General features: G+C 27.0%; 4 protein-coding genes across 7 annotated transcripts; 1 reads left to right on the top strand and 3 right to left on the bottom strand.

Annotated features, from left to right (window-relative positions):
- Window positions 1–26,522: 26,522 nt before the first annotated feature.
- Window positions 26,523–28,626, bottom strand: LOC135931212 (endoplasmic reticulum resident protein 44-like). Its single transcript, XM_065468167.1, has one exon. It carries the CDS (start codon window positions 28,566–28,568, stop codon window positions 27,099–27,101), a length of 1,470 nt encoding a protein of 489 aa, XP_065324239.1. The 5' UTR covers window positions 28,569–28,626; the 3' UTR covers window positions 26,523–27,098.
- Window positions 28,627–56,093: 27,467 nt separating this feature from the next.
- On the top strand, window positions 56,094–86,266 carry LOC135928739 (uncharacterized). 2 transcript variants are annotated; one of them, XM_065465276.1, is made up of 7 exons: window positions 56,094–56,239; window positions 81,597–81,755; window positions 82,540–82,722; window positions 82,943–83,124; window positions 83,892–83,959; window positions 85,679–85,730; window positions 86,002–86,266. In XM_065465276.1, exons 3-7 carry the CDS (start codon window positions 82,541–82,543, stop codon window positions 86,040–86,042), a joined length of 525 nt encoding a protein of 174 aa, XP_065321348.1. In that variant the 5' UTR covers window positions 56,094–56,239; window positions 81,597–81,755; window position 82,540; the 3' UTR covers window positions 86,043–86,266. The 2 variants fall into 2 exon arrangements, with proteins under 2 accessions (XP_065321348.1, XP_065321297.1); XM_065465225.1 differs by lacking the exon at window positions 81,597–81,755 and having other exon boundaries at window positions 56,095–56,239.
- LOC135928628 (uncharacterized) lies at window positions 64,504–68,898 on the bottom strand. 2 transcript variants are annotated; one of them, XM_065465148.1, is made up of 3 exons: window positions 68,806–68,898; window positions 67,959–68,058; window positions 64,504–67,913 (listed from the first exon to the last, which is right to left on the bottom strand). In XM_065465148.1, the coding sequence occupies exon 3, from the start codon at window positions 67,594–67,596 to the stop codon at window positions 65,110–65,112; it is 2,487 nt and encodes an 828-aa protein (XP_065321220.1). In that variant the 5' UTR covers window positions 67,597–67,913; window positions 67,959–68,058; window positions 68,806–68,898; the 3' UTR covers window positions 64,504–65,109. The 2 variants fall into 2 exon arrangements, with proteins under 2 accessions (XP_065321220.1, XP_065321173.1); XM_065465101.1 differs by having other exon boundaries at window positions 64,504–68,058.
- A 1,681-nt stretch (window positions 86,267–87,947) lies between the features above and the next one.
- Window positions 87,948–116,367, bottom strand: LOC135928926 (methionine--tRNA ligase, mitochondrial-like). 2 transcript variants are annotated; one of them, XM_065465379.1, is made up of 10 exons: window positions 116,304–116,366; window positions 116,189–116,263; window positions 116,068–116,145; window positions 115,909–116,029; window positions 112,743–113,293; window positions 104,666–104,801; window positions 99,523–99,683; window positions 92,845–93,134; window positions 88,980–89,225; window positions 87,948–88,786 (listed from the first exon to the last, which is right to left on the bottom strand). In XM_065465379.1, exons 5-10 carry the CDS (start codon window positions 113,176–113,178, stop codon window positions 88,103–88,105), a joined length of 1,953 nt encoding a protein of 650 aa, XP_065321451.1. In that variant the 5' UTR covers window positions 113,179–113,293; window positions 115,909–116,029; window positions 116,068–116,145; window positions 116,189–116,263; window positions 116,304–116,366; the 3' UTR covers window positions 87,948–88,102. The 2 variants fall into 2 exon arrangements, with proteins under 2 accessions (XP_065321451.1, XP_065321459.1); XM_065465387.1 differs by lacking the exons at window positions 99,523–99,683; window positions 104,666–104,801 and having other exon boundaries at window positions 116,304–116,367.
- Between the last annotated feature and the right edge of the window lie 27,812 nt (window positions 116,368–144,179).

Genomic DNA, 144,179 nt, shown 5'->3' with positions numbered 1-144,179 from the left:
GGGGAATTTATTAAAAACATTTAATGTTTTATCCATTGTTTCAAAAAATTGAGCTATGTTATCATCCTCCAATCTGCCCTCTTCTTCCTCGTCAAAAAAAAGGACATCTCGGAATTGATTTTAGAGTGAAATATTTTTGATATTTGGGCCATGGTAATTCTAATTCATCTAATATTGAATTTTGATTCTCAGAATCTGATGATGAAATATTTATATCCATGCAAATGCTAATCTATTAAATTAAAATATAAAATATTCAAATTAATAAACTTTAATCTTATCTTCTCTAGCAGTAGCACGTTATGGTACGTTAATTGCAATATGAAAGAGGAAAAAGTAAAAACAGCTGATTAAAAAATATAAGACTTTTTTGTTAAAAAATGCGGATTAATATTAATTTTTCAAATAAATAAAAATAAAAAGTGTTTTTAAAATTGAACGAACGTAAAATTGAACGCGTTCATCAAAGAAAAGGAACGCGTTCACGTTCAAAGTTCGTCAAAAAAAAAGGAACGCCGTTCATCACCTTTTTTCAAAAAAACGAACTTCGTTCACGAACGCGTTCATTTTGAACGCATTCGTTTACAACACTAATTTATATTCATTTAAAAATATATATAAAAATATCAATATTTCTAAACAATCTCTAATAAATGCAATTTATTAGAGATTTTTTGGTCACCACTTATTTGATATAAATATTTATATAAATTTTGTTGTTAAAGCTACTTTTGAAACATAACTAGTTACATTTACTAGTTAAATTGGCAAAAATATAACTAGTTACAGTGTTACATTTTAAAATGTAACTAGTTATTGGTTACAGTTATTTTTCAAAAGTAACTACATTATAAGTTACTTTATACATCATTCATATAACACATTTATTTACTGAACGAATTTATTTTATATAAAAAAATTATGATATACAAATTATAATCATTTGTTTAAAAAAAATATACAATTTATTTATATAAAAAAATAAGTAAACCGAAAAAAATATCGGATAATAGAATATTTATATTTACATCGAATAAAAATATCCTATATATTTGCATTGAAAAAAAAACATATTTATTTTTCATTAAAATTTGAGTTTAATAAATGTTTATTTGCTTTTAACAACAATTGGATTTCAAAATTTTTATCTAGGAGACGCGCTCGTTTCTCTCCAAAGATGAGCTTCCCTAGATTGAATAAACGCTCTACAGGAGCACTTGATGTAATAACAACATTATATTTAATAAGAGTATTTTTATATTTGGAAAATCGTCATATAAAGATAATGTGTTATTGGATTTGAAAAAATTTTCAATAAATTCATCATTATCAATAATATTTTGACGCTTTAAATTAAAAAATCCAACTACATCAAATGATGTTTGTTGCGAACATAAGCCATTTGTGTTAGATTCACCGCGAGGTATTAAATTTAAAAATTTCATCTTTTTTGATCTATTCTTTTCTTGTCTTATCCAAGGCCAATCAGTTTTAAATAGTGGATGAAGAATAGCAGCAATTATGTTATCATTATCATAAAGATCATAAAACCTATATCATTGTATTATCAATTTATAAATAATTATTTAATTTAAGGTACCTTTTTTAGCTAATATAGCATTTTAAAGGTTGACAATATTTTAATTCTTGAACACCTTCCAGACAGATACGTATCTGTGTTATTGTTGGGGTATAATAACCTAAATACATATATTTTTCACCTTCTAGTATATCAATAGCTTTAGCTACTGGTTGCATAATCTAATTTTTTTAATTGTAAATTATTTGTATTTAAATTTACACTGCAATATTCTTTAAAAAAATCACGATCTTGTGATGTAAATCTACACAATTCTAATTCATCACATAATAAATCGAAATCCAAAGGCATTTCATTTATAAGTGATAATATTTTAGATAAAGATGTATAAAAAGAACCCCATCTTGTTACAATGGGATATGGCAGCTGTGAATGTAATCTCTTTTAATTAGCTCAGCTGATGGCCCAGATTTGTTTTGTGTATTCCACAAACGTTGACATTTAGATATAGCAACCTTATACACTTTCCTATAATCCACATTGTTTAAAAATATTTTATTGGCATCTTGTGTTGCCACTAAGTTTAATGTGTGACAGGATCATCTTCGATGCCTGGGAAGGTAGCCGAAGTCATTTATATTATAATGGTTAGCCCAGAGGAAGACATATCTTCTATTGAATGTATTCAATATCTGAATCATTATCTTCCTTTATTTAGATTTATACATACATATTTTTAAAAGTAACTTGTTATTTTTGGCAGTTACATTGGTAAAAATATAACTAGTTACAGTTATTTTTTAGCAAAAATGTAACTAGTTACCTTAACAACTCTAAAATTTTGACACTCTTTTAAATGATTTTAATAAAAATTACTGTTGAAATTTTGATATTTAATGATTATACCAATATAAAGCTCTTCATAAAATATGGCTAAAAATTTACAGATAAAATGGGGTCCCTTTGATCAAAATTTTGAGAATGTTTTATTATTAAAATCTAACAATTATTTATAATCGAGATCTACAAATCACGGCTAGGCCCATGAACCATAGACCTTCATGGGCCTTAATTTATTGACCAAGCCCGGCCCAGGCCTGCAGTAAAAAAATTTTTTTGGCCCAAGCCCGGCCCATATTTAATGTTAAAAAAAATTCCCCAAACCCGACCCAAGCCCATAATAAGTTTCATAAAAATTTCTCAAGCCCAGCCCAAACCTATATACAAAAATTTTATTTTTTTTATTTCATGAAAATTAACAATATTTAAATATATTTAGGCAATCATTTTGTTTACAACTGAAATTTATTATTATTAGAAGAAAAAAGGAATATTTCATTAAATTAACAACTGTTTTAAATAATCTAAATTTAAATTTAATAATTTGAGCCATAAAAAATTTTTTTTTAAACCCAGATTCGCTAGAAAATATGATAGTAGGCCCATACCCGGCCCATGAAGATCTCTGCTGTGAGCGGCCCGAGCCCCAAGTCTATTTTTTTTAAATAATTCGGTTCGGGCTTGAATTTTTAAATATGACATCTACATTTGATCAAATAAATTGTATTAATATTCTTGCAAGAAACAAGGCGTTAATATTTTTTATTTGTAGAATATTTTTTTTACAATCAAAAAAGATATTAAATTTCCTATAAATTTGGGCCGGGCGAATTACTTTTTATTTTTATTTCGGGTCACGCTTTTAGGAACAAATAAAATAAATTTCGTAAAAAAATTCTGGCCGGGCTTGAAAAATTAGGCCCGATGCAGATCACTAATTTATAATCATTTAATTATATATATTGTAAATTAATTATTAAAATCTAACAATCATTATTTTAATTATAAATTTATATGAAATTTGAATTTTAACAATAGAATCCTAAATTAAGAAGTTTAATAAAAATGTATCTATATCTAGGAGAAGTTCTTAAAAAAATATTAATTTCTTCCACACTTCTGTATCAATCTTTCTTCGCTAAAAAAATATTTGACTAAAGATAATTTCGTAGCCAATATGTACTTTTTTGCATAAATTTTATAAAAACCTGTGAACATAACAGTTTGAAACTACAAAGAAAACTTTTTTGAATGAAAATTATTTGCCGTTTTTTAAATAATTAATGATACAAAAGAAATTGTTTCTTTAATGACAAATAGTGGGTGTCAGTGGGTTGAGAATCAAGTGAAATAAAGGATGTTCGATTCCGTTGGGAACTATTTTCTACGACCCCATTTGCTTAAGCTAGTCGGCATGATAAGTTAGCCAAGGATTAGAGAAATGGTAACTAGTCAGCAGGGATGAGGGTAAAAAGGTTTAATAAAATTGAGTCGTTAGATTTAAAAAATAAATATTTACTTTTTTATGAATAATTTAAAGAAGCATCCTAGTAATATAATGGATTGGATGTTAGGTTAATGCCTCTCATCCCTAGTTTATACATTGATTCTTGTTTGCCCCATTTTTTGAAACCTCCTTTTATAAAAAAAAAATCAGTATCAACATTTAGCAAAAGTTAAAGAGATGGCTACTATCCAATACGAATGCGGGGATAGTGTATTATTAACGAGTTTTATAAAATTTAGTCAATTTTTAGTAAATTACAACATTATAACTATTATCATATAAAAAAACTAAGATTTTATCACTTTAATTTATATGATTTTTCCCCCTAGACCTAGCTGTAAAATAAATTAATAATTTTTTTAACAAAATTTCCCTTTTATTAATTTTTTTAATTAAAATTAAGTTAATTTTGTCGGTAGTCTGCGACAAAGTAGAATGGATTTTATAATAAAGTATATTTTACAACTATATATTTTATTCAATTTATAATATAAAAGACTTATTGTTTTAATTATTTTGCTGAATTATCTTTGTTTTTTAGCGATTCATATCAAGATTTTGTGGGTTGATTTGATTGTGCTGTCAACATGTAAATTGTTGTTAGCAACGATAGAGGGTAGAAATCACGCCACGGACCCGGGCTCTCTATACCATCAACGAAATTCCCCTGGAAAAAGTAATGAAATAATAACAATATAAAAAATTTTAAAAAATAAAGACAAATGGGGGAAATAATGAAGGGGGGGGGGGGCAATTTTATTTTTATTGTTAAATTTATTTTATTTTTAAAATTTTATATAAACGATTGTGAAAATAAAAAATTTGCAATAATTTTTAACAATTTTGCATTTTCTCATAGGAAAGGCAGATTCCGCTCTCCCCTTCCCCTCCTGCATTACTGCAATAGTCACTAGAACTTGATACAACATTGGGAAATGGGAGGGTGGGGGGGGGGGCTTTATGGGGTGAGATCCCAGCCAACAACTTCTACCCGGGGGAGGGCAATAAGATCATCATTGAAAATGGGAGGTGGTTTTGATTGTATTTCCCTCTTTTGTTCATTTTGATTTCATTTTTTTTCTCCTTTGTTTGATAATTTTTTGGGATTTTTTTTTTGTAACCCTTTTAATTTTTTTTATTTACTTAGTTGTTTCAAAGCAAATCAGAAAAACAGTGGAGAAACTATATTTTTTAAATTGACGAATATTGGCATCTGTTCAAAGAAGAAAAAATAAATAAAACTTCTCTAATTTAAATATTAGATTAAATTGTAGTAATGTTAATTCCTATTTTATGACTCACGACTCGAGTTTTAGTCGTAAAAAAGTTATATATAATTTTAAGGATATTTTTAAAAATTATTTTCGAGATATAAAAAAAGAAGTTATTAATACTATCAAGTAGAAATAGTCGAAGTGGATCAAATTCAATTAATGATTTATATCTTTGGTTATTTTAATATAATAAAATCTCTCAGGTACGTAGCCAGGAATTTTTTACGGGGGGGGGGGGGGGGCGAGGGGGGGAGGATAATGGAAATAATTTTTTTCGAAACATTAAGAATTTATTAGAACTAATCACTAGTGTATTAAAGGTTACTCTTGAAAAGTAACTAGATACATTATAAGTTACTTTATAAATCATTTATGTAACGCATCATTTTTTTTATTTCAATTTTATTTTCAATTTCAAATATTTAAAACGTTTAAAAAATATATTAAAACTTATATTACAGGAAGAAAAAAACAAGGGGGGGGGGGGAGTAAAAACATATTTTGTTAGGCATAGAGCCGAGGATAGAGATAATAGCAGATCTAAATATCTCGAAAGATAGTCTTTGTCTTAGATATAAATTTTCTTTAGGATCTCCAGTGATTGTTGTTAGCTTTAACCTAAAAATGGAATCGCTTCTTCGCCGAGGTTTCCTAATGTGGTAAAAATGAAGGTTAAAACAAAATAATTTCCCAATTGGGGATAATTTGTACGTTTGTGGAATTTGGCGTCCGCAATGGATGCGTATTGTGGGTTTGGTTTTGCAAACGCATCTATATCCCATACCAAAGATTGACTTTAGATTAAACAGAGTGTCATCTTCTGGTCTTTTATTGTCAGATATATTAAGGCCGACTAGTTCTAAGGTGGTTGGAATGTTGGTTGATATTAATGTCATTTGGAATAGGTCTTAATACTTTGCCGGGAGTGCTGCAATATAAGGAGTGGTCCATTGTCAATCGAAGTACTGCAAAGGGTGCATGAGTGTGTTGTGACAATATTGCAGCTAAGACGTAATAATCTCCTGAGCTCTTTGGGAGAGAGGTATGCTTATGCCCTCAAGGAATTCGTATACATTGTGGTTATTGATAAAAAAATTGGTATGTTTCTCGTAAAAAACAATCACACTGAAAAAAATAACCAAGAATAGAATATATTTACACAGAAATAAATATGAGAATATCATTTCTTTTCATCTATTTTTTTAAAATTGAAGAAAATCATGATAAACGTGCCAGTATGTAAAAATGTATTTTTTTTATTATTAACTTTATTATATATCTTTCTTTTTCTTTTCTTAAGGTATATATACATTTTTTACAAATCAAATTAGAATACAATATTTAAAAAACGAAAAACAAAAAGTAAAATATTATAAAATATAAAAAGTAAGGTTACGAATTATAAAAAGTAAAGTTATAAAATTAGATTATAAAAAGTAATAATAAGATTAAAAATTAGAATATAATAACGTAACATTCTCCCTCTTCTGAAAGCCTTCCCATAAATTCATCTGAGAAGTCATAGAGAGTTTGTTGTCCAAGTAGTTTATCGTTTTAGTAATCAAGTTGTATTACAAATCATCATAACGTTGGCTTGTCCCAATCGTTGGTTTGTTTAAATCGATTTTGCACGTTGGTTTGTTTAAATCGCAAGCTTGATATCCTTATCGTAAGTTGTCTCCATTAATCATAGCTTGCTTGGTAGTACTCAGTTGTTATTATTATCATTTTTCAAAATTGTTATTATCATCAGTAAGTTGCGAATAATAAGAAATAATAGTTCATCATATTGGATATAAGAATAAACGACGAATGATAAATCAATAAGATTGTTATATAATATTTTCAGCGTTTTAATTTTTTAGCGTTTTAATATTTAATTTACTTTATGCAATTTATTTTATATTTTAAGTTATATAGTCTTTTAAATAAACAGGTTTTTGTTTGATTCGCACAGGTCTAGAAATAGGTGTTATATCGTTATTATCAGTAATTTTTATATTTTTGTCCATACTTCCCTCCTTAAAAAAATCCTTAGAGTCATAGTTAATAATTGTGTTAAAACAGTTTCTAATTCTTATTTGATCTAAATGTCTCCTCAAAATACCTTTCTCTGTCTTAATTTGGAACATCATATCACTTTCTTTATGTGTGATCATACCTTTGCACTATTTATCATCACCTTGTACTTTATACCAAATAAAATCTCCTATATTAAAAGTTCTATTACGTGGTAAAGTAACGTTTATCTTATTCTCCTTCTCCTCCAACGGTTTTAATAAGTCCCATTTAATTCTAATATCTCGATTAAACATTATCTGAGAAGGTGTAACACCTGTAGTATCATTACGCGTATTTCTGTAATTAAATAAAAATTTGCCAAGCGCGATGTCTAGGTCAATTTTAATATTCCTTTTCATATGTGTTTTGAACGTTCTCACCATGCGTTCTACCTGGCCATTGGATTGCTGGTGATAAGCAGATGTAAGCACATGTTTGATACCAAAATTGTTGCAAAATTTTTCAAAATCATTACTCGTAAAGTTAGTGCCATTATCAGTAACTATAGTTTCAGGTATTCCATATAGCGAAATAGTTTTAAAGATTTCCTTTAAAGTAACATCAGTCGTAATATTTTTAACAGGAATAATAATTGGAAATTTGCTGTATGCATCGACTATTATTAACCAATTTTTTGTAAAAAACGGACCCGCATAATCTATGTGTATCCTTTCAAGCGGTTTGGTTGCTGAAATACATGGTTTTTGTATCTCTATAGGATTATCATGATATATATTACAATCGTCACAACATTTCACTTTTATTACTATATCATTATTTATACCAGGCCACCACATGTAATCTTTGGCTAAGGATTTGATTTTTCCTGCTCCCAAGTGACCTTCATGTAATGACTGTAGTATATTTTTTCTCATTGAAGACGGAATTATGATTCTGTTGCTTTTGTAAAGACAATCCTTAATTATATTTAATTCCAATTCAATGTTTTTATAAATATTATTCATTATAGGCCTGTTGTTATTAATATCATTTATGACTTGTTTTAATTCAATATCTTTCAAAGTTTCATCTCGAATTTGATTAAAATTAATAGGTAAATCCCCATATTCATTTATTATGGTGATATTTTCAATAGTTTCATCATGACATTCTTGTGGTAATCTCGAGAGACAATCAGGAACAACGTTATATTTACCGGCTTTATACTTTATATTAAAATCATATCCTCCTAATGTAATATTCCACTTCTGGAGTCTTAAGGACATGGTGCTATTATACTTAAGACCCTTGGTAAAGATGTGAACTAGAGGCTTATGGTCAGTAATAATTGTAAATTTTGTGCCGATTAAATATTCCTGGATACTCTTTATGGCGAACATAATGGCGAGAGCCTCACGCTCAATATTGGTATAGTTCATTTCGGATTTCAATAAAGTTCTCGACGCGAAAGCTATAGGTTTTTCTTTACCGTCTTTTTCAATATGAAATAGTACAGCTCCTAAACCACATTTCGATGCGTCAGTGGCTATCCCTATAGGTAATTCAGGGTTAAAATATGTCAAGCAGGTGGAAGACTAATCAACTTCTTAAGATCATGAAAACTTTTAGAGTGTTCAAGGTTCCAAGCCCATTTTTCTTTGTTGACAATCTTATATAGAGGATCGGCAATTTCTGCAAAATTGTTCAAAAATTTTCTATAGTAGCCAGCCATTCCCAGAAATATTGATAATTCAGCAGCTGATTTTGGTTCTGGCATATTAATTATTGCTTCAATTTTGTCATGATTAGCATGAATCCCCTTAGCGTCAATATCATAACCCAGGAACCTCACTCTGTTTTTAAAGAACACACTTTTATTAAAATTAGGTATTAGCCCTTTTTTATGTTGTTAAGGTGGGCTTCATCGTTTTTCCCAGTTATAAGTAAATCATCAATATAAAATATGACATCATCCATGTCACCAAAGATTTGATCCATAATCTTTTGAAAAATTGCAGATGAGGTCTTAAGCCCAAAAGGAAGTCTAGTAAATTGGTAACCCTTGTGCGTAGATATGGTTAAAATATTTCTGCAACTTTTATCAATTGGTATTTGTAAGAAAGCATTTTTAAAGTCAATCTTCGTAAATTTCTTTCCTTCTGAAAGTTTAGCTAATAGATCATTTATTCGCGGTAAAGGGTATCTGAAATCTTCTAGAGCTGGGTTTACAGTGTCCTTAAAATCAGCACAAAGTCTAATGCTCCCATACTTGCCCATCGGACATCATTCACCGGCTCAATTATTTTATCTTGTATCCATTTTTTAAGTTCATTGCTAACAAGATCAATCTTTGAATAAGGAATACGTCTAGGCGGTATAATTTTAGGTTGGGCATCTCTTCTTAAATGTAACTTGACACTTGCTTTGTTGATTGGCCCATTAGTCAATTTAGATTCACACTCTTTAATTAATTTTTTTATTTCATCTTCGTAATTAGTGTCAACATTAGCTATAAATTTATTTAAAATATTTTTGAAAGCATTGATTTATGTACGTCCCAACAAGGCATTTTTACTTGATTCGACGACTACCGCTTGTAAACATTTTAAGATACCTTCATAAGTTACTTTGACTTGAGTAGTGCCGATGATCTTGATTAAATTTACGTCATATGCGGTGAGTTTTAGCTCGAATTTCTTAAGATCTCTAATACCAAGTTTTTAGCCAGACCATGAGGTATAATAGTGTGTTTAGAGCCCGTATCCACTTGCATACATGTAACAATATCGTTCACTTTTAAGGTTGTCATAAATGCGTTATCTTTATCATTAAGCATGTCACCAGATAAGTTGTTAACATTAAAATTATTATCATCTTTGTTCTTTGTAGAGTCAACTTTTTCTTCAATATTCATATTATAATTATTTTTGTATTGTATTTGCTTTCTAATATTGTTGTCCCCACCTCCAAAATTAATTGAGTTATTGTTATATTGTATCTGTTTTCTTTGATTATTGTCATTGCCTCTATATATTTGAATTATTGTAATAAGATTGGTAATTGTTACGATTTCCATCACCGTATTGGATCTGTTTTCTTTGATTATTATCATACCATGTATTATTTCTACCATAATTAGATTGATTATTATTGTTATAACGATAGTTGTTGTAGTTATAATTGTTATAATTATCGTGGTATCTCGAATTATTATTTCCGTAATTGTATCTAAAATTATTATTGTAATTCCCATTTCTATTTCTATTATCGAAATTCTAAAATTATTTCTAAAATTATTATCAGGTCTAAAATAATTATTGTTGTCGTTTCTATTTTTATTGTAAAAGTTTTTATCTTTATCAGACTTTTTATCATTATTTATATAACTTATATCATTATCATCTGACTTAATGCTAATACAGTCCAGTTTCACCCCTAATTCGACCATCTGGTTTAATGTTAAGTCGATATTTTTAGAGAACTTATATTTTATCTTATCATTTAAGGTAGATGTACGTAATTTTTCTTTTAATCTACTGTCGTCCAAAAAATTACATTTTTTATGAAGTTTCGATACTCTAATGTACCACAGCATAAAACTCTCTGATGATTTTGTTGAAGCAGATTAAACTTATTAATTAAAATGTTTTTATCTTGCACAAAGGTAAGTTAACTTTTTAATCACAATTTTAAGATCTAAAATGTCGGTATCAGAACAAATTGATTTAATATTGTCAAAAACTTCGTCTGATAAATTATTAAGCAAAGTATTTATTTTAATAGAGTCCGATAATGTACTGGTCGAAAAATAATTTAATATTCTATCTAAATAAATTTCAGTAAGTGGTCCCACTAACTTAGGGATCTTATGTATAAACTCTTGTTTTATTTCCATTTTTTATTGGTAAGACATATATGTAAGAAATTATAACATTTAATATTTTAGCAATTTATATTTTGATGAATATGCAAATTAATTCGATGAATTCATTATCATTATATATATAATGCTTCCCAAACAATTCAAAGCAACCAATCATATCTCTTAAGTTAATGAATTCAAACAGAACATCTTCCCTTCCACTTATTCTAGAATAATTTACATCACAGTTGTAGGTTAAGTCAAACAAAATGTCATAATGAAATATCATGGGGAATATTAATTAATTTGAAAGCGAACAATGATATAAAAAAAATATATCACAATGATTTTACCTTATAAATTCTCCCTTTATATAGAACTAATAATAATTTTTTTATTAATCATTCCGAAAAAAATTTTATTTTTTAAAAAAAAAATTAATTTCCATAAGGTGAGTTTCTTATACCTATTATGGAGCACCATGAAGAAAATCATGATAAACGTGCCAGTATGTAAAAATGTATTTTTTTTATTATTAACTTTATTAAATATCTTTCTTTTTCTTTTCTTAAGGTATATATACATTTTTTACAAATCAAAATTAGAATACAATATTAAAAAAACGAAAAACAAAAAGTAAAATATTATAAAATATAAAAAGTATGGTTACGAAATATAAAAAGTAAAGTTATAAAATTAGATTATAAAAAGTAATAATAAGATTAAAAATTAGAATATAATAACGTAACAAAAATAAAAATTCGGGTTTAATAAAGTTTATTTTGCCTTTAACAATAAATTATAAAATTTCTGTCTAAAGGACACGTTGGTTTCTCTTCAAAAAGCCTCCATAAGAGTTCAAGGGAGCACTTGTTTTAAGGACAACATTATATTCAATAAAAAGTGATAATTTAATCTCTTTTTTAATGGCTCAGAGGATTGTCCACATTTATTTTTGGCATGATATGGCAATGTATGCTATCTTATAATCATCATTCTCTGTATTCTACTAAGTTTAATGTTTGACAAAAGCCTTCATTGCCTGAGAAAGTTAAAGCCATTTTAATTATTCATAAAAAATGAGTTTAATTAAATGAATAATATAAAATATTAACTGTTGAATATGTTGATCGATGTTATTTTATTATTTATTTTGGCAATTAGTTTATTTTATATTATATCAATTTAAATTTAATCGGTGAAAATTTTATATTAACATTTTTTTCTATACATCAATTTGTATTAGTTATTTTTTTTATTATTTTTTAAAAAAAGAATATATAAAGAGATAAAAAAAATGTAATTGATCTTGGAAAATAAAAATGTAATTTATCATATAATAAAATTTAAATTATGATTAAAAATAAAATGTATTATAATTATCTATCTATAATAAAACGTGGAATTAATTCAATTACAACATGGAGCAATCTACGTCCGAACTTTGCGTATCTACAATCTCAAAATTTGATCTTGATTTTACGTACATTTATTCTATTTCACGCCTTTATCGATTATATCTCTTACGATGGATGCTTTGAACAATTCCACATATATGACTGAATTTTTCAAGCTGGATTTCCCCAAATTTAGTAGCGATGACAGCGCCTACATAGGGAAATTGCAGAATTTCTTCAACACCAGTAAAATCTCCAACGGAGAAAATGCCGCTTTATTTCTCCGAAGTCTTCCTGATGACGAATTCAATATTGTGGCAATTTGCACTGAGGAAGACTTCCAGGACCCAATCGCCCTGCTTGGCAAATTCAAGTTACAACATCCATCGAAGACCGAGAACGCTAAACTATCATTATTTTATGCTGCAACTCAAGGCAAGGATGAGACATTCTCGGCTTGGGTCACGCGTGTAGCACGACTCAATAAAGAATGTAAATTTAATGGCATTCAGAGAATTATTGAGAAAGTGAGAGTATCTTCATATTCCAAAGATGTCAGGAAAGCGGTCAAGAGCTCTATGACCATAGAAGACATTTACAATCTAGGTCTAGAGGAAGACACCGCGGACCCAAGTGGCATCAAGGGCGAGATGAAATTGTTACATTTGAATGAATCACCTGGTGTACAAGTGTTTAATTACATGGCAGAGTCAAAAATAGTTACGTAACAACAAAACCCATTCAGGACTCTCACGCACATGGTAAATTTCTTATCAAGCAACCATCAATGACAATCGCCCCGCACAGCATTTCGATGAACGTTACGATTTATGCTGTGACTATTGCCGTGACAACGATTTGATGAACGTTACGATATACGCTACGACAATGACCGCGACAAACGATTCAACGGACGCTACGACAACGACCGCGATAAATGATTCAACGGACGCTACGACAACGACCGCGACAAATGATTCACCGGACGGCACAGCTACTTCCACGACAATCGTTTTGATCAAAGCTACGATAATTGTCACTATAACCGTAACCGTTTCGATAATCGCAACGATAACTACTACGACGATTGATACAACAATAGCGGGTACAACGTCCATGGCAATAGCCACGACTATCATTGTGACCATCATCAAAGTCCTGATCGACGGGATAACTGCTATAGAGGTGATAACCGAACCAACTATCCCCGTCGTGGTCAGCACAGACACAACCCTCAAAATATTAATGGTTTTCCGAAATATTCGCCGAGGCCCAACCAATACAAAAATGACAATAATACTTACAATAGATCTTCTGATTACACAGATCATTGTCAATTGAATACGAACCATGCTATGATCATCGAAGTAATCGATGATGACGACGACTCAAACACAGATCTTAAAGAATATAATCTGCAGAATTTGGAAGTGTACAATATGGGGGTCAAGGATACCACATATAACGCGTACAACGTGACAGTGAGCATCAACAACATACCCACGTTGATGCAAGTTGACACCGGTACCAAGTACAGTATACTTCCGAAGCTGACAGCTAAGACTGTAGGCATAAACACGATACGTAAGACGGACATGAGACTCACTGGTTATGACGGCAGCGCTATCAATTAGGTCTTGCCAATGTGAACGTTAAGTATGAAGGAAACTCACATACACTGGAGGCCATTGTAGTGGATTTCCCCCTGCTAGGATGTATGTGGCTCCACACCTTTAACAACATTTTGAAAACGTTCTTAGTGGGTAATGTAGAGAATGATCTCGAGAAGATAATCTCGACAACAAAAAAGACCTCGAATCAACTTACTCCTACAAACCCAAAATGGTCAGACAAGAGAAAGTTCACTTGAAGCCCGATGCTGTGCCTAAGATCATATCTTCAAGGAGAATTCCGTGTGCCAAGATCGATGCAACGACTCAGAAATTGGATTGCTGGCGACAAAATAAACTTTACTCGAAAGGAATCTAGATGTCCGATGCCATGCACAAGCGATCCGGTTTGGATATTAGCTAAGGGTTGTCTTTACTTTACCAAGCTATCGTTCGGTTTGAAAAGAAGACTGCACCATGAACATGGGTGGCGTATTGCTTGGTGAAGATCATGAATGTTAATGACGTTACCACTCAACTTATCCAAGGAAATCATAAGCCGAATTTCTTTGGAGGGTGGAATGTTGAATATGTTGATCGATGTTATTTTATTATTTATTTTGATTGATTAATTTTATATTATATCAATTTATATTAAAATTTAATCGGTGAAAATTTTATATTAACATTTTTTTATATACATCAATTTGTATTAGTTATTTTTTTTATTATTGTTTAAAAAAAGGATATATAAAGGGATTAAAAAAATGTACTTGGAAAATAAAAATATAATTTGTCATATAATAAAATTTAAATTATGATTAAAAATAAAATGTATTATAATTATCTATAATAAAACGTGGAACCAAAAAATTGTATGTGCAGGAAATTTGCTTGTTGTCGTAAACATCATGTTAAACTAATAATAAAAATCTCACCCACCCCCTAAACACACCCATCTATCTTCTCCAAAATGCACTATCATCAGGAATTTAAAATAAAAATAAATAAAAGTTAATAATTTTTTTAAAATTATGGCTATAATTCAAAATTTTTAGAAAAAAAAAGTGATAAACCAAAATAATTTTTATAAAAATATAACAGTGGACGACCTGAATCGAACTTTTTAACAACCTTAACCTAAAGACCTCCAATAATGGGGCAAAAACCCACATAATAGTGATCTTACCCCTAGAAAAATCCTGTTAAATGCCTGATTCTATATGGGCGCCTTTTCTATATTTAATATTGATAATTGGTCAGAAAGATACAAAATCATATGTGTATTTAGATTTCAGAGAAGTTGTTCCATAGGATAATGACAATCACATTAATCGTTATTTTTGAATCTATTTGATTTTCTAGAAGCAAACGGGTAAAAATATATATTGTAAACATTTTTAATTTAGATTTTTTGAAGATGCACCACAGAAATTGTGTTATAATCGTTATTTTAAACTTTTTTTGATTTTTTTTGAAAATATTGGGTAAAATATATATTGTAAATATGTTAAGTTATTATTTCAATGAAGATGTATGTACCATTGATAACCATCATAATAATTGTTTTAAAATTTCTTGATTTTTTTGAAGAAATTGGATATGTATTGTAAACATGTTAATCAGGATTTCCTTAAAGATATACCATAGAAAATTGACATAATTATAATCGTTATTTTTGAACTTTTGCGAATTTTTTGAAGTTTGGGTAAAAATAAATATTGTAAACTTGTTAAATTAAGATTCAAACTAAAATTTATAGCCGGCTAAAACACTAAACATTTTTTTTACAATGCACTGAATTGAAATAAGTACTGGAGATAACTAAAAAAGTATAAATTTTGAAATTATTTACTTATGAACGTTATATAAAAAACTTGCAAGCTCAGAGCTATGATAATGAAGCCAGCATAGTAGTAAGAGAATGCACTTCATAAACTGATATTATGAACAACATATCTTTTTTGCCTTGCTGTAATTTTATATAAATTTACGCTTCTACAAATGCCACTTTCGAAGAGATTTTTTCTACCATAAATGAAATCTATAATTTTCTCAACTTTAACATTAAATAAAAATAAAAGATAATATTAATCAAAGATTGTCAGATGAAAGATGTGAAAATCAAACATGTTGTTAAATTGCTAGGTCGGGTGGGCTTGACTGCAAATTGAGAAAGGTTGAGCCTCAAAAATACGGCCAAAAGATCAAACCCATTGAGCCACGAAGATCAACTCAATGAACTGATTCTTCAGGTCGGCCGGCAGGATCGGTACAAGATTAACTCGAGGAGTCAAAATATATAATAAATATAACTAATTTGTTTTAAGACGCATTAAAGATTTTTGATATTAAAAAGATGTTCTAAGTAAGAAATTGACATTGTATTATTTTTTACTCCACACGGAAAGTAAAAATATGAAAAGATTTCAAATATTCTGCTTGAACTCAGCTAAAGGTTTTTGTTATTCGATAAAAATTTTAGTAATGACTTTTAGCGGTCATTATATTTTACTCCACAAAGAAAATACTAAAGAAAAATTTTTTTTAATTTGTTTTAAGCTGCCCAGTAAACATTTTTGGCATTAGAAAAATGTTAAAAACTTTTAGGTAAGAAATTGGCATATTTTTTATAGCAGAAATAACTTTAAATATCTATTTTGAGGCGGCAGAGTTTTTGTATAAGAAAAAAAGCTATAAGGCCTTAAATAAGAAATTGGCACTTTCATTTATTATTTACTTGCAGTGAATATAAAAAAAAACTCTCTTTTGAGTCCAGTTAAAAATTTTAGTTTAGAAGAAAGTTATAAGATCTTTAGGTCAAAAATGGTACTGATATTCATTTTTATTCCATAAAATAGATATAAAATTTTTATATACTTTTTTCAGCCGGGAGGTTGAGACACTTTTCGTTTAAACTAAAATAAGTTTTTCACATTTTTAAATCTATCTGGATAAATGAATAATATTTTGAGTACTCAATGCATACGCTATTTTAAATAGTTAATAAAAATTGTAAAGAAAATATTTTTTTTTGAAGAAATGAGAGTTAGTAAAATTAAAATTCTTTTGATTTTTTATAATATTAAGGGCTTTAACTAATTTACTATAATATTATATGCAATAATTAATTAAATGAAATTTAATTTATGGATTTTTAAATATTTTAGGAATTTTTTGTAAAAAAAGAAATTAAAATTAAAAATCATTTTAAGTATTAAAATTGATATTTTTGATTGTGATAAATATTTAAAATAGCCTCGAACGAATCATCAACATGCCCTATAATTTTTTGAATGCCATTTAAAATATTAACCACGTTTTACAATTATGAAAAATTGCTGGAAAAAAAGAGGTAAACTTTTCTTAAATCTATTTATTGAAATTTTTATAGCTTTATTTATAAAATGATAAAATTTGCATTTGTTTGTGGTTACTTTTGGTATTACAGTGAAATGTAAGTATAATATATTAATTTAACAACTAAAAAAATTAAACAAAGCATTTTTATTATTCACAGTTATAAAAATAAAACAAAACAATGATCAAATATTATATTAGGTGCGTAACCAATGTGGGAAAGGGGGAAATTTCACCCCCCATCGCAAATTTGACTGTTTTCCTAAATATCATTTTAAGCTAATAAAAATTTTACCCCCCCCCCTCCTGCCCCCTCTATAGTATAATCTAGAAAAACATCCTCAGGTTTTATATAATATTTGGATTGGATAAAGCACCCATTTCCTAGGCAAATTTTTTGCCATACTTGCCATGAATTCAGTCGTAGAAAATACTTCTTGTTTTTAGGGTTCATGAATTTGGTAATGTTGTGATTGCTTTATTTTGATATGCACTTAATTAAGATCTTGTGTATATAAATTTGAATATTTATGGAAAATAGTTTTTTTTTATATATAAAATTGAGTATTTAGAGTTCATGTAAAATTTGAATATGTATATTGTATTGTTAATAATACGAGTATTATATTATGTAAATAATGATACTATATATATGGTTTTATTTAGAAAGAAAGGATATTTGGTTTATTATAAAAATAATTTTGGTATATATAAATTTTGAATAATGATTTAAAGTTCATTATAATACGAAAATTATGTTATAATCGGATATAAAAGACACAATTTATATAATTTAAAAGACTTTTTAATTTTTTTACTTTTACTTAATTTTTTCGCATATAATTTTTACTTTTATTTTATATTAATTTTATTTTTCTTTTATTTTGATTATGTTTTCACTTAATATTTATTATAGTTAATTATTAGTATTTAATAAAGATTTAGTATCATATTTTAGTATTTAATTATATTTTTATTTTATTTTTTTTAGGTTCCAACTTTTCTCAATATGACAACTTATACATATGTGACAGGTAAAAATATCTTAATTTTTTTCATTTCGTGAATGTGTAGTTTCAAATTTATTTCTCAATTGCATAATGATTTCACATTCATTGTTAACATTAGAATTATCATCTTCTGAAGAAATAAATATCTTTTTTTCCTTAGGCGTGTCTTCTTTGATGTCTTGTTCAATCGTAATGAATTATTTCGATTTTCAAGGGCAACATTAAATTTGGAAGGAAATGTGCTACTAATAAAAACCTTTACGACAGATACTGCACATTTTATTGATAATGATTTATTCTGATTAATCAACCAAAGAAGGGCATTTCTTAGGCTTCACAACGTATGTGTTTATCCAAATTGAATAGATTGTAATCTACTGTTTAAAAAAAGAAAAATAATACTAATTTTGGAAATGAAGTAAATATATTAAATAAATTAAAAATTACCCACCCCCCTCTTTTCCAATCTTTTATTAAAATACATAAAATATTTAAAAACTTGGAATAAATATATTACAATTAATGATTTATCAAATATATTCATCAAATATTTTTACAATTGTCTAATAATTAAAATGTCATATCCCCTAAACCTGTACTAGGCCCATTTTAAAATTTTGCAACTTTATTAACTCCTATAGATATATATATATGAAAAAAATTTGCGAGAGAAAAATTTGCCGATTAATTTTATAATCATTTGGAGGTTTCTATTTCCGGATTTTAATGTTTAATTTTTTTCAAATTATGTAACTTCAAAGGCCCCATTGGGTTATATAAAGAAATTTAAATGACGTTTCCGACTCAATATTTTAAGATTAAAGGGAGTGATTTTGCCCAAAATGTTCCATTTTTTCAACCTTTAGAGGCCTGTATTTCAGTCTCTGGTAGGAGTTGGGAGCTAAAATGTTATTCTTCTCTTTGTTGTAATATAAGCAAACTTTAGTAAATAGAAAAATCTGAGGGGGTCGAGTTGAAACTCAGGTTGATTGTTATGGAATTCACCATATATTGAGAAACTATTCCAGCTATTTTGAAATTTATAAATAAATTTGGTTATGTAAAGTTTTGAATTTTCATTTAAGTTCCAAGCCAAGAGTGATTGGGATTACAATCTATCACTTATTTTATGATAGCCTTTGTCATACATATATTATAAGGGTCATCGTATTTAATATATTATATGTTGTAAAGGTTATCATATTTGTAATAATATTATTTGAATATTATCGCCTTTAATATTATTGTAAATTAAAATAAACTAAAAAGGTCAAATGTAAATAATATTGTAGTTTATATAGTATTTATAGGGGACCAATCAAATAATAAAGGTAAGATTGATTATATGCCGATATGTAAGTATAGAATATGAAATTGAGACAATATGTTATCAATGCAATAATATATATATCATTTTTATTTTTAAAAATAATTCATATTAGTAGCTCAAAAGCGCCTCATGGGAGAGGTCATCTTTCCCCAGGTGTAGCTCATTCTTCCTAAATATTTTTTTCGGAAAAATTAATATGGTTAAAAAAGTATAATTTTTTAAAATATTATTTTTATGTTTAGAATAAAAGTATATAAGTGGAATAAAATGGGATATTATTTATACAATTTTAGTATTTTTAATTTTATTGACGTTTTCCTTCTAGGGCTCGCATGCTCCCCTGTCTTTCCTACTACAAAATAATAATTGTAAAAAAACGTACAAGAAAAAAATTAATGATCGTAATCTCCAAAATAATAACTTTTATTTTTTAAAAAATTAAAATTTACATCGTCTGTAATGTTTTTTCTCCAACATTTCGCATATAATATCATCTTGAACATTTATTTGCATGATAAAAACATATTAAAACGCTTACATAAACATATTAATTCTTCTAATTTTCCTAATATTCAAATGTCATATAATTCATGTACTCACAACGATTACATAATTTTATCTTGTACATACTTTCCTAATAATAAATGATTAAAAGCCAAAATTCAATTTATTTGTAATTTTAAAATTATTAAGTTTTTTATGACATTGATTCAATGAAAAAATCAAACTAATATCGGATCGGTGCCGCATCGGGATGATATAAATATCCGAAAATTTATTAATATTCAGACTAGAAATCTGCAAGGTCGGGTCGGACCTTGGAAATTTTATTAAATATATCTAAATTTATCAATTTTATATTCAATTTTTTATGTAAAATAAAAATTTTTGATTTAATTTATTGAAACTAAACGCTATATAACATATGTCTTTTATTTTAAGTAATTATAAAAATTAATTTCTATATTTAAATAAATTCGGGCCTGGCCGGGCCGGTAAATTTTTTTAAAAAAAATTTTGGGCCAGGCTTGAAAAATTAGGCCCGATGCAGATCACTAATTTAGACTACTTATATGATTATATATAAAAAGTAGCTTGATCTTATTATCTGGGTTACTTATTGTTTTTCTTATTGATTTTTAGTTGAGATTATTAAAGAACCTATTCCTTTAAAGTTAATAGTGTATTCTTTTTAGTCTTTCAATTTTTACCTTGCTTTTTTGCATACTTTTATTTTAATCATCACCAGATCAAAATTAAAAAATTTGGATTTTTTTTTATTCGCATTGTTAGATTTTCTTTTTATTTAAAAATTTGTTAAAATATAACTACTTAATATTAAACTGTACATTAATATTATATAAAGGAGGCAAATGGCGATAACCATTTCAAATTTAAGGAATTGTTTCTGTATACCTACTATCTACCATATGTTCATAATGGGAGCTACTTATTCAAAATTATTGATCAAAAACGAATTTTAGGCCTTTTCAACAAATTTTCTTTTAAGTGTTTTTTTGCCTTGAGGGAAAAATACTTTAATTTTATAAAATTTATATGCTGTCCGAAATTTTTACCTCATCTAGAAAGGTTTTTATAATCATTCATGCTAACTCACTACCCCGGGGCTGTACGTCAGGGGTAAATGACAAACAAAAGAGAATTAAACTGCTTAGGAAAAAATGTTTAAAATCTTAAAAATAAATAAAAATTGCAATTGTATAATTGGCGGAAAAAGTTTTAACTATAATAAAAAAGGGGAAAACTGGATATAGTGTACCAAATGTCCCGTATGGTAACATTCAAGTTGTGCTAAAATGATCTATTTTATAAGAATAATTTTAAAAAAATTTATTTATTATATTTAATTAATGTGTTGATTATAACGATAAAAGTTTTGTATTTTATGAGTTGAATATTATAAAGGTCTTGCCATCTTATCTAAGGTCGTAGGTAAATAGTAAAAATCCCTCCTAAATAGCGCTCACTGTATAAAAGGTAGAAAGCCCATATTTTTTTATTTTGTAGTTTAATGATGTTGCTATCAATAATACAATTAGTTTTATTCTATATAAAAATAAAATTTTATCGTAAAAGAGCAAATCACCTGCCGTATAGCTCCGGTCTCCCCTACATATATATGGTGAATTCCATATCAAATCAACCAAGGTTTCAACCCGACCCCCTTCAATTTTTCCTAAATTTTGTATACTGGTAGTACATACTATAACTAAGAAAAAAATGAAATTTTACCTTCCAACACTGTTTACCCGCTAAGATATGGCCGTTTAAAGCACGGAGTACATTTTTGACAAAATGCACCTCATTTATTTTCAAATATCTCGAGAAGTAATAAAGTTAGAAAAATAATTTAAATTTTATTTTGTAGCTTAATAAAAGTTCTTTAAAATGACATAAAAATAAATATGATGGACATTTTATTAATATCGAAAACCGGATGTGTAAAACCGGAAATGGCCATAGAAAAAAAAGGTATTTTTTTTAAAAAAAATTTTTTGTAGATAGATATCACATTGCTTTATATTTGTACAAAATCCTAGACTGGGATCAACATGGGTTTAGGAGTTATTACTCTTTATATGACTAAAATTGAACAAATTTAACATTTATATCATCATATTTTAATTTAATGAATAGTTATGAAATAATGCTAATTAAAATTATGTCTAAATGACAGGCCCTTACTTTTTTTTATCTTTATCAAAATTTTTGAGAAGTGGCTGGAATAATAAGCTTTGTTTAACACTTTAGTTAAATTTTGTCTCAAAGTTACTTGACAAAATAATTCTAAACATATTTATAACTTTATTTTCCTCAAATTGCATTACATATAATACAATCAAAAATTTATAATTAAAATATATCATATATTATAATCATCCAAGGAATTTTAATAAATTATGACTTTTGTTTTCGTCTAGGGGAATAAAAGCTTGGAATTTTGTGTTAGAAATTCTTTTGCTCTCAAAAATCTCCTTTCAAGATGACTTTCTATGTTCATATATTCATTATTGCTCACAATTATATAATTTACCCCATAGATATTATTTTTTTCATAGTTAAATAAATCTATTGTTGTCAATATGTGATGTTCATATGGACGTTGCAAGCTTGCTCTAACTGTTTAGTAACGGCCCCAAAAATGTCGCATGGACTTTTACCTTGTGCGGTTTCAAAAAATGTCACTCAGCCTTTATCCCAAAATCATTTTTATGATTGTAGAGATTAATTAAATCTATTATTTTTATATTGGTTATTGCTCCATCAGAAAAATAATAAATTTTAGCCACTCTATTAAATCTTTCCTTTAAGAATACGATCAATTTTTAAAATAAATAAAATGCACATGCGTTGTGCTTTAAACAATCTGATATAACCACTAAATTTACATGTTTTATTATGTTGTTCTCACGGTAATAAATTATAAAAGAGTTGATAGTGGCTTGATTATTGGTCTGATTAAATCCTTGTGCATGGTTCTGCACTATAAATGCATAGTTTTCTGAAAAGTCTGCATTAACTAAGAATTCGCCAACATTTAAATTAAATTTTAAAAAGTTTCGAATTAATGATTATCGTGAAGCTATAAACAAATGAGGAATTAAATTTTAATTTTTTAAATAATCCACAAATTCGTCAGCGGATTTTGTCAGTGTTTCGAGGGTAGTTCGATCAACTGCTATCCATTGTTTGAATGTTTTATAATCTATAGAATTCTCGTCAAATAATATATTAAGCCTTTCTTTTAATTTTGAATATATGGGGGAAAATTTATTATGGAATTTTAATTTTGGTATATTATTTTATGCTAAATAAAATATTTTAAATTATTTTGTCAAGTAATTTTAATTTCGAGATAAAATTTAACTAAAGTTTTAAACAACTCATTATCCCAGCCACCTCTCAAAATTTTTATATAAAGATAAAAAAAAGTAAGGGCCTATCATTTAGACATAATTTTTAAATTAACATTATTTATAACTATTCATTAAATTAAAATATGATATATTAATGTTAAATTTGTTCAATTTTAGCCATATAAAGAGTGATAACTCCTAAACCCATGTTCATCCTAGTCTAGGATTTTGTACAAATATAAAGCAGTGTGATTCTATCTACAAAAAAAATTTTTTTAAAAAAATTCCTTTTTTTCCTATGGCCATAACCGGTTTTACACATCCGGTTTTCGATATTAATCAAATGTCTATCATATTTATTTTTATGTCATTTTAAAGAACTTTTATTAAGCTACAAAATAAAATTTAAATTATTTTTCTAACTTAATTATTTCTCGAGATATTTGAAAATAAATGAGGTGCATTTTGTCAAAAATCTACCATTTTTCCGCGCTTTAAACGGCCATATCTTAGCGGGTAAACAGTGTTGGAAGGTAAAATTTCATTTTTTTCTTAGTTATAGTATATGCTACCAGTATACAAAATTTAAAAATTGAAGGGGGTCGGGTTGAAAAGCGACCTTTTTTTGTTGATTTGATATGGAATTCACCATATATAAATTCGATATGAAATTTGTTAGTCAAATGCTGCATTTATTATATATTTGTTATTGTATTCTTAACCTACAGTGAACAAAATGTTATGAAATGATATATATATCAATAATCATTTTTTGTGAATCAATGCTTATTTTTGACATACATTTACAACTATAAACGGAACAATATTTTGAATAGATGTCAATTAATATTGTAAATTAGCGCAAGTGGACCGCAGGCCCGCAAAGGGTTATCTGGTGGTCTCTCCCTTAAGTTTGAGACTCTTAATATGCAGACCCCACAGGACCCTTTGCTTCCCAATAGGCCTGTCTCATATGGTGGCCCTAGGATTCGCTATATATCTTAAAAAATTGTTTATAATTTTTTTGTGTGTGAATAGGGATGAACAATATATTTAGAAAAATTTATAGATGGGGAATGGTATCCCCCTCCCCCCAATCCATTGACTATCCCTATGGCTTTTCTTTTTAATGTATATTTTATCTTTAATATTAGTATGAAATATATTTGAAAGAATTTTATGAGGAAACAGCATTTGAAGACCTAATCATATTTATTTACAAAATAACTTTACAAATAATATGAACATTGATTGTAGAATAATTCTAATTTTTTTATTCTTAAATTACAAATGGAATATTTTGAATAGGCTTATGACAAATCAAGCGAATGCTTTCCAATAAGTATTCATTGCTATTTAATCCACAGGATGGATTAAAAAGTATTGTGGTGGGCAGTGGCGCGCATATCTAGGTTTATACTCGGTAGGGGGGGGGGCGTCAATTTTTTCTAAATAGGAATTATATTACTAAGTTCAGTATTCATAATTTTGAGATAATTAATTTTAATAAATATTTTTTTAATTGAATTGATTTTAGAAATTCAAATTATATGTAGAAAAAGGGTATTACAAAATAAAATTGCTAAATACATTTATTTTGTTCTTTCTTATTGCTTATTTACTTTTGATTTGAAATTTTAAGGTTTAGATAACATATTTAATACCATTATAAATAGAAAGAGTGAGGCAATGCGGCATTGGCGGTGCTTAAAACGCTATTATTCAACTAGGAAATAAATCTATTATAAATGTATTTATAATTTAAGTATGCAAAAGTTTTTATTTTCTAATAATATAAATTATTTTCTTCATCTTTTATAACTTTTCAAAGGTAGCAAAATTATAAGATTTAAAAAAAAATTTCAAGTTGCTTATGCCGATAGAAACTCTTTTAAAAACTGGTGTAAAGTTACTATTGAAGATTAACTATGGCAATTATATGTAAATAAGTAAGTAGTTTCTTTTACATATAAAAAGTAATGAGTTACAGATAGTTACTTTATAAATTTTTTGTATGATCAAAAAAATAATAATACCATTTATAAATTTTAATTAAAGGTATTTAAATTATAATTTATTAAAACTATTTATAAAATAACATATATAAAAACTATATTAGAATAAAACTAAAATTTAAAAAAATTATATTTATTTAGTTTCAATAATTGTGCTACCAAAAAGAAAGGCCATAAGAATATTATCTCTTGTGTATAAAAATTCTTTTTCACTGGTAAAAAGTTTAATTTTGCCACCTATATTTTTTAAAAAAAATTTTTATTAAAGAAAGAGCAGTTAGTGGATGTGACTATAAATAAAATTTAATTTAAATAATTGCATTTAATAATTCTTTATTTGCACCGAAAAAATATATAAAACAATATAATTATTTATCACAAATGGGCTAAATAAATTTTTACTCAATTTTATCAAAAATAGATTTCTTTAAGTTACAAATTTTTCTATAAATATAGGTTTTTCTAGAGTACACAAAAAGTACTTGATGTAAATGAGATACTAAGGCTTATAGAAAATTATTAGATTGATTAGAAATATATGAATAAAAAAATTTTTAACAAAAAAATTTTAATTATTTGTAAATGTTAGAAAATCATAAATTTTAGCAAAATATAGGTAATTATTTGTAAAATTAAAGTCATTGTAATCAAATGTTATTTTATCTGGCATTTGATTGATTTTTTGATAGTGATCTTTCTGTTTACAATTTCCTAAAAGCAAATTAATAAATTTAAAAAGGTAAGAGTATGCATTTAGAAGGAGGAAATAATCAGGCACTTGTAGGCAAAAATATGATTACCAAAAAATACTTGTTAATAAAAGAAATATTATGCATGAAAGAATCTAAATTTTTTCATATTTTTTATTTTAAATATATAAAATCCAAAATGTTTATTTAATATTTTGGTGAAATAGTAAAAACAATTTAAATAAATTTATTATATTATGTGAATCCATTCTTTTCATTTGGCCCTAATATAATGTTTATACAAAGATATTAATGTTTTTTTCATAAAGATATTCTTTGTTTAATTAAAAGAATTTTAGATATTGATTATAATATCCAAATTTTACAAAATCAATAAAGTTTACTAAATCATTGAATCAACTTTATGTTTTAATTTCCAGAACATACCTATTAAATGAGAAAAATTATTCAAAAATATATAAAAAAAATTTAAAAATGATGTTGAATAGCAGTGAGGTAAATAATAGTATCTTTTTTACAAATATATATTATAATCACAATGTTATTAACAAAACTTTAAATTATATAAATATGAATAATAAATGGAAACAAAATATAACAAATTTTCTTGGAGATAATGATATTTAAAAAAATATATATTTAACGAATTATCAACTTAATATTCATTAATGTGAAGATGGAATAAGTATCATTCGGGAATTTCTATCAAATAAAACTGGGATCAATTTATATATAAAAAAGATGAGTTATAATTAAATAGCTTTTCATAGTTCATCCCTATCTCTTCTTAAAATGGTGTATCTTGTATATGAAGGTTGAAGTTTGTTAAATATTGACTCAGGTATAGATTTCTTCTGTAATTTTTTTTGATGATCATGTGGTACTTGGTATGCTGGTAATTTGTCAGCTTGATTATTATAATTGCCAATTTGGTTTGAGTTGATATCAGGTTCAGGAGTTCCAAAATCAAATCCTTGAAACTGAAATTGAATAACATTTTGTTTAAAAATTTCTTCAGACTTTGCATGAAAATCCCTGTGCAATTTTTTAGAAAACAAATCATTCACAAATGTGAGTAAAAGATTATGAGAACTATGATTGAAACTGGGATCTAAATCTGAAAATTTGTGAGGAAATGGAAACATATGAGCAAATGAATCAATAGCTATTACAGGCAAATCATTTTCAGCTTTACCTAAATGGTATAAAGGATGTTTAAAAGATTCAAAATTTGCATATACAGGTTGAATCTGATCTCTCACATCAAATAGTACAGATTCAACTATTTTTTTAAATATAGGTAATGGTGAAAGATCATTGTTTTTATAAAATATTATCAATAATGGTAACCCCTTTTCAGTTATCTCTTCGGCATTTTCCCTTGTAATTTCTCTCACAAAAGGTGTGCATTTAGTAAATATCCAATGACTTAATTTGTCTAAATCTTCAATAGCACCAGAATATGTTTCAGTTTCATTTACATGAGCTGGTTTGAAGACTGATTTACTGGGCAAACCACGAATAATATCTTGAAATTCTGGTCCAACTGCAACATATATATTGCAATCTTCTTTCATTAAAAATCCAGTCATTTGAAGTGTTTTATAAAAAATAGATGGTGGAGGAAAATTAAAGAATGTAATGACAGATGATTTATCTAAAGGAATTGAATTTAATTGAGATATTGTGCTTAAATTTTGAACTCTATAATCTATTTGTTCATTTATGTATTGAGCAATAGCATTTACGGATCTTTGACCTCTATATTCACTTCTAGGTGATCCTAAACGATATATTTTTAGAGAAGGGTACTTGGAAACATTTGAAACAGAACATGTAGCCATATTTTTGTCACAATCTATTTTTGCAAATATAACTTTGGCATCAGGATTTTTTTTCTTGACTTCAACCCAAGCTTCTTCAAATATAGGATTTAACATTTTACTATATGGACACCATTCAGCATGATAATTAATAAAAACAAGGTCATATGATTTAATAATATCTTTAAATATAGCATCATTCAATTCTAATGGACCTTCAGGTAAAAGAGCATTTGAGTTTGAGTAAAATTCTGTGGGCCAATGTAATTCTCCCGGTGTGATATCGCTTACTTTTACATCATGTTTTTCAATAAGTATATTTCTGTCATGTATGTTATTATTTAAAATATCTTCTTCAAACGTGGGATTTATAATAAATATAAAAATTACAAAATAAGCTCTACACATCATATGTTAATTTTTTTGGAAATTATCATAAATTAATCCAGAAGTTTAAATTATAAATATCGAATTTTTTTTATCAATATTGCATCCTTCTTTTAATTGTAAGGGTTTTTTATTTATTAATATAAAAAATAATATGTAAACTATTTAAAATAATATAAAATTTATATTAGATTTAAAAATCATATAAACAATGAATAAAGAAAGAAGGTGATCACTAACTTATAGGCAAAACTTTCTAATCGCAATTATAATTATAAATAATAATAAAAACTGTATTTAAAAATTTTAAGATAAAAAATATAGAGTCGAACAACTATTTCTTTTCCGCTAGCAATCACCTAGCTAGAAACTTTCCTTAGGTGTGGGGGGGGGGGGAGATTCGTACCTCTAAAAGGCTGGGGGGGGAGGTGTTTCAGCCTTCGCTCGGTTTATCTAAAAAATTATGTTACTTTCTACCTTTTTAAAAATTATTTTAGCAATATTATTGTTCATTTAAATAAAAATTATACAAAATTTGACGTTTCATAATATTTACTATAGACTAATATTTCAATTTAAACCATTTTAAAAGTTTAATAACTAAGAAAAAAATACGGCAAATATGATTTCCCTTGATGCTGGGGATATATGTGGTATACTATGCTAAAGTAAATATATATATGCTGAGTTGAGAAAGTCCTCTGGAAAAAGGAACTAGATTCAGATTCTTTATAAAATAATGAATCTTAGATCAGATACTAGTATCTTTTTTAAAATATTAAATATATACAAGATAGAAGATACTTGTATCTTTAGCTATAGTATCTTAAATACAAGATACTTTAATTTAAAATTATTATAAAATACAGTTTATATTATCTATTTGTGAAGAACGACGCTTATAATAAGAATAAATATTTATAATAATTAATGAAATATTTTATAATGAGTTAATTATAATAATCAGGCATATTAATATTAGTATTAGCCCATTCTTAGATAGGGAGTGGAGACTAGTATATTTAATGGGAGTTGAAATATTAATTTGCAAAAGAGTATTTAAAATAGATTCATTATTTTATAAAATAATCAAATTTTTCAAATAATTTATCATTAGACCTTTGCCCTAGTGTTGTTAAATAGTCGAGTTTTTACGACTTTGAACTCAAGTCGGAGTCGCAAAACTCATTTCAAATTGAGCGGCTCAATGAGCCGCATGAGTCGACTCGATGAGTCGGCTTCAGAGTCGGCTAGTGTTGTTAAATAGTCGAGTTTTTACTTTGAACTCAAGTTGGAGTCGCAAAACTCATTTCAAATTGAGCGGCTCAATGAGCCGCATGAGTTGACTCGATGAGTCGGCTTCAGAGTCGGCTTGATGAGTCGGCTTCAGAGTCGGAAAAAATTTATTTTGAATCCGCCTGCTAATATTATTTACTCCACGATAAAATATTTAAAAAATTTAACCACTATGGTTCGAGAATTTAAATATTTTAAAATTCAAAATGACTTATGTATAGTGTTATTTTGCTTAGTCATAAAATTTACAACCAAATTATGGGCTCAGAGCATTAAAATCTAACAATCCCTGGTCTCCCCTATAATATATTTTAAAAAAATCATACCCAGGTCTAAATATTTTTTTTAAAAAAATCTTTTTTTATATATATTCTAAATAATTGTATAGGTAGTCTTGTTAAACGGCTCGATTTGAGCCAATTTAAAAACGGCTAACTCAACATTATATCCAGAAAGCTATTATGTAAGCTTTAAGATTGTGGTCATAGATGGCACAAAAGTTTAGACATCTATCAGCGAAATGTCGGCGTTTAGATAATATTAATAATAACATGGTCATATTTATAAAATAATACATTTCGAATTTAATAATATTTAAATTTTCGAAACATAGGGGTTAAATTTTTTTAATATATTTATCGTGGAGTAAATAATAATAGCATGCCGATTCAAAATAAACCTTAAACGACTCTGAAGCCGACTCATCTCATCGAGCCGACTCATGCGGCTCATTGAGCCGCTCAAATTGAAATGAGTTTTGCGACTCAAAACTTGACTAGATTTTAAACTAAGTCGACTCGACTAGCCAATTAACAACACTACTTTGCCCTTTCAGCGTACTTAACATCGTGCCAAAACTAAAACTTTTCAATTGGAGCTAAGGTATTTAGTATTATATTTTAAAAAAAATTTCCTATGGAAGGATAATAATTAAGCATTTATAATGTATTGACTTTCTTTAATATAATTTAAAACCTCCAGTTCAATGTTATTTGTAAACTCAGCAACATTTGTTCCACCTAAAGATAAATAATCATCATTTTCTTAATTAGATAGTTCCTAAAATATGAATGTGATAGTGATGACAAAAAAGCCTCATTATATTCATATCATAGGAAAATATTTTCTTAAAATCTTTTGCCCATACCATCTTGGGCAGCTTTTAATAAAGGTATACAATATTGTAAACTTAAATTTTTAAGAATAACTATGTCCCTTTTAAGCATATATAAATAATCCCCTTAATATGTTTAACAAAATTTGTGTTGAACCTTTTATCATTTTTGTGTTTATACAGGTTTTACATTCAACCTGTACATTGTCTTTTTTAACTTTTATTTTAAAAAAATTTTATTCTAAAATTTTAAGATTGGGATTTGATTCAAGGGTAACTTATTTCCATAATTTAATATCACTATCTTCTTCTTCACTATCATAAGTGTTAATCCCAATGACATTAATACTATAGACTGCCGATCGTAATGCTAAAATCAAATTTGAAGTGGCAAAAATTGAAGTGACTGGTGGCCATTTTGTGTTTGTATCTTTTACGAAAGAAGCATATAATAATTTCATAAATTTCAGGTATATTTTTATTATGTTTATATTTATAATATATATATACATTCTAATTAAAGACCAATTTATTATTTACCTTATATATTATAGCAGAGTTGTACAAAAGATCTTCTTTGAAGATTTTTGAGCAAGATCTTCTTTGAAGATTTTTGAGCAAGATCTTCTTTGAAGATTTTTGAGCAAGATCTTCTTTGAAGATTTTTGAGCAAGATCTTTGAAGATCGTAAAATTTGAAGATCTTTTATTTATAAAAAAATTTGAGCAACGATCTTCAAAGATCTCGTAAAATTTGAAGATCTTTTATTTTTTAAAAATTTTGTGTAACGATCTTCAAAGATCTTCATGATATTAATTTTTTTTACCCCTTTATTAAAAGCCCAGATGTCTTTCAATATTATTAATATATTATACCTCTCCTCCTGCCTTGATGAAAGAAAAAAATATTATTTATTTTTTAAGCATGTTAAATTAAAATATAAATTCAATAAAGATGCACCGACAATTTTCATAATCGTATTTTATAAATATGAATAAAATTGAAAAACATCTGGGCTTTTAATAAAGGGGTAAAAAAAATAAATATCATGAAGATCTTTGAAGATCGTTACACAAAATTTTTAAAAAATAAAAGATCTGATCTTTGAAGATCGTTGCTCAAATTTTTTTATAAATAAAAGATCTCCAAATTTTACGATCTTTGAAGATCTTTTTATTTTGAGCAAATGTACAACTCTGTATTATAGTATATATGAATCAAATATAGGTCACTACTGAATATTTTACTTGAAATATTTCTGCTCTTTATTAACATTAACATTTGCAATTCATTATTTAATAATGAATATCTTTTATAAGAATTCAATTTAATATTTTTTAATTACTAAAAGATTTAAAATGGTAGTATATTGCTGAGGAAGCAAAATTTCCTTTCATAAGTATGATATCTCAAATTAATTATTCTATTGTAAAAATTATTTATGGCAGATTTCCTATGTAAGATAAAATATTATTACAAAAGTGGACCCATGCTGTGAAGAGAGAGAACTTCAATGTAACAAAATATAGTAAATTATGTTCAAAGCATTTTACACCAGATTCATTTATTCCATCTGTTACAAATCATGTTCAATTAAGAGAGGGAGCAATACCATCAATTTTTAATTTTCCAAAGCATCTTCTAAAAGTAACAAAATAATGAATAATAAATTATAACATGCAGGTTTCCTAGAAGCCAGATTAATTCAAAAATACATGAATATTTTTTTTATAGAAATCAATTCTAGATTTCTTTTGTATTTTTATAATTTATGTCTTATGTCTTTTATGTTTTATTTTTGCTTATAATTATGTTATTCCTTAATAAATATAAACTATCCATTTCTAAATATATTTCTTTATTTAAATTTAATTCACTAAAGTATAAAAATCAATAATGTAAATATATATCATGAAAAATACAAATAATATATATTATGTTATATTTACATCAAATAAAATAATTGTATTATTATAATTAATATGTATCGCGAAAAGAAAATAATAATCTTATAAATCAATAATAAATACAAATAATATATATATGTTATATTTATGTCTAATAAAATTAATTTATTATAACCAATAAAGTCATTAGAAATTTTCAGATAATTTGTTCTTCACCTATAAATATTTAAGTTAAATAACATATTTTTATATTACTTGGTTTATTGCCCTTGAAAAAGTACAGCCTTGTTTAGTTTTTGCCTGATATTTAATTGTAATTTTTGATTTACGTTATTACCAAAATGATGCATTCTTATGTGCAGGTATCTGAAAATAAATTTTAAAATCAAGTAAATATTATATATACCTTTTTATTATAAGTCTTATTATAATTTGATAATGACTTAACCCTGCCTCTTGATCAAACACAGAGTTGTACAAAAAATCTTCTTTGAAGATTTTTGAGCGAGATCTAGCTCAAAAATTTGAGCAAGATCTTTGAAGATCGTAAAATTTGAAGATCTTTTATTTTTTAAAAATTTTGTGTAACGATCTTCAAAGATCTTCATGATATTTATTTTTTACCCTTTTATTAAAAGCCCAGATGTTTTTCAATTTTCATCAAGGCAGGAGGAGAGGTATAAAACATTAAAGAAATATTATATTAATAAAATTGAAAAACATCTGGGCTTTTAATAAAGGGGTAAAAAAATAAATATCATGAAGATCTTTGAAGATCGTTACACAAAATTTTTAAAAAATAAAAGATCTTCAAATTTTACGATCTTTTTATTTTGAGCAAATGTACAACTCTGATCAAACATATAATCTTGCAGGTCACTAAGGATATTTGTGCCTAATATTTTTGACAATATTAGACATTCTATTTTTTTAACAGCATGTCTTTTGGTTATTTCATCTACTTTTTAAAAGCCCTGGATGTCTCTGTTATTTTGCATAAATTTGACACGCTTTGGGATGGTATTATTAATCCACCATAATTCTTAATTTTTATTAATGTATAATTATTGTCGTTTGCGGAATTATCAATTAGGGAATGTAAACAGATATCACATCTAACTTTCTTTTCTTCATATTTAGTAGTGACCTTTATTTGATTCATATATACTATAATATATAAGGTAAATAATAAATTGGTGTTTAATTATAATATATATATATATTATAAATATAAACATAATAAAAATATACCTGAAATTTATGAAATTATCATATGGTTCTTTCGTAAAAGATACAAACACAAAATGGCCACCAGTCACTTCAATTTTTGCCACTTCAAATATATTAATCGGCAGTCTATAGTATTAATGTCATTGGTTTATCCTACTACAAATTAAAAAATATACATAAAATTGGTTATAATATTCTATCGAGTTACATTTATATATAAAATATATTCTTTTTTATTTCGTTTTGGTATTATTTTATATCAATTTATCTTAATATGAGTTGTAAATTCTCCATCTAATTTTCGTCGTCAATATATTTAAAATATGGCGAAAACAATAATGAAATTATTACAAGATCTCTGAAGAAAATAAAATATATACTGTGATATGTAAAATTTTAAACATGAATATTAAAAGTAAATAAATCTGTATCTTTGTCAAGAAAATGAAAAAGATACAAGATTTTCAGAATGAAGGATCTTAAATACAGATACTAGTATCCTATTAAAAATGTCATAAAGATACTGAGTACAGGATACAAAAGGATCTTGTGTTTTAGATAAATAGGCAGTTTTATACATTCCTCAAAAATAAATTTCAAAGGCTTGAACAACAAATTATATTTAAATAAATTGTATTTTATTTGTAATTTAAAGTTGATCAATAAATGAGGTTGATTCTAAATAAAAAATCAATTTATTTATGAAATCATAAATTAATAATATATTATTTTATTGTATTGCAAACAAAATCTGCATGAGATTATAAGTGATTTTTAATATTTAACGAAAATAAATTTTGTTAAAAAACTCAAATAAATTTTGTTAAAAAACTCAAATAAATTTTGTTAAAAAACTCAAATAAAATATGTCAAGCTTCTTACTTAATATTTTTGATAACAGAAGTATACCTGAGAAACACCTCTCTAATTAAAATATTTGAGAATTTTACTAAATTAATGCTGGTTAAATTAAATATATGTAACACTAAAGTGAATATAAGTATTTATTGATTTGAGATTGTATATGACAAGTTTATAATTATTAAAAATGATCTATCTGAATTTCCCTTGAAAAATCATTGTTAATAAAAACATAAACCTTGTTATTTAATATATAAACGGGATATGAAAATAAAGTATATATTTAATATATTTCCAAAAGTCATTATTATTATTTATTTTTGAAAAATTGCAACATTTAAAAAGGATATACGTATATTATAATATTTCAATATTAAAATAATTACAATAAGATAAATTTTGATTATAAATAAACAACAAACATGATATAAAAACTTTAATATCATATGCATTATTTATGATAAATATATAACCAAATTATTTGTGGAGCATATAATATTCATGATTTATAAACTTCCTTGATGATGAAAGAATGAATTACTCAGAAGTATATTACATGACTTCTGCTTTTAAAGGTAAACATCTTTTTGCAATAAATTAAACTAAGCTAGAAAATTTGGAGGGTATATTAATTAAGTGTGCTCTAAATGTATATATAGGTATGGCACAGAGTTGTTAAAGGATCGAATCAAAATATTGCCGATCCTGGATTCGATCCTAAATTTGTCAATTTTCTTGGAATTAGGATCCTGACCTTAAATTGTGGATCGTGATTGAATCATTTTTTTAAATATTCGATCCCGATCCTTTTGAAAATTATTATTTTACTTAAAAAGCAATAAATAAAATAAAAATTTTGAAAATTAAATTTAAATATTATTTAAAAAAAAATATCTATCTGCATCATATTTTATCAACCACCATTCCACCAGATTTTATATTTCAACAATTTCCCAAATTTTTTGTAAGAACAAGTTATATTTATTTATTAATTATAATATAATATAAATTCTAGGTTTCAATAATGTCCTCCTTTATAGATTTAGAAGATGATACATCTACTTCTATTAAGGTTGACAGGGAGTAAGGAAGATAAGACAAATTTTTTATTTAATAAATATATTTTAAAATGTTTAACTATAATTTATGACTAAAAAGACTATAATAATTTTATCCTTTATATATATAAGCAAAACTATTAAATAATTAAATGAAACTATTAAGTTAAGTTAATATAAATGGTGTTAAATGAATGTAACATATAAAAATTTGCCCTATATAATAACCATTATAATAAAATAATAATCCATGTTCAACATTCCACCCTCTACATGAATCCCACCAAGGTTCTCTTTAAATGTAAATTTTTTGTGTTCAATAAATTTCTCATCTATTTTGATCATAAAATCTGTCATAGTTTTGTCTTGAAAAATGTGGCATCTTATCTTTTCTTGCTCCCTCCAAACGTTTTAGATCAGAGTGTGTATTTTCTTTGATAACAATCTAATGTATATATGTTTCGATGTCAGTTTCGTCTAATTCTTTGTTTATCTTTAAATTGTCATCTGGTAAATTATGAAGTATCCGTGATGTTGCAAAAAATAATCGATAGTGATGTGTTGTTTGTTTGGATTTTGGCTTAATTGCAGCTTGTTATTCTGATTGCCTGATCGTTTGCTTGACCATCATCTCGTTGTTTATTATCATTTGTATTTATTTATCACGTGATATTATAATCATGATTAATTTAACTCGAATGAAATAATTTCGGAATAATAGAAATAATGGGATAAAAATAATTTATAGGAATCATTTATGGAATAAGAATCATCATTTGGGATATAGAATCATGGAATATTTTGAGTTTTAGCGTTTTATATAATAATTTTTTTTTTTTATTAATATCATATTTCAATTATTTTCATTTTTTAAATTTTACTCCCTTATTTTTTAAATCAAATAATAACTTAAAATTACTGTTTTCTTTTATTCTCAATAAAAATAATGTTTTAAAATAGTCATTATTACTTACACATGTTTTGTCCTTTAAACATAATTTAGATTTAATTGTATTTAAAATTTTAAATTTGGATGATTCGTCCACTTTATTATTAATTATATAAGGTAAATGTTTATTTGTATTGTCTACTTTCATATTTGTAAGTGTCAAGCTTTAATGATTTGGATTCTATTTTTTTTTTAATTTTTGTATAGGGGAATTTCATCTATTTCATTTTCATTACTTTTTTAAATACTAAGATTTATATCATTATTTTTACAGTCATAATACTCTTTTAAAATTTCACCATGTGATCTTATGGGTATATTTATATTTTCATCATTTTTATATTTAGATACTAAAATTATTTCAAATGATATTATGTCAACAAAAATTTCCTTTAATTTATAAGTATTAATTATATGTTTATCAATATTTTTATTAATAAGATTTATGTCATTAATTTTATATATCCATTTGAGCCTTTTCAGAAAAGCATCTGCAGATTCAAACTCCTCATCTGTCGACATGGCTTTAATTAAGCTAAAGATATTATCTGGTAAATTAACTGTTAATAGCATAGCCTCACAACTACTGTTGAGCTTATTATCTTTAAAAAAATTCTCAGCCTCAGCAATATAAGACTGCATGTTGCCGCTATACTCCGGAAAAGATAATATCATAATGTTTATTTTTATAATATGTTTATTTATAAATATTTTAGAGATTTATAATTAAAATTTTAATAAATTTTTTTTTACATTTTCAAATTAATTATTTCTTACATGTTTTTTTTAGAATGAAATCATAATTTTTTCATCAATTTGATTATGTACCAGTAGCTAAAATTATATTGTATATGGATTTAGAATATTTTGTGAGTCATCATAGCCCAATTTTAAGTTCGTCTAGTTTGATATCTAGTTTAACAATTGTCCTCGTTGTTGATTTATCCATTTGATCTAAATTCTATTTTGTATAAAATAAATAAATTTAAAAGATTTTAAAATTGTAAATCCCACAGCTGCCACCATGTTAAGGTTGACAGGGAGTAAGGAAGATAAGACAAATTTTTTATTTAATAAATATATTTTAAAGTGTTTAACTACAATCTATGACTAAAACAACTATAATAATTTTATCCTTTATATATATATATAAGCAAAACTATTAAATAATTAAATGAAACTATTAAGTTAATTTAAATGAAACTATCAAGTTAAGTTAAATGAAACTATTAAGTTAAGTTAATATAAATGGTGTTAAATGAATGTAAAATATAAAAATTTGCGCTGTATAACAACCATTATAATAAAATAATAATTCATGTTCAACAACTTCTATTGATGTGACAGCAGATATAGGTGAGAATGAGAATCTTTTACCATTTCATAATTTACGTAAGTATTTTACTTTATGTGAAACAGATGGAAGTAACCATATAATGTTCTATGCAAAATCCTCTTTATGCAAAAACAAAATATCTTCTTCAAAGATTAGCAGTTCAAACCTAAAGAGTCATTTAGAAGTAATTAATTCTTTTAAAAATACAATTTTAATTATTTGTGAAGATCATAACAATATGCATATAATAAAAATTATAGATTTCCTTCACTATATGATGACAGTATTGGCATCAATAATTGACCCAAAATTTAAGCTCAATTGGCTTTTTATTAATCTGCCACAAAATTTGTTGCTAAAAGAAAGGTTAATTGCCCATTTAGAAAATATACAAGGTCAACCATATGCAGATCCTTCAAATGAATGCATGGATTGAATACCTTTTTTGGGAAAAACTCGTCACAAAATGCTCTTTCCATTATTGTTTTTATTCTAATGATGATTCAGTGAATATTTAATAATTATGTTAATTAAAAAAACATTTATTGAATGTAACACATCTTTACCATTAAGCGCTCTTGTGGAGAGTTTGTTCAATAAAGCTAAACATGTACATAATGAAAAACGTGGTTGTTTAAATGATGATAATTTAGAAAAAGATTTATTATTAAAGGCTAATTTAATTATAAATAAATATATTATAATGGTTATACTTATATTATACTATTATAATAAATTTATAACATATTTATTTATTTTTTATAATAGTTAATTTTGCATTGATCAGAAATTTAAATGATCGCGATCCTTTTTTTAAAAAAAGGTCGATCCTGGGATCCTCTTTTTTCCAAAAGATCGTGATCAGGATTCGATCTTTTTAAAATGATCGATTAACAAGCCTGGTATGGCATTTAATGAAAATAATTCTACTCATGGAAATTTTTTAATTGCATGAAATATGTATAAAGTTAAACAAGTAAGTAGGATTAAAGGTTAGAAAGATATGGGTCACGATTAATTAAAGGTCTAAGAGATATGGGTTAAGGGCACAATACAATAAAGAAGGCTTTATAAAATTAAATTATTTTTATTAATAACTTGTCAAATCTGACAGTTCAAGTAGTTAAAAATAAAATTTAATTTACACTTCACAGCTAACCATATTTTGCTGATTGACAGATGTTAAATTTTTATACATTCGCTAATAAAATATTGTTTAAAGGTTTTTTTAAACATTGATTACAAAAGTATTAAATTAAAACGTATAAATTTGAGTTTATGTTTTGAAATTTCACGCCAATATAACAAAAATAATAAAATAATGACTATCTTTACTAATGCACCTTTTTGGTTGCAGTCATAATATTTAGTAAAATTTTGAATAATTATTAGTATTACTGTCATATTTTATTTATCTTTAATTCATGGTTTTATTGATAAAGATGCAACAAAATATAATCTAAATTTTTCATTAAGATTGAAATTTAATAGTATAAAACATAAAGTTCAGAATGTAGCTTATGCTCTATCTTAATTTATATTATTATTTTAGAACCATATTATAATAATTCGATATTTATTATATATAAATATATATTGGTTCTCAATTCACACAATAATTTATTCCATAATACATTTATTTATACAACATCATATTCCATCAATAGACAAAACATCCATACATACAACCAGGGTTGCCAGGTCAAAATTTTCAAATTGCGGGAGAAATTTCGTATTATGCGGGAGAAATATAAAAATTGCGGTAGAAATATAAAAATTGCTAAAAAATTTATTTATAAAATAGCATCTTGATTTATTAAAATATAATAATTTATAAAAAAAAACCAATGATCTTTTTTAAATATAAAAGAATGTAAACAAGATAAAATTTTATTCAAAAAAAATAATTTTAATTTTACAATTAAAAATATATTTTATGCGAATGTCCCGCAAAACGACCGCAATTGGAAATCTACCGTGTGTGTGTATAACATTATAGGGATAGGCGCTTAATTATCACGTATCACTTTAAATACATAATAAGGTACTCCATAAATAAGAAATAATACAGATAAAACTACAGTTGACGCAATTGTAATCACTTATCTTGTAGTACAACATTCACAGAGATACTTATCATCACAATGATGGTAGAATCTTTTCCCCATAATATTTAACGACTCTAATATAAATGAAAACTATATTTGTAGAACAAAAATGAGGAAGGCTATCAGCAATGTTTTAGGACCTAAATCCAGGAGGTCAATTCTTGAAGATTTGAAAAATGGGTATACATATGTAATACAGATGATCTAATAAGGGAAATATTTTAATATTTAATATTTTAATATTTCCCTTGATCCTCCGCTATTTCATCAAAATTAAGGTCGTTTCAAATAAACTATTAAATTTTTTCCCCTCAAATAGTGAAAATTCTAAAGACATAGCTAACCATATAATGGTAAATATAGCAGATTCGAGATTAACAATAAATTGCATATCAGCTTTCTGATCTGATAATGCCTCAGTGAATTTGGTAAAAACAGAGTGTATTTACAGAATTGAGTCAGCACAATGTTGGTTGTGATATGTTCCTAATACCCGCCATTGGAATTTTAAAATTTTATAAACCTTTAAAAAAATATTTCTTAAATAAAGTTTATAAAAGCTGTCCTAATATTTTGAAAATTTTTTCCAATAATGAATGGCAGAGGTATATTTAAGAATGATTTCACATGTAGGAAGTCTACCATGCTGTTAATGTCTAGTTGCAATAAGAAGAATCTTAACTAAGATTCACAAAATTATGCTGCAAATGTGTTCATCTTTACAGTTAAAAATTGACGATAAATTTTATGGCGCCATTTAATCATTAGCTCGGCCTCTAATGTTGTTAAAGCAATCCGATTCCTCTCCTTTTTCCAGGCAATCCTCATCAGGCTAAAAATGCGCTCGGATGAGGCATTAGAATGAGGTAAGGAGAAGACACACTCGCATATTTTTTCCAAGCATGGCTATTTATTGTTATTACGAAAAAATTCTACCCATTTCTCTTCTGCTTTTAGACCATCTAACTTTAAGTATTTTGGCGAATCATAAAAAATAGAGAGAATTACAATCTCTTCAAACAAGAAATCAATGTCTTTCGGTATTTTTAATATATTTATTAAATTTAAAAACCATCAATTGATGGTTTCTGTTCCAAGGTCATAATATTTATACATTTGTAAATAGAGTTATTAAAATCAAATTTTGATTGTAAATATTCTAAAATTGTCTTAAGATATCTGCTTCATTTAAAAATGTATTAATTAGAGTATTATTTGAACATTTTAATATGATATTTTTATCAATAGCGCCATAAAATTTATTATCAATTTTTAACTGTAAAGATGAACAGAGCTGTAGCATGGAATCTTTTTTATAAAGAATATTCTGATTGCAACTGAATATTAACTGCATGAAGTAGATTTCCTACATGTGAAACGAATCCCAAATATGCTTCTGCCATTTCATACTCGAAAAAAAATTTTCAAAATTTTAGGACAGCTTTTAAAATCTTTATTTAAGAAAAGTATTTTTTTAAGGGTTTGTAAAATTTTAAAATTCTATCGATGGCAGGTATTAATGATAACCACATAATAAGTATATATCGCAACAACTCACACTATTCCAAGTCAGACCACTCCACTAACTCTTTTAATTCATTAACTCTTTTAGTTGATGACTAAATTCGTTAAAACAATTCGTCATAATTATTTCGACATCCACAGATAGCACATTTATTGCTTTCTTGCAAAAATTATGTGCTATATGGCATATAAAGCCAATTGGTATTAATTTATTATTGTGCTGCATCAATTCGGCAAATAATTGGTTTTTGCCAAAATTTATAGATATATTATCAGCGCAGAAAGCTGACATGCAATTCATTCATAACCCTGAATCAGCTATATTTACATTATGTGGCTAGCTACATCGTTGAATTTTTCACTATCCGAGGAAAAAATGTTAACAGTTTTATGGAAATGTTCTTATTCTTGTTTAAATAGCGAAGGATTAAGGGAAATGTTTTAATATTTCCCTTATTAGATGCATCTGTTAGTATTAAATATGGATGCCCATCTTTCAAATCGTCTGGAATTGACCTCTAGGATTCAGGTACTAAAACACTTGTGATAGCCTTGCTCATTTTTTTTCTGCCACAAGTAAGGTTTGCACTTATATTGGAGTCATTAAATATCATGAGAAAAAGATATGACCCACATTGAACTATATGATAGATGTATACGATACGATTTCCGCAAATGTAGTTGTATCTGTATTATTTATTATTTGAGAATATTTTTGTATTGCAATCGATGTTGTTATGCTCCCCTATACTGACTTATATGAATGAAATGATGCTGATTTATTATTGGATAAAAATAAAACAGGATGGAAAGAAATTTACAAACTATACATGTTTTTCGAATAAAAATTTAAAATTATTTTTAAAATATAAAAATCATCAATTAATATCTCTCAAAATTATTATTTATATATTATAAATGTTAAAATACTAAAAAAAAATGCGGGAGAAATTAAATAATTGCGGTAGATTTTTGCGGGATATTTCCAATTGCGATAGTTTTGCAGGTGAGAGATGTCTGCGTGTAAACTAAAAAATTGCGGGAGTCTCCCGCTGATGGGGGGGCATGGCAACCCTGCATACAACGTGATAAATTCACTCTCTAGTTGTGTTGAGGATACAAGAAATCTACACTTGGCTTTGCTCAAATCCATGAATGGATATTTAATATAGGGGCAAAAAATGAGGAGCCCTTCACACCCACAATACTCCTAGGACTATTACTTAAAAGTCTATAGACTCTGATAATAAAAATTAGGCACAAGAATTACGCATATATTTAATTACTCTATAGGGTAGGGGAAGTGCAAATTTTAATTTTAAACGTCTTCGTTAAATAAGTGAGTTTTAGTAGTGTTATTGTTAGTAATATATATAAATTTGAAAGTCTTGTTAACTATCTAAAACATAGATTATTAAATATATAATTAATAACTTTTTAATTTCCATTATTTACATTTTTAATTATAGTTAGTATAGAAAGATTAAGTTTGCTGATTTTGGTAATATCCATTTGAACCGGAATCAAAAAAGACATTCTTATTTATTATAACCTTTTATTTTCATGCTCTCTATCCCTAAATAATTTATTCAAACACACAACGGAAACAAAGATAATGATATGAATCATAGACCAATGATATATATATATATATCATTGTCATAGACGTAGCCAGGATTTTCCTAGTGGGGAAGGGGGGGGGGGGGGTGGGAATTAAAAAATTACTGGGAGCTTCGCCCCCAGACCCCCTTTTGGCGCTGGACCAAATATGAAATATATTTTTATTAGTTTATATAAAATTTAATGAATTACTTGTGTACATTAATATAAAAGCATGGTAATAATTTATTCCAAACAAGTTTAAGAAATTTATTTACAAAAAGTAAGTAGTCATATAGTTGATATTCCTATTATATAGAATTAGTTACCAAAAACTAGGTAAAATTATACTTTTACAGACATTTTTGACAGTTAGAGAATAAATTTTACTAATCAATGCTTTTGATAATAAATATAGCAAAATTAGCATTTAATTATTTAACGCCATCTATTTATTTTAAATAAAAAATGATTATAAAAATTAATCTTCATATTATTCATCCCACAATGTCTTTAAAAATATTTTCTGATCTACCTATCAATATTTTATAGTTTTCTGTAAATATATAATTCGCTATTTTGGTAAAAATTACTTGATTGTCATATGATAATTGATAAAATTAGATATACTGTAAATCTATGACATATAATATTTCACTGTTTGCAGGCGCGTACGCAGGAATTTGGTCTGGGGGGGGGGATAATAAATTTTTTTAAGAAATTATATTTTTAATTAAAAATACTAAGCATAAATTTATTAGGATTAATAACTTTTCTAATACACAATTTTAAACTAATGTGAATTAAAAAAATTATATATATAAACCGGCATTTAAATGTGAATCATAAAATATAAAGTGAATATAACCCACGATATGAATCACTTAAATGACCCAAAATTGAAATTTGAATTTTTTGAGCTTTTAAAATATATAAAGTATAAAAAATTTAAATGTTGTAAATATAAATTAATACACAAAAAGTTTCTTAGGAATAATTGTATTTTGTATGTTTTGAGCTAATTTTTCAATTATCAATCTTGCTTGGCGTTAAATGTCTATGAATATTCAAAAGATCCAAATCATTCAATCTACTTTCAGATGTTGTATTTCATAGGTATGTTTTTCACAGACTTGCAGGCCCGGCCCCCGAGCCGGACCGTATTTTAATTTTTTTAAATACCGGGCCGGGCTCGTAATTTTTTTTAAAAAACACCCGGGCTGGGCCTGAAAATTTTTTAAGAAAAAATATCCGAGCCGAGTTGTATATTTTAAAACCAAATATTTGAAATCGCCATTATTAGCTATAAATATCAAAAATAAATATAATTTATTTTAAAAAATTCGGGCTGGGCCAGCCGGGCCGGGCCTGAAAATTTTTTTAAAAAAAACCCGGGCCGGAAAAAATTTTTAAAAAAAATCTGGGCCTGGTCCTGCAAATGGTACCTCTGCAAGGCTCTGTTATTCTTTTTAAAAAAGTGAAGGTTCTCTCATTAGTTTACTAAAGAGCTGCTAATATATATATAACCATTTTAATAATTGGGAGTATAATCTAAAATGTGTTTGAAATAAAAGCATCCATAGCATTTTTTGGGACTATATCAACCATAGTTAATCTTTTAATCATAGTTATTCAGCTAATAAGGCATCATAAGATATTTTAACATCTTCATGATAAAAATATAACAAATATTTATATTTTTTTTCTATCACCATATGAAAAAGGTTGGGAGAGGGGACATTTGTTTTATAATACTCTTCTACTGATCCTATATTAATGTTTTGATGATGAGCTTGCTTGCTGCAAGTCGAGGGGGACAAATATTTAACACGTATAGCTCTGCTTTTGACTCAACAATAACATATAAAATATGAAATTTTTCAACAACACTAGCTCTATTTCCTTGAGTTCTAATAAAATGCTCTCCGCTATTCTCATCTTCTTGATCAAGTCAATGTTATGTTTTTGAAAAGTATTACATAAAATAGTTGTATAATTAAATAATACATTCTAATGAGAAAAAAAATTTGGAATAAGTATTGAATACAATAATTTTCTTGCTTCTGAGGAAATATTTCTTTCAAGCCATTGTGATATTTCAGTAATAGCATTAATAATCAGCTCTTCTAACTCCAAAATAGCTGTTACTTTGGCGGAGACTCGATCTCGTTGGACAAGCTTGCAATTTTTTTCTCCCTGTTGGACAAGGAGTTTCAGAGATAATTATTATTTTATTAGAAATTTAGATAAATATTACGCCACTAAAATTTGAAAATAATAGGTAAATTACGCCAAGGAAAACTTGAAATCGAAATTGATTGATAAAATAACTTAGTAGATGAATGTGATAAATAAATGTAATTAAATATATATATATATGTGTATATATGAGATAAGAATAAATATTAACAAATATAAATTAATATTAACAATAATATTTTTGAAAAATATAATCCGGCATCTGCATTTTTTGGCTTTGGGGGGGGGGGGGGGGGGATTTGTCCCCTGCCCCCCCCGCTGCGTACGCGCCTGACTGTTTGTATTGTGCTTTCATTTTTTTATTTAATTTATGATTTAATTTTATCAATAGTTTTATAATTATATTTTACTTTTATTAAGATAAATAAATTAAAATTACTCACTTTATAAAAAATTATATATCATATATTATATTATTTAGTAATTTTATTGATCTAGTATAAAATACATTACACTTTTGCCTTAAGACTTATCTTTGGCTTACATTCCATTTATTAAAAAACATTTTTGGTTCACTTTATATACAAATGCTTTTTTCCAAAAATGTATAAATTATGATGAATAGTTTTATAAAAATATATCAACTTTTACATTCTCCTTTCAAATTATTGTTTAAGATATATGTATACATTTTTGAGTATCAGGGAGTGGGGGGGGGGAGGGAGGACTAAGGGGAATATTTTTTATTAGCTTAAAATGATATTCACAAAAAGTGATAAATTCCTGAAGGGGGGTATTTCCCTTTGCCCCCCCCCCTCCGGCTACTCCTATGATATGGATGATGCTAAAAACTATATGTCTCTTGGGTAGTTAAACATTATCCGATATTATATTATCATTCATATATAATCATCATGAAACATATATAATTAACGAATAGATTGATTCATACTATATTACATTTTAAACATACATATGTAAAATCTTTCAATTATAGATATAATTTCTAATTTACTAAATGATCTTGTTAAGAAATAACAAAAATATTTTTAAAACAAGTATCAATGATATCTAAATAAAATTTTGAAGATTATTAACAAAGACTTTAATAAAAGATATTATATTGAATCTTTGATCTAAATTCTATATTATAACAATCCTTCCACAACAGATAATTTTAATGTTCAGAATCATATTAAACTGAATTTCTTTTCAAAAATTATTTGTTAAGGTATTTATTTGAATATAAAGTATTTGGTGAAAGCGTCTACACTAATTAACCAATGCATTCCAGATACGGGAACTGTAAAATAATGTGTATTCGTTCCCAAGGTCGGGTAGGAATGTTCCAATTGTATAAAAGCACATTTTTGGCAACCGATCTTCCTTCCTGACAACTCTTGCAGCATTTAACGAACTCTTCCACATCGCGATCAAGATTCGTCCAATAAACGTAGTATCTACCTAATAATTTTATCCCAACTATCCCAGGATGTCCTTGATGAATAACATTCAAAACCTCCTTCTTTAGATCAACGGAAATAATAATTCTATAATTATAAAATAATAATCCTTCTCTGAACGATACATTATTTTTATTTAAAATGAATTTTTTTTTAAATCCTCGAATAATTATTTAATTATCAATATACCTGATTTTTAATTAATTTAATAATCTCTTTCAGATTGATATCATTGCCCGTTTCACTTACAACTTTACTGCGACTAAATGATAAATCTTCTATTAAATTATTTTAATTCTCTAATTTCATCTTAGATTTTTTTTGTAACTTCATTAGTTTTTTCTCTCTCTAGTCTCAAACGGGACAGAGCGTAGGCACATTTGTTTTGATTACCAGGTCTATGAATTATCTCATAGTCGTAATTTAATAACTTCGTCGCCCATTAAATTAAACGGTTATTTGTTATTTTATTTAGGTCTCTTTTATCATCTAAGATATATTTTAAAGGTTTATGATCTGTAGCCAAAATAAAATGTCTTACATATTGATGAACTTCTCGATAGCGAACATGCGCCAAAGCTTCACGATCAATGGTGGAGTAATTCTTTTCAGTCGCAACCTGGCCAGTAAGAAATACGTGTGCAATAACATAAATCATTTCAATCAAATAAATTTAGTATCCAAAATTACACAATCAACTAAATTGATCACAAACCCGAATATTAAATAAGGGCCTTTACCTTCCTTGAAACATATTGTACTGCTCTATTTCATCTAGGTGCTCAAGTATACATACACTGGTTCCACTCACAATCAGTATTCCTCCCTCTCCATCCCAAATATCACAAATATAGATGAATTACCCTTTTATGAAACCATCTTTGAAATTAAAGCTTTCATATCATGATCTCATTCTCATATAATAAACTCATTTGAATATAGAAAATCAAAATTATAGAATTATTCCATATAGAAAGTTTTAAATTAATTAGTAAATGGACTATATAATTGATGCTAACTGTCAACATATAAACATATTTGATAATAGAAAATCAAAATTATAGACTCATTCCATATAGAAAGTTTTAAATTTATTAGTAAATGAACTATATAATTGATTGTAATTGACAACATAAATTTCATCATATTCTTTTCTACTTATATGAATTTTAATTTAATACATACATTTAGCCATAAACACAATTGTAAATTTTAATAATAATGAAATTCACCTTCACCCTCAATGTGGTGAAAATTTCCAATTCATGAACCTACCGAACCTCAGCACAGCACCTACCTAATATAACTGCCCATTGTATATTAAACTTATTAAAGTAACCAAATTGGAGCTATTACCACTTATCGAAACCAGAAAAGTGCCCTCAATATGGGCTACCTATCTTATCACCAGCTATTCCTCGAACCCTTAATGCCTTTTCTACTCTTGCCCTCACAACTAAACAACCAATAGTCACCTTTTCCACATCATTGGCTGACGTGCTTACTAGCCCAATAGTCTCTACCTCCATTGTCGCAAATACTTTCATGATCCAAACGACTCCGCAGTTATAGAAATATATTCAGTGACACTAAAACCATTTGTAATTTCGCCAATACGGAGCAAGGTTTCAAGTTGCGAGACACCTGTCGAAAAACGTGCCTTCCTTGATAATAAATTATTTTTCTGTAAAACACTGGCTAGACACCCTGCCATTTGCCTTTATTACCTTACATGTTCCTGATCTTGCCATCAAAAAATCCCTGACACAGCAAATTAAGGGTGCAACTATCTACCCCTTACCCATCAATCACATTTTAAAATCTTTTAAGGATGATGACATAGATAAAAATAAAAATCACAAAAATGACCTCACCAAAAAATTAGATAACATGAATGTTAAATCAGCCATACGTCTAGGAACCTCTGAAAATAATCTGGCTCTCTACGATCAAACAACTTATCAAGCACTTCTCCTAAAACACCACTCACATGATCTTAAAGACGAAATACCGTCTTACCCTGCTTCTCTAATTGCGGCCACTTATACCACAGGCGACGTTAGAAAGGCCATTATCTAGTTCAAACACGATTCCTCATCCGGGTTTGATCGGTTTTGCCGAATATTCTCACAGGATCTAACCGAACCTTACATCACACAACATTGCAAAGTTTGGAAAAAATTACCCAACTCATCAACCGTATGCTTACTGGAGGCATGCCCATTATTCCACTCCTTACGGAGCTAAACTCATCGCTCTCCATAAAACGAATAAAGATATTTGCTCTATGGCTATTGGAATCACTTGGCGCCTATTAACTGTCAAGCTAGTAATAAGCAGAATATTGTCACCTCTGCCTGAATCAATTAGAAGACAACGTAAAAGGTGGATTCGAGGTATCCCTTCACATAACCCGGATGTATTTACAAACAGACCCCAGCCACGATATCTTAGTTAAAATAGACTTTTCGAATGCCTTTAACTCTCTAAGGCGTAGAGCGTTTCTGAATCCTATCCTCACCTCCTAGAATACTCATAATTCATCTTCGATTGTTATGCTAGTCCCTCGCATCTTTAATTTGGAGATAAATTGATATCTTCGAACGATGGAATACAACAAGGTGACTCTCTGGGTTCCTTTTTGTTGTGTCTGGGCCTTAATACCTTATACAAGGTAAAATGACCAATGCAAACTTAATACTTAATCTTCAAATTGGTATATCTACGATTGTATACAAGGCGGCTCAGGGGCTGAAGTTATGAAAGCAATTAAATTAATAAAATCCATCGAGAGCAGTTTAGACCTGCGAATTAATCAAGACAAGAGCGAATATAGTCCTCTTGGGATCATTAACCTTAACCACGATCCTATATTCAATCAAACACCATTGAATAACAAATCTCGGATCTCCAGCTCAGGTAAAACCGAGACCTTTATAAAGTTACTCGCCGATATTTTACGAGAGATATCTCTCTAGCGTGATACACTATCCGCCTCCCAGCCCACCAAACTTTCTACCTAGACCTACCTTCTAATCCAAGGAATTTTATATACACTCCGATCATCACAAATCTTTCAATATGATATCAATCTTGCTGCGCATGAGCTCGAGATTAAACGCCTTTCAGAGGATATACCTAATCATAAATTTGGAGACCTATCTTGGTTATTACAGGCTACCTTACCAACAAAATCCGGCGGCATTGGCATAAGATGGCCTTCCCTACTTTCCGTTGGTTCGTTCATATCCTCTTGCCTGTCTTGCGAGCATATCATACACACACTCAAAAAACATCCTAACCCCTTGCTTCTGTAGGCAATTGATCTATGGATGGAAGTCTCCCTCATTAATCTATCCGCCCTCATCGGCACTACGGAAGGACTGGGATAAGCCTCTTGTTGGCAACTCCGTTGCATACCTTAAATCGAGGAGCCCCCGAGAATCATTCTCTACTCTTCTCCATTTCCGCAGCCAGCGAGTACGAATTTCTCGAGGCTTGCCCATCGCGAAACCTTGACCAGCTCCTAAGCAATGATGAGCTATGTCACGCCATCGATCTTAGACTTAATTGTGATATAGTAATACCCTATCACTGTATCCTCTGTCAAAGTCAACTCCAAAGGCCGTCACTTTTTGCACTGCAAGCGCTGTAGAGGCAAATATATTAGGCATTCAAAATGCAATGATATTATCCAGGGCCTTAAAATCTACAGGTATCCTATTAACTCTTGAACCTAATGGCCTCTACGATTCCGATGGTAAGCGGTCTGATGGTTCTACCATGATTCCTTGGAAGAGAGGGGAATTCTTAACCTGAGATTTTTCATGCATCAATCCTTTCGCCCCTTCTAATATAAATAGAGACGCTCTACTAGACGCTGAGACGAATAAACTCGCTAAATATTTGTCATCGCTTCCTGCCAACTACACATTCCTACCACTAATTGCCACGAGTCTAACATCGTTCGGCTCTCATGCCTTGACCTTCTTTAAGGAGAACGGATCTCTGCTAAAACCGAGGATCCCAACAAAGGATTCTACTTACGGCAATGGTTAGACTTAAACATAATATAATGCAACTCTCTCAGCTTTATATTCTTAATCAACGAAACTCCCTAATTTAACATCTTATGGATAGGATAGTCTTAGACTATTTTGCTCCAAATTATAACGTTGACCCTATAAGGGAACTTAGATCTCAATCAAAAAAAGACAGCAAAAATTAATGACTTTATATAATTGTGATTTACTAATATTATACTTTTTTTCCAATAATTGTGGAAATTATAACTTATTTCATAATCATTTCTGACTTTATACTAAGCGTTTCTATTAAAATAAGCATATAGTTATCATTAGATAGTAAAATATTATTACTCTATTAGTAAATAAATAAAATATATTAATTAAAGTGTATAATATATCACTATAAACAATAGTTTGAAAAAAAATGAATGAATACCTTCGTAAAATAACGACTCAATTCAGAATTTTTGGAAAAAGACAATTTTGTAAATAAAAAAGGATGAAACCCAAAGATTTTAACAAAATTCTAACATGTCCAAAAACCTATAATAAGTGGACCTAAAGACCTCTAATTTTTTTTGAGAAAAACCCCACCTAAAAGTCCCCCCCCCTATAATAAAATATTGGCTACGTGTGAAAATTGAGAAAATATAAAAAGTTACTTCTATTACATACTATGTAAATATTTCATAGAAAGTATATTTGCGATAATAAATCAATTATGATAAATTGTATCCTTAAACAAAAATAACAAATTATAATTTATTTAAAGATAATATATTACAGTTCTCCCCACTTAAATTGAATTCGTCATGATAACTTAGTGGGGGTTTCGAAACTCTTTTTTTAAGAGATTATTTTCATTATGTTCTGTATTATCCAAATTTTCAGTCATTTTTATGGGTATTTCCTTAGCTTGTACATGAGCATCCCTCAATAGGAATGCATATTTTTACAATACCCTCAGACTAAACATCATACAATATCGCACTTTTTTGTTGAACCAATGTCCTTCATGCCATCCCGTAGTACTTTCGTTTTCTACCCAAACCTTTTGATTCACTCTTATCTTTATAATATTTTTGTTCCATAATGCGTTTTCAGTCCTTTCTCTCGTAGATAGTTTCCACTGATCTAACGTCGTCCTGAGCGTCTTCAAAACTAATAGCCTCATTAGAAGGAGGCGCAAAAAATTTAAATAGCCTCCTGATGCAAAAATTTTATTTTAAAGGCTCCTGAATATCCCCTTGAACTAAAAATAGGTTTTTTTGATAGCCACCTGAACATTATATATATGTATTTGATTTTATTAATTAAAAATTAATAAATTTATCTTAATTTTAATTAAATGACAGCTATTCTAATTAAGACTAGATTAGTACATACAAATTATATTTTCACTATGTCAGCTTGCAATCAAATTCTGTGTTAAAAATGGAATAACAACATATACAAATTTAGCATTAACAGTTGACACTTAATTGATATTTATTATATAAATTATTTTATAACCATAATTAAATAAATATAATCATTTATTAATTGAAAATTAACAAATCTAATATTGTAATAAGCCGAGTTCAAAATTACTATACAACTATATTATTTTTTAAATTTAATTACGATGCCTCTTTAAAATATTTCCAACGTCCAAACAAGTAATAAAAATTTCTTTATAAAAAGTAAGTAGACATATAGTTGATAATCCTCAATTACATAGAATTGGTTACAAAATATTTAAAAAAATGCCACTTTTACAGACATATTTGACAGTTATAGAATATATTAAACTTTATATTTTAATAAACTATTAATCAATGCTTTTGATAATAAATATAAACAACAATTTACATTCAATTCTTTAACGCCATCTATTTATTTTATATAAAAATATAAAATTATTCATCCCACAATAGATTTAATCAATGTTAGATTTTTTTTTTCTTCACTTTTTTTTACGTGTTCTTAAGAATCGGAAGCGTCACACGAAATTACGATAGAAATATAGGCTGAATAAGGAATTATTGTATACTCTTTTGATAATATATTTTTAACTTTATTAAATGTTTCATTTTCTTAAGTTGATCAAAACCAACTAACATTTCTACTCGCTAGTCTGTGTAAAAGCGCACAAATAGAATGTAAATTTTGTATAAATGACTCATGGTAATCCCAATAAGCGAACGTAATTCTTTAACATTTGAAGGTGTTTTACAATTTTTATGGCACTAATCTTATCTTCTGTAGGGTGAATTCCGAATTCGTTAATAACATTACCCAAATAAGTAACTGACTTTTCTGATCAAAATTATACTCACCCGCTATTATTAGGTCGACTAAAATCACATAACCATAGGAATTACCCATAATAGATTTTGCATAAAGCGTTGAAATATCATCGGAACGCTAGTCAACCCAAAAGGGATTCTTAGATATTGGTAACAACCAACATGAGTCGAAATTACTAAAGGTTCCTACATTCTGGACTAACTCCGAATTGTATTGCATCTCTTAAATCTATCGTCGAAAATATTTTACCACTCACGATCCTATTTATCAGGTCGACAAAAGTTGGTAGTAAATCGTTATCCATCGCTAAATATTTGTTGATTGTTAAACGAAAATCTTTGCATATCCGCACGGCGCGGATTTCTTTAAGATATTAATCGTTGACGTAGCCCAATTGATTGGAGTTGTTGTTGGACCCACCTTTTTGATAACGCCTTCGTCTAAAGGTCTGTCCAACTGCTTCAACGATTCGACGCATCAAAAATGGAACTCTTCTAGCTGGTAAAGCTATTAGCCTACATAGGTTCGGGAAAATCATTAAAAAATAATTAATTCCATCTTACATTGACCAACCCAAGCCAACTTCTTGTTTTTATTAGTCTATTATTATCTTTCCCAACATTTACCTTTTAAATCTCACATTAAAATTTTTTAGAAATTCCCCCATCAATTTAACTTATCAAGGGGCATTTTTGTTCGGTATATTATGCCCGGGTTATGTTTGTCTGGTACATTTCTGTCCGATTACCAAATATTCTCTATAAATTAAATTGTAAAACCTTTTTCAAAGTTTGGAACTGGAACCTTCAAAACTGTTACAAATCTTGGAACCAAATCCAACCCCCCTACCTTTCCTAAAAATTTATAGAAACTCAACCTGGTTCTAACAAAGGATGGTTTAATTACTCAGTCATATTTAAGCACCAGCATCAGAACCTCTTCTAACCCTATTTAGGATTAGGATCCACATTTTCGGATTAGGAACCACATTTTCAACAAAATTAAAAATCTGAACTCTTTTAGTCCAGATTTTAAACTCTATTTTTTTTATAGAATTCAATTGTTGTAAGGTCGATAGGTTGCTAGTCGTTAATGAGATACCGTTGTCACACTAAGAGGAGGTGTTAGCGGCAGTGGTGTCAGGCATCTAAAAGTCTTGGGGCTTTATAGACCCAAACTAACGAATAAATAAATAAAATTGCATTTTTTTTCCCACATCATATAATTTTTAAATATAATTTATTTAAAGTTTGTGGACTTTGACACTTTAAAAAAAATTATATATATAAATTTTTTGTTATGCAAAAAATTATTAAAATCTAACGGCTATATAAATATCGTCGTATATAACAAAAGAAAATGAGTGTCATCATCACCACAATTTACATAATTTTATTTAAAAAAAATATTCATACCATAATTTTCAAATATCGTTTTCGTAATTTTTTCATTTCTTTAAAGTTTTTGTTTATTAAAAAGAAAGAAATAAATACGTGTTTTTCAAACATATTGGGATATTTACATGTACATTATCATATATAACTTGAGGAAACCGGGGTACAACAAGCGGATTTTGTAAAAAAAATTGTTAAAACCTGTAGATATTAAAGAAAAATATTATATCTCAAAAGGAAGCTGATTTATTTGTTTTACCTAATATCTTTGATTATTTTTTAAAATCTGATTTTTTAACAAGTTATAATAAAATATTGCATATTTTATTGATATAAATGGTCCTAAATGCCTCGTTTTGATGTTCCCCAGGTCATCATGTCATGACAAAAGATGATAAAAAACAAAATACTAATAGTTAACCTTGTGTGATTAATTAAGCTTTGATAAGATAATTATTAAAAATTTAGGTGAAAAAATTATAAAATAATTAATTTTTTATAGTATAAAGTTTAAATGGAATGACCGTAAGGAAAATCATTTTTATCGATAGATATTTATTATAATTATCTATCATATGTTAAAATGTTTAGCTTCTTAATAAATTTAGTTAGACTTAGGTGCCCCTTCACCCGATATGTCCAGCCTCCTAATAAAATAAATATAATTTAGCAAAGCAAATTTTAAAACTTTATTAAAAAATTTTATTTTATTTTCTAAATTTAAAAATTTAATTAAGTTGTAATTTTTATATTGGATTATATTTTTAACCCCTTTTTATGAAATAAATCTATTATTTTTTGTGGAACTATTAAAAATTCTTCCGCAAAAGTTTTTTGAAGGACAAAAAATTATCTAAAAAAGATTAATTTAATAATTGGACATCCTTTTTTGTTTCTAAAATATTAAGATTTTATATAGTTTTATAATATAATATTATAATTTTAATTATATAGTGTATGTACTTACAAAATGTATAAAGTAGGATAAAAAAAAATTCATAAATTAAATTAAAAATAAAATTTTTTGTTTTATTTTTTGTTCTGCAAAATAATTTTAGACAAAAAAGATTATTATTTCTTCTTATTTCTTTGATTATTTTTTAAAAAAATTCATAAAATATTCATTATCTTAGAAATTATCGTCTGATACTAAAAAATAAAAATCAAATATCATTTTACATACAAAGAAATTATACTTAAATTTATTTTTACACTTTAAATCAATTTTAAAAAATAAAATTTGTTGCCTGAGAGGGAACGTTTCAAATCTCGTTTTATTTAGGAAGTTCGAGTGAAATCAAAGAAGTTGAAAATAAGGGTATATTCATCGAGAAACCAAAGTAAAAAAATAAACATATGATTTATAGCAGAGACCTGCAGGCCCGGCAATTTGACAAGTTAAAATTTTTTTTAAAATAAAAATTAAATTTATCGGGCACGGGTACCAGAGCCGGACAGTATTTTAAATTTTTAAAATATACCCAGGCCGGGCCGGACCTGAAATTTTTTTTTAAATACCCGAGCCGGGCCGTATAATTTTTTAAAAAAATTCATACAACATGAATTATATTATATTCGTCAATTAGATATGGTTATAATGATTACATATAGTTATGATTAATATAATGTTGGATGTAAGTTAACACTAGCTATAGTATCTATTGTATCTATTACATAATATAATTATAGTTTTTGGAATAAATACGCAAAGGATTAAACACATTATTATATATTAATATTTTTTATTAATTAAAATATCAGTTTTATTTTTTTTATAAATACAATTAATATATTCTCAAAATATTATTTACACAAATTTTTTAAAGTATCAATTTGTAATATACTAAATAAAAAATAAAATATGCTTGCTTATTAAATGAAAATACTCGCCGAAAAATATAATAAAATACCAAATAGGTGAAATTTTTGTATATACCAGGTCGAATATAATTTTAAAAAATTCCGAGCAGGGCCAAAAAATTTTTTTTTAATATCCGGGCAGGGCCTAAAATTTTTAAACCCGGGCCGGGCCGTAAAAAATTTTTGAAAAAAAAATCCGGGCCTGGCCGTGTAAATGGTACATCTGCAGGTCTCTGATTTATAGATATGATAATATATAAATGTATATCTAATAAAAATATCCAAAATTTTCGGAGGTGGGGGGGGGGGGCTTTTGGTGTTACATAAATTATGGATGATGATGCACATCATTGAACTTATTAATTATTTAACTGATTAAAATATAATATATAAAAAAACTTGGTTTTCGAGTATAGTCTGTAGCCTAGTTGATCATTGTTTCACTAATCAGATGTTCTGGGCAGCAAGAACCAGTTTGCTATGGGGGATGATATATAGAATATTGGAGACAACCACGTAGATCTGTTAATATATTTTAAAAAATAAGTGGGTTTTTAGCATTTTAATAAAATTTTGTGATTATTTGGCAAATTGCTAAATGACGGCCAATGCTATATATCATTACCCATTCCACTGAGTTAAAAATAAAATTTAATAGTTAGAGAAGATTGTAATTTTAAGTAAGATTTCAATTATTCAAATTAACAGGAATAAAATTCCGAGTCGGGTTGAAAAATGATAAAAAATAAAAATCCGGGTCGTGCTAAAATATTTCCAGAAATATCCTAGGATGAGCTGAAAATGGAAATTTTTATAAATCCTGGAGTGGACTAAAATTTTTTAACAAAATCAAATCCGGGCTAGGGCTATAATTTTGATCTCTGCAAGTCTTTGATTTTTTTAATTATTATTCTAAAAAAATCGCAATCTCAAGTCGTATAGTAATAGAATAATAAAGTGAAACTATATTTGGTATCTTAAAAATTATGTAATTTTTTGGAACTGTGATTTAGCAAATTTTGATATTAATAAAACAAAATTGTCGTCAAGTTTTTGTTAGGCAAAATAAAATTGTTATCAAAAAAGTCATTTTGGAGATTTGTCAACTTATTATATATATAATATCCTCTAGATATACAATAATTTTCAATAACAAAAAAAATATTTTATATTATTTAGATGTTTAATTTCAACCAATAAGTTTTAATAAACTTAGGTAAAGCCTCTGAGAAAAGTGGTTGTCAGTTACCCTTATCCCCCCCCCCCCCCGAGTTAGTTTGACAATGGAATCAAAATGCTTAATAAATTTAATCATATATCAATCACCGATCTTGTACATTTTAAAATATAAATTATTTTATTTTGGCGAATAACTAAAACCTTTTATTTTTAGAAAATTCTCAGTATTTTTTTATCATATTTATTTTCATTGCAGTAATCAGTATAAGTAATATACCAGTATTTAGATATAATTGGTCAGTCAATAAAAAATGATTAGTTCAGTAAAAATAAAAATTAAACTTTCAGTAAGAATAACATATTTTTAGCTCTAATAATAAAAGTGATAGATGTCAATGATTACCCTTAGAATGTCTCTTTGAAATTTCTCATAGATTGATGTTCACAGGGTTAAATCTGTCCCTCATAGAACAAATGTTTCTAAAGCAAGCATTTTGGATAAAATTAGAACAATTAAGGTTAAAATAGAGATATGGGGTAGAATTTATATTGGGGTTGACTCAATTGTAAATGCCTAGGCAAACTGCCAGCAGGTAGAATAAAAATTATTTATATACTCTATTAATTTATATTCGATTTCTTTTCTTTTCTTTTCTTTTCTTTTCTTTTCTTTTCTTTTCTTTTCTTTTCTTTTCTTTTCTTTTCTTTTCTTTTCTTTTCTTTTCTTTTCTTTTCTTTTCTTTTCTTTTACTATTTAATAATAAATAATATAAATTAATAATTATATTGCTTTAAATCTTTTAATAATTTTATATTAATTGAATCAAGAAAAATCGAATTTTATAATATTTGATCAGCAAGAGGTAGTTTATTGTTACTTGATATTGTTTTATAGTATAAGATAATATCACAAGCTAATAAATTTTGGGTCAATGACATTTAATAATATTTATAATTTATATTTTTATAACAAAAATCTGACCAGGTACGTTGGGCAAATTTTTGTTTCATAATTTCAACAATATTAATAAAACATATTGTGAATCCAAACTAATTTTTTTTTAAATAAAAATTTCAGTCCCGGCCCGGGTAAATTTAAAAACGTGGGGCCGGGCTTAGGGCCATGTCTGAAGGTCTCTGATAATAATTATAACCTAATTTGAAATTTGCATAATAAACTTCATTTCAAAAATTTTCAATTAAAAAATTAAATTATAAAAATAAATTTCGCAGCTCCCCAGCGATTTCCAATCTATTGTTTAGGTTAGGCTGCCGGCATACTCAAAAATACTGGAAATATTTAAGTCGAATTATTTAAAAACTTTTATTTTACTGTATTTCATAATTTAATGAGTTCTAATATTAAATATAATATTTAAATATAGAAATACTTTATAAAAATAGGAATAGTAATTTATTCAAGTGGGCAAAGATTTTTGTTTACTTTATTTAAATAATTTATATTGTAGTTATGTAAGTAATATAATACATAAATTAGTTTAAAAAATAGATCGTAATATCTTCCAGAGATTGTTTTCCAATATTTGAATAACACATTCTTTTACTTTTATAATATATGGGGAGAATCATCGAGTGAGGGAAGGCCTGTTGAGGAAAAATTTTTCCGTTTTTGATAGGACCTTTCCTTTAAACCTTTTCTTTTTTACTTTACCTTATTTGAAAGGGAAACCCTGCTATTGGGTCACATTTTCCAAAGACATTATTTAACTATTTTTTTTATGTTCCCCACTATTAAATTACAAAAGTATAAAAGCTATAGCAAAAGGTATGAAAAGAAGTATTGTCTTTAAAATATTTGATGGCTCTTAGGCAAGAATTTAGATTTGTTAAAAAACATAAATGATCTTTAGCCTTAGAGTAGGTTATATACCATGTCAATCTAATCTATGTTAAATACACTGATTTAACTATGTTTTTTTTAAAATTATTATTCGCCGCTCTTATGTAATGCTGAACTAAGGTAGCTATAGGGACTGCCTTTAAAAATAGCCCAACTTTAAGATCTGAGTTTTTCATTTCAAAACTCTATAAAAAGTTAATTTTATTTATATTCCTTAATTTAGATTAAAACTGCATATAATTCAATGCTGACATATATAATGATTGAATATATAATAGATTCTGCATACCTTTCTTAGCCATATAGTGTCCTTTTTTAAAATATTAATTAGACGTGGAGAAAAGTTAAGTTTGAAAAATGACATTATGTGATCAAAAAAGTTATGTATCAATTTAAAGTAATTAGATTTAAAAAATAACATTAAATATTTTTTAAATTATAATTGCTCTTGTTTTTATTATTATCATTTTGGCATGATGACAATTTTTGGAAATTTGTTATTTTGTTAATAAACTTTTTCTTTATATTCACTGCTAAACGGATTGAAGCACTAAATTATAATGTGTACAAATTACTAGGGACATCTACCCCGGGAAGGGGGGGGGGGTATTACTTAAGATAATTATTGAAATTGGAGATATTGTCATTCGAATAAAGGAAGGGTATAAGGGGGGGGGGGTTGTTTTTAATTGTATTTTCTTGTAATTTTGATAGGGAGTAAAAGGAAAAGTTAAGTGGTAATATAGTGAATTGCTTGGGGGAAAGAGTATAGAGGTTCCTGTTAATTACGACTTGGATAAAGCTTCAGAAAAAGTGCTTCCAAAAGAGTTTTAATTTGGCTTATAATAGGTTTCTGTTTAGTTTTGAAGAAACTGAATGATGAATTAATAAGTATTAATCTGGCATTAAATATTGGCGCGAACCAGATATATATTCAGTGCTTATAAAATTACTGCTCTGGCATGGTATCAATTTTTATTTATTTTGCCAATAATGTTTATTTCTTTAAACTATCTAGTCCTTCAAAAATTTGGCTGACTTCACACTTAATGTAAATTGTAAATGCTATATGCTATACTAGCAACCTAGACGGGAAGTAAGTAGATAGAAAATTTGCGTTGGGGAAGGGAGGAAATTTTTATATAAAAAGAATCAGTACTAGTGACTATAAAACTGAAAATTACTAATATCTAAATGATTTGTAAAATTATAATATATTAATTCTAATATAAATTTATGCATCAAAATGATATTATAAACAGGGATGTGACCTGATCGAGAACCCTGATATTTACCTGAACCAGAACCAAGAACTTTTTTATTTTAAATTTAGAGTTCAGAGTTCAAGAATTTTTTAAATTTTTATTTATTTTATTTTTATTTTTTTTTATTTAAAATTCATTATTTTTTAAATTATAAACTTTGAACAGCAAAAAATATATATCCAAAAAATATCATGAATATTTATATAATAAAAAAATCATATTAAATATTTAAAACAATTGTTTTTTTTTATTTTCAATATTAAAAATATTTTTTGTGAAAATCATTTTTCGTGGAATGGTTTTTTACTTTAGTGTATTCATTTTATAGTTATAAATGGTTCTGGACCAGTGTCCAGAACCAACCCAAACCTGGTTCAGAGATTTTTTTAATGAACACAAACCCGGACGTTTTTTAGAAGGAGGGTTCACAGACTGGTTATAAAATATGAAATGTATATAATAGGTATGTAACCCCAAGAGGCTAAATATTCGTTCGTTTTTGGAATTGGGGGAAATGGCTAAAAACCTACCTATTATAAAGCACTAAATTAAAAATGTGCTGCAATTTTCTTTTACCAAAATATGAACTTTTGGATACATTATAATTAGTGTTGTTAGAGTAACTAGTATCTGTGTAACTAGTTACATTTTTGCTAAAAAATAACTGTAACTAGTTATATTTTAGAAATTGTAACTAGTTATATTTTTTGAAATGTAACTTCCAAAAGTAACTAGTTACTTCTAAAAATATGTATGTATAAATCTAAATAATATATTCAAATAATTAATTTTATTTTTAATATGTGAATTGATCATTTATTAAAGAATATTAAAATTATAATTAATATACTATAACTTTATAAAAATAGTAGCTGATAGCCCGTCAAGAATGACGGGGAATCAGAATTTTCACCTTGACGATGGATGAATCAGAATAATCAAATGAGAAGAATAGATTATCCGTATTCGTTCTTCCAAGATTTCTATAAATTTTCAGAGAAAATGGCCAAACATATTATGGAAAATATCAATTCTTTTAAGAAATTTTCCACATCTAGACGCTATAGTTTTTGCCCTCTCACTTCGTATAAAATCTACATTAATCTCAAAATCATTTAAATGCTTTTAAAACCTTACAAATACTCTTTTTTAAAAAAACCTGCCATCATAGATTCGAATCAATTATGGGGGCAAACCTGATTATCTCACAAACACTGTGGTGATATCCACCCCATTGTAATAGGCTATTTAGAAGATTATTAGCAAAATTAATTGCCAAGGGTCAAACCCCAGGGTCAAACCCCAGGGTTAAACCCCAGGGTCAAACCACAGGGTCAAACCCCAGGGTCTTAACTTTATTAAATATACGTATCAATTAGGATTTGGTGTTAAGGGAGAAGGCAAAATAGCTTCACATGCCATTTGTATTATATCCAAAATCCTCCTAACATGGTTATTATCAAAGTAGACTTTAGAAATGCTTTCAAATTTCGTGAACATTTCATAATTTGCTTTTATCCCAAATTTCCTGTTTTATTCAAAATTCCTAGAGACATACTGTAACATTAAAACTCCTTTATTCGGCCCACATGGCTTAGATTCTGACGAATGGATCCAGCAGAGGGCATACTTGGTATTCATTATCTCATTATCTTAAGCCTAAATTTGATTCGGATATAAATATTTGGTGTCTTGATGATGGAACAATCTGTGATGCTCATAATCGGTTTTCAATTTCTTGAAGCCAATTTTAAAAGACTCATTCTTAATAAGAAATCCAAAATCTGTTTCCATGATAACAATATACTAAACCCTCATCTAGCAAAATTAATTATTTGAGTACATAAATAATAAAAATTAAAAAAATAAGGAAATTAATATAATTTAAAAAAAAGTATACCAAGTTGGATTAAGAAAAAAAAATCTATTCGAACCCATGACCCTCATATTTGTAAACGATGCTCTTGGCGATTAGGCCACGACGCTTTTAAAAAATGGTGAATTTTTAAATATAGAATAAATTGTGACACAGTGACAAGGTTATATATATAATATATATTATAGATGAGATGTAATTAAAAGAAGAGAAATAAAAAAAAATATTTATGTTTGGTCGGTGGGGCTTAATGACCCATGTATAGATATACAATTGAATCGACAAATTTATTGATATTCTTTGTTGTAGGTAGAAGCCTTATTTTGGATCACCTGTGATGTAACCTTTGCACTATTATTTAATAATTTTAGCTTGGGGTCCAAATGATCCACAGGTGTCTGAGACTACCCGAACAAACAAAAGATTATTAAGGTGGTTATATTTATTTTTTGTATTTTCGGCCTAAGTGATGGAGTTAACAGTAAAAGATCTGGCAAAACGATCTACACATGTATAATCCCAAGTGAGGGGTAAACCTTGGTTCCAAGGAACTAGCTTTGTGATAAATTAATTTTAAATTAAATTTAAAATTTTTATACTTTGGAATTTCATAAGTTATAAATGCATTTTTTTAAATATTACTAAATTAGAGCATAAAACTAAACATAGTATAAGGAAAGACAAAGATTTAGATTATTTTGGAATTAAATAATTTTTGTATAAAATGCTAAATTAGTCATCATTACTTACTAATAAGAAAAGACAATGACTATGAAAGAAAAACAAAATTATAATGCAGATATCAAATATAATTTCCTTCAACAAAAAATTAATCAAATAACATTCATTCTATAGGCTAATTTAATTTTTTTGAAAATTGGGGAATTATCTAGGGTATTTTTGTCATGGTCCTCTTATTCGGGATTTTTTTGCCTTCCAAAAAAATAGGTAAATTCGGGTTTGACTAAACTGCGAATGCTAAGGTAAACTGCGAATGCTAAGGTAAACTGCGAATGCTTAGGTAAAAATTTTAATATATTATCTTTTATTTGTAGTGAGATCCATTTTCCTATGATATAAATAACTTATAAAAAATTAAATTTTTAGATATATTCAATAATAAAGAAATATACATTAATAGGTGAATTATATTTTATCTCATAATAAATCGTTTAAATCTTTTAATAAAATTATATTAAAATATTAATAATTAAATTTTAAATTTCAATAATATTAAATCCGCAAGATGGCGTATTATTATTTTATAAAAAAATTTAAAATTATTTTTTTGTTTTATTATATTTTAATATTGTATTATTAATTAAAAAGTAAACTAAATTCCATATATTATCTATCATTCGAAAAATTGCAAGAACAAATATAGGTTTTTATAAATTTACATATGATCACATTTTAATGGTTAAAGTAAGATAAATTAATTTTTTTAAATAATTTTTGCATACTTGATATTGATCTTTTTTATAAATAGCCACTATGTTTTTATTGCCATTATTACAATATTACCATACAATAATATCATTCTAATAAATAAGATATCACAGAAAAATTTTATCGAAAATATAATGTTTATAAAAGATTATTTTACACCTAGCATAAAAATGTATATAATGTATAAAGATTTACCATTTTTAGGGGAAATATATAATTTAGATAAAGGGATTCCGGTAATTTTATAAATGTCGTTATATTTTATTTATAAAATGATATATTGGTTTTAAGTAAAGAATGGAGAGGGGGGATTGGTGTATTTGTTCGAATTTTCAGATGATTTAGAAAGACTTTGATTTGCTATTCTGAGATATAATAACTTGGGGTTTTAATGTCGGCTAATATCTAATGAGAATTGTTGGTGAGTTAAGCGTCCATGTATTTCTTTTTCTACATTTTGTTTTGCTAAGTTAATCGTTAAAGTAATATAATTTGATTGTTTAAATGACCATGAAAAGGGTCTTTGGATTTTGTGGCGAACTTTTGGTTGAGTGGCCCTAAAAAGGGCCTTTGGGTATTATGGCCCTAAAAAGGGCCTTTGGGTTTTATGGCTCTAAAAAGGGCCTTTGGGTGTTATGGCCCTAAAAAGGGCCATTGGATAAATTAATTCTGAAATAAATTAGTGCCTACTGGTTAATTTTTATGTAGGAACTATAATAACTAGCCTCTAGTTCTATCTGATCTAGATCTTTTAGATTGACACGGTTTTTTAGATCCTGTAGGTTGAATTAATGTCAATCCACCACATGTCGAGGTAATTTTTTTCCGTTTATTTGTACTATGTGATTTAAGCACATTTAATATTATTTTTTTACGTTGATCGTCACTTATCTGGTCCCATTCATGACGAATTTTTGTCACATCATACTTTTTTGTTAAATAATAATTTCCCAAACCAAGAAGGGCTCTTTCAAAATCTTTTTCTTGTGCTAAACTTAATTCATAAATTTTATTGACCATCATATGCACAGGTGTTGTAGAATCTCGGTTAAACTTTATTTTTAACACATTATTTAAAGATTCGCAGTTATTGTTAGTATAAAGATAGGATATCACCTTATTTTTTAAAGGTAAATATACATATAAAAATAAATTATTTTTTAAACTGGCATCTATATGTTTCAATAATTTAATAAACTGTTTATCTCTACAATAATCTCGCAGTTTTTCAACCTTTTCTCCAAAGATTTTATCGCTTAATGAAAATACAAGTCCTTCTTTGCCAAAAATTTTAGTTACAATATCTTCCCTTGTCCTTGAATCCATTCCCTCTTTATCCTGTAAAAATAAATTTAGATTCTTTTTCATATGATAGGTGCATAATATATGAGTAGAATTACTAAAATTCTTTCTTAACGAAGTTATTAAACCTAGCTCCTCATCGCTGCCGAATATAAGATTTTCAACATTTATTTTATTTTTTTTGAAGACGCCTTCCAAGTGCGAAAAGAAAATGTTAAAAGTTTCATAATCAGAGCTGCCATGCAAAAATATAGGACCAAAGAATATAGGATGATCCTGTGAATATTTAGACATGAGCACTTGATTCTTGAAAACTGTTGTCGTCACAAACAAGGGACCTAAATTATAAGTTTTATCAACACCTATAATACTAGGAAAATCTTGAGAACAAATATATTTAATATTATCTAACATTAAACTAGTATATAATATTAGCGAACATACTCTGTCTGGGCTTATATCTATTTTTTTTAATATTGGATATTTATGAATATTTTTTAGTAATTCATTTATCTGGTCAGAAAAATTTTTCAAATAACAAGAATCATTTTTATGCAATTCGTTAAATTGTATATTACGAATTTGTTTGATATCTCTGGGAGTAAAATAATTTTCTTCATTAGCTATTAAATCTTGGTACACGTCTTTTGGAGGCTGATGCACTACCTTTTCCTTAATTTGTCGCATTATACAAACTGGGGTACGACTATAAACCCCTGAGTAGTTTCTGTTGTTTCCATGTGGAAACAACCCTGGATATGTTCCTATGTATTCAACTATAAATATAGATTGAATAAGATGAACTGAGCTATTTAAATGTTTATCTAAATGGCATATTCTTCTTTTATACGTTTCACAATTTTTTAATTTTGTATAATAACGATTTAAAATTACTAAATCCTGAGGATTTGGTTGTGGTTTTGCTGCAATAAATATATGATTATATCGTTTTGTGGTGGACTTGCCAAATAAGCCATCCTTAATAACCATAGGACCACTGCTAATTGTATTATCATTGATATTTATACTATAATAATATTTTGTTGTACCTGTGGATGTACCAGTCCACGCGCCACAATCGTCGCTATACACTAATTTTTTACCCCTTTCTTTCAAAACCATATTCTCTTTATTACTTATTGTAAATATAACATTGTTTTTGATACCGGTTGGTATTGATTCTAGAATATTTATGGGATTCAATAACATATTTATAATAATATCGGTGTCTAAAAAAGGTAAGCTGCTACTAACAATTGATGATAAATTAGTAATAGTTGGAGAATTATTGTTAACTGAAGATGGAAATATGAATAGTGAATCATTAAGGATAGCTGGCATCAAAACGGGTGATAAAAAAGCGATACTAGATGGGGAATTGATTAGAGGTTGAAAAATATGTGGAGGATTATTTGCTGATGATGAAATATGTGATAAATGACTCATACTAGACAGGGATTTGATTGAAGGTGAGATAGGTGGAGAATCATTGTCAACAGAAATTGGAGAATCGAATAGTAAACCATCATCAGATAAAATAGTTGGTAAATAGCTAATAATAGGCGGATATTCGATTGGAGGTGGAAAAATATGTTGGGAATTATTTTCAATTAATGGAAATATAAATGGTGCTACATCAATTCTAGGTGACAAATGACCAATAATTGGTGGAGGACTCGATGGTAATGATTGTAGGTAACAGAAATGATTTGGTTTAAAATTTGCCAATTTATCTGGGTAATTTAAACTCGACCACATAAAAACTAAGTTAATTGAACTTGTTCTTCTTACGGCCCGCCCATATACTGGTGTGGTATATGCGCTATACATCCCACGATTAGAAGGTGGACAATAAGATTGAAATGCTTTTCCCAAAGCTGCACTTGATGCATAAAGATGCATCATTTGTGCCCAGCCTCATACCATCAATGCATCATTTAAAATATGATTGTAATCAGTAGTGGAAATTCTTTCATCACTTATTGTTTTATTACTACTGTAAAATTTATCATCTATATCATAATACTTTCTATTAATTATTATTTCAATTGCTGTCAAGAGTCTCATGTAGAGATGTTCCTCCTCATGACCAAAAATTGCTAGAGACAAGCAACGATAAAAACAATTGCCATCCCCAATAACTTTTCTAGGCGAATAATCTTCTAAAAGATGTTCCTGAAATGATTTTAACAACCTTTGAGAAATAAGGTCTTCCTCCCCAACTAAAAAATTTTCATTACATTTAGTTGATAAATTGTAATGTAAACTGATAAGGCTCAATTCATTTACTGCTGAATTAACTGAAAAATTATTCTGTAATCTAAACAATGAAGAGCATGGCTTCACATCTATCTTCTCCATCATTGCCTTTTTGAAATAAGATTAATAATTAAAATTAAATATATTTATTATTTCTGATCATTTAAAGATAAAGGTCAACAAAATTAGACTGTTAACACTTTATAATTATTTGTTTTATACTGCTCAATCATTGATCATAATATCAATTGTAATCAGAGTTGTGCAGTACCACAAATATTTGTATCTAAAATACAAGATACAAATATTGTATTAATTTTCTTATTCTTTTCTGCCATATTTAAAATATATTGACGACCAAAATTAACTGAAAAATTTACAACTTATATTAAGATAAATGGATATAAAATAACCCAAACGAAATTAGTAAAGATTACATTTTATATATAAATGCAGGGATCAAAACTGAACCAGAAGCTTTATTTTTAATTGAACCTTTATATTTATCCGAAAAGGTCTAATACTAAATTATTTGAAAATTTTGATTATCTTATAAAATAATAAATATATTTTAAATACTCTACAAATTAATATTCAACTCCCATTAAAATAGTCTCCCTTCCCTATCTATAAAAATGGGCTATTACTGATATTAAAATGCCTGATATATTAACTCATCATTAAATATTTTATTAATTATTGTAAATATTCATTCTTACTAATGTTCTTCACAAATAAATAGTAAAAACTATATTTTATAAACTATTCTAATTTTATTTTGATATTTTGAAAAAAATACTAATATCTGTATCTAAGATTAATTTTTTCACATCTGTATCTAGATTATTTTCTTACGTGATTATCCATTTCTGATTGAATATATTAAGATATATGACGACTAGAAAAAAATCTATTGTTATTGAGGTAAAAAAAGGTAAATGAATGAATGGCATCATGTGAAATATTTATATAAATATGATTCTAACTATTTAAATATAAATTAATCATTTACTATAATATTTAGATAAATCAAGATAAATAATATTTAAATTATTTTATTTAAATAGTAACTTGGTATTATTGAATATCATTTGACACAAAATAATATTTTATATAGTAATATTAACAATATACTTTACCGGCATGATTTTGTTTTAAATATTATACATAGCCCTCCACCATGCGTATTATGATAATTCAGCTTATTAAAATGAATCTTTAATGTTTTAGGGGTAAATTCTGATATATAACATTTTTAAATGATTATATTTTTTTATAATAGTATTTTATAATTATACACGCCAACTTGCGGATTTAATATTATTGGAATTTAAAATTTAATTATTAATATCTTTAATATAATTATATTAAAAGATTTAAACGATTTATTATGAGATAAAAGATAATTTAACTATTAATGTATATTTCTTTATTATTGAATATATCTAAAAATTTAATTTTTTATAAGTTATTTATATCATATAAAAGATAATATATAAAAAATTTTACCTAAGCATTCGCAGTTTACCTTAGCATTCGCAGTTTACCTTAGCATTCGCAGTTTAGTCAAACCGGGTAAATTCTATGATCTAAAGTGTTTTCCAAATTATACAATAGGATACATGCATATATAATTAAATAAAAAAAAATTATCTAATACCCTTCCAATATTATTCTGATTATCAAACTTGACAGAAAAAACTCCAATCTTATACAGTTCTATTTGAATTAACATAAAAAAATATATATTTGCAATAAGTTTAAAATAAATATTTGCAACAACTGTATATATAAATGTCATATTTGTAAATATTTGAGTGAAAAAATCATTAATACTAAATCTTGAAACCCATTTTCAGAATTAATAGACCATTTTAAAATTTATAAGAACCACAAAGTAACTTATAATGAAACTTAACTAATAATAGTTAAATTTATAAAAATGTGACTAGTAACTATAACTAGTTATATTTTTACCAATGTAACTAGTAACTGTAACTAGTTATGTTTCAAAAGTAACTTTAACAACACTAATTATAATGTATATTAAATTTATTAGTTTATTAGAAAAAATGGCCGATGACTGTATCAATTCTATTTAGAAAATTAAAATGCTGAATATATAGATTAAAAACACAAAAATATTCTTAAGAAATATTCCATATAATATAAACAAGCAAGGTATTTATTTAAAAAATAAATATGGAATTCTTTTGTGATTGACCTAAATTTCAATGATTTTATCGGTATTTGGTGACAAATTCTTAGGTATAGAAGGGCTAATTCGTTCAATTTATTTTCTGAAGTACCACTGCCTATATAAGTTTTTATTATTCTTAAATCATTTATTTGTTATGGATATAGTGGTCAAAATATATAATAATATATCAGAAAATAACTCCAGAACAGAAAAGAATTTTTTTTTACTAAATTTAAAATAATTAATTTGATTATGAAATTACAGATGTGTTAATCCCAGTGTAAAGACGACCATTTATTTTCATGTTATAATAGTAAAATAATTTTTCTTTATAAAAGAAAGGAAGGGGGAAATGGGAAAAGGAAAAATAAGTTATATTCATAATTTAAAATGACATGATTATGGCGTGTAGCCAGGACAAATCTCTTCCTTTCTCTTGTAAAAAATGCAGATTATTAAAATAATTTTGAAAAAGACTATGAGAAGCCTTTTAAGAGTGCTCAAGTAAAATGGCTTGAAAAAAAATAGATATTATATATGTGAAACATACTAAAATGTGTTTCAATCGAAAATAAAAATAAACACATTAAAGTGTTTTCAACGTCAAATATTTATAGTCCTATCTTACTACTATAAATGACAATTCTAAATGTCCAACTCGATATTTTCTTTGTCGATTATATATCATCATAATTTAATTATACTATTTTATGTAATTCTTTCAAAAAAATTATATTTACTTATGACCCCATGAAATCCTAACCCTATTAATTACATGATTGTTGAGAAAATAGAGCTTAGTAAATTTGATATTTGTATATCTCTACTGGCACCAAGACAAGTCCATCATTCAAATATTATTGTAGGATGAGTAGAATAATATAAAATAAATCTCTTTGTTCCCCCTTTTTTAGTATTGTTTAAAAAACCTCAATTTAGCCAAATTTAATGATCCTCAAGATTTCTCCAAAATAGAAATCTCTTAATAAATTTTTTGTATTATTTTATGTTTTAGAATATCGGCTAAATCGAGGTTTCTAACAATAAAATCCATTTGGATAATTTTTGTCAAAATATGACTTGATTCATCAAGTATACAATATAGAGGGGAAAAAAAATTAAATAATAATTTGCCGCGATTGTTAGGGTTAACTCGTTAATTTTTAAATAATGATTTTCCCCTAAAGTTTTAAAGGGTCATCGATCACCGACAATGTATAAATGTGTTTAATTAATACTAATAATTATCGAAGGGTTGAAAGAGCTAAAAATAATAAATCTTTTCAGTCAAAAATATATTATTGCTGAAAACATTTTAGTACATATATGATTAAGATTCGGCTCATATTGTTAATTTATTCTATTTACATACGTGATATAGGGTCAGAATTACTAATTTTTAGAAGTTTTAAAAAATAAAATTAGAGAGCAAATCAATTATGTGAAGTCGTATGGCCAAAAAAATCTATTAGGGTGATTTTAGTCTCACCTCTACTTGTCTAGCTTTCGGGCATGGTCCCACTTATGATATATTCTAATTATAGATTTTAAAAATTTGGTCATTTTCCTTTTGTTATTTTAATATTGCTTTAAAAAAATATGTATTTAGTAAATTTATCAATAGCTTTGTTAAGTTCGCCGAAAGGAGGCACTTCAGAATTTATTTCTTGATTAGTGCCTGTAATACTAATGTTTAATTAGTTTAGTAGGCCACAAAATGGGAAAAAAGTATCAATAAAGAATAATTCAGATTTGAACAATTTTTGTAAGTTAAATAATTTTATTTGCAAACAAATTAAAAAATATAGCTATGTTTTCCATCAAATCTGCACAACACTGTAATTTTGAAATTTTTTTCAATATTAAGCTTAATTAATTTATAATTTTTCTGTTTAGTAGATAGCAGACCTGTACGGGCCGGGTCATATTTTTCAAAATATCAGGGTCAGATCTAAATGTTTTATTATAATACCCGGGCTGGGCATATTCTAAAGTTGAATATTTTAAATCGCCATTATTATCTATAAAAATTAAAAATAAATAAAATTATTTAAAAATTGTGTATCAGAACAATATATCACATTCATACACTTATCATATTTCCTATTTCCATTTTTTCGATCTAGAAAACATTTCTGTAAAACATTATTCAAATTTTATTTTTCCTACTTTATTCTTTATTTTATTAAAATTTTTTTACATAAAACCTAACTAAAAAAATTATAATTTATAAATTTATAATTATATAATTATATAATTAAAAATAAAATTCTATAATTGAGTCCCTAAAAAGGATCCATAATTGTGTCTAAAAATTTCTATTTGAATTTTTTGTCGAATAAAAAGAAATTCTCTGGGTTCATTTGTGAAAAGTCGTATTTTATTACCCAGATTTTTTAAAAACATGTTGAAGGCGAAAAATGCCCGCGAAGTCACTACTGGAGTGAATATGAAGTTTTTAAAATTTTTGTATTTGTTTGTCTTTTTAATTTCTGCCTGTGTTATTAAATTGTAATTTATGTTTGAAGGGAATGATGAGACACACATGTAGTCCCATATGAGTGATTTGCCGAGGGCCCAAGGTATGGTTGTCATACCATCAGGTCTTAAACCATCTACTTGATATAAATTTGATGGTTCAAGATTGTTTGAATGTGTGCAGCTGTTAGACTTCTATTTATTATATGGTTTACAGCTGAGTGGCGTTGATGTCGCCCTTGACTAAAAATACAATTTAAGCCATGTCTACCCTTTGAATCAACGCGTGATTTACATTTGATGCAGGCATGAGGCTGTACTATATCGCAACCTAGACGTAAACCAATGGTTACTCTCAATTGTTCATCTGATAAGAGAATAAGGTTGCGACTAGGGAGTGATTCTAACCATTCATGACCATCAAGTCTGTCAGATAATTGAAGGAGTTGAATGCAATCTAAAGGTGGATTGACTGATATATCTGTTTGGTATTTCGAGATTAAAGGTGTGAAAAATTTTTTGTGTTTGATGATTGATGATTATATGGTGTTAATGGGTGTGTTTGCCTTCCATGTCAATAGCGTCGTCTAATAAACGATCGGTAGGGCATATGAAGCCAGAAATCATAGAATTGTTAGATAATCTAGATGATACGAATGATTATAAGGATAAAAGATTGAGTGGGAAAAATCTAAACCCCCTAGTTTAGAAGGTAGCTGAGCAAGTGACCAATTGAATGAGTTTAAATTCATAATTTTGTTTTATTTATCTTGAGTACCAGGCCGATAGCTTGGGAATTGATTTCCAGGTTTTTTAAGGTGCTTAGTACAATAGCTGAAGGGCCACAGATGGTCCCATCGTCTAAATACATATAAGATCTAGGTTGAAATTTTGTTTGATTTAGTAGATGAGATGATGGATTCCAAACAAAAAAGAAGAGGTCCTAATGGATCCCCTTGTTGGATGCCCTCTTGGGATAAAATCTGAAAAGATCCATTTGTCAAAGCGTCTGAAAGTCATATGAGGATTCAATAAATTTAGAATAACAGGGAAAAGTTTCATAGAAGAATTTTAAAAATGAGGTACGATGTAGGTTATTGAAGGCATTTTTGAAATCTAGTTTACATATTACAGAATCAGGTGGTGGGTTTTCTAAGTAAATTTTTAAGGTATGAGCCGCTATTTCACAGCCGCCTTTGATCCCAAAACCTAGTTGATAGGAGTTTGAAATGTTGACAGCATCATGTTTGATTAAGATTTTGGCTATTAATCTTCTGAAAAAGGAGCCTACTGCAATGGAACGGGTACCATCATCTGGCTTGGATAAAGCAATTAGACGTGCACCAAAAAGGATTTGGTGAGTTTGTATTGGAATATAATTATTAATTATGTTATTACAAATGTTAAAACCTTAATGACAGAACTATGGAAAGGATTTTTTGAATTAATTAAGTATTGAAAATAGGAAGGTCTGAAACCATCAAGACCACCTGCTAAGTTTTTATTGAAAGAATTGATAGCATTGACTATTTATTGGAGAGATGGGTAGATTATCTATGGAAGCTTCGGGATGTAGTGGTTTCAATAGTTGTAATGTTTCTTCATTGATAGGGGAAAGATGGTTATCTGAGGATATAAGTTTAATTGCACCACCTATGTCACCTTGATCTATTTTATTTGATATTATTTTGCATTTGTGTGTTATATCATCTACTTGCTTTTTAACATTATGATTGTAGTTAATCATTTGAATAGTGTCAAAATTATCAATGTTTGATTTTATTTGTTCATGTAATGGGGTCTCTTTGTTAGCGGGACATATAAGACATTTGTGAGAGAAGATTAATAAGTCTTCCCATGATTTTAAACAATTTAAGTTATCATTAACTTTTGTGATAACTTTAGTAACATAATTTGAAATTAGGTTTCTATATTTATTTGGTAGATGTGTTAAAGTGGGTCCTTTTTTCAATTCAAAAAATCTTTCAAGAAAATCTGTGTTAATAGGGGGAGGATCAGGCTCAATAATATTTAATAAGGGTTTGGGTATTGTTATAATTTTATTGGTTGGAGATTTTTGAGAGGAAGGACATGTTGACCCTTTGTAACTATGTTTGTATAAAAGATTGGCCTTTGTCACTTTAATTAGTTTAGCACAAATGTTACAAATTGTTGACATTAATTTATTTAAATTTTTTTCTAAAGAAAAAATATTTTTAATATAAGAGTATTTTTATTAAGAAAATTTCTTAAAATTGATGTTAATTGCTTGTTACAAGTTTGAGGGTATGCGTAATGTGCAAGAAAACTCTGAGAGGAATTGTTTGTAATTTTGATCCTGCACATCTAGGCAATGATGGGCCAAAGAGATAGAAATGATTTTCACGAGTCGGCAAGTAATTGGATTAATTTTATGAATGATAAAAATAATAAAAAAATAAAATACGGTGTAACTAAACTGAGAATTGACAGGTAAACTGAGAATAGACCAGGTAAAATTTATTTTTATTTATAGCCTATCAATTATATTTTAAAAATAAAATGTTTTTATTTTGTATATCAAATTTATCCAAAATTAATTTTATCTAAATAAATAAAAAAAAATTTAAAAGAAATTGTAGTCCATAAATTTAAAATATGTAAAGAAGAGATATGTTACATAGAAAATATAACATACATAATATATTTAAAAAATCATAAATATATTTCCGTTAGATAGCGTAATATATTAAAAATTTAGTTTTAAATTAAAAAAAATATGAAGAATAGGAGCACAATTCTTTACTTTGGATTAATTTATTTGGTACAAGCTATATAATCATAAAATGAAAAAATTTTTAAGTTTCCGTCATTATTTTTTGAGTTATGATGTCAATTCTCAGTTTAGTCAAAAATATTTAGATTTTTGGAATTTTAAAAATATTTTATTTTTTTGACTCATTTTGTGTAAACTTACTCATATAAACATAAAATGAAAAAAATTTTAAGTTTCAGTCTTTATTTTTTGAGTTATGATGTCAATTCTCAGTTTAGTCACGAATATTTAGATTTTTGGGATTTTAAAAATATTTTATTTTTTGACTCATTTTGTGTAGACGTACTCATATAAACATAAAATGAAAAAAAAATTAAGTTTCCGTCATTATTTTTTGAGTTATGATGTCAATTCTCAATTTAGTCAAAAATATTTAGATTTTTGGGATTTTAAAAATATTTTATTTTTTTGACTTATTTTGTGTAAACGTACTCATATAAACATAAAATGAAAAAAAATTTAAGTTTCAATCATTATTTTTGGAGTTATGATGTCAATTCTCAGTTTAGTCAAAAATATTTAGATTTTTGGGATTTTAAAAATATTTTATTTTTTTGACTCATTTTGTGTAAGCTTACTCATATAAACATAAAATAAAAAAAAAATTTAAGTTTCCGTTATTATTTTTTGAGTTATGATGTCAATTCTCAGTTTAGTCAAAAATATTTAGATTTAGGGGATTTTAAAAACATTTTATTTTTTTGACTCATTTTGTAAAACTTACTCATATAAACATAAAATGAAAAAAAATTTAAGTTTTCCGTCATTATTTTTTGAGTTATGATGTCAATTCTCAGTTTAGTCAAAAATATTTAGATTTTTTGGGATTTTAAAAATATTTTATTTTTTTGACTCATTTTGTGTAAACGTAGAAAAGAATTTAAGTTTCCGTCATTATTTTTTGAGTTATGATGTCATTCTCAATTTAGTCAAAATATTTAGATTTTTGGGATTTAAAAAATATTTTATTTTTTTGACTCATTTTGTGTAAACTTACTCATATAAACATAAAATTAAAAAAAATTTAAGTTTCCGTCGTTATTTTTTGAGTTATGATGTCAATTCTCAGTTTAGTCAAAAATATTTAGATTTTTGGGATTTTAAAAATATTTTATTTTTTTGACTCATTTTGTGTAAACTCTCATATAAACATAAAATGAAAAAAAATTTAAGTTTCCATCATTATTTTTTGTGTTATGATGTCAATTCTCAGTTTAGTCAAAAATATTTAGATTTTGGGTATTTAAAAAAATTATTTAGATTTTTGAGATTTTAAAAATATTTTATTTTTTTGACTCATTTTTTGTAAACTTACTCATATAAACATAAAATGAAAAAAAATTTAAGTTTCCGTCATTATTTTTTGAGTAGATGATGTCAATTCTCAGTTTAGTCAAAAATGTTTAGATTTTGGGGATTTAAAAAAAATATTTAGATTTTTGAGATTTTAAAAATATTTTATTTTTTTTTTGACTCATTTTGTGTAAACCTACTCATATATACATAAAATAAAATAAAATTTAAGTTTCCGTCATTATTTTTTTGAGTTATGATGTCAATTCTCAGTTTAGTCAATAATATTTAGACTTTTGGGATTTTAAAAATATTTTTTTTTGACTCATTTTGTGTAAACTTACTCATATATACATAAAATAAAAAAAAATTTAGGTTTCCGTCATTATTTTTTGAGTTATGATGTCAATTCTCAGTTTAGTCAAAAATATTTAGATTTTTGGGATTTTAAAAATATTTTTTTTTTGACTCATTTTGTGTAAACTTACTCATCAGTAATAATATGATTTGTTGTAACACATTTCATAATGTGAAAAAACATTCTTATATAGTTAAATAACTTTCCATAATTATTGTAAAAACATTTTGATAAAATTTTTAAAAATTTTTGATATAATTTTTTTTAATTTTTTTTAATAATAAGAGTTTTTAAACTTAATGAAGATTAACGTCAAAGTTATGAATCGAATAAAAAATTTTTATGTTTTGGACCCAAGATAAAAATTTTATAAGATTTTTAGAATAATTTTTTTTTAAAATGCATTGTAAATTTTTTTAAATTTAAAGTATTATTACAATATATTAATGTTACTTTTAGTTATCTAAAGAAGGAAATCAGGATAAGAAATTAGATAATTTCTTAATAAACATAAGTGAAAGAAAATTCGAATTTAGGGTTTTCAGATAATTCTTATTTTTTATATTTTTTTTTGGTTTTAAAATTAAATAAAATTTAAAATTTAATTGTTGTAGTTGCTTTTATTAACCTAAATGACGCATACCAAAAATCATCGAGATGTGCCACCAATCATTCTACCCATAACGGAAGCCCCGACACTTCAATTTAACTTTCCGTAATTATTTTGAGAAAAATACATCCTTTTTTAAAAAAACTTTTAAAAACTTGAAAGAAAATTTTGAGAAAAACATTATATTTTTATAAAATACCGGTAACCTATGCACAATAGGAATAAGTGGATTGAAAAAATTCACAATAGATGGGGCTTTTACTGCGATAAAATTCAAGGCATACCTGGATCAATTATTCGCACTTTTACCATCAATCAAATTCATTACTTATAATGGATAATGCTCCCATACATCGAGCGAGGATAATTAGTGAGAATTCTCCAAATATCATATTTTTCCACCCTATTCGCCGCAATTAAATCCGATAGAAAATTTTTTCGGAGTAATTAAAAATCAATATAGATCAAATTCTCTTAAACCCAACAACCGAAATGAAGTTATTTCAATTGTTACGAGTATTTTAGGCAATTATTTTACATATAATTTTTCAAATTTTTATTCTCACACCATAAAGTTTTTTGAAGAGGGAATTCGATTCAATCCTTTAAATGATTGAATTTGTATAATTGATTTATATTGTGTAATATTTTATTTACATAGAATAAATAAATGATAAATGGTTTTTTTTATTTTGGTGTTTCGAATTGATCATAAAAAATTCTAACAAATAAGAATTATCTGAAAACCCTAAATTCGAGTTTTCACTCATGTTTATTTAAGAAATTATTCAGACTCAAAACTCAAGTCGAGTTTTGAGTCGATTAGTCGACTCATTTTTACGACTCGAGTTCCGAACTTGAGTCGTGAACTTGAGTTTTTATCTTGAGTCATGAACTTGAGTTTTGATCTTGAGTCATGAACTCGAGTTATGAACTTGAGTCGTGAACTAGTCATAAACTTGAGTCGTGAACTCAACAGGTTATCTTAAATTTTATGAAACTCGATTACATATATTAGTATTGTTAATTGGTTGGTTGTGTAGTACCCAGACCTGGCGCTTGGCTCTAAAATTAGACTAAATCTGCTATGAGCACGAGGCCCATGTACCTTAAGTTATTTCTTATTGAACTTATTAGTTAAATCTATGGTTATTTATTACAGATAAATCGATAGATAATTAAAAGACCTATTGAATATGCAACAATTCAAGCGCCACTTTTTGAGTGAAGCTATTTCTACGTAAACGGAAATTTTAATAACATGAATAGAAAAAATAATTCCTAAAATTATATTTTGAAATAAAGAGGCTGCTCGTAGCATAAACTCCTTCCTACAAAATTTTTTTTTATTTATTTGATTTTTTCATTGTAATTATAAAATTTAACTCATATGATTTATAAAGATTTAAATAAATAAAATAAAAATAATTTCAAAGCGGAGTTGAAAAAATAAAATAAATAAAACAATGAATTAGATGCAAAAAAATTTAAAAAATCCCCCACTCCTTAATTAGGTGCCAGATAGGCGATTTGGTTTTTTATTTTATTATAAAATTAATTTCTTTTTTTTTATTTAAGATTTTTTGAAATATTAAATAATTTTTTATAAAAAAATGTATAATATTGCCTATAAATTTTTAAAGGAGATGGAAATGGAAGTTAAATTTAGGGGAAATGTTACTAGAAACCTCTTTATTTCCAAACAGGACTAATTTTAAGTATTGATTTTCCATTCATGTTATCAAAATTTCCGTTAAAAAGAATTTAAAAATCTTAAAACTTAATTTGGTAATCTAGCAGATATTTTTCTCTTAATATTGTACAAAGTTAAAAATAAAATGTTAAGATCCAGACATGCCCATTAAGTGCAATGCTAAAAAAAAAATTTTCACGAACAAATATGAGTAACCATATTTATTTTTTATTCCCGGTCAAATTAATATACACCATATAAAGGTAGAAACTATATTTATTTGATACCCATCCATTATCATATCAATATTTGATTTTGATAAAATTATTCCTGACCTACGTAGAAATAATTTCACTCATTGAGAAGTGGCGCTTGACTTTTTGCCTATTCAATAGGTATTTTAATTATCAATCGATTTATCTCTAATAACCATATATTTATATACTATAATAAGTTCAATAAGAAATAACTTAAATTAAAATATATGGGCCTGAACCACGGATCTGTGATCGGGGTTCGTGCTCATAGCAGATTTTTAGAGCCAACCAACCAATTAACAACACTATATAAGTAATCAAGTTTCATAAAATTTAAGATAACTGTTGAGTTCACGATTCAAATTCATAACTCGAGTTCACGACTTGAGTTCATAACTCGAGTTCACGACTCAAGTTTAGTCTGGATCTTAACATTTTATTTTTAACTTTGTACAATATTAAGAGAAAAATATCTGCTAGATTACCAAATTAAGTTTTAAGATTTTTAAATTCTTTTTAACGGAAATTTTGATAACATGAATGGAAAAATCAATCCTAAAATTAGTCCTGTTTGGAAATAAAGAGGTTTCTAGTAACATTTCCCCTAAATTTAACTTCCATTTCCATCTCCTTTAAAAATTTGTAGGCAATATTATACATTTTTTTATAAAAAATTATTTAATATTTCAAAAAATTTTAAATAAAAAAAAGAAATTAATTTTATAATAAAATAAAAAACCAAATCGCCTGTCTGGCACCTAATTAAGGAGTGGGGGATTTTTTAAATTTTTTTGCATCTAATTCATTGTTTTATTTATTTTATTTTTTCAACTCCGCTTTGAAATTATTTTTATTTTATTTATTTAAATCTTTATAAATCATATGAGTTAAATTTTATAATTACAATGAAAAAATCAAATAAATAAAAAAAAATTTTTGTAGGAAGGAGTTTATGCTACGAGCAACCTCTTTATTTCAAAATATAATTATTATTTTTTCTATTCATGTTATTAAAATTTCCGTTTACGTAGAAATAGCACTCATATAAACATAAAATGAAAAAAAATTTAAGTTTCCGTCATTATTTTTTGAGTTAGGATGTCAATTCTCAGTTTAGTTAAAAATATTTAGATTTTGGGGATTTTAAAAAAATATTTAGATTTTTGAGATTTTAAAAATATTTTATTTTTTTGACTCATTTTTTGTAAACTTACTCATATAAACATAAAATAAAAAAAAATTTAATTTTCCGTCATTATTTTTTGAGTTATGATGTCACTTCTCAGTTTAGTCAAAAATATTTAGATTTTGGCGATTTTAAAAAAATATTTAGATTTTTGAGATTTTAAAAATATTTTATTTTTTTGACTCATTTTTTGTAAACTTACTCATATAAACAGAAAATGAAAAAATATTTAAGTTTCCGTCATTATTTTTTGAGTAGATGATGTCAATTCTCAGTTTAGTCAAAAATATTTAGATTTTGGAAAGTAAAAATTGACACACCCTGATCGAAGTTTTTTTTTAAACAAAAATAAGGGCCGGGAAGAATATAAAACTCGCACCGGCTGTACAAATAGTGCCTCTGCAGGTCTGTGGCAGATAGCATAAATAAAAGTTAATAGCGAATACTATACATTTAAAAAAATAAAAATTGATAATTTTAAATAAAATGTGATTAAGTTATTGTCAGGATATATCGATACACAATAATGAAATCCACCCGATATTTTTTGCCGATGCCGAATTAGGATGGATAAATTATTTTTTGATTTAATTTTACACTAAAAAAATATTTTATTATAATTTATTGTAAAAATTGTTAATTTTTTTGTGCATTTTTATTTTTTATTTAAAATCTTTTAAAAACGTTGCCCCTCGCTGGTTTTTTCAAATATATATTTAAATATTTTTATAGCTCTTATTACCTTTTTTTTTTAAGTAATGGAAATTTTTACTATAATATTTCCGTCGACTGAGTGAAAAAAGATCTATGTCCGATCCGATTGAACTTGGATAGGTGGGAATTGGGTAGACATTTTCTCGACTCGGTCGAATTCGGATCTTGATTTTAGAAACTCGGGCCTCGACAAAATTTTAAGTAATATTTTATATCCTATTGTTTTTATGAATATTTTTTTCAAGAATAATAATAAAATTGTTTATTTCTACAAATTTTCCCGATTAGGTTAAAAAAGCATACATAATCGCATCGGACCAATTTCTAAAATATAATTTAGGGGAGTTGGACCTGAAAAATTTAGATAGGGCAAGATTTAATTATAATCTAAAAAAAATTAATGAATTTAAATAAAATATTATTTTGTATATGTTTTAAGTCATTTTTTAATATAAATATTTATTCGATACTCGGCAATAGTATTGTTATTAGTTGATTTCTCTTACGACCACGATTAAATGTCGTAGTAACCCGACCAAAAACTCGAACAACCCAAATTAGTCGATTAGCTTTAATATTTTTTATTTTTGGTAGGAAGATTTTTTTACATTATTTATTCATAGTAAATTAGGAGCCATATATCTTTTATTTTTTAATATAAGGAATTCAATAAAATAAATTATAAGAATTTTATTTTAACTTAGTCGACTAATTTGGTCGCATGGAGTATTTTACAACCAAAAACAACTTTTGTCTTAGTCGAATAAATTTAGTTATTTAAAAGCAGAACTCGGATGTATTGGTATGGGCAAAAAAGTGATATCGGTGTATATCATATCTGGTTATTATCTGTCTCGCTATATAAGTATCGAGAGCCCAAAAAAAAAGAAGTGTGGGTGGGGGGGGGGGGTGTAACATTTTTGAAAACATTTATCTAATTAAAGATTTATAATATTTGTATTGATCAAAAAATTATAAAATAAAGAATGCCCAAAGACTTTATAAGAGAGAAGAAATTGAGCGACGTAAAGATCATTAAACATGACATCCCCGAAACCAAAAAGATGTTGGTAGTTGATAGTGGAGTTGCACCGAGCTCAAATGAACCCAGTGTATCTGCTGGTAGCCATAAACGAGAGTTATACACTCGTCCAAAAAATGAAACCAGGTTTTTCCATAGGCACAGAAATTATCCGTTTTATTTTTAGTTATGGGATTTGGAATAAATATAAGTTTCTTGAATATATTTTTTAGAATTTTTATCTGACAACTAAGTTTTCATCTTAAAATAAATTTAGCTTCTTTTTAAAAAAATTTATCTCGTAATTAATTTCAGGAGAAATTATTTAAAAAATTTATTTTATTAGATGCTTAAAAAATTAATATAGATTTCACTTAAGGCCAATGAGTCATGGCCATTATAAACGGGCTACCATCGAAGAAAAATCTATCAAAAATTATGACGGTAGAAAATCGGAAAAGATTACATTAGAGATTTACAAACCAAGAACTACTTTAATTCATCAAAGTGCATCCTACAAGGAATTGGAAGAAGCCGCTCAACAATTATGTAGGACAGAATACTTATATATTTTATGCGATCCTAGCAAATTTTTTATAGTTTTTAGATAACTGTATCTTTTAAACATTCTATATTTATTAAACCGCTATTATGCAAACAAGATAGGGGTCAATTTGTGATTTTGATTAGGCTGCCCTTTCATTATAAGTTACTAATAAAAATGAAAATTTTACCAGAGAATGCTGCAATATTCGGTCTCTTTAAAATAAGCGCTTGATGTTCCTTTATAAGCATTTTTGATTATATATAAATGTTATTTATAAATTAATTTTATAGTTTAGATTTTCATTATTTTTTATAACAATTAGTGATCTGCATAGGGCCTAATTTTTCAAGCACGACAAGAACCGATTTTTTTAAAAAAAAACCTGCTCTGCCCGGCCCGATTGAAATATTTTTTGCTATGAAAAGCCCGACCCTAAAATTTAATTGTCCGCCCGATTTTATTTAGATACATAAAAATTTAATAATTTTTTTGATTGTAAAAATATTAGCGCCTTGTTTCTTGCAAGATTTTAAAATATCAATTTATTTGACAAATGTAATGATATCATATTTGGAAATTTAGACACGACCCGAAATTTTTGAAAAATATTAGGCCCGACACAGCCCGAACCGAAGTTATTTTTTAAAAATAAACCCGACGCGACCAGATACCCGTTCGGGACGTCTTGCAGATCTCTAATATCAAATCTTCTTGATTGCATGATTACCCAGAAATTTATCTAAACAAGAATTATTGTATTTCAATTTAGGTGGTCAAAATAATAAAAAGATTATGCTCACTAACGATCAACATCATGAATGGTGGAAAAGATTCAGAGTAAAAAAATAAAATGGCTATAAACCTGATATTATGTATGCCAATTTAGATTATTACCTTATATTAACGCCCTGACTTTATGATAATGTGTTATTTTTTTAAGTCGTTTATATCAAAGTAGTGGTTTTTGATTTATGTATAACAATTAAAATTTCATGTTCACAGTTCTATAAATGAAGCAAAATATAAATGACAGTTGAATTAAAATTCAAATGGGATTTATTATTTCGTTCAACACATTCGAAAAAAAATTCAAAAAATTGTTGTCAGAAAATCCAATCCGAGTATTTGTTTTTTATGAACTACTATATTTCAAAGCGGAATATTTTAAGAGCTAAAGGATAATAAAAAATTCAAAATTTGGTCGAGGTTTGAATTAGGTTAATAAATTTTAAAATTAACGGTTAAACCGACCAATCTGGATCGGTTTACTTAAGGCGCTAAATTTTTACAAAAATCTTGTCTTATTTTTAGATGCAAAAGTATTATTTATGGCCCTAAAATTCTCTATATATACCACTGTCAAGATTTTATATTTTGGGCAGAGGCTTCAGATCAAAAATCTGTCCACTTTTTATAGATTTTTCTTTTCTAATATTTGATATGGAATTAGTGAAATTTACCACAATAGATGAATGATTCTAAAAAACAGCTCCATTAAGTTTTCATGTAGTGATCAGGAAAGTAAACCCTCCTTCTAAAAAAATCTCGGGTTCAGTGATAAATCTCTGAACCCGGTTCGAGTTCAGTGATAAATCTCTGAACCCGGTTCGAGTTCAGTGATAAATCTCTGAACCCGGTTCGAGTTCAGTGTTAAACTAGAAAAATAATGATTTATTAAAATTAGTTAAAATAACAGAAATATTTTTTTTTAAATTTATTTTAATTAGTATTGCTATAAAAATAATTTATCATCATAATTATAAAAAATAATCTACAAACAATAATATCCTAAAATAGATATTATATATTATCATCATTTATAAAAAAAAACTTTTAAAATTTGCTTTGCTAGGTAAAATTTAAAAATATTTACGAAAAATAGCTGACTCTTAAATATAACAAAAATGATTCCACAAAAAAATATTTTTTTTGAATTAAAAAATTGCTTTAAATAGGAAATCTTTATTAAATGAAAACGTAAGTTTTAATATTATATTATTTTTATCATAATTTAAAATAAATAAAATGAAAGTTTAAAATAAAAAAAATAAATTTTTTTTAAAAAAACCTTTAACCTTGAACCCTAAATTTTAAAAAAGGGTTCGGGTTTAGGTTCAACTAAATATCGAGGGTTCAGGTTCTCATCCCTGGTAGTGATACTTTTTATAGTCTATATATTTTACAGCTGTTTTTTGAAATTGTGTTCAATATGTCTGAAAGAATTTTTAATAAAACTAATTTCTCCAGTTAAAGCTTTATTCTGTTAATATTAACATACTTCATGGCTTTTTTAAAAAAATTTATTTATTATTGGATGAGTAATAACAATGCAGATTGGCTGTTATATAAAGAATGTATATTAATTAAGGCTTTATTTTAAACACCTGGAAAATTATAAGTTTATCAAAATTGGGAAGAGGATTTTTAAGATTATATTTAAAACGAACCATTTTATCTGAGTTTAGGTAAAACATTAATAAGCTCTTAATGACCTTTTATTTATTATGATTTTTCAATGTCAATTTACAATTTACATAATTTATATACTTATTTTAGTTTAAACTGGTTCTGGGTCTAGTTATAGCCACCATTTTAACCTCCATATTAGGTATACACTTTTTAAATGATACAGTATAAAGTAATAAATTAGGAGTAATCTTATTTTGATAATTTAATTCAATTAAGTTTTAATTTAAAAAAAACATTATATCATGAATTAATGGACTGCAAATATAACTCCATAAGTCAACCTAAAATATCATAAAAAGAAGGGATATAAGTGATATTTATCGCTTATTAATTTTAATGGAGGAATTAAAACAAAGCTTTCTTTCCCTTTCTCTTTTTGTTTTCATTTTACAAAAATTTATATTTATAAGTTCCGATATTAATCAGACTGAGTACGCGCAAGAAGATGTAACAAGAAACCGTACAGAGGCTAAGAACGGAACATTGATAAACTTTTTGTAACTTATTATATTGTCTTTTATAAAAAATGATTGCAAGTTATTAGATGTTGAAGATATGTTTCTGATTTTTAAAAAAATTATATTTACATATACCCTTCTTATAAAATAACTTGTGAACAAATATGTCACATTTTAAGGATATTTATTTCAGATAAACTTACCCTCTCACGTTAAAAATTGTTTACCCAATCATTTCATATATATTATATTTTTTTAAACTTTTTAATTATGAAAATCATATTATATTTCTTATATGCAACAAAAGATGATTAATATTTATTTACAAGCTTGTTATCTGTTATAATAAATCAAAATTTACAAATAATGGTTTCTGATTTTTTTCTAAGAGTAAAAGCTTGGTATACATTTAAATATTAATGAAAATAAGTTATATATTATCTTCTTCTTTTCCGTTTATCCAATTCCCCTCTGATTTTTCTTTTCCATTTTTGACGGTCCAGAGTATAGTAATCATATTTTGTCTTAAGTTTCACATGCCCAAACCATCCTAGTCGATTTATTCTCATTACTACTTTAATAACTTCTATTCCAATTCTTGCCCCCAATTCCTTGCTAATTTTTCTCTCTCTCAGAGATATCCCACACATTCATTAATCTCTGTTCTTTCCAATTTGGCTTCGTGGGCCACTTCATTGTCCATGTTTCGCCACCATAAACTAAACAACTCCTCCGCAGCTTACGTACTTTCCCCTTGACGTTTTTATTTCTTAGAATAGACGATATCAATCTGAATTTCTTCCATGCTTGTGTGACCTATACAAATAACAGCAGAATTTACACCACCATCTGCGTTTAGCATATCACCCAATTAGCAAAACTTTTCCCCTTTCCCAGGGTAAAAGTTATATATAATATATATAAGTGTCGTCAATATAAAATTCGAAACCTTATACAATTACATTAAAATAGATTTTGATTATTATAAATCGTTTTTTCTTATAGGGTTCAAGTCCAATTCAACTTTTGGTTTAAATTAAGTTAGGGTATAAAATCTTATTTATATTTAGAGTCCTCAACCATCCCCTTAAATTTAAGAAGCAAATATTTGTTTGTATATTAAATTGACGAAATTTTAGTTAAAAAATATTAGTGAAATATTGAATTAGGGGGAGCAAAGTTTAAACAATTATTTATATAATAAATTATATAATAACATCATGAAAACCCTTTCCTAAATCCATGTTAAATTTAATGGGAAAAAAATTGAAAATTTTTGCCTAAATTATTTTAGAAAATTTTATTCCTCTTGCCTTATTCATTTAGAGGCTTACATCCAATTTTTTAATTAAATAGTATATTTTTGAGTATTAAATCTAAATAAGTCCCTAATCAAAATATCAATATTATATTATAGATAATTTACCATCATTAAAAATAATGTTATGCTAATAATCAGAAAGTAGCAGGCCCGTAAAATGATATAACTTTGAAAAGCCAGTGACAAGCTTAAATTATATTTTTTATAAACACAAACCCAGACCAAACTGATTTTTTAAAAATTTAAATAATAGCCAGTGAAAAACATGAATGATTTAGATTTCGCTTTTAAAATTTTAATTTCCCTTTAAAACTCTTTATAAAATGCAGTCAATGTCATTGTTTTTAGAATAACCAGAAAATCCAGACCGGAATATTAAAAAAAATCTCTATTTAAACCGGCCGGATATGATGGGTACTGCTAATACTCAAATTAAAATTTCATATCCTCGGAAAATTATAAGTGCATGATTATTATATTCCTTTGTTTGAACAAGTAGGAGCAGTTTTAAATCTTTTTAGGGTAAAAAGATATAAACAATTGTTTTATTTAAAAAATTAATTTGGAGAAAGATGTCATAATAAATCATAACAAAAAAAACAGAAAAACTTCACTTTTTATCAATTTCAACATCCATCATTTTAAAAACAATTATGAAGAGATAGTAAAAAGATTTTATCATCCATGATAATGAGAAGAAATCAGTTTAGTTATATAGTCGTTTTTTATTGGTCATCTCAATCTTGGGTAAAAAACTTTTCGCTCTTGGTGTTGTTCCTTTGACCGAGCGTCAAATTCGGGCAGGTATGAACGATTAAAATCATCCCATTGGCAGGCGCGAACCCAGGTGCGGTCCCGGTGCGAGACGGCCAGGCGGTCCAATAACTCTGATGCGAGGGCAGGCGCAAAAGGAGAAAAAAGAAGACCCACGACTCTCAAGAGGTTGTGAGTGGCGACAAGAAGGTGAGTCGTATTCGACGGTGATGCAGCATTAGAGTCCCAAGGGCGAACGATTTCGAAGGCTAAGTTGCATGCCCGAACAGCCTCGAGGGCGTCTTCAATGGCGCGATCAAAGCGGTGTATTTGCGGGCTGCAACGGTTCTCAAAATGATTGGGGAGAGATAAAAGACGAACCTGCAGGTCGAGGTAAAAGGAGGGTAAGTCGGATCCTGGTTGTGATTCTGCAAAATTTAAGTGACCGAAGGAGGCATTTATAGAGGCAGCCCGGTTAAGTAGGTTGCCCAGGGTGTTAGCCAAGTCCGCACTGACTAAAGACCGAAGCCGAGTTGGATCATAATTAGAGTCTTGTGATAGTTCAGCAGAGCCTCGTATAAGTGCGTACCGAAGACCGCTAAGTCCGGCAAAAAGTGGAGCGGCTGTAATAGGGTCCACGGAGTTTCCAAAACTCTTGGACATCTTTATGATTAAATAAATTTTCAAAAATAATTACTCCGAAATTTGGAGTGTTTGAAATGGTAGAAATTATCAATATGTTAGATGATCTAAAATAAACTAATATAGTAAATCAAATAGATGTATAGGTGCTATGAATAGTTGCATTTTTCCCCTTCCCCTTCAAAATATGATACCAATCTTTATAACAACAAACCTTTTGATGATCCACTAGCCAATGAGAATGACATATAATCTGACGTGGTGGATCCAAGCCGGCTGCTATAAGAAGGGCCGGCCATAATACGCAATGAAACTTGAGAATGTCCTTACCCACGTATTGATGAGTTGGTGGCCAGTAAAAGCGACTGGGTTGCTTTTTTAAACTATCAGATGAGGTCAGCTCCGGTTCGAATCCCGAAGCGGTTAAGTAGCTGGCAAGGGCATCAAACCATACATAGATCTAATATATATGAGAAAGATAGAACTAGGGAGATTTAAGAGAATAAAAATGAAGAACACCATTAACTTCTAATTAATAATTATTATAATTTCAAAAGGTCTTCATTAACTTAAAATGAATATAAAATTATTTTATGACAACAAAAAAAATAGTTAAGTGTAATGTTGCATATTTTTTGACAACATATCATTTGGTCGTGCCTAGAAAATTATCTTAGCTCTGGTATAGTAAAAATATGGTTAAAAGCACCCTTTATTTAAATAGGATTAGATGATCCTTTTAATATTGGAATAAGCCTCCAGAAAAATCTATTGAATAATAAAGTATTCGTATCCAAATTGTAAATTTCGAATCTAATAATTTAGTATTCATTTTTTAAGATTATTTTTAAAAGAGGATGGACTAATTTATTTTACATTTTAATTAGTACACAAAAAAAAATTCAAACATGTTTTTTGAATAATTAACAATTTAAGATATCTTTATAATATTTTAAAAACAAATTGATAAAAAAGCCATTTTCCAAATCTTAATTATTACTTATTTTTAGTGTTATTAAAGTAACTAGTTAAAAGTAACTATATTTACCTGTAACTTATTGCTAAAAAATAACTGTAACTAGTTGTATTTTATAAATTGTAACTAGTTATATTTTGTGAAATGTAACTGCCAAAAGTAACTAGTTACTTCTAAAAATATGTATGTATAAATCTAAATAATATATTCAAATAATTAATTTTATTTTTAATATGTGAATTGATCATTTATTAAAAGAATATTAAAATTATAATTAATATACTATAACTTTATAAAAATACTAGCTGATAGCCCGTCAAGAATGACGGGGAATCAGAATTTTCTCTTATGGATGAATCAGAATAGTCAAATGAGAGGAATAGATTATCCGTATTCATTCTTCCAAGATTTCTATAAATTTTTGGAGAAAATGGCTAAACATATTATGGAAAATATATAATAAAAAAAACATGATTTGTGAGTTTTGATATTTATCAATTCTTTTAAGAAATTTTCCACATCTAGACGCAATAGTTTTTGCCCTCTCACTTCGTATAAAATCTACATTAATCTCAAAATCATCTAAATGCTTTTAAAACCTTCCTAAATACTCTTTAAAAAAAGACCTGCTATCATATATTCGAATCAATTATGGGGGCAAACCTGATTATCTCACAAACACTGTGGTGATATCCACCCCACTGTAATGAACTATTTAGAAGATTTTTAGCAAAAATAATTGCCAAGGGTCAAAACCCAGGGTCTTAACTTTATTAAATATACGTATCAATTAGGATTTGGTGTTAAGGGAGAAGGCAAAATAGCTTCACATGCCATTTGTATTATATCCAAAATCCTCCTAACATGAATATTATCAAAGTAAACTTTAGAAATGCTTTCAATAGCAAATTTCGTGAACATTTCATAATTTGCTTTTATCCCAAATTTACTGTTTATTCAAAATTCCTAGTGACATACTGGAACATTAAAACTCCTTTATTCGGCACACATGGCTTAGATTCTGACGAAAGGATCCAGCAGAGGGCACACTTGGTATTCATTATCTCATCCATTATCTTAAGCCTAAATTTGATATGGACATAAATATTTGGTATCTTGATGATGGAACAATCTGTGATGCTCATAATCGGTTTTCAATTTCTTGAAGCCAATTTTAAAAGAATCATTCTTAATAAGAAATCCTAAATCTGTTTCCATGATAACAATATAAAAAACCCTCATCTAGCAAAATTAATTATTGAGAAAAATTAAAAAAATAATATAATTTAAAAAAAAGTATACCAAGTTGGATTAAGAAAAAAAAATCTTTGTTAATTCGAACCCATGACCCTCATATTTGTAAACGACGCTCTTGGCGATTAGGCCACGACGTTTTTAAAAAATGGTGAATTTTTAAATATATAATAAATTGTGACACGTGACTGTGACAAGGCTTTTATAAATATTATAGATGAGATGTAATTAAAAGAAGAGAAATAAAAAAAAATTATGTTTGGTCGGTGGGGCTTAATGACCCATGTATAAATATACAGTTGGATCGACAAATTTAATGATATTCTTTGTTGTAGGTAGAAGCCTTATTTTGGATCACCTGTGATGTAACCTTTGCACTATTATTTAATAATTTTAGCTTGGAGTCCAAATCATCCACAGGTGTCTGAGACTACCAGAACAAACAAAAGATTATTAAGGTGGCTATATTTATTTTTTGTATTTTCGGCCTTAGTGAATGAGTTAACAGTAAAAGATCTGGCAAAACGATCTACATATGTATAATCCCAAGCGAGGGGTAAACCTTGGTTCCAAGGGACTAACTTTGTGATAAATTAATTTTAAATAAAATTTAAAATTTTGATCTAAAGTGTTTTCCAAATTATATCATAGGATGCATGCATATATAATTAAATAAAAAATAAATTATCTAATACCATTCCATTATTATTCTTATTATCACAATTTTCTTGACAAAAAAACTCCAATATTATACAGTTCTATTTGAATTAACATTAAAAAATATACATATTTGAAATAAGTTTAAAATAAATATTTGCAACAGCTGTATATATAAATATCATATTTGCAAATATTTGAGTGAAAAAATCATTAATACTTAAAACATTACCTGAAACCCATTTTTAGAATTAATAGACCATTTTAAAATTTATAAGAACCAGAAAGTAACTTATAATGTAACTGTACCTAATAACTAGTTACATTTATAAAAATGTAACTGTACCTAATAACTAGAATGTAACTAGTTATGTTTCAAAAGTAACTTAACAACCCTACATATTTTAAAATCATACAATTTTTGATAATCATATTTGTGTCTACGTTCATAGGGTGTAAAAGAACCCTCTATTTCCTCTACTTCTGATTATAATCTTACCATTTATAAAGTAAGCAAAAAGTCCCACTTATTTGATTAGTGGCTTTTTAAAAAAAACTAAATTACGAATATGCATATAATGCTAAAATTAATAAATAATTCGAATATTTACCAAAACTTACTATTTTCAAAAATTTAAGAATAATTTGTAAGAATATTTAAATTTATTATTCATCAGAGAATTACATATTTATTCTTATTTAATTCGAAAAGGAATGGCAAGCCCATAGCGGAATGAATCTATAACACTCTGATCACCCGGCTCTTGAAAATAAATTTTGGGCTGGTCCGGGGAAAAATATTTTTTTGTATATATAATTGATGAATTTTGATATTTTATAGAAGTGATAATCCCAAATCCATAAAGTATAGTGTCTTTAATTTAACCTCTCCTCAAGATTATAAATAGTTATTTTGGTGTACAACATATATCTTGGTTATGCTTTGTATTTAAAAAAAATTTAAAGAGGGATGTCCCCAGGCAACTTTAGTGAAAAATTGAAACCGGGTCAAGCCGTGAGAATTTTGCCATTTGCGGACCACTGACTCTGATAGCGATATTTAAAAAAAAATCATGCTTTACTTAAAAAATGTTAGTTGGAACTTATTAAATTATAAGGAGAAAAAAAATAAGATGGAACTTGTATAATCTATGCAAAAAAGATTAGATTGCTTGTTAAATAAATAATGAACCGTCTGAGATGGATCATCTGGCACCGGCAGACCCCAAGGAACTTTGGTGGCGCAACGCGAGATAGAAATATCCCGCCCACCCATGTCAATTAGATACTGCCGGGCTTGATTACCAAACCAATCGGGGACTACCACATCATCCCTACTCGCCAACCAATCAGAAACGGCTGGGGCAAAACGACTCAGCGCAAAAATATAATTGACTTCTTCAACCCATGTGACAGGCGTTCCATTGCTCGTTGACCGAGTACCACTTTTCCGTCTACTAATATGAGTAACATTGGTATCGTCTGTTATTTTTTCATTTTTTTTGCACTGAAATATTAAAAATGCAAAATTGAAGAAGAACCCAACTTAAGGAAATTTTTTAATTGGATAAATATAACTAAAATTAAATAAAGATGTAGGATTAAAGGTTAGAGAGATATGGGTTAGAGTTAATAAAAGGTTTGAAAGATATGGGTTAGTGTTAAGATATATTAAAAATGGTTTTTAATAAAATTTAGTCATTTTTATTAATACCTTGCCATATCTGACAGGTCATGTGATTATAAAAATAAATACCTTGAGTTGGACTATAATCACAATTTATAAGTGATACTCATAATGCTTTTCTGAGTTTGCAAGTTTGTCAATTGACGAGCCAAATATAACCAATTGACCGAAATCGAAATATTTGACTTGTCAAATCAAAAATGTTCATGATTAAATATATCACATAATTATTATCACGCATTTTGATAAAATAAAAATTATTATACAGTTACGTATGTGCCTGAAAATAGTAGACATCTTAATGAATCTTAATAGTAATTTAAAAAGGATATTAACAAAAATAATGATATTTTTAATAGTTCAAATTGATGAAGAACTGAATCAAGATGTTACCCGACTTATGGGACAATATTATGCCAAGTACATCCCCCAAATTATTCCATCTAAACAAGCTCTATCCAATCTATAATCAAAAAGATTAAAATAAGATGTTTGCAAATGCTGCCTTCGCAAATAATTTACAGTTTCACATCAGTTCAAATTCCTATATTAATAAAGAGTTTTTAAAAGAATACGATTTATTAATTAGCGCCTACATAACAGGATATTTACTGGATGCAAACTCCCCTCAAAAATCCATACCCACTCATCTAAAGCGATATTTTCACACTTAATGAAAATCTTTTATGGTATCCCTTCATAAATTATAAAAGGAGTAACTTAAATTATTAATGCTCTCCAACTACCAAAATATTGTGAATGTAAAAGAGTTATTTTTTAGAACATGAAATTAAAAATCCCCTCATTTACAATGAATGCAATATTATAGTATATTGTTTGGCATGATGAGTTTACTGATAGAATGTCTAACCCGTTTAAATTACATTAAAAAGGATAGTAGAAAATTATCAAGAAATAGTTTTATTTAGAAAATCTATGATTGTATATAGTATATAGATATGTTTAGCAATATTATTGTAATATAATAGGTCTTTAATTTAAGTATTAATTTTTATGGCAAAATATTTTGCCTTATTTCATCTAAAAATTTAATAGATAATCTCACCTCCCTTAAATTCCTACCACTTACCCCCTCTTATAAAATAGAAAGCAAACTGTTCGTGCCCCTCCCAAGATTATGTAGACGCTGCCTCTTAGATAAAGCATTTGGAGCTGTCTTAGAAATTTTGAACGGTAAGTGTCTTATTTAAATTAAATGAATCAATTTTTCAGATATATACATAACTAGTGTTGCATTATATCTCTAAAACATAATATTATTTACATTAATTACGATTATCTCAAGATGAATTTCATTTGCAAAAAAAAGTTCCAAAGTATCCCTCGTTTAAAGAAACTGTTTATGATGACGTCTAAAAGAAATCAGTGATAATATATTAGACAATGAAAAATTTTGGATAAATAAATATACCAATAGGGGATAAGTGTACTTTGACCCACGTAAAAAATAAAAGCTCAGCATAATACTAAATTGTATTGATCAAATATTATCTTTATCTGAAGAAGAAAAAAATTAAAATCATGTTTAAAAAGCTAAAAAATATCAATACAACTGCCCGGATTTTTGCAGGGTGGTGAGATTCAAATCAATTTAGCTGATGATCTTTGTTTAACGGCGAGCTCTATGCACACTTTACAATATATAATCTTTGAATTTTGATACCCAATACAAATATAACAAAAGTGATGAGTGCATTTTATATTTTACCACAGGAACCTAAAAATTGATAATAATGAAATGGAAGTTATAAGCCAAAGAAATTTTCGATGTAAACGCGGTATCGTTGATAAGAAAAAGTGGAGTGCGATAGAATCTATAAACATTAATCATATGTCAGTATCAAGTGGTTCAAGAGACTTTGCTCATTAATAGGAGTGGCAAATGTCATAGCAACTCTCCCAAGTTTAATTTCTTTTTTAAGAATGTCCCTTATGGGTAATATTTATAGAAAGTACTGAAATCGATTTAAAACAGTGACTATGGGAAACTTAACTTGTATGTAAGAAATATAAAGATGAAACTAACTCAGAATCCGAAAAAATATTATGTCAAAGCAAAAGAAACATTATTCTAAAATAAATCGATCAAAATATCAAAAAATTTAATTATATGCCTTGTATAACATATTTTGTATATTTGTTATTATATTATATCAAAGTTGATATTATCCGCCTCCCCCCCCCTCAACGCGGCGGGAGAGTGATAACGTCTTCTGGTGGCTAATGGAGGTTATAAAGGTCCCCTATGTTCTATGTCTACAATATGATCCCCATCTCCTAGACGAGGTGTAAAAATCACATTAAGGGGTTGATGTAAGGAAAGATATCCGATTGTAAAAAACCTCGCTTCAAAATCTAATGATTACAACCAATCATGAGCGAGGTTTCCAAAGTACCTAGTGGGCCTCCTCCAGTGTTGTTAAACGCTTTTAAAAGTAGCGCGCTACCGCTACCGCTATCGTTTTCAAATGAGTAGCGCGCTATTAGCTATTTTTTACGTTATTTTGATTTTTTTTAAAAATATTTTTTACGTAACTTTATTTCCACAAATAAAATATTGGTATAAAAACATGACTATAATTTGTTACATATATATATATATAATTTATTTATTATTGCACTTTAATAATAACATTTCGGTACTGTCATCCCCAAATCTAGAGCGATGATCAGAAAGTATAAGCTTTGCCATACTAAATAATCGTTCAGCACTAGCACTTGAGCGCAACGTAGTATTAAATTTAATAAACACACTTTTTATATGAAAAAAATCATAAAAATATTTAAATGAGTATTTTTAGATTTAAAAAAAGCATTTAGAGATTCAATAACATTATTATTATTATTTATTTCAAAAAAATCATCTATGGAAGGGCGCGGTTTCGATCTTGCTATAGTATTAGTATCATCGTTAGGCATGGCATTTTTTAACGTTACCATCAGCCTATCAAGTTGCCCTTTAGATTCAGTTAAATTATTTTATGGTCAATTTAACTTGAAACTAGGATGAACGATAGCAGCTATTACATTATCATCATCATACAGATCTGGAAATCTAATTTATATAAAGCGATTGTATTTATAAAAAAAGAAAAATACCTTTTTAATTTTCAAAATTTAAATTTAACTGAGATTTAGTTTTAAAATCTTTATTTACCATAATTTAATGCTATTTTAATATTTTTTATAAATGAATCTAAATCTCAGATAAATTTAAATTTTGAAAATTAAAAAGGTATTCTTCTTTTTTTTATACAATCGCTTTATATAAATTAGATTTCCAGATCTGTATGATGATGATAATGTTATAGCTGCTATCGTTCATCCTAGTTTCAAGTTAAATTGGCCATACAATAATTTAACAATCTAAAGGGCAACTTGATAGGCTGATGGTAACGTTAAAAAGTGCCATGCCTAACCACGATACTAATACTATAGCAAGATCGAAACCGCGGCCTTCCATAGATGATTTTTTTGAAATAAATAATAATATTATTAAATCTCTAGATGCTTTTTTTAAATCTAAAAATACTCATTTAAATATTTTTATGATTTTTTTCATATAAAAAGTGTTTATTATTTAATACTGCGTTGCGCTCAAGTGCTAGTTCTGAACGATTATTTAGTATGGCAAAGCTTATACTTTCTGATCATCGCTCTAGATTTGGGGATGACAGTACCAAAATGTTATTATTATTAAGGTGCAATAATAAATAAATTATATATATATATATATGTAACAAATTATAGTCATGTTTTTATACCAATATTTTATTTGTGGAAATAAAGTTACGTAAAAAATATTTTAAAAAAAAATCAAAATAGCGTAAAAAGTAGCTTTAGCTACTTTTTTTTTAAACAAGCTAATAGCGCGCTACTCATTTGAAAACGATAACGGTAGCGCGCTACTTTTAAAAGTAGCGTTTAACAACACTGGTCACGAGAAATCCGGAATGGGAGAGAATTTTGGATTATGATGATGCTATGCATATGATTGTTTGTATTAGAATGTTTAAGAAAGAATCAGAGAAAGCTGGTGACTAAAAATGCTGTAGATTATTTTAGTGTGGAGATTTGTATGATAGGTGCATAGTAAAAAATGTGAAAGCGATACCGGGGGAAGAATGTATTGAGCAGTACCGACATGTTATAGGAAATCTCACTTTCAAAGGTGTAAGGATCACTAAAAGAAAGTTTATGCCAAGAAACTCTTAGAAATGCTATGAAAGTATTTGAGAAGATATTAGGGACTAGGATAAGGGAACAAATGAAAATTGATGAAATGTGGTTTGGTTTTACATAGGTAGTTCCTTGTGTGACAATTAGATTGCATAAACTCATTAAACATTTAATCGCTAAATCATCAAACACTACTCTTGTTAAACTAGCTGCTTTCCTTTTTTTCATCTTTTTCAATGCTTTCGTAATTTCATTCTTGCCAGATCTACATCCTGGACTTTCTACCTTTGCACAACTAATTTCATTATCCCATTCATTCTCTTTGTTTAAAAGTTTTTCCATATCAGCCTTCCAGATGTTCTTAATACCACTACTATCAATCCCCATTTTTCCTTCCATATGTTTTAAACATTTAACACCTACTACACCCTGTTTTTGCCATCTGGGCCATATTTCTCCTTCCTTCCAAGCACTCCATGTTCTTAGCAAACCCCATTGATCTTCTTGCGCATTCGCTATTCGCCCCCTTGAATATATCTTTATCACTATTTTCTTTACTATTATACTAATCTTGCAAAGGAAAAAAAACTATATTTTGCGTTTGACAGAGTGTCGCATGAGGTTAATAGATGGGCCTTGAGAAAATCAGGTGTGAAATAATGGCTGGTTCTGCGGTATGGACGGATGATGGAGATAGTGAAAGCTTTGAAGTGAAAGTAGAACTTCATCAGGGATCTGTGCTGAGTCCATTATTTAGTAATGGACCTGGTGGCTAGATGAATGTATGAAGGTCTTTCATATAAACATATGCAGATGACTTTATATTAATGGTAAACAGCGAGGAAGAATTGAGGATTAAATTACTAGACGATGGAAGCAAAGGGTCTGAAAATGAATGTAGTAAAGACAAAGATGATGATTGGTGGGGACAATATGAAGATGGAGGAATGCGGCAACTGGTCTTGTGGTGCATGTGGGAAAGGAGTAGCTAGAAATTGAATCCAATGACCAGATGCCAGATGGGTGCATAAAGGATATAGTGGGGGAAAAGGAAGTGTATGTTAGCAAGAGTGACTTTTATTTGTTGAACATGCATAAAAAGGGTAGATAATAATGATAACGTAGAAAATGGTATTTTGGATATTGGTAATGGGTCCACACTGCAAAAAGTGGAAAATTTTTGCTATTTGAGTGATATGCTTAAGCGTAGATTCTACCGTTGTTGCAAGGATCAGGCAAGCATATATGAAGTTCAGAGAGATGCCGTCTAGCCTAATAAATAAAAACGAATCTCTGAAGTGAAATGGAAAAGTTTATATAAGCTGTGTGAGGAGTTGTTTCGTTTATGGGTGAAACAAAGCTAAATTAGAAAGAACGGAAATGAGGATGATTAGATGAATGAATTATATCTTTGAGAGAAAGAAACTAACAAGAATGAAATAGAAGCGATTGGAGTGGTAAGAAGAAGAAATATACTAAGATGGTTTAGGCATGTGGAACGTAAGACAAAAAATGTCTAGGTAAATAAATGCACCTTGATGGAAGTAATATAACTCGAGTAAGGCCTAAGATGACGTGGCTAAAAGTGATAGCGGAGGATATGAGGAAAATGAATTTAACAAATATTATGTTAAAGACTGTCAAAAATGGAGAAGAAAAATTAGAGGGGAAGCTGACTTACAGGTGTAAACCTGAAAATCGCCATTAAGGAAAGAAAAAATAAAGATGATATCCGGTTAATCGATCGAATTGTATTTAATTAATCAAATACCCAACTGTGGTATATTTAATTATTTATAATAGATGTTAAATATTATTAAGTTTAATAAAAAGTATTTCGCTTTTAAAAGCCTTAAAAATTGATTAATGTAAATGTGATAAAAAAAATTTTTTTTATTGGATTAATGAATCTTGCCTCAAATTATCTTTAGAACTCCTTCCTTCTAATCTTTTTCATTAGTACGCTTTTAAAGTTATTTAAACCTTTCAAATGATGGTCATCGTTGTAGCGAATATCGATTATAGTTTCTTGAGGTGGGACGAATTCTTCGTTAACCAAATCGTACCAGCCCCGATAATATCCGGGATAAATGTGGCCGGCTGAAAAAAGTCTTTCCCATAACCAGTAAACCACGGCCTTGTGCCTAAGGCGGAATGAAAAATAGTGTGAAAGGATGGGGGGGGGGGAAATGTGATATATATAAGAGTCTTAAATTGCAGAGTTGTTAAACACTACTTTTAAAAGTAGCGCGCTACCACTATCGCTACCCATCAAAAAAAGGTAGTGCTATTAACTACTATTTTTAAAAGTAGCTATATCTGCTTTTTATAAAAAAAATTAGAAACAAATTTGTTTTATTAATTGTATAGTAAATAATATATATAAAAATCAACATTTATAGTTTTGATTATAAAAAAATTTATGTAATAAAAATAAATATTTATGGTAATATTCAATTTTTATTTATTTTGTTGCATTTTAATAATAAAATCATTTCAATATTATCATCCCCAAGTCTAGAGCGACGATCAGAAAGTATAAATTTCGCCTTATAAATAATCTCTCAACATCACTTGAGGGCAAGGCAGTATTTAATTTTATATACATATTTTTAATATAAGAAAAATTATCAAAAATACTCATTTGAGTATTTTTATATTTAAAAAATGAGTCCAGGGTATTTTCTATTATATTATTATCTATTATTTCAAAAAAAATTATCAGTAGAAGTCATTTTTGTGATTGTAACTAGGCCATCTTTATTAGGTATGAGACTATTCAACTTTACCATGAGCTTATTACGTTGATCTTTCATCGGAATTGATTATGGCCAGTTTAGTTTAAAATTGGGATAAATCATTGCAGCTAATACATTATCATCATTGTATAGATTGGGGAATCTAAAAGTTACAAAGGTAGTGTATTAAAATATATCTTAATCATAAAATTTTATAAATTTTAACTTTAAATTAGTATAAATTATTCAGTCAAAATCAAAACAATATAAATTTTATTTACTTTCTCTCAATGCCTTTTAACATAGAGTCTACTAGGGGCTGGCATAAGATTAGATTATTCAATCTCTGTAATTGTAATTAGGATACTTAAAGTAGGAACATAATACCCCATCTCCACATTATCCTCACCTTTCAAAATTTCAAGGGAAAGAGCTATTACATAACCTAAAAAATTATGATGTTAGAATTACTTCTGTATACTCTTTTATAAAAATATGCTCTTCATCGTTAATATATTGAATTCCAACATGATCACATAATTCATTTCTAATCATCTTTCATCCATAGCTATTAATTTGATTGGGAGGTGAATTCCATCAGTGTGGTTTGGAGTTAATAAATACCCGCCTAATTTTTTTTTAAATATGGCTGCCTTTAGAATATTTGTTCTGCTTATTCCATAAAGTTTGACATTTATAAAAAGTGGATCTTGCCCTTTTAAAATCTTCATTTTAGGGTTCCTTCAGCACCCACTGTTGCTATCAAATTCAAATTATGGCATAAGCATCTCTGATGACTAGGTATTAGAGCATTTTTCATCACTTTTAAGTTATCTGTTATCTCATACATTAGTGTCTGGCGACATAAAATTGTTGTAGCAGGGGATAGTTATAATCATCATGGTAAATTGGATTATCAACCAAAGACATTGGCTGAATTGTGTCAATTATAAAATCAACAATAACTTTATCAGCCAGTTTCTGAGAAATATTGGCATGTGCATTATTAATCAATTTGGTTTGAATTGAATTGGTCTTCGGATGTAGAGTCGCCTATATGAAAATTATTTAGATGTTTTTCTATTTACTTAAAACTGTTACCATGAATATTTTTATAAAATAAATACTACTAGAATTTAAAAATGACAATTACCTTTAGGTGTTTTTTGAGGTTATAGCTACTGGTTTGATTTGAGGATATTTTTTTTTTACATTTTAAACAAATAAATTTATAGCCAGTTTTAGCTTTTATATTAATTTCAAAATATTTTTCAATTTTGGAAATGGGAAATTTGTATTATTGTTTATTAAGAACATTTTCTTCCCGGGTATCTTCAATTTCATTAATATCATCGTCTGACTCACTTTCAAATTTGGATCATTTTAAATAATTTACACGTGATTTGGGTTTATAAAACAAATTGAAAATATAAATTATAAATTACAAATTAAAAATATATTTCAATTTCAAAATTAAATAATAAATCATAAAAATTACATTTAATTATGATATTATATTTAAATTTTCATATTTTAAATTCAAAAAAAAGGAGCGCGCTATTAGCCATAGCTACTAAAAAAGATAGCGCGCTATTAGCCATAACTACTAAAAAAGATAGCGCGCTAATAGCTATAGCTACCAAAAAAGATAGCGCACTACAAGTAGCTTGCTACTTTAATAAACTCTGCTAAATTGGACCTTTTTGACATCTAGGTATCAAAAAAATCAATCATTTTCTAACAGTCGGTCCTAAAAAAAATAATGTGCGAGTCAGACTTGCTCGATTTCCAAAAAAATTAAATGTCCGAATTTGTCAGGCCCGATTTATTTTTTTAGCCCAAGTGTTTGTATAAGTATGTCGTAGGAGTTTAGCTAGTGTTTTTAAATGACTTTTTTTCGCTACAACTCAGGTCATCTGACCTCAAAGTGAACTTTGATTAATCCTATTTTATTCGACTCTTAATTCACCTTAAGTCGGCAAAGCCATCTTATGTTGGCTGCAGAGCCAAATTAGGTCGGCAACAAAGTCACAGTTCAGACTTGAGCGGCTCAATTCCTGAGCTCAATTTTTCTAGAATTAATAGATACATTTTTATAATAACAGATAATCTGTAGTTTGTATATAAATTTTTTCGATTAATTACAAAATATAAATGTGATATCTGATATTAAAAAGGTTATAGTATTTTTTATATAAACTTAATAAAGAATTTAATACGCTTGGATTTAGATGCGTTCTTCTTCCAACGAAATAGAGGTCGACAGTTAAAATTATATTTTATGTCTGCTAAATATACCTGTATGGCAAAGTATTTTTTAGCTATTTCTTGCCAAATGGCTCCACCTGATTTTTTAAATTTCATTTCTAATCGTGATATCCTAGAAAAGAGGTTTGTAAAAAGTTCTGTAAACCTAATCATGTTACAGCTGAGTTTAAAAATAAATGAATAATCAATATTAGAGATCTGCAATACAGGACAGTAGACCGGTACAAAAAGAAAGACCGGCCAGGAAGGAGTCATTTGTGCCGCTTTTGAAATATACAAGTAAATTATAAAAATTTGAAGTATGTGGGTATTGAAACCTTTATTTTTTTGTAACATATATTTCCCATTTCCTTTAGAAATAATTTACAAAATACGGCAAAAATTATTCAAAATAACAAAATTTTAAAAATTCAGAGGCCGTTAAATAATGAAAATGTAAAAAATCCGCATGGGTTAGGGGGAGGGCTAGAGCCGGGTAGGTGAATCTGGGCTTGGCTACTTTTGAAAAATTTTATTTTTAAATTTTATGATAAAAATGCAAAATAATGATCGTTTTGCCCATATCTTCTCTATTCCCAATCTTTCTTTTCCTCCTGATTAAATATCACGATTAAAAAATAAATTTAAAAATCAGGTGGAGCCAAATGGCTAGAAATAGTCAAAATATTAATTGTTCAAGCAATGTAGTATCATTTTAAACTTCACGTGCATCATAGACCTTTTAATTTATAAAAATAGACTCAAAAATTATTATTGGTGGTATATTCATCAATGCTGTTAAAGTAACTATTGAAAGTAGCAGGCTACATTTTTAGTATAAATAACTAAAATGCGCTACTTGTTTAGCTATAAATTTTAATTAATACCTGCATTGATCCAAACGTAATGTCGATACCTTCGCACTTGCCGTCTCAGAAAATAGTCTAATATAGTTTTATCGATTCTTAAACATTCATACTCATTGCTTGCTGTATACTAAAGACTTTCCGTAGTAAAGCTTGAAGTATTTTTTAGAGAATTAGGGAGATGAATCGGCAAAGAGACCGAACAACCCGAAGAATCTCTTTTCTTATGAAAAAGGCCTACTATCGCAATTATTCTTTTTAATCCTAAATTTTATCAACTGCATCAAATAATTTCCCGTCCCAAATTTGCTTTGCCGTTTTCGATATCTTTCAAAACTTCTTCTATTCTTTTTCTATCTTCAATCAGTTTAACATTTAACGTTACTATTAATTTTATATTTAAAAAATTATATATGTTCTTGCCTAATTATATTATAACATTTAGATATATTTACTTAAATACATTGACCGAAAAAATTAATATTTTAAAATGATGAATATAATTTATTTTTTGTAATTTGAATAAATAATATGGATATATATTTTTTAAAAAAAATATTTCTACAAATCCTTTCCTCTGTTATTGTTTGTATTCAATTACTTATAACATCAAAAAAACTATAAATACTATTGTATTTCATTTGTAAATTGGCTGAGGAGCTGTTTATTTCACCCTAGTCAGTCTCATCTCAACATTAAAAACAAGATTACCTAACAAAATGAGAAGGCATTTAAAGTTTTTGATGATATTTATAAATAATACTGATTATATAAATAACTTAACTTTTTAGATCATCAATAACAGACCTAGATAATTTCCTCAAACCCCTATTTTTATAAATATAATGCCTCTATCTATCCAGTTCTTCCGATAAGAAACTATTTAATTGGCGAAGGGTGTTTCGGGGGTAATAAGATGTTATTTTCTAGATAAAAACTTTCTGAAAAATTAGTACAAAATTGATCAATTAATACTTATTGTGAAAACCGTTAATTTTATGAAGAAAAAAAATTATATATAATTTTTAAAGTGGCTACTTAAATATCGACGCTATGAGAAAGTAGCTAAAAATACAAAGCTACTTTTTGGGAGAAAGTAACTGTGGCTTTAGCGGGCTATTTTTTAAAAGTAGCGTTAACAGCATTAGTATTTTATGTTCAACCTTTCTCTAATTCAGTTCCTTCCCCTGTGATTTTTTATTTCATTCTTTATATCGTTCCTATCATTGAGTAATGTAACTTTATTTTTTTTAAAAAAAAGAAGTAGTTTTTAACTTTTGAGAAGTAGTTCTAACGTAAGTAGTATAGGTGATGGAAGATGAATCGAAGAGTTCTTTAAATAGGCATGAAATATCGTCGCAATACTTTTGAACGATGGCTGATTTATTTTCGTCAAAGCTAAAAGCTAACTCTATTCGAGATATAATTTTTCAAATATTCATTAACTCATTTTTCAAATACTAGATAATTAATTTAAACCCTCTTACAGATCAAAATATTTTATTGGGTGGTATATCTTTCTTAATAAACACTTCCACCTTAAAGTTTAAATAAGAGAACTGATAAAAAAGAGTAAAAATAAAGAAGTTAAAAATGATTAAAAGTTTAGCCCAAAGTAAATTAATAAAATATTACCTTGAAATTCTTTTTGTATTTATTTGAAAAATTTGAATATACAAAATAATAGAGGATTTTAGAAAAAGAAAATAAAAAATTTATTGCAATTTCTACACTACGAATATTGGTTAATGCTACTATAAAGAATGGCGCAGTCATTTAAAAAATCTAACGATTCAAATCTGTGCTACAAAGACTGGTACGACTTATAAGAATTTAAAAACCCAACCTGTTGTAATATTATATTTTTTTTTATATTTCTTTTTGGATTATTGATTTTTTATGTATAATGTTTTGGAATATATGTTTTTTTATATATATGAAAAAGAAGAATTATTATTTTGAAAAATCGAAAAAGATAAAATAAAGAAAACATATGTAAAACTTAGTAAAAATACCTAAGTGCTAAAAAAATCCAGTATTCCATTAATAAGCAGATATAATCCTATAAAAGTATTAATAAGCAGATTTAAGCTTATTATACAACCAAGTTTAACATCATCACAAGAAAAATCACTTTTATTAACAACAATAGGAGGTGATACTTACAAAATATTGGTAATTTATGTGCGTCCGGGAAACAAAGAGGTATTAGAAATACATGATATTTTGATCAAATTTTTTGATCCCAAACCTAATATAATAGTAGAGAGATATATATAATTTTTATCAATATAATCTAAAAATGAGGAAAAATTAATAGACTATATACAAAATCTTGGAAAATTATCAAAGACTTGTGAATTTGGAGAATATTTGAATAATGCTTTAAGAAATAAATTCATATTTGGACTAAAAAATCCTAAAATATTACAAATTATTATCAGGGATGTGAACCCTTCGACAAAAAAAAGTCCAGGTCCGGGTACAGGAATAAAATTTGAAAGGACCTGGGTCCAGGATTCGGGTTCAGGGAACATAAAAATATTGACTGAAAATAAGATTTTGTTAAAATTCATTTATTATTATATTTACATATTTACATATTCATAATTTACAAATAAAAAATTTAAAAATGAAATAATTTATATTTTTAAATGTTTTATTCTCGCACAATCATAATTTCTTCTAATATATCATCCTTGAGATTTCCACGTAAAGTAGACAATATATATTTCAAAGATGAAAATTCACGTTCTACCCTTACCTAAAATAGATAGTTATCTTTATAAAATTATTGTATTTGTGTCGCCGGTACAGCCATGAAGATTCTAGATAAGATATATAATTCTGGATATATTAAAGAATTTTTTCCCAGTATTTTAAAATATTTATATCCTTATTTATTCTCTTAACTTCTGAGAACTTTACTAATAAAGATGCAATAGGCATTTTTTGATCCTCCTTTCTATCTGATGATAATTTGATTTTTTTTTTCTATCTAAAAGTATAATTTCAAGATCATCAATGTTGCTATCATTATTATTATCAATACAACCAATAGGTATTGTCGTAGCCTCCAATATATTGTAAATAATAGAGTTTTGCTTATGCCATAAATCCTTAAAATAATCTTTAGCCATTTGTTTTTGCTCAATACTCAATAAAACTTGATATCGAGGGTCTAAATAGATATTGTTGTGTTGCTCTCGAATTTTCACGTTTTCTAATATTTCGTATAAAAAGACTGTAAATTTTTCTAAATCTAATCGGCATCTAATACATATGCCCTAAAATCAAATAAACATAATTGTTCTGATTGTAATTTTAATATTGTTATTTTTAAAGGAACTAATACACTAGTAAGTTCCTTTATTTGGCACCAATCATCTTCCGACAAAATGCACATGCTCCTATAATAAAATCATTACAGAAAACTTTCAAACTTAATAATCGTTCTAGCTTCATACATATTGAGGACCAACGTGTTTGTGCATTATTATTTAAATTAAAATATAATTACTTGTACTATAAAATAAACTTTCAAAATAATCAACGTATTTTTATAACATAGCATATTAATAAATTTACATAATAAAATATTATTACACTGGAAAATAATTTATAATATCAATCTCTAAATAAAATGGAAGTCCAGGAAGAAAATTGATAGAAAAACGCGAAGATAAAATAAATGATTCCACAAAAAAAGAATTTATATTATTTTTTAAAAAAATATTTTTATTTTAAAATTTTTTATGACACCTAGAATCCTTGAACCCTCCACTTTTAAAAAGGGTCCGGATTCAGGTTCGGCCAAAATACGAGGGTTCATGTTCACATCCCTGATTATTATTCGAGGATGATCTAGATATAAATATGGCTATTCAAATAACTACTGCAGTAGAAATAGCTATAAAGAACACAAAATTAATACTAAAGACGAAACTACAATTGATCAGTTAGAAGATGAACATGATAATATAAGTAATAATAAAAAATCAAAACAATATAATAACTATAGTACGAGCTAAAAAAAACCAAATCAGGGCCACTCTTGCGGCGAAAACCATAGAAGGAAAAATTGTCCTTTCAAGAATGTCACTTGTTATAAATGCAACAAAATTGGGCACATTGCTCGAGCCTGTAGAAAGGGAATAGTGAATTTTATTAATACAACATGAATATAATCCAGATTTTGGGTGGATAACAAACTAAACAACAGCAATATCAAAATGGAATTAGATACAGAAGATGGGATAAGCATAATAAATGCAATAGATTGGAAAAATAATAGTATGCTAACTTAAAGCTATACAGGTACCAATATATCCGTAATAGGTCAGACTATAGTAAAGTACAATATAAAGGACGAACATTAGAACCACCCAGGGGCATAGAGAAGGGGGGGGGGGGGGTTGAAGCCCCTTCCCATAACCTTCGAAAAAGAAATTTTTTAAATTTTTTTCTTATTGCAAATAATTTTATTTTAAAAATGGTTTCAATTTATAAATAAAATTATATACGATATGAAAATGAAATATATTTAAAAAAACAAATAAGAATTTTTAATTTTAAATGATAACATGTTTTAAAAATATATAAAAATTCTATGTAAAATATTAAATAACAATAAAAATATATTGTAAATTTTTTCTCGCAAAGTTAAATTAGATATTTATAAATTTAATAATAAAATTTATATTGTTAAACTAATTAGATAGTTTTAAAAATTTTATTTAATTTTTTATAATTTTTAAATAAAAGAAAAATCATTTAATTTCGGAAATATAATGAGAAAGTAAAGGTGATTGCTAATATGTTTGGGATTAAACATTTTAAACCTAGAGTAGTTTCTAGATAGTCCAATCGCTTAAATATTGATGCATTTACGATTGAGGATTTTTATAAAATACATTTTTATTTCAATTAAAGGAAAGATTTATTAGTCACAATTTTATTTTAAACAGCTTTTATTTTCTTTTGCCGGTTGAGTCTAAATACATTTAAACGCGAGAGGATATTAAGAAAATCTCAGAGTTTTATTCTGATGAATTATCAGGATCGTAAGATAACTTACTTTGTGATGTCGAATTTTGGTATAAAAATTTTGACAGAATAGAGTACTCTTTGAGACCAAAATATGCTTTGCAGGCCTCCATGTATAATTGCACTTTAGATTCCCTGCCTAATATCAAAACATTGCTTTTTATCTTAGCTACCTTACCGATTAGCACCTGCACTAATGAAAGGTCTTTTTCAACTTTGAGTCTTTTTCAACTTTGAAAAGGTTAAAAACCTATTTAAGAAATAGTACCGGTGAAGGCCGTTTTATTTATAAGGAGATTATTCTAGATAAAAATTTAATTCTAGATGAATTAGTCAAATATCAGAGAAAAGTAGACCTCTCTTTATAAATTCAAATTATTAAATTGCTATATTATTATAATATGATTTTAGTCATAAAATTTTTATATTCAAAACGTAATTATAATGAATTCTTAGTAATAATATTTATATATTTTATACTATTTTTAATACAAATATTGCATTTGCACTAAGAATTAATGATCTGCATCGGGCCTAATTTTTCAAGCCCGGCCCTGCCCGAAATTATTTTAAAAAAGTCCGATTTTTTTAAAAAAATTTTTGTCGGCCGGGCCCGAATTTATTTAAATATAGTAATTCATTTTTATAATTACTCAAAATAAAAGATATATGTTATATGGCGTCTAGTTTTTTTAAATAAAATCAAATATTTTTATTTTACATAAAAATTTAACATAAAATTGATAAATTTATAGATATATTTTTAAAAAAATTTAAGGCCCGACCCGGCCCGATTTTCCTACTTTTGCGGATCTCTAATAAGAATTATTTATATTTTATTAATATACTCATTTGTATTAATTATATTATAATCGTTAAATTAGATTTTTTTAAATACCGCACAAGAATTACTCATATTTTATTGTAATTCTATTTTTTAAAAATATAATTATTTAGAATAAATTTTTAATATAATCTGTATAAAATTTATACATTTTGAAATTTATTTTATTGTATAAATAATAAATAAAATCTATAATGAAATTCTCTGCAAAATTTTGTTATATGCAAAAATTTAATTAAAATAATTATTTCTAACATAAAATAAGATATATTGAGTGATCATAAAAAATGGGAGGTTAGGGAGGTGATTTTATTATTCTTTCTACACCGAATGGATTGAATTAATTTACAATTGACTAAAAATTGATAAAATTTTCAGAATAATGCTTTCAATCGCGTATTAATCATAAATTTGGCTAAAATTTTGTTACTAATATTTTTTCATTTATGCCGGCTACTATACTGGTTAGACACCAATAAAGCATAAAATTGGCAAATTTTTAAAATGCGGTTTGGGGGTTTCGTCCTCAAAAAAATTTTAACCCCCCCCCCAATGGATTAATACTGGCTACGCCACTGGAACCACCTCTCATAATTACAAAAAAGGATATACAAAAAATCTAATTGGAAGAAACTGGATAACTAAATTTCCAAGGATGACTGATATACCTGAAAGGGCAATATAAATAAACAACATAAATATATAAAATGAATTTCATCGATTATTTACCAAAGAATTGGGTTGTTTGAAGGGTTTTAAGGCACAAATATATATAAAAATCGAGAAACCAAATTTCTGTAAATCACGTCCTGTACATACGCATTAAAATAAAAAGTTGAAGAAGTTATGAACTGATTGCTAAAAATAGGAGTAATAGAAAAAATTAATCATTCACTTTATGCATTACCCACAGTAATTATTCAAACGAAAGATAAAACATTACTACGGGGATTTTAAAAGAACTATAAATAAAAATATAAATATTGATTCATACCCAAATACAGATGCCAATTTTCAAATTAAAGTGGGGGGAAGAGTCTCAAAAATATCTTGTAATCAATACGCATAAAGGATTATTTAAATATACAAGATTACCTTTTGATATATAGTCTTCACAATATTTCAACGGGCAATCGAGAATTTATTGAAAGGTTTTGAAGGAGTAACTTGTTATTTAGATGATATTATAATAACTGGGAAAAATAGAGAGACGAAACAAATTTTAAAAAGGTATTAAAATGTTTAGACAAAAATGGTATCAAGCTAAAGATAGAAAAATGTAAATTTTTCAAATAAAATGTCGAGTACTTAGGTAACAATATTCAAAATTCATTTCAAATTTTGCAGAAAAGGCTAAACCATTAAATAAATTATTAGAAAAAGCAGTAGTTTGGAGATAGACAAATGAATACAAAGACGGGTATAAAAAAATAAAGCAAGAAATAGTAGTACTCAAATATCATATTATAATCCAAAATTACCCATTATACTAGCAACAGATGATTCAGTCATAGGAAATGGGGCAGTAATATCACATATAGAGGAAAGGAGAGACTAAAATGAGGCCGAGAAAAATTATAGCCAAATAGAAAGAGAAGCTTTTGCCATCAGACTTGGTAGTGTTGTTAAACGGTCAATTTGAGCCGATTTTTAAAAACGGCTAACTCAATATATTATCCACAAAAATAATACGCAAGCCTGAAGATTTCACTCATAGATGGCACAAAGGTTTAGACATCTATTATCGAACTCTCCATGCTTAGACAATTGTTTTCTGGTTAAAATATTGATTTCGCCGTTTTTATAATCGACTCAAAACGAGCTGTTTAACAATACTAATACTTGGGGTTACAAAATTCAAGGAATTTATATATGGAAAAAAGTTCACAACACAAACAGACCACAAGCCATTAATGAGTTCATACAAGAAAAGATATATCAACAACATCTACTGCCAGAATACAAAGATGGATATAAAATTGAATTCAAAAGTAGCCGACAAATAGCCAATGCTGACATGTTATCTCGATTATCTATACCTGGAACCACAATATCAAAAGAAGATACACTAGATCAAATACAAGTGGGAGAACAAACACCTTTGAATGCAAACGAAATTGATAGAAAAACAATGTAAGATGATGTACTCTCTAAAGTATATATGTAGACGGACAATAAACTATGATACATACTTTAATGAGTACAGCCATAGAAGAGAAAAAAATAACAACAGAGAAAGATTGTTTACTGTGGAGACTAAAATGATAATACTACAACAATACCGAAACAACGTTTTAGACATGATACATCAATGACATATTGGTAAAGTAAGAATGAAGATGAGAGCCAGACAACGTATGGTGCCCTAATATAAACCAAGATATACAAACATGGGTCGAAAATGTAGAGAATGCCAGGAACAACACGATATGCCTAAAAAGACATCAATTCAAAATTGGCCAAAATCATCAAAAGCATGGCACCGAGTTGATTATGCTGGAACATTTTAAAATCATTATTAGTTGGTAGTGGTAGATGCTAGCAGTCGCTGCCAAGAAATATTCCTTATAACTAGTACCACCTTCGAAAGCAAGATAAAAATATTAAGAAATATCTTCACCAGATTCAGATTTCCCAAGATGTAGTAAAGAATTGATTTTTATGAAAAATGTCACCCACAGACTATCGGTATAGCCGAACGTTTAGTTAGAAATGTTAAATAGAGCACGAATAAAAGAAACGAGGAATTCGGAACCAGTTTAGCTACATTCCTATAAAATTACCGAAATAAACCATGGCAGAAAATGAATAAAGTCCAGCAGAAATATTGTTAAAAATTAAACCTAGAAGATTGTTAGAACAAATATTCGAACGGGGGAACAAAAAGGAGAAGTTAGAATACTATACTGAAAAATTCGAGATAAATAAAAAAGTGTGGTCATGCATTTACAATAATAAAGAAAAAAATGGGAAAGGGCTATTAGTTAAAGCATACTAGGATCACTACGATATGAATTATAGAAGGTAAAACGATTATATGTCATACTGATCAATTAAGGAAAAGAACCGAGAGTACGAATTAGAAGAGAGAACCGACGAGAAAATAATAACTATAAAATACCGAAAGGAGAGTGAGGAGAATGATACAAGTCAAGAAGTTGAAGGAAGTATTACTCAAAACTCAGAAACTACAATAGATCAAGATCGATATCCCAAAAGAATACGGACGAAACCAATTGGATTGGGGATAAATGTTATATATATTAATTAATTTATTATTTTATATTTTTATAAAATATTTATTTTATTATTTTATATTTTTAGTAAAATGTTTACCTATTAGTTTTGTATTTTTTGGAAAATTTGAATACATAAAATAATAGAGGAATTTAGAAAAAGAAAATAAAGAATTTATTGCACACTACGAATATCAGTTAAAAATATTAAAATGAATATTTTAACCTCTTGATCCTAAAGCAGCTTTGGCAATTTTTCCTCCATGCTCATCGGTTCCAGTTGCAAAAATATACCCATCAACTGATCGGGTTTTAATACTACTGTTTTCGGTTTTCGCAGTGATGTCATTGATCTTATTCATGAGATCAGGATACGTTTTAGAGGGCCCTTTAAAGATTTCCCACCGAAATCGGGAATCAGCCAAGGCGGCTGTGTAGAGATGTCCCAAGTGTGGTGGTGCGTTCGTGTAAAAGACAGGAGTCGTAACAAAGAGCGTGGGGTAAGTGGGGTAAACAGGTTTTGGAGGGGCCAACTTGTTAGTGTCATCAGAGGCATGTTGAAGAGTTTTTGCAGCAGAACAAAAGTAAAATAAATTCAGATTTTTACATGAAATTGGAGATTTTAACAAGTTTGAAATGGCAAGGTATGAAGGAGTCTGCATTGTGTATCGTTGTTTGATGAGAATTAATATAAGTGCCTCATGCTATTCTAGATAAAATCTTATTTGAAAAGTTTGAAAGTAAGGAGGGTGTCTTGAAAAGTAGTAGTGGAGAGTTCTATGTGGTAATAGAATATATATATTTATATGAAATATAATGATATTATACCTTTCCGATTTTTTTCCCGTGAATAAATTATATTTTAAATCAAGTTATAATATATATGTACTCTAGCCACACATTTTCAGTAAAAAAAATTGCTTAGTGTTTTATACAAAAATACACAATAATTCCATATGACATCAATGGGATTATATGAAGTACATTAATTTAATATTATATATATATATTATTTTGTATGGAAAGAAATAAAACAGTTTTGATCATTGTTCAGACATAAAGATATCTTAAATTTGCTGCATTGTGTCCTATAATACGGGCTTATAATTTATAAGTTTGTTAGAAACGCTCGATAGCCAATGTTCAATATTATCAATCTGATCTTGGCTTTTGGGAGAATAGTGATAGATTTTCTACATTTTTTTCGAAATGGTTTCTCTATTTTTCTACTATTGATTTTTCCAATTATCATCAAATGATTTTTCCAACTATCATCAAGCATCTTTTCCATTTTATATCAGTTCGATATAATTCAACTTATTGTGCAAATTGACTCCTCCTATACCTTTATAATAATTTTTGCTCATGACTGGCATTTGTAAGTATAAATGTTTAACTTGTAAGCGCATCTCCTAGTTATAGATTTTGGCAATACTCTAATAAATTTTGAGATGCTAGTAACATTAATTATCTTACCATTTGCTAATGGTAATATTATTATCAGTTAAAAAATGAAATGCTCCTCTCCCTTCTTTTTCATTATTTTGTCGCTTTTCAGGGTAAAATTACGCAAACGATTTGAATGGATGGTCCGCCAAAAGATAACAAATAATTTTAAGTTTGCCCCCCAATTTATTTGATGAAAATAAATTATCGAAATAGATTTTATGGGTTCTCTCTGGAGGCGCCATATCTAGCAGTTAAATAACAATATCTCCACTTATAACTAAATGTGTTTTTCAAATTTGTTGATTTCCTTTCATATATTTCAAAAGGAATAAAATTCTCGAAGAGTCCTAAAGAGCTAATATTTTTATTTCATTAGCAAAGATTTGATCTTCCTTAGAAAGGTAGCCCAAACTCATTAATTGAGAGCTTTTCTTCCAATTTAATCTTTCTAAAATTATTTTTTAAGGAATTTATAAATAGTCTTATTTTAAAATTGTTCCTGTTAAAATAATATTTTAATTATCATCTATACAAAAATATTTTCCCAGTATGAGAAATCTATTTCTTGACATGGTCTCCATAATTGTATTTCCTTATAGAAGGCATTTTTACAATACCGGTATAAAAAGGAATACCAACAAATTTTTCAATTTCCAGGGAATTTATATTTATAGATTTGTTGCCAGAATATTGAGAGGAATATTTATTAGTATAATCTACAAAATTATTTAACATATATTGTTCAAAAACTTCTTAATTCTAGAGGAGTTAAATCTATTTATTGCTCAGAAAAGATTTCATTATTATGATTTGTATTGCCTTTATGCTGCCAAGTTGGTTTGGTTATATCTCTTGTTATATCTATATAATCATCAACTTCAGATTCAATTGGAGGCTAATTTAGGAAGCAACATATGATGTTGATAAAATTTCATTTAAGGGTATAGATGAATATTCCTCATCAATGCTCTCTATGTGGCATCAGATACATCACCCTCAGGCATAAGAGTAGTCATAAGTATTAGGTTTTTTTAATACATATTGCAGAGGCGGTGACTTATAAAAATGTCTAGTGCTAAAAAAAATTCAAAATTGCATAATATGCTAGTTAAATTTTATCATGCTTAAAAATGATATTATGCCATATGGGATTGTGTATTTTGTATATAAACATTTCAAATATATTTTTTAGTGATGTGTTATTAGAATGTATTAGATTAGGTAAAAAATATATTATTAAAATTATATTAACTATAAATTAGAGATCTGCAATGCTTGGTTTGGTAAGAATTTTTGTATAATTTGCCTGGCACAGTTTATTATAATTTTTTTAATTTACCCAGCCTGGCCCATTAAAATTTTATGAAAAGTCAGACTTGGATAGGCCAATTAAAATTTTATAAAATTTATGAAGTTTCCCTGCTGCTTGCTAAATTTTTTTATACCAATTTTCTGGCCATCCTATTATTAGATGTATATATCAAATTTTTTGCCAATGTCAATTATAACTCTTATATCTCTCATCTATAGTTATTTCTTTCTATAACAACTGTTTTATATATCAATTGTGTTTAATATGTATTATATATTAAATTTTAATTTTTTAAGTATACTAATTATTTATAAATCTAGTTAGACAAGATACAAAGAAATAAACTAATTGCAATTTATTTTCAAATATTAATCAAAATATTAGTATGAAATTCAAAATAATATATCAAAATTTTAATGTCTGAGCAGGGCTATTAAAATTTTACAAAAAATTAGAGATTTGTGAGACTCTTCCTCATTTTTTACGTATAAATTGTTCAGTCAAGTTCAAAAAAAAAATATAATTTTCAAATTTTTGGCCCACCCAGTCCATTAATTTTTTTAAATTTGCCAGGCTTTGCATATCCCTACTGCAAATATAAATACTAGGCTATCATGTTTTATAAATTTACCTCTATCTAATTTATTTTTGTTGGATAAAACTCTTTCTTTAATATTTAGTGTTTCTGGCTCATAAAATCTAGGCCCTCTAATATTTTCCCATTGGTCAAATTCAGATTTTTTAATTGATCTCTAATACAAACTAAATCAAAGAATAATCAACTATTAACCTCATATATATCTTGAATTGTTTCTTTTTTATTTTTGATATCAAATTCTGGATATTGTTTATGCAGCTTATCCACAAACTTCAACAAAATATAGACATAAAACATCAAAAAATTTAAATACTGGTTCAACTCTTCTATATTTGTATCTTACTTCCTGGAACTCTTTCAAGTAATAAATACCAGCGCCTATAAATAGCTAATTTACTATGTGTTAAAAAAATTAGGCCTATATTTACTGCAAAAGGTAAACCACTTTTAAATAAATGAGAAGAAAATATTTTTTTTAAATAGAGGGAATATACTAAAGATATCATAGAAAGAAAAAATGTGAAACCTGTCTAATACGAAGTGACTTGAGAATGAGAAATATCTCAATGTTATCATAATTCGTGGTAAGTGACTGCATCATTTGGCGGCCCATACTCTAGGCATTCCTTATTTCCATCTAATTATACAACTGAATGGGGGAATTAATAATATGAGTAGCTCTCTAAGCTGCATATACTTGCACGCATAAAAGTCTTATTATTTAAACTTCTATAGGCTGTGATACAAGAGAAAGAGGCAAAGAAACACACTGGAGAAGGAGGATACAAAGTTTAAAAATCTTTCTTTCATTAGGTATGTGTTTTGTGGGTAAAATATTGGCTTGAGAATATATTGAGGGTAGTGTTGTTGAACGGCTAAGCCGAGTCGACTTAGCTATGACTCGAGCCTAGTTTCTAGTCGATAAAACGGCTCGCTTAGTCGGCTTGCTTAGTCGGCTCATTTAGTCGGCTCGCTTAGTCGGCTCACTTAGTCGGCTCAGAGGTTAGCTTGAGTTTAATTTAAATTTAGAGCCAAAATTTATTTTTATGTTATTGAGATATTTTAAATAATAATGTAGAATTTTATTTATTTATTTTTAGTGAAATAATTTATTTTATTTATATTTAATGTTAATATTTTATTATTATCAAACAAAAAATTTTTTTAATTTTATTTCAAATATGTTTTGATCTTATAATAAAAATGGATTTATTTATTTGATTTTTTTTAAATAAAAAAATATTCATATTTTGAGCTAAAAATTTTAAGCAAAATATAATTTTTGAAATACAAAAATATTTTTGAAACATATTTTGTTGATTTTTTTTATAAATTTTTAAATCTTTTTTAAGAAATACTTTTGTTAATTTTATCATAAGTAAATAATCTTTTAGGTCAAATCTTCTATAGTTTTTTTATATTATTTTTATAAATATATCTATATTTTAAGATTATATAAAAGAGCTGGTTTTTCTTTTTCTAAATAATTTTTTTTATAAATATATCTATATTTTAAGTATATTAAAAGAGGTGGTTTTTCTAAATTATTTTTTTATTAATATTTATGTCAAACTTTTTTTTAATGCGACAATTGTCATATGCGTTATTTTTTAAGATTTTTGAAATTTTTGGACACAAAAGGGTTATAATATAATTTATATTGTAAAGATATTATATTATAAATTCAATGAAGATGTTCCCCGGAAAAATGATAATTATCATAATAGGTAGGTATTTTTGAACATATAAAATTTTTTTGTGACGCTAATGGGCAAAAATATGTTTCTTTAACAGGTAAAATTTAATGTAGATTCACCCTAGATAAATGACAATGGTAATAATAGTTATTTTAAAAGTTTTTTAAATTTTTTTGACGTAAATAGGCTAAAATAAGTACTGCTAACATGTCTAAATAAAACTTCAGTGAAGATGTACCCTAGAAAAGTAACAATTGTCATAATCATTATTTTTAAAGTTTTTTAAATTTTTTTGACTTAAAGAGGCTAAAATAAGTATTGCTAACATATCTAAATAAACCTTCAGTGAAGATGTACCCTAGATAAGTGACAATTGTCATAATCGTTATTTTATAATTTTATTGATGCAAATCGATAAAAATATAGATTTTAATCATGTTAATTTAAAAGCTCGCGTGTTGTTATTATGGCATTTATATATCAAATTGTTTAATTAATTAAAAAGTAAATGTTTAGCATTAATTATAATTTTATTCATATAAATAAAACTTATATTTTATATATTCGTTTGTTTAAATCAATTTATTTTATATTAACCTATTAAACAATTAATTTAAGAATGTATATAAATTGTTAAAATTTATTAGATAGTGAATGATAAAAGTTATATATTTAAAATAAAATTGTACCTTTATATTAACATCATCTTATGCCTATAGCCTTGCCTACTTTTTCATGTATATTATCACATGTTTTATTTATAACTACAGGTAAATATATAAAGAACTCTAATATACCCTCTACTCGAGCCCTATATTTTAAATATAATTTAGCTTAAAATTTTTGTTTGAGATATCATTACATTTTGTCAAATAATTTCATATATTTAATTCTTATAAAAAACAAGATGCTAATATTCTTCTGTATTGGAATTCATGAAAAATAAACTTAGAAAACAGTCTGAATTTACCCTAGAGTCAAGTTCATTTCATTACAAGTTCATTTAGTTAAAATATCTATTTTATATCTTACGTCGATTCGATAAAACTATTTTATAAATTTTAAAAAAAATAAATAGGGACGCATTTTTTAACTATATATATTCTTTATTTATAAAAAAAACATTCACTTTATATTAAATGTACAAATAAAATCTGCTAAAAAATTATTTCCATAAATCTTCCTTTAAATTTAAAATATTAATGTCCCATGAATTTAATGAAAGACATTCTTTCAGAGTTGACGATGACATTCTGTTTCTTTTGTTGGTATAAATATCGATAGCCCTTGAAAACAATCTTTCACTCGCAACCGATGTTGTTTGTTGCCTTAAATAATCTCTCGCCATATTCGAAAACCTAGGGAATCTCTTGGAATTTCCAGACCACCAACCAAGAACATCCACTGTTGTCTTAGCCACAGGATCCGCCAAATAATCCTCAATCTCGTCTAAAGCCGGATTTTGCTTAACACAAGCATCTCTAAATATTAAATATAAATGATTGTATATAAATAATTAGAATTATATTTACCTTCTCAACTCATTCAATATATTTACCGACATCATAGTAGAGTCGGGATCCTCATAATCATATTCTTGACTGGATGAAGCTTGATAATTATTAAATAAGTCTTTAAATCTTTCATAATATCCGGATGAATTCATAAAACTAGGAATAAAGATTTTCTTGATCCTTGGGTCAAGAAAACTACCTACGTAGTTTTCAAATTTTTTCATGAGGGATGTATATATGGCGCATTTTTTTAACATTATCATGGAAGCCATTTTAATAGCCTCATTAGAGTGATAGGCAGCATGCCTATCTAACTCCCTATAAATTTTGTCGATGTAGAGAATTGCCATCCCTATTGTAGGGGATTTTTCAGATGATATTTCACATGTTATTTTATAAAATGGGTATAAAAATAATTCTAGTTGCCTTAAAAAATCGCATTCGTCACTATTTAAGCAAAAAATCTCTTCCCCAAAAATATTATTTTCCAACTCTATCACAGCCTGGATATTCTATAAAAAATAAATAATTATTGAACATTAAATATTTTTATAATACTTTATTAATACTCTATAACATTATGTATTTACTATTTCATCGAGTTACCACATCCATCGGTATTCGCACACCACTAATCTTGATGAACTGTTGCATACATTTAGAACTTCTATGCAATTTTCTAACAAATTTTTCTACAGTAGATAACTCATTAGAAAACGAATCGATGCCTTCCTTTACAATTATATTTATTATATGTGCCAGGCATCTCTGACTGTTAATGCCTTTTTTGTATTTAAATTGGAAATATTGGTTAATTAAATCCAGTGCTGCTATAATATTCGACCCATTATCATGGGTGATGGTTAATATTTTCTTTTCTATTGTAAAGTTTTCTAAACACGATATAATTAATTCACATATGTCCTCCCCTTTGTGAGGGTATGGAAACTCTATAATGTCCAATAAAAAAATTTTCAACACCCAGAATTCATCAATAAAATGTACAGTCATAGCACAATATGATATAGAATTCTGGGTCCATGATCTGTGGTTAAAGAAATCAGGCCTTTAACATTTTTTAAAATTTTTATAATGTTGTCTTTAGCGCTTTGGTATATAGTAGACAAATACTTTTTGCCAGTCTGTCGACAGACAATCTTTATATTTTTATTAACATATTTGAACATATCCTTGAAACTTTCACTTTCCAATACATTAAACGATAAATTATTTTTTATTAGGCATCTTATGACTAATTTATTCATATATAGATTTTCGGTATCAGATAATTTTCTGGCTCCGAACAATGAATCAGGGACTTCGATGCATTTGGTGGATAATTCTCCCGGATGCATAGACTTCATATGCCTTCGTTAAAAATATTTATAAAATGTGAATGGGGAGTAAAACTTATTGAAAGTTTCGAAATATTAAGGATATAGATGATATAAAAACCTATTCTGATTAATAAGCCATTAGATATTATTAGACCTGTGCCCCGCCGTGATAAACATTAAAGGAAGGAATAATTGATTTTCTAAAGTTTAATTTAAATAAAATGATTATTAAAAATAAAATGTCTAGGATATATAAGATAATTGATTACTCGCGGTGGCAAACATAAAATACCGCCGCCGTAAATTGAGACATCGGATAGGCGCACAGGTCTAGATTTTATATTATTAATAGATTCATCTAATGAAGGCTAATGTCGAGAATCGAATTAAATTAAAATTATTTATTTTAATCAGAGTTGTTAAGTAGCTGGATCTTTTTTGTTATTGATTGATAGGTAATAGCGCTCTAGATAGCAGACAAAAAGGCCATAATTAGAACCATAAAAACTTCCCTTTTTATGTATTATATATTATGTTATGCATTTGCATTATAAACAAAAAATAAAACAAATTTATTTATAATTATTTTTTATAAAAATATTAATAAGTAACCAAAGTTATTTTAAAAAAAATACTAGCTAATAGCGTGCTACATTTTTTTTGATGGGCAGCGATAGCGGTAGCGCGCTACTTATAAAAATATGGTTTAACAACTCTGATAATTTGGTATTTTTATTGAATTAACACACATAAAATATTTGTAAAAATTATGAATGATTATTTAAAAAATATATACTTGTCGCCGTACTAACTCGATACATCTTCTTGCATAAAGAACATTTCCTATGTGTCTTTTTTGGAGTATGGTTGAAATAATTCTTAATATTAAAAATATCAGAACTATTCACGGGAATCATCTCCATTCATTTCTAACATTGAACTACACCTAAATGACTCAGTAGAAGTCTATATAAAATTAATAATTATTTTAAAAAATAATTCGGGCCGGGTCTATCTTGAAAAATTTGGCTCGTCGAAGGGTATTCGGAAATAAAAAAAAATAATTATCGGGAAAAAATTACCATATAAAATTATTCCCCGGAAATAAATTCCCCATTTTTTAGATTTTTAACTATATCCCAGGAAAAATAAATTCTAGTAAATAATTAGCCGGAAAAAATTTTTCCCGGAAAAAAATTCCTATCAAAATAATTAGCAGGAAATTTTCTTTGTAATTGTTATAATTTTAAATATATATAATTCATTAAGAAAACACAACAGAAACTATAATCTTAAAATAGAAACTTATTTTATTTTAAAAATTTCTAACTCAGTAAATGTTATTACATTACATAATCGTAATTATTTCTTTTCTGTAAATTTTGAAAAAAAAAATCATAAGCAAAATAATTTAAAAAATAGAAACCTGGTTGAATTGTAAATTTCCTATTTTGCCACAGAATTTATATATATGTCGTATTGGGATATGGAATCTCGTGGGATTCGGAATCCCAACGTGGGGATTCGAGATCTTAAATCCCCACGTTTTTTTTGGAATCTTTTTTTTAAATTAAAAAAAAATTTAAATATTCTGAATCCCCATCCCCATGGGGATTCGGAATATTTTTTTTAAAAATTATATTTTTTATTAAATATTTTAGCTTTATATAAAAATTTTAATATTTGGAGAATTTCTTAAGAATTTAATAAAATCTTTCTTTTGTTTCTTTCTTATTACTTTAAGTGATCTTTCTTTTCTTTCTTTCATTACTTTCCTAAAATTTTTTATTTTAATATTTGGAGAATTTCTTATGAATTTGATAATCATCTGTCTGTATACATTTTAATACAATATTTCAATTTAATGAATAAAATTAACTCGTTTATTACTATATTTCGATATTTTTATTTTGTATAAATTTCAATAATATATTTCGAATTAACCCTTCCCAACAAAGGTTAAAAAAATCACTTAAACTTTAAAGATGGGGTCTATTTTACCCCTAATAAATACAAAATTTAAGATTTTATTCTAATTTTCCTAAAATTGCTTAAATTTTAAGACTATCTTTCAATTTAATGAATAAAATTTACTATATTTCGATATAATAAAAATATGCTACATTATTTTAAAAAATTATCACCAAATAATACTATATTAATTTAAAATAACATAAAAAAAACATTAAAAAAAACATAAAAAAAATAACATAAAAAAAATAACATAAAAAAAATAACATAAAAAAAATAACAAAAATAATAATATACCCGACTTAAGCAATAATCCATATTTTAATTTTTCTTTCTTTCTTATTACTTTCCTAAAATTTTTGAAAAAAAATATTCACAAAAACAACAAAAAAAAATTGAAAAAACGAAAAAAACGAAAGAAAAAAACGAAAAAAAACAACTTTTTTTTTTATATAATAAAAACAAACTTAAACTCTATTCATTTTTACATTGCTACTAAAATAGCAAAGGTTTCAAACAAAGATTCATGTTTTCAAATTGTCCATAATATTACTAGTAGTCCTTATTCAAAAAATGTTGGCAACAAAATTATATGGAAAAATAGTTGTGCTACCAATAATATTGGGAATAGTATTTTTATATAATAAAAATAAACTTAAACTCTATTCATTTTTACATTGCTACTAAAATAGCAAAGGTTTCAAACAAAGATTCATGTTTTCAAATTGTCCATAATATTACTAGTGGTCCTTATTCAAAAAATGTTGGCAACAAAATTATATGGAAAAATAGTTGTGCTACCAATAATATTGGGAATAGTATTTCTAATATTTTAAAAAGGGCCCCTTCTTTTATTTCATATTTAAATAATCGAGGGCGTCAAAACATAATTTACTCTCAAATAATTGGAGAAAATAACCTAATCTTAGGTGATCACGTATTATTACCTATCCATAGGACAGATAGAACTAATATCTGTCCTAAAAATTTAGCCGGGAAAATATTAAAAATTGAAAAAAATAAAATATGGGTAGGTACGTGTGCTGGAAGAATTTCAACACCGTTTATTGCCTCTAGTCTGTATAAAACGATAAAATTAAATGATTTTGAAGTTCCCGACAAAGATATATCAATCATAGGTAATTTATTTTAATATAGTAACGTACTCCTCAAATTAATTCATCTATATAAAATATATTAATTATTTATTTAAACTGCTAACAATATTTAGGAGCCTCCCGTAGTGTTACAAACTATGGGAAAACGTCGTTATGTAATTGCAAAATGGGTTGCATGAATAAAAGATGCGAATGTTACAAGAACAATCTTAAATGTTCAACTAAATGTCATGTATCATTAAATAATCGTTGTAATAAATAATTTATTTTTTAATTCTGATTTTTTTAAAATATATATTCATGCGAAAATATTTATGATTTTTATCCTTTTTGAAAATTTATATTAATTAGTTTATTATATAACAAATAAAGAAAATAAAAACTAGACGGCAAAAATTGACAAAAAAGTATATTATTTTATTTTAGAAATAACGTGTGGAGGGCTCCTCATATTTTTTTTCTCCCCCAAATTAATAAATTCCAATTAGATGGAAATGAGGCTAGCGTTGCTCTGTTGTGTATTCAACGTTAGAGGGCGAATGCGCTATATATCACGTATCACGTAAAAACATATTTAATAGAAAAATATATATTTCGAATAAGGTTTTGACTTATAAAAACAGGAGAAAGAAAATTAAGATTAAATTAAAAAAAATTTTCTAATAAATAAAAATATATTTATACACCATATTAAAGTAGAATTAGGCGTATTTGATACATAAAATTAGTCCCCCCCCCCCAATAATAGCTTCTCCATCGAGAGGTATCGCTTGGCTTGTTGCCTATTCAATATGTCTTAATTATCGATTGATAACTAATAACCATATATTTATATCTATAATAAGTTCAATAATAAATTACTTAAAATATATGGGTCTGAACCACGAATCTGTGCTCGGGGATTTTTTTAAAAAAAAATGAGTTTTGATGAAATTCCATTTATATGATAAAATAAATTATTAAAGATAAAAGGGGGTTAAAGGGAAAAATGAATAGAGTTTAAGTTTATTTTTATTATATAAAAAAAAAAGTTGTTTTTTTTCGTTTTTTCAATTTTTTTTTTGTTGTTTTTGTGAATATTTTTTTTCAAAAATTTTAGGAAAGTAATAAGAAAGAAAGAAAAATTAAAATATGGGTTATTGCTTAAGTCAGAGTTTAAGTTTATTTTTATTATATAAAAAAAATAGCTAGATTTAAAAAAAAGTTGTTTTTTTTTTCGTTTTTTTATTTTTTTTTGTTGTTTTTGTGAATATTTTTTTTCAAAAATTTTAGGAAAGTAATAAGAAAGAAAGAAAAATTAAAATATGGGTTATTGCTTAAGTAGGGTATATTATTTTTTTTGTTATTTTTTTATGTTTTTTATAATGTTTTTTTTTATGTTATTTTATATTAATATAGTATTATTTGGTAATAATTTTTTAAAATAATGTAGTATATTTTTATTATATCGAAATATAGTATTAAATGAGTCAATTTTATTCATTAAATTGAAATATAGTCTTAAAATCTAAGCAATTTTAGGAAAATTAGCATAAAATCTTAAATTTTGTATTTATTAGGGGTAAAATAGACCCCATCTTTAAAGTTTAAGTGATTTTTTTAACCTTTGTTGGGAAGGGTTAATTCGAAATAAATTGAAATATATTATTGAAATTTATACAAAATAAAAATATCGAAATATAGTAATAAACGAGTCAATTTTATTCATTAAATTGAAATATTGTATTAAAATGTATACACAGATGATTATTAAATTCATAAGAAATTCTCCAAATATTAAAATAAAAAATTTTAGGAAAGTAATGAAAGAAAGATCACTTAAAGTAATAAGAAAGAAAAGAAAGATTTTATTAAATTCTTAAGAAATTCTTCAAATATTAAAATTTTTATATAAAGCTAAAATATTTAATAAAAAATATAATTTTTAAAAAAAATATTCCAAAAAAAACGTGGGGATTCAAGATCTCGAATCCACACGTTGGGATTCCGAATCCCACGAGATTCCATATCTAAATACGACATATATAATTATATCATTTAATATGCCCATCATTAGTTTAGGGTCGGGCCGTATTTTAATTTTTTTAAATATAGCCGGACCGTGCCGGTTCTGAAAAATTTTTATAAAAAAATCGGGCCGGGCAGTATATTTTAAAACCAAATATTTGAAATCCCCATTATTAGTTATAAAAATCAATAATATTTATAATCTATTTTTAAAAAAGTAGGGCCGGGCCGCTAATATAATTTTAAAAAAGATGAGGGCCGGGCCGTGCATATGATATCTCTGCAAGTCAGAGATTCTCTGATATTAGTATTTATAGTTTTGCTCAAATAAGAATAAGTTCATTTTCAAGCATACCAAAATAAAATTATATTTTATAATTAACAAAAAAATAAAATACATAATTATACCTCAATTTCCTGCTGCGACTGTGAGGTCGATTGGAAATCTTCATCTATAGAATTAGAAAGAGAACCATTTTTATATTTAAAAAAAATTATTTTTATTTAGTCTGTCGTTCCTCTCCTATTTTTTTTAATAATAATTTTCTTATTTATTAACTTTCTCTTTATGTTTATTAATTATTTCCATTTATAATGGCATAAGCGAAGGCAAACATGATTTATATAAAAATAATAATTAAAAAAATAAATAAATTATATAATATAAATAAAAAAATCTAAAAAAAGAATTTTAATTTTTAAAAAGTAAAATTTTATTCAATTGATTTGAGTCTATAGACTAGTAAATTCCGACTGTTTTCTAAGTTTCTTTATCATGAATTAGAAACTTATATTATACAGAAGAATATTAGCGTCTTGTTTTTTATAAGAATTAAAAATAGAAATTATTTGACAATATGTAAAGACATCTAAAACAAAAATTTTATGCCAAATTTTTTTTAAAATATAGGGCTAGGGTAGAGGGTATAGTATAGTTTTTTAATATATTTACCTGTAAATATAAATAAACAAGTGATAAAATACATGTAAAAGTAGGCTGGGCTATAAGCATAAGGTGATGATTATATGTAGGTACAATTATATTTTAAATTTATAACTTTTATCATTCACTATCTAATAAATTTTAACAATTTAAAAATCTAAATACCTATAAAAATAACAATTATGATAATTGTCACTTTTCTAGGGTACATCTTCACTGAAGTTTTATTTAGCCATGTTGTTAGCAATACTTATTTTAGCCTATTTACGTCAAAAAAAATTAAAAAACTTTAAAAATAACTATTATGTCAATTGTCATTTATCTAGGGTACATCTTCATTAAATTTTTAATTTAACATAATAGCAATCTATATTTATGCACATTTGCGTCAAAAAAATTTAAAAAACTTTAAAAATAACGATTATGACAATTGTCACTTTTTTAGGGTACATCTTCACTGAAGTTTTATTTAAATGTTTGCAATACCTATTTTAGCCTATTTAGGCTAAAAAAATTAAAAATATTGAAAATAAAAATAACGATTATGACAATTGTCATTAGAATTTATCTAGGGTACATCTTCATAATTTTTAATTTAACATGTTAGCAATCTATATTTATGCCCATTTGCGTAAAAACTTTAAAAATAACGATTATGACAATTGTCACTTTTTCAGGGAACATCTTCACTGAAGTTTTATTTAAATGTTTGCAATACTTACTTTAGCGTATTTAGATAAAAGAAACATATTTTTGCCCATTAGGGTCACAAAAAAATCTTATATGTTTAAAAATACCTACCTATTATGATAATTATCATTTTTCCAGGGAACATCTTCATTGAATTTATAATATAATATCTTTACAATATAAATTATATTATAACCCTTTTGTGTCCAAAAATTTCAAAAATCTTAAAAAATAATGCATATGACAATTGTCGCATTATTGACATAAATATTTATAAAAAAATTATTTAGAAAAATTTCCTCTTTTAATATACTTAAAATATAGATATATTTAGAAAAAAAATTATTTAGAAAAAGAAAAACCACCTCTTTTAATATTCTTAAAATATAGATATATTTATAAAAAAATTATTTAGAAAAAGCCACCTCTAATAATAAACTTAAATATAGATATATTTATAAAAATAATATAAAAAAAACTATAGAAGATTTGACCTAAAAGATTAATTATTTATGATATAATTAAGAAAAGAATAAAATTTTATGATAAAACAAAAGAATAAAATTTCATCAAAAAATCAGCAAAATATGTTTAAAAATATTTTTGTACTTCAAAAAATATTTTTTGCTTAAAATTTTTAGCTCAAAAATATGAATTTTTTTTTATTTAAAAAAAAATCAAACAAATAAATCCATTTTTATTATAATCAAAACATATTATTTGGCATTAAATAAAATATAAATAAAATAAATTATTTCACTAAAAATAAATAAATAAAATTCTACATTATTATTTAAAATTTCTCAATAACATAAAAATAATTTTTGGCTCTAAATTTAAAATAAACTCAAGCTGCCCTCTGAGCCGACTAAGTGAACCGACTAAGCGAGCCGACTAAGTGAGCCGACTAAGCGAGCCTAAGCGAGCCGACTCATGCGGCTCCTTGATCGGCTTGAGTCGGAGCCATTTTTTACGACTACGACTCGAGTCGCAAGTCGTAAGAACTCAACTTTTTAACAACACTGATTGAGGGTTGTTGAAGTATCCATCTTTCATATTGAGTAAATTTTTAATGGATTTTTTGTTGTTGTATAGATAAATTATTTGATATTAATATTAGGTTCCGTTACATCTTTAATTGCTTAATACATCTATAACGTTTTATATTTGTCATATTACTTCCCTCAGTGGCGTATTCAAGATTTTCTTATGGGAGGAGGGGCGGGGCTTCGCCCCCAAACCCCCTTTATTTATCCTTCGGTGGGGTCTTATGTTTTAGCTATTCTATTAAATTATGAATATTTCTATTTTTAACTATTATTTACTGATTCGTGCTTATGGATATTACAAGCCTATTTTTTATTATTTTTAGTTAAATATATTATATTTAATAAAGTTTTTTTAAATGATGTCATTTTTTTATATAAAATTTGCTTTAAAAACTAGCCTCCGCTTAAATTCTCATACAATATAAGTAGAATATAATTTTTTTATTGAAAATACTAATATTAGTGTGTATAAAATATTGACTAGAAAATAATTTAAAAAACAAGTTTTTTTAACTTCTTATCAAATACAATATTATACAAAAAATTTTATTAAATACTATAATTATAATGTGATTTTTAATTTTCGTGGGAATGTTTCCAATTCATCAAGAATTTTGTTTGTCGTTAAACCAAATCTCTGTGGATATTTAACAGAGTTAACCCATTTAGCTGAGATTCGGAAGTAGTACTTCGTAAATATGTTTTTAACCTTCTCAAGTTAGAAAGAGTCCTTTCATTCATACATGTTGTAATAGGCAAACATGCAAGAATATAAAACAACTTCAAAATATTAGGAAATTGAGCCAAGGTTTCTTTACACCGAGCGCATCAATAGCATGCTCAGGTAAAATAGCTAAACGTAGTAAATATTTATACAACAACGAATTCACTGATTAAATTTATTTCAGTATCAATATCATAGGAATAAAATTTTGCTAAATATTTAATTTTACCAATAGTGGCATTAGAAAACGAAGATGGATCTTTGGGTATTAAAACTTGAAGATTGCTTAAGACTTGTTTTATCTTAAAACCGTACTTTTATTTGCGATAAAAAAGTATCTAAGAATGGGATAAAAATGGATATTTTATAATATTCTTCAGTTGAGTCAATATTTATTTTACATCTCAATAATTGCCTAGGTGCTAGACGAGGTTTAATTAGTGTTATATCATAAAATTTAGCCTTCGATTCAACGTCTAGATATATATTATGAAAATATTCATCTACATTCATTCTTGTATTTACCTGTTCATATATATTTTCCACCAAATCAATAACCTGAACCAAATTTAAATTTGGTTTTTGTCAATTTCTACAAAGTAGTTAGCTATAGGAAAATTAGCAATGATAAACTCTGATTGATCAATTGAATTCAATAATGATATCGCTTCAGGCGACACATTACTTTTCATGCTCAGCCTTATTTAACTTTTTTATTTCTATTTCTTCTGTTCTACAAAATGGAATTAAAAATGAAAAATATTTAAAAAATAGATGTTTATTAATAACTAAAATATTATTAAAAATTCTTATTAATTCTAACTCACTAATAATTTTGAATTTAATAAAATAATTATATATAATAATAAAATAAATTACCGTTTGATTTTAATCTCTTTGACTAAAATTTTTCCATTTTATTAATAATTTTGAATAATGTTAATCTACTCACAAGGAAAGGAAATTTTAATAAAATTTATTTATAAAAAATAAGTTTTATGTTGGAAAATTGATATTCAAATATTTATAAAATTTTGACCCAGGAGGGGGGGGGGGTAAATATTTTTATTAGCTTAAAATGATATTTATACAGTCAAAATTGCAATGGGGTTCCCCTCCCATTGGTTACGCGCCTGACTTCCCTTTAAAAAGAGCATAACCACGTGATTGAGTTGTGAAGGTTTGAATTCTGAATTATGAGCTAAGAATTAGATCCGTCGTTTTTTTAATGTGATGTTAATAGGAGGATGATCTGACATTTTCCTTAATTTAACATTAGATACAATCATTGGGTAAAATATGGTGTTAATACTTATTTGGAAAATATTTATAAAATATTGTAGCCTCGTATTTTCCATTTTGTTTATTTCCCATCACCATCCTATAGAACATAAGGATGATGGTAGAATTGAATATGTCTAATTTAGAGAAAATCGGAATTTTAGTTTTCCATAATTATATATATTTTTAAAATCTTGGATTCTGTATTATCAATTTTTCATTATCTTTCCAACTTCCTTTATCAAAAGTAACGACTTTGTTGACTATCGCCAACACTTTAGAATGCAGGGTGGGAAGAAACGTTTTTATTAAAATAAACATTTGGGCCAACCCTATTACATATGGATTATATATATATATCAGACTGCAGGCCGTGTCCTAACCTGGACAGTTTTAATTTTTTTAAATTCTACGCGGGCCGGGCCGTATTGTAAAACCAAATATTTAAAATCGCCATTATTAGGTATAAAAATCAAAAATAAATAAAATATATTTTGAAAAAATCCGGGCCGGGCCTAGCCGGGCTGAAAAAATTTTAAAATAAAATCCGGGCCGGCCGCACAAATGGTAACTCTGCAGGTCTCTGATATATATATATGGTTTTTTGTTTCTTCGAGATTTTTTCATGTTCAGTGGGGTACATCTATGAAAAATGTAAAATTTCCTAAATTGATTATAAATACTTGAAATTTTAAAAACAACCATTTTTATGTTTATAATTTATTATAAATAATTATTGATCTACATAATTTGATTATTTATTTATTTTTTAAATATATTTAAATTATTTTGCATTGCATAACTCTTATTTAGGTTTTTATACAAGGCTTTTACAATCTCAGGGGGCTCAAATAAAAAAATATTTATGTGGGGCGAAGCCCCCTTACTCCCCAATTTACGGCCTTCGGCCCGCTTTTGCCCGGCCTTCGGTCGGGTTTATATAAATATATTATACTTTTTTAAAATTTGCTAACTCTAAACAATTATTCTGAATTTCATATTTTGTCATTTATTATAATTTGCATACGAAATAAACTAGCATACATAGGCGTAGCCAGGATTTTCCTAAGGGGGGGGGGGAATTAGGCCGAGTTACCTTAGTCTATATTAGGCCTATTCAAAAATAATCGAATAATTACGAATACGAATAATAAATTATTTGTTTTATCTGAATACGAATAATCATTTATTCGATTCGAATAAAACGAATTATTCGAATAAAACGAATTATTCGTAATATTTAATAAATCTAACATTTGTCATTTCTATTTGTTGACCTGCCAATCGGACAGGTGATGTGTTTGTGTTTATAAAAATTCTAGCACAAATTTAAAAATTTCTGAGGTGAAAATTTAAATTCTTATTTGCCACATTTTTTGAATCTCACGAAAAGTTTATTTCTTGAATCTCATAATAAATTATATTAAAAATTACACAAACCAGAGGTACATAAAAATATATTACATTTCTACAATAATTATTGTTAGCTAGCCTATTTATGTTAGAGGAGAATGCTTCTGATGAAATTATGCTTGATGTTGAAAATGAGAAAATTTAAATATTAGTAGAAGTAAGATTATTAAATTAAGCTAAATACATTTTTTTTAAAAAAGAAAAGATATATACTCTTTTAACACTTACATATCACTTATTTTCACTCCATACTCTTCATTATAATATCACAAAACCTTTCAGGCTACTAATCCTTATAATATTCACTTATATCTGTTTGTTTTCTGAAGTTTAAATATTTAAATAAGAATATTAAATTAAGTTAATTATACTAAATGTTTTATCTACTTTATAAATTTAGGATAAGAATCTTTAATTAGGTTAAAGCGTTGTGTAAATTTAATCAAGAAAGTGTTAATTAAAAAATAGGAAATTTGAATGCAGGTTGATCTTATGTGGTTCAAAAACATTATAACCAATGTAAACTGGGTTACTATTTAACACTTACTTTCACTAAGTATCACTAAATATCACAAAATTTTAAGCAACTACTTGATATAAATTGCCTTATTCAATCACAATTTCCTGTTTTGGAAATTTTAAATATTTGAATATGTCTATTAAATTGTGTTAAATTAAACTAAATTTCTCATCACATTTTCCTGGTTTGAAAATTTTAAATATTTGAATAAGTTTATTAATTGTGTTAAACTAGACTGAATGTCTCATCTATCTCATAAATTAGATTATGAATTATTAAAATTAAGCCAAACTGTTGTGTAACTAAAATTAATAAATTGATGACTAATAATGATACAATTAAGGATGCTGTATGGTTTTAATTAACACAATAGATTCATTTTAATATAACGGCTACATAGACTTTTATACTACTGAGGAATTTAAATAATAAGCTTTTGCTCAACCTTATCTTCCAATATAATCTCCGGAGGAAATGAACAGGAAATGAATAACGAGTGCACTCTTATCTTAAAATAGTAAATTCTAAACTTAATAAGGAAATACTTATCTAGGTTAAAATATTATATCTGAAAACAGATAAATTTAAACGTAACGTAGGTTATTCTTCCTTTTCCTCCAATTTAAATCATTTATTTTTGGGGCCATTTCTATAAATGTTCACAAAATAAATCACCCTTATCTTATTTTGTTTCATTCGCATGACTTTTGCGCACAAATAAATTTAAAATAATATTTAAGAATATATCTATAAACAAACATAGAATAATTCTGGGAAATGTAAATGAATAGTGAATAATTCAAAAGTATCACTTTTTATCTCCTGATAAGACTTAATAATTTAGGCAAGTCATTTTTTTTAACTTTTTAATTAAATTTATATTATTTTAATCATCCTACCTATTTTTAAGGCTATCCATTTTGTCAGGCTGCACAATATGTCTTTTTATCTCTTATGAATATTTTATCTAACTAACTGAAAAATATACAAAGTACATTTTTAATATTTAACTAAATTAATATAACAATTTTTAAGGATCCTACTTTTTTAAAAGCTTACCATTTTGTCGGATCCAGAGATTTACCTATCTCCAGGTTTGGGAAAAAATTTTGAAAATTACTATGGGTTGGCCAGGCTTGAGAAAAATTTTTATAAAATTATTATGAGTTGGACTGGGCTTGGAAAATATTTTTATAAATTATATTGGGCTGGGCTTAGGGAAAATTATGAGCTTAGACGTTTGATAATTTTTTTATTATTAACTATGTGTCAGACATTGGCCTAAAACAAGTTATTTTACAGGCCTGGGCTCGACCTAATCAAAAAATCAAGGTCCATGAAAATATGATTTTTATTGTATTTTTAAATTCATTATGTTATTTAAATATTTTATTTCAGATCTTTCATTCAGCTTGGATGAATTTTTCAAAATTATTATGACTTTGTACTTTACCTGGGAATTTTTTTAATATTAAATATTATGTATAAATGATCAGTAAATTTGGCATATTGTTACTATCAAATAAAAGCTTTAAATTTATTCTTACTCAAACCATAGTATTTAGTCTTAGTTTTAATAGATTGAACCTGGCCTGAAGGGGGGAGGGGAAAAGAATAAAATTGGATATAATTTTCAAATAACAGGTAACATCTAGCATAAATATAAGAAGAAAATTCTCATTCCCCATCATTTTTGACGGGCTATCTACTAGTTTATAAAAAGTAAGTAGTCATATAGTTTATAATCCTCTATAATATATTATTATTTTAAAAATATTAGGTAAAATGCCACTTTAACAGACGTATTTGGCAGTTATATATTACAGTTAATATTTTTAAAATTTTACTATTAAATGCTTTTAATAATAAATATAAGTAACAATTTGCATTCAATTATTTAACGCCATCTATTTATTAAAGATATTATTAAAATTAAACGTCTTATTATTCATCCCACAATAGATATAATAAATAATATATCTTTTCCTCTTTTTTTACGTGTTTTTATGAAAGCTATTTTCTTCTTCTTTGAAAAACAGTTTTGAGTTAAATTTTTAATACGAATATATTTTTGATATTATTACAAACTACTATTATTTTAAGATATAATATATCAACTAGAAGTGGTGCAACAATAATATATAAAATTTTAATTGCTTTCATGATATCACTCTGGTTCTTATTTAATAGTTACAAAATGTTTCATTTCTAATATGACATCCTTGCCGTGTAAATAATTCGCTTCAATATTCTTCTAAAGATTTTGTGTTTTTGTTTTATCAATTTATCTAACATAATAAATTCTGATCGGCTTAGTTCATGGCCATGGCTGCAAATTAACCAGCATTTATTATTTGTGTGGCTATGTAATTTAAGATTATTACTACAGCTGCTGAGAGCATATGATTGCATATTTAGATAAGCAATAATGGTCAACTGTACAGTCGTTTATATATCATTAAAAATGAAAGATAATCTTTAGAAATTTAATATTTCACAATACTTTTCTCGATTACTTATCTAGCTTTCATCATGTAATCTGAGAGGACTAACCACCATATAGTTTTATGATTTGGATTGGTCGTTTATACTCTCTTCTTCAATAATTGTTCATTTGGTTCAGGCTTATAATTTTTTCCTTATTAGTCCATGCTATTCTAAAAGGGTAACTAACAGAAGTTATATTAGTTTCATAACCTTTTGTCAATGTAAGTTGCTAAGAATTATATTATTGCATTATGTGGTTTTTAAAAACTATTATCAATTGAGTTATATGTATGAATAAATTAACCTTTTTTAGCGCTTGTAATTCTTTAGACGCAAATTTTTTTACATCAGCAATCCAAAACATTATATACTGTAATAAATAGATTTTATATTAAAAATATTATTTTTAGAAATGTCTTGTATTGTTTTAATTATTTATATGCTAGCATAGGCGTAGACAGACTCGAAAATTTATCACTTTTTGTAAATATCATTTTTAGCTAATAAAAATATCCCCCTTAGTCTTCACCCCACTCCCTGACCTAAAAATGTATGCATATATCTTAAACAATAATTTGAAAGAAAGAATGTAAAAGTTGATAAGTTTTTATAAAACTATTCATCATAATTTATACATTTTTGGGAAAATCAATTTATAAATATATAAAATGAACCAAAAATGTTTTTTAATTAATGGAATATAAGCTAAAGATAAGTCTTAAGACAAAAGTGAAATGTATTATAATTATTAATAGATCCATAAAATTACTAAATAATATAATATATCAAATATAATTTTTTATAAAGTGAGTAATTTTAATTTATTTATCTTAATAAAAAATATAATTATAAAACTATTGATAAAATTAAATCATAAATTAAATAAAAATATTAAAGCATAATACAAAGAGTGGAATATTATATGTCTTAGATTTACAGTATTTCTAATTTTATCAATTATCATATGACAATCAAGTAATTTTTACAAATATTATATATTTTACAGAAAACTATAAAATATTGATAAGGACATCAGAAAATATCTTTTAAAGACATTGTCAGATGAATAATAGGAAGATTAAATTTAATATTATATTTTACCTAAAATAAATAGATGGCGTTAAAAAATTGAATACAAATTGTTGTTATATTTATAATCAAGAGCATTGATTAGTAAAATTTGTTAAATTATTAACTGTAATATATTCTCTAACTGTCAAATATGTCTGTAAAAGTGAAATTTACCTAGTAATTTGTAACTAATTCTATGTAATAGAGGAATATCAATTATATGTCTACTTAATTTTTATAAATAAATTTCTTATAATTGTTTGGAATAAATTAATACCATGCTTTTATATTAATGTATATACAAGTAATTTATTATATTTTATATACTAATAAAAATACATTTCATATTTGTTCTAGGCTTATTTTTTTTATTAAAATTTGTAAAAATATTTTATGACTATATATAGATTAGGCCTATTCAAAAACAAATTCGAATCGAATAGTGCATTATTCATATTCGATTCGTTTAAACGAATCGAATAATTTACTATTTGAATTCGTACGAATAATAAAATCTACTATTTGTATTCGATTCAAATTATTCGAATATTTCGTATAATTCGAATTAATTTTTTTAATAAAATAAATAAAAGGAATATTATGATTTATAAATAATTTTAATAAATTATCCTTAAAATTAATTTTTTTTGAAGAATTTGGTGTAGTCTTTAAAAAAATGTCAATTTTATTATTTTTTTTACTAAGGTGTGAATGAAACCTATTATAATGATTAATAAGAGGAGATGTTGTTTTGCCTTTACATTTTATAATACTCTTGCAATGATTGCAAGCAGCCTTTTCACTATCTTTAAGGATTTGATATTGATCCCATAGATACAGCAGTTTAAATATAAAAAGCAAAGTTATAGGAAGTAGTTGCCTGAAACTACTGCAAAGGCTATTAACGTAAAAGTAAACCTACTAACCCCAATAAATAGTGGCTAAATTAAGTAGACTTACCAAAATATGTGTAATACAAGGGAGGGAGATTTAAGATTTGTTGGGTAATCATTTGTATATTAAGTTATAATCATTATTTTAAAAGATATTCCCATTTTAAGATTTACATATATTTGTATGATCCATAGCCTTCAGCCTGTTTCACATGAAAATCCTAGAGTGCCCTTATTTAGAGAATTTTTTTAAATAACTGGCACTCCGATTTCAGGAATTCATGGAAAATGATTAACTTGTTGAACCATCGTCCAAGCACTATTATTTATAAATATCTATCCATTTTTACAAAATCAAATGTGATAAAATGTTATTAACAAATATGGTTCCCGTTCTAAATCGCTAAAAGTAATAATCGCTAAAAATTATAAAAAATATAATCTATTTAAAAATAAATTAAGACTGTTGGTAGGATCATCTGTTTGTATAAAATAAATAAATAAATCAACAAATAAAAAAATAAATAAATACTTACCGATGACATGACGTAGCGATGACATGACGTCACGATGACGTAGTGAGGACATCGGAAAATTATAATATAGATAAAAAATAACATCATTAAATAAAGGAATGTTATTTATGCTAAAGTATTTTTATATAATAAATAAAATCTACAATTAAATACTCTCTAAAATTTTGTTATATGTAAATATTTAAAATAATCTTAACATAACCTAAGATATAAGCAATGAGTGTTCATAAAAAATGGGAGGTTTAGTATTTTTATATATTAAATAAAATCTATAATTAAATACTCTCTAAAATTTTGTTATATGCAAATATTTTAACTAATCATAACATAATCTAAGATATAAGCAATTGAATGTTCATAAAAATGGGAGGTTTGTGGGGCTTTTAAACCCCCCCCCCATAAAATCCTGGCTACGTCCTTGTTTATGTTTATATTATCGAATGTTCTGGTGAAATCAATAAAAGGTGAAATACATAGCACTGGATAAATATTTTTAATGCCAAAATCGGCTCTAGTATATTTGTTTCTGTCTTATATGCACATAAATATTAAAGAAAAGATTAGGTGTTATTTAGTTGGTTTGGATATATGTAGGGTGATATATTTTTGTATAATTCATAGTATAATAATATTTATATTTGAGTTAATTAAAAAGTGTCTTAAAGAGCTATATCACAATCTTCAAAATCTGTATATATCAAATGTTAATATAACAAAAAAAATCGATTATTCAATTTAGGTTACGCTAATATCAGAGACCTGCAGAGGTACCATTTGTACGGCCCGGCCCAGCCCGGGTTTAAAAATTTTAGGCCCGGCCCGAATATTTAAAAAAAAAATTATTTCGTATTTTATCATATTTTTCGGCGAGTATTATCATTTAATAAGCAAGTATATTAGCTAATATTGTTAAAAGGCTCGTTTTGAGCTGATTTTTAAAAACGGCTTCGCCAGAAAAATATTAACTAAGCCTCGAAATTTCGATACTATATGTCTAGACCTTTGCTCCTTCTATAAGCAAAATTTTCAGGCTTGCATAATATTTTTCTGGATAAAACACTGAGTTAGCCGTTTAACAACACTAAATATTTTTTTTTTATTCTAAAGAGATATTTAGTAATTACAAATTGATACTATAAAAAATTTGTGTAAATAAAATTCTGAGAATATACTATGTTTTTATAAAAAAAATAAAAATGATATTTTTAATAAAAAATATAACATATATTATTATATATTATATAATAATGTATTTAATCCTTTGCGTATTTATTCCATGGCAGGAAAACTATAATTTTATTATGTAATAGATACCATGAGTGTTAGCTAGTGTTAACTTTCACCAAACATTATATTAATCATAACTATATATAATCTATAACCATATCTAATTGACGAATATAATAATTCATGTTGTATAAATTTTTTAAAAAAATACGGCCCGGCCCGGGTATTCAAAAAATAAATTTTTCAGGCCTGGCCCGGGTATATTTTAAAAATTTAAAATACGGCCCGGCCCTGGTACCCGGGCCGGGCTTAGGGCCGGGCCTGCAGGTCTTTGGCTAATATAAAAGAAATTCCAAAAAAGTAAAAGTTAGTTTTCGGTTACGCAATATAAATGAAATAACAAAAAAATAAATGATTTTAGGTTAGACCTATATATATCAGTTATGCCGCACCAATGAATTTCTCCTCTTAGAATTAGTCCCACAAAATTTTTATTAACTTAATTAAAATACAAATTCTACAATATTTTTATTAACTTTACTAAGATACAAATTTACAATATTTTTATTAACTTTATTAAAATATATTTTTTTTAAAAAACAAAATGGAATAATAATTTTTAAATAATTTTTACAAAATTTCTTTTCTAAAATAATAAAATATCTGACTCATTCTGAGTCTTATATTTCAAAGTAAAATCATAACGCCTGGGTTACAAACTAATTAATCCGCGAGAAAAAGAACAATGACTTTACAAATAATGTATCAATACAATAATAACTAAAAAAAACGCCCATCAAGACAATATATATTAATATAAAATATAAAAGGGTAAATTCATTTCTCTAACACGTAGCCCCATTCACTCAAGTTATTTGCTTTACATTCTAATATTTGGCAATAGCATTTGTTTATTCATGACCGGGTCATGATAATATAAGAATGGTCACCCCCTTTGAACTCAAAATATGCCCTTTCTGCCTGAAACGTATACAATTAACAAATGATGATGTATTATATGTTAATGGACCAATCATTAACGTGCCCTCCTTCAAGCCTTTTACCTTTCTCTCAGAACGCTTACCCGCTTCCCAGCCCTTTCAGAGAACCCCCTCCTCTTTTACATCTTTCTCAGACCTTTTCTTCAATACCCGACCTAAAATCATATCAAGAATTCCCAAAGGTGCTAGGTTACAAGTCGCTAAGTCTCTTCCTGATCATCTCCCTTCTATTGCAAAACATTAACAGTGAGGCGGAGTGGCTTAGATTCTTATTCTTTAGTTATGATACCCGTTACCATATAAATCCTCAAGAATTTATTTATTCAACAAATTAAAGACGCCTCCTGCAAAGTTTCTCCCCATCTCAAAAAGTTTATGGGTCCCACAATTTTTTATAACAAAAAAAGCTTCTCCTATTGAGCTTAAAGCCAAATTTATTTCAAAGAAAATTGCCTGTTTAAATAGTAAAGGTGCTCTCTTATGATTCACTAGCTGACCACTCAAATGAGACATACATAAAACTCCTTTCAAATCACCTTCTTCCATTTTAACACCAATCACTCAACAACATTATTCTCACTGTGCTTCCGATTTCACTTCAGACGAAGTAAGGAAGGCAATTCTATCTTTCCACCGAGACTTTGCTCACGGCCTAGATGGTATCAGACCCATATTCCTCTAGGACATAACTTCTTCATTGATCAGCTTACAAACTTCCATTCTTCTTGAAATCACAAATTTGGGCATCCGAATCTTATATGATGATGTTCTCAGCTTTGTCTCCCCGATTTTTTTGGAGTCCGACTTATAGCCTTACATAAGCCTAGATATCAGACCAATAGCCAATGTTTCAACTTTTCGCTGCCTTGTCGCTAAATTGATAAAATCTAGGATAAAATATGAAGCCACTCATCTTCTCACCCCATTTCAATCAGGAGTAGGAGTTATTGGCGGATGTGAGGATGCAGTACATCTTACTCATCTTTATTTGGAGAGCAATCCCACAAATGAAATACCTATCAAAATTGATTTTGCTAATGATTGCAATACCCTTTTTTGTAACAGATTCTTGCAATCAGCGAACACATCAAATATGCTACATCAAATTTCTCTATTCTTGTTACCAATTTCCATCAATTTTGCAATTCAACTCTCAAAAGATACTCTCAGCCGAGGGCATTCAACAAGTTGATCCACTAGGGACTCTTTTATTTTGTCTTGCAATCAATAATATAATTCATATCATTAATTCAGAATGCTCACTTTCACTCTACGTCTAGTATATAGACGACGGAATCATTAGTGGATCAATTGGAAACCAATAAGGCAGTACACATTATCAAGGAAATGGGATGCGCTATTGGTCAGTTAATGCTTACTACCTTAAGGTACTACCTATCAAATTTAAATTTTGTTTATTTTTCATTTGGATAGGCACTACCAAATATATTTATAATATATATTTGAAAAATCGTGATTTTTGGAAAGCCTCTATGGCCTAGTAAGCAAGAGCTTCTCTTACTGATCCCATGGTTACGGGTTCTTATCCCGGGAATGGTCGTGTTTTTTTTCTTAATCTAACTTGGTGGTTCCATCCTAAAGGGGATGATATATAGGAGGCCGGACTCGACCACGTGATACCGTTATAATATATTGAATAGTAAGGGTCTTATTACATTTTAATAAATTTTGGTCGGTATTTAGCAAATTAGGTTGTTATTTAGACTATTTCTATACATTCACTTGGTAGTAAGTATCATTAACCCTATTGGTCTCACTCTCAACTCCACAAAATCTAAATTTGTTCAAGTAAACTCCTCCGATTAATCGCCACAATTTTATAGTTACCTCCAAGGAGGAGCTAACACATTTAGGTTCTATCTATAGGCGGATTCACAAAATCAGTTCCTACCTCCACTCTACTCTTGATATCTATCGTAAGCTTGGTAACTTCTTTGACTTGCTACTCTAGCATAATCATTTCTTCCCCTTAAAAACATCTTTAACATTCCACGCATTCTTTATTTTCTGTGCTCAATGCCTATTTTTAAATATCCTCTCTCAGTATTTATGAAAAAGGAATAAAAATTTAACCGAAAATATTTAGAATCTAAAATTCAATAAAACAGAATGAGCTCAAGCTTCTCAACAAAGGTGTTGATTTAGGGATGAGATCTCCCACCGATCTTGCTCTCATTGCCTTTATTTCGAGCAGTCTATTTTCGAAACCCACAATCACGTCCCACACCTCGCAAAATGACTTTTCTTTAAATGACTGTCCTGCTATGGAGAACAAGCGTTGATGATGTCCCATCGCCCGTATCCAATAGTGAGAAGGAAGGTTAGTCATGGTCCGTAATTACTTTACTATTATCTGAGATAATATAAAAAAGCTTCTTAAAACTGCAGGATTTACAGAAAACTTTAATTTTTATGCCTCATAGATTCAATTTTCCTTCATACCTTTATCGATATCAAAAGCCTCCTTAACTATATATATAGGTACGTCTGTCACTACGTAATAATCTTTGTATAGTTTTCCATAAATTGTAGTTAAGCACAACATTTTCTCTAAGTTCATTTATCTTTTGTAGTGTCACTTGACATCCATTCTTTCCTTAAAATAATATAGTTAGGTAAGCCGTTGTATGATTCCTATAATTCCCCTTAAAATATCTCCAGCATTCCTCTATTGCTCCATGGTTATATTTAAGAAATTATCTATCATTCTGCTTAGTACTTGGTCAGATTGCTTTTTCACCTCCAGCGTTTGTAAATTGTTGAGATTTCTATATGAAAACTGTACCACTGATTGACTTTACTTATGAACAGTAATTTTAGAAAAAGTCGATTTCTAATATTTGACGAATGAAGGTATATGTGTTAATTTCGCAGTGATTAAAAAATATATTTTCGATTTAAATTTTTTATTCAAGCAAAAGACCTAAATTTTTTCTGATACTGTTAGGTTGTTGTAGAGTGGCACTGTCGATGACGTTTCCGCGAATATATTTCACTTCTTTCCCAATTCTTATATTTAGATTAATATTATTACTTTATATCTATCTGGTAAAGAGTTAACAATATTTACTAGTGTATCAATTAGTGATGCAAAATTGCTCCACTCAAGCCGGCTAAGTCTTAAACGTGAGCCAAAAAATTTGGTCTTGGACGTCGAGCCGAACGTTCTTTCCACAGCCCCCTTCTATTTTAAATTTTGTAATTTAATTATATCAATATTTATTTTTTTTATTGGAAGCTCTAAGCTTGGGAAAAAAATTTAAAATTATTATCAGTTGGTCAAGTTCGAGAAAATTAAATTATAATGGGCCGGGCTGGACTTGGAAAATATTTTTATAAATTATATTTGGCTGAGCTTGGGGAAAATTTTTAAAATTATTATAAGCTTGGACGCCAAGGTAATTTTTTATTATTAACTATGGATTAGACATTGACCTAAAACCAGGCGCGTACACAGCGGGGGGGGGGAGGTAGAGGGACAAATCCCCCCCCCCCCCCCCCCAGTCAAAAAATGCAGATGCCGGATATATTTTTCAAAAATATTATTGTTTATATTAATTTATATTTGTTAATATTTATTCCTATCTCATATTAAATATTTAATTTATTTATTTATTACATTCATCTACTAAGTTATTTTATCAATTAATTTCGATTTCAAGTTTTCCGGCGTGATATTTATATTATTTTCAAATTTTTAATGGCATAATATTTATCTACCATTTTCAAATTTCTAGTCAAATAATAATTATTCTGAAATTGCGCAACAGGGAGAAAGAAATTTCAACCTTGTCCAACGAGATAGAGTCTCCGCCATAGCAGTAACAGCTTTTATGAAGTTAGAAGAGCCGATTATTTGCTATTACTGAAATATCACAATGGACTGAAGGAAATATTTCCTCAGAAGCAAGAAAATTATTGGCAATTCCAAATTTTTTTTCTCATTAGAATGTATTATTTAATTATACAACTATTTTATGTATTACTTTTCAAAAACATGACATTGACTTAATTAAGAAGATGAGAATAGCGGAGAGCATTTTATTAGAATTCAAGGAATAGGGTTAATGTTGATGAAGAATTTCATTTTATATGTTATTGTTAAGTCAAAAGCAGATACACGTGTTTAATATTTGTCTCTTTCGACTTGCAGCAAGGCAAGCTCATAGTTAAAACATTAATATAGGATCAGTAAAAGAGATATCTTAGATACAGATATATTTATAACCAAAATAAATGAATGGTTTTTAATTCATCATGCAGCATTTACCAATCTGCTAATATTACTTCCATAAAAGCCTTCCCAACCTTTTTCAGATGGTGGTAGAAAAAAAAAATTGTTGGATTTTTATCATGAATATGTTAAAGTATCTTATGATGCCTTATGAACTGAATAACTATGTTTATAAGATTAACTATGGTTGATATAGTCCCAAAAAATGTTATGGATGCACTGCATTATTTCAAACACATTTTAGATTATATTCCCAATGTATAAAAAGGGTTTATATATTAGCAACTCTTCCCATTAGTAAACTAATGAGAGAACATTCTCTTTTTTAAGAAGAACAACAGAGCCCTGCACACGGCCAGGATTTTTTTAAAATTTTTACGGCCCGACCCGGGTTTTTTTAAAAAAAATTTCAGGCCCGGCCCGGATTTTTAAAAAATAAATTATATTCATTTTTGATTTTTATAGCTAATAATAACGATTTCAAATATAGGCTGTTTTAAAATATACAGCCCGGCCCGGATATTTTTCTTAAAAAAATTATTAGGCCCGACCTGGGTGTTTTTTTTAAAA

This window comes from Gordionus sp. m RMFG-2023, chromosome 1 (genome assembly GCF_954871325.1).
Source record: "Gordionus sp. m RMFG-2023 chromosome 1, tfGorSpeb1-WG-v2, whole genome shotgun sequence".
Lineage (NCBI taxonomy): Eukaryota > Metazoa > Nematomorpha > Gordioida > Chordodea > Parachordodidae > Gordionus > Gordionus sp. m RMFG-2023.
Note: the sequence above shows the minus strand (reverse complement) of the source record. Positions and strands in the feature narration are given on the sequence as shown.

Coding starts and splice junctions, on each gene's coding strand:
- LOC135931212 (XM_065468167.1), bottom strand. CDS start 28,568: ATGATGTGTAGAGCTTATTTTGTAATTTTTATATTTATTATAAATCCC.
- LOC135928628 (XM_065465101.1), bottom strand. CDS start 67,596: ATGATGCATCTTTATGCATCAAGTGCAGCTTTGGGAAAAGCATTTCAA.
- LOC135928926 (XM_065465379.1), bottom strand. CDS start 113,178: ATGCAGACTCCTTCATACCTTGCCATTTCAAACTTGTTAAAATCTCCA. Junction 93,135..99,522: donor CGATGACCATCATTTGAAAG/GTTTAAATAACT, acceptor AAAAAATAACAG/ACGATACCAATGTTACTCAT. Junction 88,787..88,979: donor GGCTAGTGGATCATCAAAAG/GTTTGTTGTTAT, acceptor TTAATCATAAAG/ATGTCCAAGAGTTTTGGAAA.
- LOC135928739 (XM_065465276.1), top strand. CDS start 82,541: ATGCCCAAAGACTTTATAAGAGAGAAGAAATTGAGCGACGTAAAGATC. Junction 83,125..83,891: donor AGAAGCCGCTCAACAATTAT/GTAGGACAGAAT, acceptor ATTTCAATTTAG/GTGGTCAAAATAATAAAAAG. Junction 85,731..86,001: donor CATTTTAACCTCCATATTAG/GTATACACTTTT, acceptor TATATTTATAAG/TTCCGATATTAATCAGACTG.